Consider the following 144,179-nt stretch of genomic DNA (forward strand, 5'->3'; position numbering starts at 1 on the left):
GCTAAGGAGAGTACCCTGTTAGAAAATGTACATCTTCTTGAAGAGTTACATGTAATATAAAATATGATATTTAGCAGATGCTTTTATCCAAAGCGACTTGATGTAATGCTTCATACATTTTACGTATGGGTGGTCCTGGGATTTGAACCCACTACCCTGGTGTTACACACTCTATTAACTGAGCTACAAAGGTCCATGTGTATATCAGACAATGTGTTATGCAGTACATTTTGGTATAGGCCTACATCCAAAATGGCTTGTACAGAGTGACATTTAGATACATTTAAGTTATTACATTATAGTAACAGCTGTGATAAGGATGGGTATTTACTACAGTAGCAAAACGCAGGGCTGTTAATAACCATTTATTTTTGCTACATTATCATTAGTAGTAAGGTTTATGCCAGAATAATATGGTTATGATGATGAGGTAAATTGTTATTGTCATGAATTCTATATTTTGGTGAAATGGCTCATGTTTCACAAAAAACAAACACTGATAGAACAATTCAAAACTTCTCAAGGAATTATCTGTTATATTTAAAGTTCTAATGCAGCTGTTTTTAATCTCAACATCAAAACATTTCTATGAGTGGTCTGAGTGCGGAGAACTGAAAGTTATTGGCCCGAGATTTGGAACTCTCTTATTAGTCTTAACTAATTTAATGCTTGGTGATGTCACCAGTCTGACCAAAACTCCATCCCACCTAGCGCTGAGCAATTTAGTGCTTTTTGAGGTAATTTCAGTTCGATTATTTTTTGGACATTAAATGTGCTATTCATTATGTGGGCTGAATGCTGTAACACAGATTTTTATTTGATTTTTTATTAAAGTCCCATGATGCTAGTGACTGCCCATTATTGCTTATCACTTATTAACCATCATTTATTCACATTACTTTACTTTAATAAAATATTTCAGTTGTTGTGTATATTACATTTGTTTTATTTGATGACTTATTATTTCAGTCATCATCTCATTTCTAAAGACCTGCTGCCTACGCTGTCTGACAAAATCACTATTTTGTAGTTCTTCAAATGAAATAAGACATACTTTTATGACTGTTGAATATCAACAAGTGTAAAGATACCTCACAAAGCAACAGCTGTTCTCTATATCGCCTCAAGGTCTGGTATTCATCTCTCTACCATAGCAGGCTTAAAAGAAACACAGGCAGGACAAGTAGCTGCGCAATGGATTAGGGTCATTGTAGTTATTCTATGCGCTAAACTAGGTAGAATATTGTCTGGTTGAAAACTAGAACTCCCTACTACATCACACAGTTCAGCCTGACTCTGATTTATCTGTAGAGAACTTGTGATGTGCGTGTTGAGCTCACAGAAGAAAAAAAAATGAAATGGAATTCAAATAATTGAACTGACATCTGTCAATTTGTTGTTTAAAAAAAAGAAAAATAACTGACATTTCAGTTCATCACCCAGCACTAAACACCAAAACAGGCTGAAATTTCAGGCCATCTTTTCAAACTAAAATGGCATCATCATTTTCACAATTTCACAGTATTACTCCAACCTCATAATATGGAAATATATATATATATATAGTAACTTTCTCAAGGAAAAACATTAATCTAAATTGGAATCACAGTAGAATGAGAATATTTACAGGCTCCTGAGTGGCGCAGCGGTCTAAGGCACTGCATCTCAGTGCAATAGGGGTCACTACAGTCCCTGGTTCAAATCTAGGCTATCACATCCGGCTGTGATTGGGATTCCCATAGGGTGGCGCACAATTAGTCCAGCGTCATCCGGGGTAGGCCATCATTATAAATAAGAATTTGTTCTTAACTGACTTGCCTAGTTAAATAAAGGTTAAAAACAGTAAAGGAAATTTATTTATAAAACACATTTTGTTTACAATTTACTTTATTTTTTTTGTCTTAAAAAAACACCAGCTCACTCATTTCACACTGTACATGTAACATACAATTTAACATTGCAAAAACTATAATCCACATTTTCAAACAAGGTAAATAGTTTAGCAAAAGATATCTACATTACAACCATAAACAAATTGCCATAGGAGTCAGGCAATCTATGTTCATTATAATGCAATTCGTCATTGTGTCAAGTGACGATGTACAAACATTTAGTCTAATTTCCTCTCCTTGTCTCCTATCAACAAGTGAACACCGTAGGGGATGAGTGCCACCACACTAAGAGGGACTGCAGCACTCTTACAGAATGAGAGTATGTAGAACAGGATCTCTGTGTGAGTGGGAATTTTGATGAAATCGTACAGCTGCAGAGAGGTCAGATTGGCTGCTACACACATGAGTTTAAACCTAGTCTTGTAGACGTTCTTCACCTTGCAGCTCTGGATGAACATCTGAGAGTTAATGGCCAGGCCAAGTCCAAACAATGCTCCCAGGTTCCTCACTAAACCAGCAAAAGGTGTAGTGTCCAGGTGGATCCAGTCTGGATTGGCACACCACTTCTTTGCTTTAGGTATCGACCACAATAGGTCAATGTCTATCATTTTAAGGAGCAAGTAAAGGCTGACGGCAAAGGAGAACAGAAATAAGCTAGTGTGAAGGTAGACTTTTAAACTGGCTGTGTGGATCGAGGGAACATGCTCAAATGCTTCAGCAACTAGTATACCTGTTGAGAATTAAAACATATATATACTGTAGTGAAAATGTCTACCAAGTGAAAACACACACCATGTAAACACTAATTGGTCATAATAGAAGTCTTACCAGCTAGAACACCAAGGATAACCTGGTGAGGGAAGTGTGTGGCGATGAAGATCCTGGAGATGCCAACACTAATCTGAATGATCCAAAATGCCATCCACAAAAAGGACCACACAAGCCCAAACCTGAGAAGATTGAGGATCATTTAGGCCCTAATAGAGGCACACATTATACAGGCACATACATTATTTCACAAAGCAACATAGTAACAGCATGCTCATGAATATGCCTACCTCTGGCAACCCTGAGTTGAGCTGTCACAAAGGCGTTTGGTAAAGTTGAGTGCTGATGTGATCATTACATACCAGACACATGAAGAGCCCATGGCATGACCGGATGGACTGCCTATACAAATGAACAGGGTTTATCTATCATACAAGCATGACACACATTCAGATCTTCACAAAGATATATTTCAGTTCACAAAACAATACATCAGACAGTTTTGCCATTTTGCAATCCATTACATGGAATAATCCTTCAGTCTCCAGAATGTATGATCATAAGGATTGTCAGACAGGAAATGACACTGACCTGGTCCTGTTTCACAGGTAATGTGGAACTGCTCCAGCTGGGGGAGTGAATTATTCTGGTAAAAGAGAGTTTCATGCACCCACCAGTATGGCCGTTGACCAAACAGAATCCTAAAAACAACGAGAGTCAGATTTAAGCAATAATGCACGAGAGGGTGTGGTATGTGGCCAATATACCATGGCTATGGGCTGGATACAGCCCTTAGCTGTGGTATATTGGCCATATACCACAAACCCCCAAGGTGCCTTACTGCTATTATAAACTGGTTACCAATGTAATTAGAGCAGTAAAAATAAATGTTGCGTCATACCCGTGGTATACAGTCTGATATACCACAGCTGTCAGCCAATCAGCATTCAGGGCTCGAACCATCCAGTTTATCATAACATTTATATAACAATATGTGTTTCAATACAATCAAATTCCTTATACTATGCCAAACAAACTATATCTGTCAAAATATTTATGTAATGTCATACTGATCCCCTAGACAGCATGAGCATGTTGTTATAAGCATCAATACGCATAATTTTACTATCACTCAATATCTCTCCCTGCCTCTACTAGTTATGGCAACACAAGTGTAAATATATATTTTTTAAACACAGTGAGCAGATGGTGTCCTACCATTTGAAAATTAGGTTGAACCAGTCTCCGATAACTGCCACCCATATCATCTTGGTGCCGACAATTTGGCTAAGCTGAAACCACAGAGGGAAATAGAGAGAAAAGATGTTACGAGGGTCGCCCACAGAGGACATGAAGTCAAGGAAGTCATGGTAGTCCTTGTAGTTGCTCTGGAGGTGCTGGATCACCAGCACCCCACTGCTGTGGATGAGGTCCATCTGGGGTTCAGTCTGTCTGGCACGACTGGGACAGCTGCTCCCTTGGCCACAACTACAATGCTGCACCATGGACATCAGTCTCTCCCTTTTTAATAGAGAGACAGAGAGAGAGAGAGAGAGAGAGAGAGAGAGAGAGAGAGAGAGAGAGAGAGAGAGAGAGAGAGAGCTGTCTTCTTTATATGTAAATGTACCACCATGAATCATTCAAAAGCTAAGTGTATGGGTTGACATTGTTTGATTGTGTTGGTATAATGTGAAATCAGCATTTTAAGGCATGTTGCATAAAGTTGTTTACAGGATGATAGTGTGGACATTAGATTGTCCACAGGTCATTACTTGTATTGGTTAAATATTAGCCATTCCATCCACCTCTGAGGACAGTGTTCGCACGCAAATGCACTGTTCGACCACCAGGGCCATTTACATAATGACATCATTTTCCCATTCAGTGATTCTCTGGTGGGGTGATTGGGCACTGTAACAACAATGGGTTTATAACTGTGAAGTAAAACATCACGATATGTACTATTATTATTATATTGTTTATTATTAAAAGTAATTTTGGATTTTAACCATTACCCTAAGATAAGAGAACATCCCCTACTACAGTGGTTCTCGAACCTCTCCTCTGGGACACCCAGATATTTCACAACTTGATTCACTTATCAAGGGCTTGATTATTAGTTGACTGTTCAGCTGTTCTGTCTGGAATAGTTCAAATACATTGAATGGCTGCCAACCCCAAAGGAGCAGTTTTGCTCTTATTTTTCTCAACTGAGAAAAAGGCTACCAGATGCCCCAGTGAGACCAATGGGATATCTAATGAAAATGCAGAACCTTGAACAGACCCCTTTTCTAGACAACCTCCAGAGACAAAACTGGTACTAAACTATGCTTTCTTAACATTCTGTATCTTCATGCAGATATAAACTCGACTAAAATGTACAAATATATATATATGTTTAACGTTGATATAGGCTTTGCCTACAGGTACATGTCTTATATCGCCACAGGGTGGCGCAAATTCATGAGCACAGACAAAGGGAATAAAAACTTTGCGTTGGGAAAAACGTGTCTCATTCCCTTTTTATTTTCATATCTGGTTTTAGACGAGACATAAGGAATAAACATCGAATTTGATAAATACTGTGCATTATAATTTATTTGTATTGCATGAGTTTATTTCTTAAAGGACTAGCAACTTTAACTTTACAAAAAAAAACTCAATTTCCGGTGTGCAGTCACAGTCCTTGTTTCCGTGAGACGAAATTTTGAAAACTACTGCGAAAAGTTGACAGGAGTTCTGGGTCGAGGAACATCCGAAAATTGCTACGGCAACGTTGACGAACAAAATTCACCATATTTTATAAAATTATAGCTAAAATTATTGTTACATGAATCGCGTCGGCTACGTTTGTTCATGAGTTGAGAGGTGGTTTGTTTTTAGCTAGCTGGGTTTGCTTAACCATGAGTTCATATATTTCAGTGTAAAGCTACAACAATCTGGGATTAGTTGTTTTATCAGAAAAAATGAACCCCTGACACTTGATTTATGGATGTGGACCAAAGGAGACTAACGTTACACCGTAGGACCTTACATGTTCTGATTTACAAGGGCGAATTGGCTCTGGAAGCCAAAACAAATGACATTACTCCATGTAAACAGGAATCAATTCTCAATTGCGGTAGGGTTCTATAAACATATACCACTCCTTTCAAATCACGTCAATTTCACGAATACAAAATACACACTTACTATACCTGTTTTAATAGTTGCAGCCGACAGTATTTATCAGTGACAACACATATGTGGTTTCTCTTCCATTTACACACAGGTGTTCAGAGACGCAGACCAGGTAGTTCACTCGGTCTTCCATCTGTTTTCCGTTAACAGGAGCTGTGACATGGAAATATGGCGGTGTGGGGACCCTAACCCTATAAGGTTGTGTATCAATGTTATCTATTGTTTAAAAAATATATATTAACAAACCTATCATCAATTGAAATGACCTTTATCCTGTCACGTGCACTGGATATAGCATGCGTAAATAGTAGTGCTTACTTGCAAGCTCTTCTTCAACAATGACTAAGTCAGATGAAAATACACACTTGAATAAAGAAATACACAGGAGAAAAGTCACTACATACAGTTCCATACCAGTGCAAATAACAGTGAAGGGATACTGGTGATAGTTGTAACCAGGGTTAAAAGCAACTGAGCAACAGGATAAATAGTAGCAGCAAATAGTGGTTGTGTGTGCATGTGTGTTTGATTGCACCTGCGATACATTTTTTAGACTTTTTTATTTTAGAGATGTATATATAATAATCAAACACACACTACCATTCAAAAGTTTTGGGTCGCTAAGAAATGTCCTTGTTTTTGAAAGAAAAGCACTTTTTTTGTCCATTTAAAATAACGTAAAATTGATCAGAAATACTGTGTTGACATTGTTAATGTTGTAAATGACTATTGTAGCTAGAAATGGCAGATTTCTTTATGGAATATCTACATAGGTGTACAGAGGCCCATTATCAGCAACCATCACTCTTGTTTTCCAATGGCATGTTTGGTTAGCTAATCCAAGTTTATAATTTTAAAAAGGCTAAATCATCATTATAAAACCCTTTTGTGATTTTTAGCACAGCTGAAAACTGTTGTACTGATTAAATAAGCAATTAAACTGGCCTTCTTTAGACTAGTTGAGTATCTGGAGAATCAGCATTTGTAGGTTCGATTACAGGCTCAAAATGGCCAGAAACAAATAACTTTCTTCTGAAACTCGTCAGTCTATTCTTATTCTGAGAAAATTAAGGCTATTCCATGCGAGAAATTGCCAAGAAACTGAAGATTTTGTACAACGCTGTGTACTACTCCCTTCACAGAACAGCTCAAGCTGTTAAATTAAATAACCAAAATACCACAAGAGGTGTCCGGGTGTCCTGCGGAGGACAAGTACATTAGTGTCTATTTTTTGAGAAACAGATGCCTCACAATCCTCAACTGGCAGCTTCATTAAATAGTAACCATCAAAACACCCTCTCACCCTCAACAGTGAAGAAGCGACTCTGGGATGTTGGGCTTCTAGGCAGATTTGCAAAGAAAAAGCCATATGATTTCCAAAGCCATGTGGAAACCAAATATCCTGAGGCTGCATTTATTCTAGCTGGGGTTTACTAAATTCTATCAGCATACACCAAGTCACTTGGCGAGCTGTCAGCATCACATGGTCTCTCCTATCATTCCGCAATGCAATACAAAGCCCTCACCTTTCCCCCTTTCTGCAAATCTGACCATGACTCCATTTTGTTGTCTCCCAGCCATATCAGTGTGGAGACGGACTAAAACAGCTGAACGCTCGACAAGTCTGAGTCTTATCCCAATGACTGCCTGACCAATCTTGATTCACGGTTGACAAGATTGTGTCGATCTCCCAGTGGACTGGGATATGTTGGCGTGATCCAGATAACAACAAGGCCTTATACGTCCTCGGTCAAGTCTTTAATAGCAAGTGCATCGGTGATGTTGTACCCACTGTGACTAAAACATTCCCTCACCAGAAACTGTGGATTGATGGCTGCATTCGCCAAAACTGAAAGCGCAAATCACCACTTTTAATCATGGCAAGGCAACTGGAAACATGACAGAATACGAACAGTGTAGCTATTCCTCCCAAGGCAATCAAACAAGCAAATCATCAGTATAGAGACAAAGTAGAGTCGCAATTCAGCGGCTCAAACACGAGACGTATGTGGCAGGGTCTACAGTCAATCACGGATTACAAAAAGAAAACCAGCCCATCGGACATTGACGTCTTGCTCCCAGACAAATTGCTCGCTTTGAGGACAATTCAGTGCCACTGACACAGCCCGCTACCAAAGCCTGTGGGCTCTCCTTCACCGTCGCCAATGTGAGTAAAACATTTAAATGTATTAACCATCGCAAGGCTGCTGGCCCAGATGGCATCCCTTGCCGAGTCCTCAGCATGCACAGACCGTCTGGCTGGTGTGTTTACGGACATATTCAATCCCTATTCCAGTCTGCTGTGTCCACATGCTTCAAGATGGCCACCATTGTTCTTGTTCCCAAGAAAGCTAAGGTAACTGAACTAAATGACTATCGCCCCGTAGCACTCACGTCTGTCATCATGAAGTGCTTTGAGAGACTAGTCAAGGATCATATCACCTCCACCCTCCCTGATACCCTAGACCCACTCCAATTTGCTTACCGCCCCAATAGGTCCACAGACGACGCAATCGCCTGCACACTGCCCTATCCCATCTAGACAAGAGGAATACCTATGTCAGAATGCTGTTAATTGACTACAGCTCAGCATTTAACACCATAGTACCCTCCAAACTCGACAATAAGCTCGAGACCCTGGGTCTCAACCCCATCCTGTGCAACTGGGTCCTGGACTTTCTGACGCCCGCCCCCAGGTGGTGAGGGTAGGAAACATCTCCACCCCGCTGATCATCAACACTGGGTGCGTTCTCAGCCCTTTCCTGTACTCCCTGTTCACTCATGACTGCGTGGCCATGCACGCCTCCAACTAAATCATCAAGTTTACAGACGACACGACAGTGGTAGGCTTGATTACATCAGATCATCGCAGCCAGCTATCTGCAATCGAGTGGCTACTTTTAGCTAACGCCTATGTCCCAAAACAAGAACCAGTTAGCCTTGAGCTAGGCCCATATACCAGCTAACTTCTTGGGCTACAATACCTCTTTTGCCAATTGACCTGGACCCTTTATTGTCGACACGGAGCCCCGCCGATCCATCACGACTGGTCTGCCGACGTAATCGTACGATGTGGTTTCAACAGACTTTTCCATTGCGATGACGATGAAAACACATCCGCTAGCCCCGGCCCACTAACACTCTGAACTCCGTTGTCTCTCACTCACCTAGCGTAGTAGCGACTATCGAACGGTGACCTAAACTGGGATATGCTTAGCACCCCGGCCATCCTACAATCTAAGCTTGATGCCCTCAACCTCACACATTATCAAGGAACCTACCAGGTAAACCCTAAATCCGTAAACAAGGGCACCCTCATAGATATCATCCTGACCAACTTGCCCTCTAAATACACCTTTGCTGTCTTCAACCAGGATCTCAGCGATTTTACTGCCTCATTGTTTGCGTCCGTAATGGGTCCACGGCCAAACGACCACCCTTCGTCACTGTCAAACGCTCCCTAAAACACTTCAGCGAGCAGGCCTTTCTAATCGACAGTGTATCCTGGAAGGATATTGACCTCATCCCGCCAATAGAGGATGCCTGGTTATTCTTTAAAAGTGCTATCCTCACCATCTTAAAACCACTTGGGGCAAGGGGGCAGAATTTTCTCTTTTGGATAAATAGCGTCCTCAATTTCAACTTCCTGCTACTCATGCCAAGAATATAAGATTTGCATATTATTCGTAGATTTGGATAGAAAACACTGAAGTATCTAAAACGGTTTGAATCATGTCTGTGAGTATAACAGAACGTATGTAGAATGCAAAACCCTGAGGACTAACCGTTCAGATTTATTTTTGAGGTCTCTGTCTGTTCAGTGAGTTCTTGTTGGCAAACGATATTTCTTAGGAACTGTTTTTATTTCCTACCGCTTCCACTGGGTGTCACCAGTCTTTGGAATTTGGTTCAGGTTATTCCTTTGTGCAATGAAGAAGTAGGCCAACTAGGAACTGGGTAACACCGTTGAGAGTTGCGCAAGACGTGAAAAGTAGCGCTGGTTTGTTGTCTTCCTGTATTGAACAAGAGAGACCTGTCTACAATTTGATCGATTATTAACGTTTAAAAATACCTAAAGTTGTATTACAAAAGTTGTTTGAAATATTTTGGCAAAGTTTATAGGCAACTTTTTAAATATTTTGTAGTGACGTTGCGTTTTTTGGAAGTTGTTTTTTTTCTGGATCAAACGCGCCTTATAAATTGACATTTGGATATATATGGATGGAATTAATCGAACAAAAGGACCAATTGTGATGTTTATGGGACATATTGGAGTGCCAACAAAAGAAGCTCGTTAAAGGTAATGCATGCTTTATATTTTATTTCTGCGTTTTGTGTAGCGCCTGCAGGGTTGAAATATGCTACCCTCTTTGTTTACTGGTTGTGCTATCATCAGATAACAGCTCCTTATGCTTTCTCCGAAAAGCCTTTAAAAAATGTATATAAAACAAATCTGACATGTTGTGAATCCAGCCAACGAGTATCTTATTTGTGTGATTTAATGAAAGTTTGATTTTTATATCATTTTTTTGAATTTGCTGCGCTGCATTTTCACTGCCTTTTCCCACCTATCCGTAAGAAGTTTTAAATAAGCATGCCCCATCCAAAAAATGGTAGAACAAAGAACATATATAGCCCTTGGTTCACTACAGACTTGACTGCCCTGACCAGCACAAAAACATCCTGTGGTGTACTGCATTAGCATCGAATAGCCCCCACGACATGCAACTTTTTATGAAAGCAAAGGATAGCTTTTTGAAACAAATTTGCATCCTGTAGCACAAATTCCCCAAAGTTCTGGGACACTGTAAAGTCCATGGAGAATAAAAGCACCTCCTCCCAGCTGCCCACTGCACTGAGGCTAGGAAACACTGTCACCGCCGATAATCAAGAATTTCAATAAGCATTTTTCTACGGCTGGCCATGCTTTCTACCTGGCTACCCTGGCCAAAAGCTCTGCACCCCCTGCAGTAACTTGCCCAAGCCCCCTGCTTCTCCTTCAACCAAATCCAGATGGCTGATGTTCGGAAAGAGCTGCAAAATCTGGACCCCTGCAAATCATCTGGGCAAGACATCAGGACCCTCTTTTGAAAATTATCCGCCTCAATTGTTGCAAACCCTATTACTAGACTGTTCAACCTCTCTTTCGTATCGTTTGAGATCCCTAAAGATTGGAAAGCTGCCGAGGTCATCCCCCTCTTCAAAGGGGGAGACACTCTTGACCCAAACTGTTCCAGACCTATATCTATCCTATCCTGCCTTTTCTAAAGTCTTCAAAAGCCAAGTTAACAAACAGATCACTGACCATTTCGAATCCCACCGTACCTTCTCCGCTATGCAATCTGGTTTCCGAGCTGGTCATTGGTGCACCTCAGCCACGTTCAAGGTCCTAAACGATATCATAACCGCCATCGATAAAAGACAATACTGTGCAGCCGTCTTCATCGACCTGGCCAATCACCGCATTCTTATCGGCAGACTCAACAGCCTTGGTTTCTCAAATGACAGTCTCGCCTGGTTCACCAACTACTTCTCAGATAGAATTCAGTATTTGAAATCGGAGGGCCTGTTGCCTGGACCTCTGGCAGTCTCTATGGGGGTGCCACAGGGTTCAATTCTCGGGCCGACTATTTTCTCTGTATACATCAATGATGTCGCTCTTGCTGCTGGTGATTCTCTGATCCACCTCTACACAGATAACACCATTCTGTATACTTCTGGCACTTCTTTGGACACTGTTAACCTCTTAACTCTGGGGCACAATTTCATTTTTGGATGAAAAACGTTCCCGTTTTAAACAAGATATTTTGTCACAAAAAGATGCTCGACTATGCATATAATTGATAATTGAAGCTTTGGAAAGAAAACACTTTGAATTTTCCAGAACTGCAAAGATATTGTCTGTGGGTGCCCTAGAACGGGAGCCACAGGCAAAACCAAGATGAAACGGCAAACAGGAAATGAGCAGGATTTTTGAGGCTCTGTTTTCCATTGTCTCCTTATATGGCTGTGAATGCGAGAGGAATGAGCCTGCCCTATCTATCGTTTCCCCAAGGTGTCTGCAGCATTGTGACGTATTTGTAGGCATATCATTGGAAGATTGACCATAAGAGGCTACATTTTCCAGGGGTCCGCCCGGTGTCCTCCGTCAAAATTGGTGCGTCATTTTCAGCTGCTGGTATTTTTCCATGTGATTCTGAGGGGAAAGCAGGCTTCCACGAACTGCATATCAATGAAGAGATATGTGAAAAAACACATTGAGGATTGATTCTAAACAACGTTTGCCATGTTTCAGTCGATATTATGGAGTTAATTCGGAAAAGGTTTGACGTTTTGGTGACTGAATTTTCGGTTCGTTTCGGTAGCCAAATGTGATGTACAAAACGGAGCGATTTCTCCTACACAAAGATTCTTTCAGGAAGAACTGAACATTTGCTATGTAACTGAGTCTCCTCATTGAAAACATCCGAAGCTCTTCAAAGGTAAATTATTTTATTTATCTGGTTTTTGTGAAAATGTTGCGTGCTAAATGCTACGCAAAATGCTAAGCTAGCTTGCAATACTCTTACACAAATGATTGATTTGCTATGGTTCAAAAGCATATTTTGAAAATCTGAGATGACAGTGTTGTTAAGAAAAGGCTAAGCTTGAGAGCAGGCGCATTATTTTCATTTTATTTGCGATTTTCAGAAATCGTTAATGTTGCGTTATGCTAATGAGCCTGAGGCTTTATTCACGATCCCGGATCCGGGATGGGGAGTATCATTAACAAACCTCCAAATGAGCTTCAATGCCATACAACACTCCTTCTGTGTCCTCCAACTGCTCTTTAATGCTAGTAAAACTAAATGCATGCTCTTCAACCGATCGCCGCCCACACCTGCCTAGCATCACTACTCTGGACGGTTCTGACTTAGAATATGTGGACAACTTCAAATACCTAGGTGTCTGGCTAGACTGTAAACTCTCCTTCCAGCCTCGCATTAAGCATCTCCAATCTAAAATTAAATCTAGAATTGGCTTCCTAATTCGCAACAAAGCCTTCTTCACTCATGCTGCTAAACATACCCTCGTATAACTGACTATCCTACCGATCCTGGACTTCGGCGATGTCATTCACAAAATAGCCTTCAACACTCAGACTGCATCCAATTTGCTGAGTAATTACAGTGCCATCCGTTTTGTCACCAAAGACCCATATACTACCCACCACTGCGACCTGGTATGCTCTCGTTGGCTGGCCCTCGCTTCATATTCGTCGCCAAACCCACTGGCTACAGGTCATCTATAAGTCTTTGCTAGGTAAAGCCCCGCCTTATCTCAGCTCACTGTTCACCATAGCAACACCCACCCGTAACACGTGCTCCAGCAGGTATATTTCACTGGTCATCCCCAAAGCCAACACCTAATTGGTCCCAATTAGTCCCAGTTCTCTGCTGCCAATGACTGGGACTAATTGCAAAAATCACTTAAGCTGGAGACTCATATCTCCCTCACTAACTTTAAGCATCAGCTGTCAGAGCAGCTTACTGATCACTGCACCTGTACACAGCCATCTGTAAATAGCCCACCAATATTGTTTTTTTTGTTTGTTTGTTGCTCTTTTGCACCCAATATCTGTACTTGCACAATCTTCTTCTGCACATCTCACTCGAGTGTTTAATTTCTAAATTGAAATTATTTCACCACTATGGCCTATTTATTGCCTTACCTCCCTAATCTTACTACATTTGCACACACTGTATATAGATTTTTCTATTGTGTTATTGACTGTACGTTTGTTTTATCCCATGTGTAACTGTTGTTTTTGTCAAGCTGCTTTGCTTTATCTTGGCCAGGTCGCAGTTGTAAATGGTTAAATAAAAAGAAGCACAAGCATTTCGCGACACTCACATTATCTGCTAACCATGTGTATGTGACCAGTAAAATTTGATTTGTAGTGGATTATTAGATTTTGTCCTATATACACTTTTTTGTTGGTCTCAATAGATGAGTATTCAGGAAAAAACAGAAGACGTATACTTTTTCCTTTCTTTAAAGTGATCGTGTCCCAAAACAAAGCCAAGAAAGACAGAATATATCAACAAAGCCAAACAGGGATTTCGGGATTGGAAATTAGAGCAATTTATGGTAAATTGGGAAGAAATCTGTTGGTAATATTGTACCATTTGAATGTTGACCATGTGTTAAACCACAAGTCAAATGATTTGTTTTTCTTTTATTCAAGGTGAGATATTGCATTTTATTTTCCGAGACAACCAAAGTGACTGACTGCATACATTTGAAGTCGGAAGTTTACATACACTTAGGTTGGAGTCATTAACTAGTTTTTTAACCACTCCACAAATTTCTTGGCAAGTCGGTTAGGACATCTACTTTTTGCGTGACACAAGTAATTTTTCAGACAGATTATTTCACTGTATCACAATTCCAGTGGGTCAGAAGTTTACATACACTAAGTTCACTGCCTTCAAACAGCTTGGAAAATTCCCAAAAATTGTCATGGCTTTAGAACCTTCTGATAGGCTAATTGACATAATTTGAGTCTCACCCCCCCCCTTAAATGATTTAGATGCACTATTGTAAAGTGGCTGTTCCACTGGATGTCAGAAGGTGAATTCACCAATTTGTAAGTCGCTCTGGATAAGAGCGTCTGCTAAATGACTTAAATGTAAATGTAATGTAAATGAGTCAATTGGAGGTTTACCTGTGGATGTGTTTCAAGGCCTACCGTCAAACTCAGTGCCTCTGCTTGACATCATGGGAAAATCAAAAGAAATTAGCCAAAACATTGTAGACCTCCACAAGTCTGGTTCATCCTTGGGATCAATTTCCAAACGCCTGAAGGTACCAACTTCATCTGTACAAAAAATAGTACATTAGTATTAACACCATGGGACCACACAGCCATCATATTGATCAGGAAGGAGACACGTTCTGTCTCCTAGAGATGAACGTACTTTGGTGCGAAAAGTGCAAATCAATCCCAGAACAACAGCAAAAGGACCTTGTGACGATGCTGGAGGAAACCTGTACAAAGTATCTATATCCACAGTAAAACGAGTCCTATATAGACATAACCTGAAAGGCTGATCAGTAGGGAAGAAGCCACTGCTCCAAAACCGCCATAAAAAAGCCAGACTACGGTTTGCCACTGCACATGGGGACAAAGATCGTACTTTTTGGAGAAATGTCCTCTGGTCTGATAAAACAAAACTAGAACTGTTTGGCCATAATGATCATTATGTTTGTAGGAAAAAGGGGGAGGCTTGCAAGCCAAAGAACACCATCTCAACCGTGATGCACAGGGTGGCAGCATCATGTTATTGGGGTGCTTTGCTGCAGGAGGGACTGGTGCACTTCACAAAATAGATGGCATCACGAGGCAGGAAAATGTTGCTTCAATATATCCACATCTCAAGAAATCAGTCAGGAAGTTGAAGTTTGGTCACATGGGTCTTCCAAATGGACAATGACCCCAAACATACTTCCAAAGTTGTGGCAAAATGGCTTAAGGACAACAAAGTCAAGGTATTGGAGTGGCCATCACAAAACCCTGACCTCAATCCGATAGAAGATGAGGGCAGAACTGATCAAGCGTGTGCAAACAAGGAGGCCTAGAAACCTGACTCCGTTACACCAGCTCTGTCAGGAGGAATGTGCTAAAATTCACCCAGCTTATTCTGGGAAGCTTGTGGAAGGCTACCCTAAATGTTTGACCCAAGTTAACCAATTTAAAGGCAATGCTACCAAATACTACTTGAGTGTATCTAAACTTCTGACCCACTGGGAATGTGATGAAAGAAATAAAAGCTGAAATAAATCATTCTCTCTACTATTATTCTGACATTTCACATCGTAAAATAAAGTGGTAATCCTAACTGACCTAAGACATGGACTTTTTTTACTAGGATTTAAACTGAGTTTAAATGTATTTGGCTAAGGTGTATGTAAATTTCCAACTTCAACTGCACATACACCTTCATGCTGAGGATCAACGAAGGAGGATCATACCAGAGTGCAGTAAATAGTAGAGTACAATAACAAGTGGTTTGGGCAACTTTTAGCTTTATCATGAATGTTATTATGTATGTGTTTGTTGTTATTCAAAGGCAAAATCAGAATGATAAATCTTTGATCGTACTTGTGTATGGGTGTTACTTTCCTCTTCATCAGTCTTGGCTGTGGCTCTATCTTGGATGAAAGCATTGAAGACAGTTTGCTTTCACTGGGGCCTCTGATCTCACACTCAGAGGGTCCTTAGTAAATGATGGAGCTCCTGATTTTGACTGGACGAGCCAATTGAATAATACTGTGCTCACAATCCTTTTGAAAACAGAACATAATCTGGTTAGGATGTATATTAACATACTTGTTGAATTGCATATAGTGTTGTCATCAAAGGTTATGCTATGGTGTTAGCTGTCTAAATCTGAATTAACATGCACAATATGGAATGAACTGTATAGGTTGTAAATTATATAATCTAGGCTAGAATGAATTTGCTCAATGCTCTGACAAATGCACATTGGTTATGAACCTACACTATATGTAATCAAAAGTATGTGGACACCCTTTCAAATTAGTTGATTCGGTTATTTCAGCAACACTCGTTGCTGACAGGTGTATAAAATCGAGCACACGGCCATGCAATCTCCATAAATTAACAATGAAAGTCACTGAGGCCATTCTACTACCAATGTGGCACCTTCATAGGATGCCACCTTTCCAACAAGTCAGTTTGTCAAATTTCTGCCCTCCTAGAGCTGCCCAGGTTAATTGTACAGTATGTGCTGTTATTGTGAAGTGGATATGTCTAGGAGCAACAACGGCTAAGCCGTGAAGTGGTAGGACACAAGTTCACAGAACGGGACATCCGATTGCTGAAGCTTGTAGTGCGTAACAATCTTCTGTCCTCTGTTTCAACACTCACAAGTTCCAAACTGCCACTGGAAGCAACGTCAGCACAAGAACTGTTTATCAGGATCTTCATGAAATGTGTTTCCATGTCCGAACAGCTGCACACAAGACAAAGATTACCATGCACATCTCAACGGACAAATCTGGGTTTGACAGATGCCAGGAGAACGCTACCTACCCGAATACATAGTGCCAACTGTAAAGTCTGGTGGAGGAGGAATAAGGGTATGGGGCTGTCTTTCCATGTTTCAGGCTAGTTCCAATGAAGGGAACACTTAACGCTACAGCATACAATGACATTCTAGACAATTCTGTGCTTCCAACTTGTGGCAACAAAGGCCCTTTCCTGTTTCAGCATGACAATGCCCCCCATGCAAAAAGTGAAGCCCATACAGAAATGGTTTTTCGAGATCGGTGTGGAAGAACTTGACTGGCCTGCACAGAACCCTGACCTTAACCCCAAGAATTGGAACACCGACTGCATCCAGGCCTAATCGCCCAACATCAGTGCCTGACCTCACTCATGCTCTTGTGGCTGAATGGAAGCAAGTCCTCGTAAAAATATCTAGTGGAAAGCCTTCCCAGAACAGTGGAGGCTATTGTATCAGCAAAGGGGGGACCAACTCCATATTAATGGCCTTGTGAATGTTGACCTGTTTTTAAAGGTCTTCCTCACATCGGCTACAGAGAGCGTGATCACACAGTCGTCCGGAACAGCTAGGTGCTCTTATGCATGCTTCAGTGTTGCTTGCCTAGAAGCACGCATAGAAGTCATTTAGCCTGTCTGGTAGGCTCATGTCACTGGGCATCTCACGGCTGTGCTTACCTTTTGAAGTCAGTAATAGTTTACAAGCCCGGCCATATCCAACGAGCATTTGAGCCGGTGTAGAAGGATTCAATCTTTGCCCTGTGATGCTTTGCCTTTTTGATGGTTTGTCGGAGGGCATAGCGGGATTTCTTCTAAGCATCCAGGTTAGATTCCTGCTCCTTGAAAGCAGCAGCTCTAGCCTTTAGCTCAGTGCGGATGTTTCCTGTAATCCATGGCTTCTGGTTGGGGTACGGTCACTGTGGGGACGACATCATCGGTACACTTATTGATGAAGCCAGTGACTTATGTGGTGTACTCCTCAATGCCATTGGAAGAATCCCAGAAACATATTCCAGTCTGTGCTAGTGAAACAGTCCTGTTCTTAGCATCTCCTTCATCTGACCACTTCCGTATTGAGCGAGTCACTGGTACTTCCTGCTTTAGTTTTTGCTTGTAAGCGGGAATCAGGAGGATTGAGTAATGGTCAGATTTGCCAAATGGAGGGTGAGGGAGGGTTTTGTACGCGTCTCTGTGTGTGGAGTAAAGGTAGTCTGGAGTTTTATTTCCCCTCAGGCTGGATGTCAGAAGGTGAATTCACCAATTTGTAAGTCGCTCTGGATAAGAGCGTCTGCTAAATGACTTAAATGTAAATGTAACATGTAACATGCTGATAGAAATGAGGTGAAACAGATATGTTTCCCTGCATTAAAGTCCCTGGCCACTAGGAGTGGCGCCTCTGGATGATCATTTTCTTCTTTGCTTATGGCCTTATACAACTCGTTGAGTGTGGTCTTAGTGCCAGCATCGGTTTATGGTGGTAAATAGACAGCTCCGATAAATACAGATAAACTCTCTTGGTAAATAGTTTATTTACCAAGAGAGTAAATGGTCTACAGCTACCTCAGGCAAGCAAAACCTTAATATTAGATTTCTTGCACCAGCTGTTATTGACAAATAGACACAGACCGCCACCCCTTATCTTACCGGAGGCAGCTGTTCTATCTTGCCGGTGCACCGAAAACTCAGCCAGCTGTATGTTATCCATGTCGTCATTCAGCCACGACTCGGTAAAACATAAGATATTACAGTTTTTAATGTCCCGTTGGTAGGATAGTCTTGATCAGAGCTCATCCAGTTTATTTTCAATGATTGCACGTTGGCTCATAGGACTGATGGTAGAGGCGGGTTACCCAATCACCGTCGGAGTCTTACAAGACACCCCGACCTACCCCCTATATCTCAATCTCTTTTTCATGCGAATGACAGGGATTTGGACCTTGTCTGGTGTCTTAGTCCAGTATAAGGTGATTAATCGCTGTTCTGATATTCAGAAGCTCTTTTCGGTCATACGAGACGGTGGCGGAAACATAATGTACAAAATATGTTACAAATAACGCTTAAAAAAAACAATTGCACAATTGGGTAGGAGCCCGTAAAAAAGGCAGTCATCTTCTCTGATGCCATTATTACAATTCCTCTTGTAATCGCTCCTCTTTCACCCTAGCTGCTAAACAACCATGTTGTGCTTCTGCCATGTTTTGTTGCTACTATACCATGTTGTTGTCATGTGGTGTTGCTGTGTTGTCTTCTTAGGTCTCTCTTTATGTAGTGTTGTGGTATCTCTTTGTCGTGAATTGTGTTTTGTCCAATATTTTAATCCCAGCCCCTGTCCCCACAGGAGGCCTTTTTTTGTAGGCCAGCAGTGTAAATAAGAATTTGTTCTTAACTGACTTGCCTGGGTTAAATAAGTTCTTTACAAACCTTTTATTTTTTTAAGGAAGGCTTACCTTAATTTGTTCACTCCAGTTAGTCAACTTTTCTGGTTTCCTCAACAACATCAAGCTATTCAAGAAAGGGATAAGAATAAAATGTCTCATTGTAGAATGACAGTGATGTGTCAGGTCTTACAGGTCTCTTCCTCTTGTTGTGCTCCTCTATGACTTGTCGAATTTCTAAAATGCCTTCTGCCTGAAAAGCACTTCCTCGTGCTCTAAAACATAATCGCAGAATACAAAATATCCAACAACATCTTTACTACCTGAAAGGCTCATAATAAGGTCATGCGTATAATTGTGTGTGTGTCCGCTGTATAGTACATTTCAATAGGTACATGGCACCATGCTCGGTTGGTGGAACTTCATGGAAATGAAAACAACAACATGCAGTGTTTTTACAGCACTATTACAACTTTTATAAACATTGGCACATGACTTACACTTACAGTAGATATTTTATAGAAAAGGTAACCTACTCACTTGTCATTCATCAACTTGGATGCCTTGATGAGTTTCCCAGCAAACTTCTGCAGTCCCTTGGCATAACTGACCTCCAGCTCAGCCCTAGTCACAGAGAAATGTCATCAAGGCACGTTACTTTTGTCACACTGAGGTGAAACCGTAACTACAGGTAATTCAAATTCATTCCGGAAGTTAGGACTTCAGCATGCAATTCTGAATGGATGTGTAGGTACGTACCAAAAAAATAATGGAAATGTCATGAAAAATAAATATGTGCAGTCCAGCTTCAAAAGTGTAACTTTTCCAATCTGAGAGAGCATACTATGCTCAAATAAATGACCTCAAAGGATCTTCTCAAGGAGTTGTGTATGCAAATACAGTACATCACATTGACCATACCTTTGCTGACATACTGTCATGACCTTGCAGAAATGCTCCCCATTGTTGGAAAACCTCTTCAGATCTTGGTACAACAGGTTGTACTATAACACATTCGCCAAGTCATGGTGTTGTCAAGCTGCGGCTATCTTGAGTAACCACTAATACAAACAGCTTTGAAGAAAATCCATTACATTTTGAATTATGGTACACACATATAAAGGAGAAATAAGCAACATTTCTCTTTGCCATTTCACTAAAAGTTGTCTTTGAAAAGAGGTAGAGTGAGTACTCACCGTACAGTTGCTCACAGGGTCCGGCATTTTCAGTCTAAGGTGGTTTATTGACTTTGCACTTTGAACACGCTCCTAAAGCCATTTATGCGGAAATCACCTGAGCATACAAAACATTAAGAACATGTTTTGCGTCCTCAGTGTATATGTTCAGATGATTTCCGCATGAATTACTTGAGGAGAGGTGAATCCAGGTGAAAGCTATGATCCCTTATTGATGTCACTCGTTAAATCCACTTCAATCAGTGTAGATGAAGGGGAGGAGACATGTTAACAAATGATTTTTAAGCCTTATGACAATTGAGACATGGATTGCGTATGTGTGCCATTCAGAGGATGAATGGGGCAGACAAAATATTTGTGCTTTTGAATGGGGTATGGTAGTAGGTGCCAGCCGCACCAGTTTGGGTGTGTCAAGAACTGCAACGTTGCTGGGTTTGTCACATGCATCAGTTTCCTGTGTTTCAAGAATGGTCCACCACCCGAAGGAGATCCAGACAATTTAACACAACTGTGGGAAGTATTGGAGTCAACATGGACCAGCATCCTTGTGGAATGCTTAACACCTTGGTGTTCCTAATGTTTAGCACACTCAGTATATAGCCAGTGCACAAAGGAAAATTCCATTGGCAGATTCAACCATTTATGTCCTCATCCATCCACTGTCACTTTGTGCACATGAAAATGAATGTCAATAATTACTTAATTCATGAAAACCCTTTTCCCATCAACAACAGGGATGATCGATACTGCATTAGAGACCTACACAATACACATTCTATTCAATCCATGTGTCCTTGGATGATTCATATATGCCAATACAAGTAAAAAGAGAAATTACATGGGCTCCTGGAGAGCTATTATTTTTCTCTGAAACACAAACGCTACTTGAAGTTGAATATGCAATACATCTAGTTATATTTCAATGAGAATGGATTAGTGAGATGAATGTCCCGAAAGCATTGTTGAATGAATATCAATGACAAGAATTCATAGTCATAATTATGCAATCACATTAATTATTCACTTAGCCTTGAGAGGGAATCGGTTTTGGAACAAAAAAGTAACAATCCTTCATAGTCAACTTGCCCTGCCACAAAAATTCTAATTCTGTAATCTACCAATATTACTCTGTTGCTTCTCACAAGAACAAGTATGTACAGCAACTGCTAGTTTCAATTAATCAGATTGACAAATATACTTTCTTACTTGCAATCTTTAATATTGTCAAGGGTTTTAAATGCATCATTGCTTAATAATACCTTCCTCTGTCTTCCAAGAGGGCCATGAACAATTAACGAAATACTTACCAGAAATGTTGTAGAATACTTAACAAAATTGAATTGGAAATATAGCTTGGCCCTATTTTTACACACACACATACATAATGCTGTTACTGATATCTCTTACAGCTTATGGATGGATAATGTGTGTTTGTATTTCCCATAATAATGCATTGTTGTAAGACCACATTACTATTCATTTGTGAGCAAAACAAATGCAATCCGTTTTAGAAAATGAAGGGGGGGGGCATCACTGAAAACAAATCCATTTGTTTAGCATTTTTGCCAATGACAAGACTCATGCTGTAATGTGTGTACCCGTTGATGGAATTGTGAAATGATATGCATTACGGATTGGTTCACAATTAGCCAATCTTAACACTGACAAAGTCATTGACACATGTTGACAATAATTTGCAAATTTACAGTACCAGTCAAAAGTTTGGACACATCTACTCATTACAGGGTTTTTAAAATATTTTTTTTTGTTACTATTTTCTACATTGTAGAATAATAGTGAAGACATAAATTATAACACATGGAATCTTGAGATTCTTCAAAGTAGCTACTCTGCCTTGAGAACTTTGCACACTCTTGGCTTTCTCTCAACCAGCTTCATGATGTAGTCACCTGGAATGCAATTCAATTAACATGTGTGCCTTGTTAAAGGTTAATTTGTGGAAATTCTTTCCTTCTTAATGTGTTTGAGCCAATCAGTTGTGTTTTAACAACGTAGGGATGGTATACAGAAGATAGCCCTATTTGGAAAAAGATGAAGTCCATATTATGCCAAGAACTGCTCAAATAAGCAAAGAGAAACAACAATCCATCATTACTTTAAGGTCAGTCAATGCAGAAGATTTCAGGAACTCTGTGCAGCAGGCTGGTGACTCAGAGTTCAAGTAACAGACATTTCAACATCAACTGTTCAGAGGAGACTGCATGAACCAGGCCTTCATGGTCGAAATTGCTGCAAAGAAACCACTACTAAAGCACACCAATGAGAAGAAGAGACTTGCTTGGGCCAAGAAACACGAGCAATGGACATTAGACCGGTGGAAATCTGTCCTTTGGTCTGATGAGGCCAAATTTGAAATTGTTGGTTCCAACCGCCATGTCTTTGTGAGACGCAGAGTAGGTGAACGGGTGATTTCCGCATGTATGGCTCCCACCGTGAAGCATGGAGGTGGTGTGATGGTGCTTTGCTGGTGACACTGTCAGTGATTTATTTAGAATTCAAGGGACACTTCACCAGCATGGCTACCACCTGGTCTGCACTTAGTCCCACTATCATTTGTTTTTCAACAGGACAATGACCCAACACACCTCCAGGCTATGTAAGGGCTATTTTACAAAGGAGAGTGATGGAGTGCTGCATCAGATTACCTTTCCTCCACAAATCACCCGACCTCAACCCAATTGAGATGGTTTGGGATGAGTTGCACCGCAGAGTGAAGGAAAAGCAGCCAACAAATGCTCAGCATATGTGGGATCTCCTTCAAGACAGTTGGAAATGCGTTCCAGGTGAAACTGGTTGAGAGTGCCAACAGTGTGCAAAACTTTCAAGGCAAAGGGTGGCTACTTTGAAGAATCTAAAATATATTTAGTGTTATTTCATAGTTTTGATGTCTTCACTGCTATTCTACAATGTAAAAAAAAAGTAAAAATTAAGAAAAATCCTGGAATGAGGAGGTGTCCAAACTTTTGTCTGGTACTGTATATCTATCCAAAATAAATAACATAGACACATAACATAATTAACTACCCCCAGTATGCCAGTCAGACTACGTTTAAACAGCATGCTTTCGCTATAATAGTGGAATGCGTTCATTCGTTGGCTAAACAGAGACTGGGCTGTTACCGACAGTGTTTTGATATTTCATTGAATGCAGTTTGATGCAAATATAGAGAAAGATAATAAAATGGAGGGGAAACATGGAAATAATCAAACTGAAAACTAAGAACTTCCAGTACCAGACAGGCAATGTTGTTCATGTCGCACACATGTAGTATCTATGAATGGTGTCTGCAGCTTTGCTCCAGTGCTTATAAAATGTCTTATAGCAGTGGTCAGTGTTCATCTAGACAAGGGGCCCCTGCTGACAGGTACCCATTGGTCCCGTGGACTTTATTGGTCCCGTTGGTGGTGCTGTTGTGGTGCTTCTGAACAGGAGTGGGCGGAGGACCGTTGTCCTCGTCTGAGCTGGACTCAATGTCACTGCGGTCATCTTTCGACACCTGTGGAGAGGTGCAGACGCTGTCAGAACAGCTCATATACCATCTGATGTCATGACAGAGGAAGTAAAAGCAGTTGGCCATCGCTATTGGTTTCCTCATTTTACAAATAAGATCATGTAAAAAGAAAGGGATGTCATGTGATTGTAACATGATAGTGAGATGACGTGACAATACACAGACGTTTGTTCCCCTTCTGTTCCAACTACTTACATGTAAAGGATTCCACTTCCCTGCCTTGAAGGTTGAAAGGTTAGCGTGAGGGATAGAAAAAGTAAAATCAATGAAGGTTATTGACAACAAAACAGGCCCTTTAGTGAATAGCTTCTGTAGTACAGTACATGTACAGTGAGCTTGACTGCTAAGATTACCCAACGCTTTGCATTTACAATTACAAAAAGTAACATGGTAGTGCTAAATTCTAACTACATACATAATGAGAATGACTTTCTAACTACATAAAGACAGTCCTCTTGAGTGTACTCTATGAAAATATGACAATGTCTGCCAAATGGCACCCTATTCCCTATGGGCCCTGGTCAAAAGTAGTGCACTACATATGATGCCATTTAGGACCCTGAAATGAGAACTGGGGGAGAATCAATGTTTCCTTGACTACTCGCATTCTCTTAACTCAGGAGAAGAGAAGCTCAGAGAGAGACCTCTGACATTCTCAACCAATGAGGTTTGAGAACCAGGCGAGAGGACGCGGGGAGTCAAGAAATTGTAATTGAGACTCTCCCTTTGTCTCTCACCTTTCCTCTGGAGATGGCTCGACAGGCTATCTTCACTATGAGGTAGGACCAGAAGGAGTGCAGGAACTGCAGCAGGATCAGCAGTAGGTTGAACACCCACCAGGAGGGGTACGGCCCCACGATCTCCCAGCTCTCAAACAAGGTAGTGTTTAAAATCCTACGTGAAAGAGAGAGAGAAATAATTAGTCAACTCATTTGATAAGTAAACCAACCTACACACACATTCAGAGCAGCTCATAATGACAGGATGTAGTAATGAGACAACCACAACGTCTCTATTGGGAATTGTAACAGACTGGAAATACTTATTGGTTTTAATACGGGTCTCTCTCTAAAATTAACAAAAACCTGTCAACTAAAGTACACGCCAGAAAACCCAGTCTGAGGCAGCTGTCATCAAATAAGCTACTTATTATTGTCTTAGAATTCTAGGTGAACAGAAGACGGTAAATGTTCCTGGTGCTCTAAGGTAGAGTGGAGGAATACAGATGGCCAGGTGGTTGAGAGAGACCCTCCGGGACAACATAAGAGGCTAACGTCCAGAGCCTTCAGCCCCTAGCTAAGGGTTTCCCAAACTCGGTCCTCGGGACCCTAAGGGGCGCACGTCTTTTTTTTTTTTTGCCTTAGCATTACACAGCGGATTCAAATAATCAACAAGCTTTGATAATTTGAATCAGCTGTGTAGTGTTAGGGCAAAAAACAAAACGTGAGGTCTCCTAAAACCCTTGGGGTCCTGAGGACCGAGTTTGGAAAACACTGCCCTAGCTTGCTCTCCATCCTCCACGACAGACAGGCAGACAGACCCTCTCTTAACAGCCAAGGATAATTATCACCCAGGAGACAGACAAATAACTTTATCCCTTCTCCCCGCTATACTGTGCGGAAAAGCTCATGCAGCACTTTACTGTATGAAGTCAATCTGTTATAATGTACACACTACTCAAACCACTTTAAAGAACATATTAAATCCTTCCTTCACTTCTCTGATGAATGGCTTGATAGCTATTTCCGTGAAGGTAGAGATATAGTTGGATAATTGTACATGATATGAACCCTGCTGATACTGAAGCCATGGCAACAGTTGTACAGTCACACTATCCTTCTGGTTGATGGGGTGCGCTCTGCCTGCACTGTGATATAGTGTATAACTCACGACGGCATACTAACAAGGAAATCACTGAATGAGACTTCTAAAGGATTTACATTTCTTTAGAGACAGTGCACTGTACTGTGGAGGTTCATGCTTTAATATCTTTCGAATAAAGAGTCGTTTGTCATTTTGATCTGGTAATTAACTGCGCTGTCCTCGAGTGTGGGCTCAAAATTGGGGTGACGTCTCAGAGCGGGATAGTAAATCACGTGGCTTTTTTCTCCTCGTACAGTGACGGTAGTGCTGAGAGTGCTAAGGCCATGACACAGTAAGCTGGGGAGCGCATATTCCTCTACTATGACTAATTTGCAACTGCTTCTCTCATATCAAAAAAGGTAGGATGTCTCTCTGATGACACATCAAAAACATTCCGGTGCAATCCAAATGTGTCAAAATTTGGAAGTCCAATATGTAAAAAAGACAACATTCTGGCATTGATACCAACTGATACAGGCACTGTGATAACATAAAGAATTAGTTAATTGAGGTTTTCAAAGTGTAAATTGAATGTGCCATTTCAGATTCCAGTCTTGACCCTGGTTTACATAATTAAATGATCTCAAAATAATGGTCCGTCTTTCATTTTTATTTCCCCCTCCTTCTTTACTGGAGAAGATGCTTACGTCCATATTGTTGCTGTAGTATCCATAGTAACTATTACTAAGCAACAAAACTCACCAAGACCTGTATAAAATGAAAACCTTCCTGGAAAAATTGCAAAGCCCATTTGGAAAGTGTCAATATTCTGAGATCTACAGTACATTCATGTCTCCTGTATTCAGAGACAGATTATACAATGAAACAAACATGCTCCGATATACAGTATCATCCTGGTCTGTTTCAACTTGCAGCACACAAGTGCATCTAAAAAACACTCAACTCCATTGTTTCAATTGAGCTGTAGTCTTTCACAGAGAAGACATTGGTTGAGTCCCAAATGCTGCCCTATTCGCTACATAGTGCACTACTTTTGACCAGTGGACATAGGGAATCGGGTGCCATTTGGGACGCATTCATTCTATGTAGAGACAAAGCCTCCTTACCAGACAGGATAGACACCCAGCCTGGAGCTGATGAAGACCATTGCAAACATGACAAACAGGAGGTTGCAAAGTCTCTGAAACTTGGCATAGTTGGCCATTTTGGCAGCCTGCAACAGATGACACAGACACACGCAAAATGGTTACAAGAACAAATCGTGGATGTTGTATCTACCTTTTTCCTACACTGAAATTGGTTTCGGCAGTACATAATTGAAATCTACAGATGGCGGATTTTCCCTCTGATAGAATCACAAGCAAGCACAGTAGCTAAAACAACCACAAAAGAACACAGGACCCTCCCACATGTCCATGGGGTGTGAAGAACACATCAGGGCCACGTTCAGCAGGCAAACCTTGTGGAACATTGCAGAGAGAAATGTAATTTGTAGAAATAACAAAAATCTTCCCGCCCCCCCCGACATGCCAGACACCTGAACATGCCTTGCTGAACGTGTCTCTACTCACCTCCACCAGGACGTCGGCGGAGTCGTGGATACACATGACCAGCGTGCCCACTCTAGCCATGTTGTTGACGTAGGCAAAGGTGATGAGGGAGATTGTCGCCAGGTGGTGCAGGAACATTATCAGGAAGTCCTGCGGGGGGGGGGGGCACAGGCGTCATAGTCATGTCACACAATGGTAGAGGGAGAAAGCATTCTCTATCATGACTCACAGCAAGGAGACATGTACAGCATGTGGGTTTTATGAAAGCTTCGGCGTCATGCAGAGAACATGACCGCTGCTGTATTCTTTGTGCTCACAGTAGATAAGTGGACTCCTCTGCACTTTGTACACTTGCTGGCTGCGCACTATGCAGAACATCTATGGTGACAAGGTGCGGATGACATTCTGACAAGGACATTGCCCCTTTGTAAACATCACACTCCGTTAATGACAATTCAACTTCCCTCTTCATCTGCTTTTGCTTTGTGCTGACAATTCTATTGTTTCTCTGAACGCAGGACTCAAGGGCAGCTGACGCCTTCCTTTCTCATCTACTTTGGTGGCTAGACAGTTATTATTTTGACAAATGAATGAATATGAAAACTAAGTCTAGTAAAAATGTACTATATGAAAAAAAGAGAGGCGAGTCTACATCTACAGCTAAAGTGGTCTCTAGTCAGTCTAGAAGGTTAATATCCCCTGATGAGTGAGGCTGTGGCTGAATAAGGATGACATGCCCTCTTCTGCCCCACAGGGTTGAAAAGGCTCAGTATAAACAGCAGAGCAGCCAGCCCAGAGCAGGAGCAGTGGTGCAAATACAGAATGGAAGCAACAGAGTGCAGGGAACATAGTGGAATTGGCAGGGGGTGCAGAGGACCTCCTCAATGCGTAGCTTTGTGCAATGAAAAAACTGAAAGGAGAAAGAAAACAAAAACAGACATGCCAACAGTCAACACGGAGATGAGAGGTGAGGGCATAAACACCACGGCATCATGGGACAGCTGTGAGTGATTGAGTGAGTGTTAGGTGTTCAGTGGTGTGGACAGAGTGGGGCGGAAAGAGAAGGAAGAGATGGGAGGCATGCAAATTGGCATTCTCTGAACTCAACTAGGGAGCTGGTTTAAAAGAAAATGCCATGGCCAAGGAGGGCCCTCCATAAACAATACCACCCCCTATATTCTAGACACCGCTTAACAGTGCTAAAGAAGATTGAAAAGAACAGAAGCAAAAAGAGCTATGCTGAGGCAATATTTACAGCTCAAACATGGAGATGCCCTGACCTGGAAAATCTATCTGGCAACCCGACTATGGGATGTATTAGAAAGAGTGTATGCGTGTGTGAGTGTGTATCAAATGTGTGTCTGTCTGCAGATGAGCAGTTCTGCAGTGGTCTTTTCCATAGCGGCTGTGCGTGTACGTTCCATGGATTATTTATCTTTAGTCTAGGGATTAAGTGTGAGTGGGTCACAAAACTGGGCCTGATGTCATCACAGCTGTTTGTTTGACCCTCAGTTACTGTGTTTAAACATCATTCAGGATGAAGTGGAGTGAGAGGCTAGGTTACGAAAAATATATAAAACATGTGCTACTAACAAAATCACCTCAGATAAACCAGGTCTAAAACACACTCACAGATATCAAAACTTGAAACCATTTATTGTGTCTCAATTCGTATTCAATATGAAATATTTCAAATTAATCTTTTTCATTCTTAAATAATAATAGTTTTCGTCAGTGGGGACAAGGAATGACATGACACTGAAATAAATAAAAAATTATGGAGAAATGTAATAATCTTCAGGTTCTAGGAACTGAATAATGAAATGAGACTCAATCGAAAACAAATAAGAGGGGAAAACGGTTTACAATGTCTGCCAGAAAATTCCAGTAATCCATCTCCTCCTCTCAGAGGCCTGTGATTTCACAGAGCAGAGATTAGACTAAAACACCACACCAAGGCAAAGACCAAAAAATAAAACAAAATCCTAGAACAGACAAGCAGGCCTGAATGCAGACAAACAATAATTAAGGCTTTCTTGAGATTACCACTGCATAACAGAACTGACTTGCAGACTTGTTTACGTGTTGCTGTGCATTTTGTTGCCAACCTTACTTTGCTACCTGACAACTTTACGGTTTTTACTTTTTAATTACCGTTTATATTTTTGTTTTTTCCCCTCAACTTTTTATTTTCATTCAACTTTTTCACCCCGGGCACTTTATCTGGACATGGTTCGTCAGGACCTCCAACAGCCGAAGCTAAGTAGTAATATTAACATGATGCCTTCTAATTGCAGTCGCTGTACTCATAATATACAAGAGAACGATCGCCTTACGGCGAGGATAGCTGTGCTACAAGCCAAGCTTCAGACGCAATCGTTAGGCAAGGGTAATTTCAGTGTAGGAAAGGATGAAACAGCGTCTGTGCCAACAGTAAGTACAGATAGTAACGTTAGTATAAATCACCTTGCACTGTCCCCACAGCCGGACAACTTTCTCACAGTTTCTGGAGGGAAATGCTGTAGGAATGCTCAACCGGTGTCGCTCATTCAGCCGACAGAAACTTTCAATCGGTTTTCCCCATTAAGCAGCGAGTCAGAGTCAGAAGCCGAGCCTTCTCTTGTCTCTACTCCTCCCGTTACGGGGTCTGAGACGCCAAAGCTTCCCACCATTAGCTCTGACAAATTGAAAACCCTAGTCATTTGCAACTCCATTACTCGCAGTATTAGACTTAAAACTAATCATCCAGCGATCATACTGTTTACCAGGGGGCAGGGCTACCGACGTTAAGGCTAATCTGAAGATGGTGCTGGCTAAAGCTAAAACTGGCGAGTGTAGAGAGTATAGAGATATTGTTATCCACGTCGGCACCAACGATGTTAGGATGAAACAGTCAGAGATCACCAAGCGCAACATAGCTTCAGCGTGTAAATCAGCTAGAAAGATGTGTCGGCATCGAGTAATTGTCTCTGGCCCCCTCCCAGTTAGGAGGAGTGATGAGCTCTACAGCAGAGTCTCACAACTCAATCGCTGGTTGAAAACTGTTTTCTGCCCCTCCCAAAAGATAGAATTTGTAGACATTTGGCCCTCTTTCTGGGACTCACCCACAAACAGGACCAAGCCTGACCTGCTGAGGAGTGACCGACTCCATCCTAGCTGGAGGGGTGCTCTCATCTTGTCTACCAACATAGACATGGCTCTAGCTCCACAATGAAATAGGGTGCAGGCCAGGCTGCAGGCTGTTAGCCAGCATAGTGGAGTCTGCCACGAGCACAGTCAGTGTAGTCAGCTCAGCTATCCCCATTGAGACCGTGTCTGTGCCTCGACCTAGGTTGGGCAAAACTAAACATGGCGGTGTTCGCCTTAGCAATCTCACTAGGATAAAGACCTCCTCCATTCCTGTCATTATTTTTTTTTTTAAATAATATGTTTATTATTTTACAAAAAAAAAAATCAAATAAAAAAGACAGCAATACTAACAATGACATTCATTGTACTGTTGAATGGGATGGCCAATTTAGAGGACAAAACTTAACTCACACATTACACAAAATCAAACAAAATCCTATTAGGTGGTACATGTATAAGAAGACAGCATATAGTCATTACAAGCAGTGTAGTTAAGCCAAAAATAAATATTGAGTGGAGTACAGCACAGAGTAGCAGCAGATCGTCAACCCAGTTATGAAGCGGGACTAGACCATTTATCCAGTATCGGCTGCCATATTTTGTAAAACATTGGACTTCTATTGGAGGTATTGTATCGAATCTTTTCCAGATGTATTACATTCCCTAAATCCCGTAACCACATTTCAAAAGGTAGGTACAGTCTCCAGTTTCCAAAATTGCAATATGAGCCTTTTGGCTAATAGAGAGACAGCTTTCCCTTCGTGGTTATTCCCATTAACTGTACCAAACAGAGTGATCAATGGGTCTCGGGCTAGAACTCTATCAAAGGCTCTAGATAAGTAATCAAAAATGAGAGCCCAGTAAACATGTAACTTAGGATATGTCCAGAATAAGTGGGTCAACATCCCCTCGTCCTGCTTGCACCTATCACACAGTGGTGAGGTGTCCGGGAATATTTTATGCAGTTTTACTTTTGAGTAATGTAACCTGTGTATCACCTTAAACTGTACAAGGTTGTGTCTGGCATTCACTGAACTGTGGTTTATATTCCTGAGAGCTTCTACCCAGTCCTCATCTGAGATTTCTGACCCAAGTTCTTGTTCCCAAGCCCTTTTAATGTTGTCTGTGGATACCTCTATGTGGGCCTGTAGCACATCATACAGTCTAGAGACCGACCCTATTGAATGGGGTTTGACAAGGATCAAGCTATCTAATGTAGGACTATTTGGCTTCATGACATACTGTGGGATATGTGTCCTTACGAAATTCCTGATTTGGAGGTATCTGAAAAAATGTGTTGTTGGCATGTTGAACTTTCCCTGTAATTGTTGAAATGAAGCTAACTGTCCATCTATGTATAGATTACCAATTGTTGTGAGCCCCTTCTCCCTCCACTGTGAAAACACCACATCATCCAATGCGGGGTGGAAAGCATGATTCAGGCAAATCGGGCTTTCAATGTATACAGTGGGTATGTTAAGAAAATACCTAATCTGTTTCCAGATCCTAAGCGTATGACAAATGACTGGGTTAGAGTCATAAGTGGATTTTTTCACATACGATGGGCTATTAACAAGTGCAGGGAGTGAGGAACGTTGACAGGAGGCCTGCTCAATCAAAAGCCATGCAGGCATATCCTTCTGTCTCATCGCAGGTAAACTTTCCCTCCAGAAAGACACAATCTTCAGATTAGCAGCCCAATAATACAGTTTAAAGTGAGGAAGGCCAAAGCCCCCCTCTATTTTGTACTTGCATAAATGCTTCTTTGAAATTCTGGCTGCCTTGTTAAGCCATACAAATGGAGTTACTATTGAATCCAGTTTCTTAAAATAGCTTTGTGGTATGAAATTGGAAGAGGTAAAGAAACCTGGGTAGGACAACCATTTTAATAGCGTTTATACAACCAACCAAGGAGATAGGCAGAGTTTTCCAAAAATCTATATTTTGTTTAAGCTGATATATTTTCATGTCCCAATTCACTTTCAATAGCTGATCAAGGTCTCTTGTCACTACAATGCTAAGGCTTGTGAACTTGTCCATCACTGTTCTAAACGGGATAGATTGCAGAAATTGCATATCCACAGGCCGTGATATTGGCATCAACTCACTTTTTTTGCCAGTGTATCTTGTAGCCAGAGAAAGAGCCAAATGTGTCTATCAAATTAAGTAAGGGTGGAATAGAAGTTTTAGGCTTGGACAAAAACAAAAGAACATCATCTGCATATAGTGCTGTGTGTCCTTTATTTTAACAGAAGCTATATCGGCACATGCCCGAATGAGAGTAGCAAGGGGTTCCATGGCTATAGCGAAGAGAGCAGGCGAAATAGGGCACCCCTGTCGGCACCCCTTGAACAAGCGGAATGACTGACATTTTTTGATTGGTTACCACGGAAGCCATTGGGTGTGCATAAATAATTCTTATCTAATTAATACATTTACATTTACATTTAAGTCATTTAGCAGACGCTCTTATCCAGAGCGACTTACAAATTGGTGAATTCACCTTCTGACATCAGTGGAACAGCCACTTTACAATCGTCATGTCTTTTATTTTTTTGTCAGTCCATGAAACCGTTTCCACGTGTTGACATATATTTTGTCCAGTTGTAATAAATTCCTTTCCGAACCCGAAGTGCTCCAGAACCGACATCATATACTTCCACTCAATCCGATCAAACGCCTTCTCTGCATCAAGAGCTATTACCACTGCCTCAACCTTGTGATCGTGATACATTACGTTGAAAAGGCATCTCAAATAGTATATATATCGGCCCGGGATAAAACCTGTCTGGTCAGGGTGTATGATGTCGGAAATGTATGTTTTCAATCAGTTTGCCAATATCTTTGTCAACACCTTGTTTTCTATGGGGAGTAACGACACGGGGCGATAAGATGACATCTCCATGGAATCTCTATCTTTTTTCAAGATCAGTGCTATTGTAGCCTCATACAGTGTTTGCAGGGAGTTTGGCATTTTCTTTGGATTGTTTAAACAGTCGCAACATAAGTGGAGATAGACTGGCGCAGTACTTCTTATAGAATTCTATTACATATCCATCGGGCCCAGAGGCCTTGCTGTTTGGAAATTGTGCTATCGCTGTGTTAATTTCCTCTAAAGTTATCCCTGCATCGAGTGCAGAAGCTGCCCCCCTGTCTCGTTTTGGAAGTTCACATTCAGCGAGAAAGCATTCCATAGTTTGTGGATCAGTAGCATCGCATTTTGATTGGTATAGCTCTGAGTAAAACTGCGCCAAGCATTTATTAATATCCTGCGGATCTGTTAATATTTTACCCTTCTTGTCTTTTATTTTGTGAATAGCTTCCTGTCATTATTGAAAGAGATCATGATACCTCACATCTCAAAATAGGGCTACTTAATGTTAGATCCCTTACTTCAAAGACAATTATAGTCAATGAACTAATCACTGATCATATTCTTGATGTGATTGGCCTGACTGAAACATGGCTTAAGCCTGATGAATTTACTGTGTTAAATGAGGCCTCACCTCCTGGCTACACTAGTGACCATATCCCCGTGCATCCCGCAAAGGCGGAGGTGTTCCTAACATTTACGATAGCAAATTTCAATTTACAAAAAAAAAAATGATGTTTGTCTTTTGAGCTTCTAAGTCATGAAATCTATGCAGCCTGCTCAATCACTTTTTATAGCTACTGTTTACAGGCCTCCTGGGCCAAATACAGCGTTCCCCATTGAGTTCCCTGAATTCCTATCGGACCTTGTCGTCATAGCAGACAATATTCTAATCTTTGATGACTTTAATATTCACATGGAAAAGTCCACAGACCCATTCCAAAAGGCTTTCGGAGCCATCATCGACTCAGTGGGTTTTGTCCAACATGTCTCTGGACCCACTCACTGTCACAGTCATACTCTGGACCTAGTTTTGTCCCATGGAGTAAATGTTGTGGATCTTAATGTTTTTCCTCATAATCCTGGACTATCGGACCACCATTTTATTACGTTTGCAATTGCAACAAATAATCTGCTCAGACCCCAACCAAGGAACATCAAAAGTCTTGCTATAAATTCACAGACAACACAAAGATTCATTGATGTCCTTCCAGATTCCCTCTGTCTACCCAAGGACACCAGAGGACAAAAGTCTGTTAACCACCTAACTGAGGAACTCAATTTAACCTTGCGCAATACCCTAGATGCAGTTGCACCCCTAAAAACATTTCTCATAAGAAACTAGCTCCCTGGTACACAGAAAATACCCGAGCTCTGAAGCAAGCTTCCAGAAAATTGGAACGGAAATGGCGCCACACCAAACTGGAAGTCTTCCAACTAGTTTGGAAAGTACCGTGCAGTATCGAAGAGCCCTTACTGCTGCTCGATCATCCTATTTTTCCAACTTAATTGAGGAAAATAAGAACAATCCGAAATTCCTTTTTGATACTGTCGCAAAGCTAACTAAAAAGCAGCATTCCCCAAGAGAGGATGGCTTTCACTTCAGCAGTGATAAATTCATGAACATCTTTGAGGAAAAGATCATGATTAGTAGAAAGCAAATTACGGACTCCTCTTTAAATCTGCGTATTCCTTCAAAGCTCAGTTGTCCTGAGTCTGCACAACTCTGCCAGGACCTAGGATCAAGAGAGACACTCAAGTGTTTTAGTACTATATCTCTTGACACAATGATGAAAATAATCATGGCCTCTAAACCTTCAAGCTGCATACTGGACCCTATTCCAACTAAACTACTGAAAGAGCTGCTTCCTGTGCTTGGCCCTCCTATGTTGAACATAATAAACGGCTCTCTATCCACCGGATGTGTACCAAACTCACTAAAAGTGGCAGTAATAAGGCCTCTCTTGAAAAAGCCAAACCTAGACCCAGAATATATTTTAAAAAACTATCGGCCTATATCGAATCTTCCATTACTCTCAAAAATGTTAGAAAAAGCTGTTGCGCAGCAACTCACTGCCTTCCTGAAGACAAACAATGTATACGAAATGCTTCAGTCTGGTTTTAGACCCCATCATAGCACTGAGACTGCACTTGTGAAGGTGGTAAATGACCTTTTAATGGCATCAGACCGAGGCTCTGCATCTGTCCTCGTGCTCCAAGACCTTAGTGCTGCTTTTGATAACATCGATTACCACATTCATTTGGAGAGATTGGAAACCCAAATTGGTCTGCACGGACAAGTTCTGGCCTGGTTTAGATCTTATCTGTCGGAAAGATATCAGTTTGTCTCTGTGAATGGTTTGTCCTCTGACAAATCAACTGTAAATTTCGGTGTTCCTCAAGGTTCCGTTTTAGGACCACTATTGTTTTCACTATATATTTTACCTCTTGGGGATGTCATTCGAAAACATAATGTTAACTTTCACTGCTATGCGGATGACACACAGCTGTACATTTCAATTAAACATGGTGAAGCCCCAAAATTGCCCTCGCTAGAAGCCTGTGTTTCAGACATAAGGAAGTGGATGGCTGCAAACTTTCTACTTTTAAACTCGGACAAAACAGAGATGCTTGTTCTAGGTCCCAAGAAACAAAGATCTTCTGTTGAATCTGACAATTAATCTTAATGGTTGTACAGTCGTCTCAAATAAAACTGAAGGACCTCGGCGTTACTCTGGACCCTGATCTCTCTTTTGAAGAACATATCAAGACTGTTTCAAGGACAGCTTTTTTCCGTCTGATTTGGTCCTGCCGTACATACCTAGACGTACGCTACGGTCACAAGATGCAGGCCTCCTAATTGTCCCTAGAATTTCTAAGCAAACAGCTGGAAGCGGGGCTTTCTCCTATAGAGCTCCATTTTTATGGAATGGTCTGCCTACCCATGTGAGAGACGCAAACTCGGCCTCAACCTTTAAGTCTTTACTGAAGTCTCATCTCTTCAGTGGGTCATATGATTGAGTGTAGTCTGGCCCAGGAGTGGGCAGGTGAACGGAAAGGCTCTGGAGCAGCCCTTGCTGTCTCTGCCTGGCCGGTTCCCCTCTTTCCACTGGGATTCTCTGCCTCTAACCCTATTACAGGGGCTGAGTCACTGGCTTACTAGGGCTCTTTCATACCGTCCCTAGGAGGGGTGCATCACTTGAGTGGGTTGAGTCACTGATGTGATCTTCCTGTCTGGGTTGGCGCCCCCCCTTGGGTTGTGCCATGGTGGAGATCTTTGTGGGCTATACTCGGCCTTGTCTCAGGATGGTAAGTTAGTGGTTGAAGATATCCCTCTAGTGGTGTGGGGGCTGTGCTTTGGCAAAGTGGGTGGGGTTATATCCTTCTTGTTTGGCCCTGTCCGGGGGTGTCCTCGGATGGGGCCACAGTGTCTCCTGACCCATCCCGTCTCAGCCTCCAGTATTTATGCGGCAGTAGTTTGTCGGGGGGCTAGGGTCAGTTTGTTATATCTGGAGTACTTCTCCTGTCCTATACGGTGTCCTGTGTGAATTTAAGTATGCTCTCTCTAACTCTCTTTCTTTCTCTCTCGGAGCCCTGAGCCCTAAGACCATGCCTCAGGACTACCTGACATGATGACTCCTTGCTGTCCCCAGTCCACCTGGCCGTGCTGCTGCTCCAGTTTCAACTGTTCTGCCTGTGATTATTATTATTTGACCATGCTGGTCATTTATGAACATTTGAACATCTTGGCCATGTTCTGTTATAAACTCCACCCGGCACAGCCAGAAGAGGACTGGCCACCCCACATAGCCTGGTTTCTTCCTAGGTTTTGGCCTTTCTAGGGAGTTTTTCCTAGCCACCGTGCTTCTACACCTGCATTGCTTGCTGTTTGGGGTTTTAGGCTGGGTTTCTGTACAGCACTTTGAGATATCAGCTGATGTACAAAGGGCTATATAAATAAATTTGATTTGAATACAAAGAAAAAAAGAAAAGTAAATGTATCAAATGTATTAAATGTATTAAACCAGTTATGAGGCATTTCCCTTTGATTTAAAGGGATAATCCACCCCAGAAATAAAAATCATGACACTCGTGTGAATTTGGTGAAATCTTCTGTTCTATCAGTGGTTAAATGAAACATTTTCCCCATAATTTAAATTCTAAGTGGTCCATCTGTGAAATCAGGAAATCATGTAGGAACATGTCATAGTTACATGGTTCTCGTCACTGGTGATATGGTATAGTGTTACCTGCACTCCTGATTGACAAATCAGTTAATAGATGATATGGGCATACTCGTCTAGAACTCCATTTATATTGTTATGACAATGTTTATTTTTTCGCTTAGATGTGCTCAAGCGGCAGGGTAGCCTAGTGGTTAGAGCGTTGGACTAGTAACCGGAAGGTTTCAAGTTCAAATCCCTGAGCTGACAAATCTGTCGTTCTGCCCCTGAACAGGCAGTTAATCCACTGTTCCTAGGCCATCATTGAAAATAAGAATTTGTTCTTAACTGACTTGCCTAGTTAAATAAAGGTAAAATAAATAAAAAGCTAAACAGTGTAGCAAATGATTCAACTCAGTTTTTCAGTCAAGTACCATCTCGCAATGCTCCCTGTGTATCTGTGGGAAACGTCTGTTGTTGCCATAGCAGCATACGCTGCACTTGCTCTGGGCAGAGAATTGCTAATTGAACTCGGTGAGAGAGACTCCTAAATTGATAGTGCAGTTTGTTTAGCTACTTCACATGCTAATATTGACATTGGTATTATTGTGTGCAGCCAGCCCAGAGAGCATAGCATTGTGGGTTTAGTAGATGACTTGAGCGGCAACAGATCTCCACAACGATTGTTACATGCTGCTACCAAACTTGTTATAAACACAAAATGAAACATTTATTTACACAAAAATATTGTTCACATACAGTTGAAGTCGGAAGTTTACATACACCTTAGCCAAACTCAGTTTAATCCTAGTAACAATTCCCTGTCTTAGGTCAGTTAGGATCACCACTTTATTTTATTTTAAGATGTGAAATGTCAGAATAATAGGAGAGAGAGAATTATTTATTTCAGCTTTTATTTCTTTCATCACATTCCCAGTGGGTCAGAAGTTTAGATGGGTCAAACATTTAGGGTAGCCTTCCACAAGCTTCCCACAATAAGCTGGGTGAATTTTGGCACATTCCTCCTGACAGAGCTTGTGTAACTGAGTCAGGTTTCTAGGCCTCCTTGCTCGCACACGCTTTTTCAGTTCTGCCCACTTCTTCTACCGGATTGAGGTCAGGGCTTTGTGATGGCCACTCCAAAACCTTGACCTTTGTTGTCCTTAAGCCATTTTGCCACACCTTTCGAGGTATGCTTGGGGTCATTGTCCATTTGGAAGACCCATTGCGACCAAGCTTTAACTTCCTGACTGATGTCTTGAGATGTTGCTTCAATATATCCACATCATTTTCCTGCCTCATGATGCCATCGATTTTGTGAAGTGCACCAGTCCCTCCTGCAGCCATATACCCCAACAACATGATGCTGCCACCCCCGTGCTTCATGTTTGGGATGGTGATCTTCTGCTTGCAAGCCTCCCCCTTTTTCCTCCAACCAAACCTAGAGGAACCAGGCTATGTGGGGTGGCCAGTCCTCTTCTGGCTGTGCCGGGTGGAGATTATAACAGAACAAGGCCAAGATGGTAATGGTACGATCTTTGTCCCCATGTGCAGTTGCAAACCGTAGTCTGGCTTTTTTATGCCGGTTTTGGAGCAGTGGCTTCTTCCTTGCTGAGCGGCCTTTCAGGTTGTTGATATAGGAGTCGTTTTACTGTGGATATAGATACTTTTGTACCGGTTTCCTCCAGCATCTTCACAAGGTCCTTTGATGTTGTTCTGGGATTGATTTGCACTTTTCGCACCAAAGTAAGTTCATCTCTAGGAGACAGAATGCATCTCCTTCCTGAGCAGTGTGATGGCTGCGTGGTCCCAAGGTGTTTATACTTGCGTACTATTGTTTGTACAGATGAAGGTGGTACCTTTTAGGCATTTGGAAATTGCTCCCAAGGATGAACCAGACTTTTGGAGGTCTACATTTTTTTTCCTGAGGTCTTGGCTGATTACTTTTGATTTTCCCATGATGTCAAGTAAAGAGGCACTACGTTTGAAGGTAGGCCTTGAGATACATCCACAGGTACACCTCCAATTGACTCAAATGATGTCAATTAGCCTATCAGAAGCTTCCAAAGCCATGACATAATTTTTCTGGAATTTTCCAAGCTGTTTAAAGGCACAGTCAACTTAGTGTATGTAAACTTCTGATCCACTGGAATTGTGATTCAGTGAATTATAAGTGAAATAATCTGTCTGTAAACAATTGTTGGAAAAATGACTTGTGTCATGCACAAAGTAGTGGTCCTAACCGACTTGCCAAAACTATAGTTTGTTAACAAGAAATTTGTGGAGTGGTTGAAAAACTAGTTTTAATGACTCCAACCTAAGTGTATGTAAACTTCCGACTTCAACTGTATGTGTTATTTAACACGGTTAATTATAGGAATTAGTGGTTTGGAGTGGATTATCCCTTTAATAAATGGCTTTATTATATTAAAAAAAATGAATATTATTTGTTTTATTTTGTATTATTAATAGATTTACCTTGAAATGGGTGTTTAATCATATGCAAACAAATATCTATGGAGCAAGCAATGTGATAAACAAACATTGATTGACTATATTATATTAATGAATTGACTACAATTGGTATCCTACCTTCCTTCTGATATCTGTGAACTGGGAGAAGAGTAGGGACAGGTAGAACGACAACTCCAGTATATAGTAATAGTGGATGTCCACCGTCAGTGGCTGTGAGAAAAAACACACACACACACACACATCAATACAGCTGGATCAAAACTATGTCCTTTCAAATACAATAACTGTTGTAGCTAGGTGAAACGAATTAACAGGGAAAACATTGGAGAATTTTCTCATGATCAAAACATTACCTGATAAGGATAGTCGTACCAGCACTCTCTGGTGTTCCATAACCATGGTGTCTGCAGACACACACAAAAATGAACAGAATATTAAATGTATTGTTATGCTGTTTCAATTTTTTTTTTTTACATTCATAAAGTGCTATTGATCGCCACACCTGTATGCTATGCTGCCTCTGGCTCAATACTAAATGTTTGCTTAAAGGATCCAGCACATCAATAATATTGCAACCGTAACCATGTCAGATTGTATTTACATTAAGGGAAACTTAATTAAATCAAAAGGAAACTTTTGCTGTACGCTAGTAGTGCAAGTTAAGAATTAACGTGTTAGCCTGGGGACAAAACTGAGAATGCTCATTCTGGTCGAAGGCTACATGATGAATGCTGTAGTGAACTGGGGGATGTGGTTAAAGACTGTCTTAGGTCTTGACACAAGAGGGACTTTGACTACAAAAGGCATGGTAATGAGTTGCTTATCATCATAATCATCTCTCACAGGGTGTTTGCCTTCAATGACAGATGATTCTGGACCAAACCAAATATAACTTACTTAAAACTGCAAACTCTGCTTAAGTTGACATGCAAACACAGACTCTTACATTAGGGATTTACACGTATTTTGTAGGTCTATAGATTTGTAATAGATACAGTGCCCTTTTTCTACCAGCAAGCATGTTGGGCCTATTGAGTCTCAACACACCCGGGAGACTCACTAGGCCCAACTGTAGGAAATGAACTCATTCCACAAAGTGCATCGTCATGCAAGTTGTTGCAATGAGAAATTATCCTCACCGCAATGTCTCCTAAACACCCCCTAATCATGATTCCTGATCAACGGCATCATCAGCAGCATTCAATTACTACAGACACAAAAGGCTTTTGGCCTCAGTACATTACACAATATCAGTGAGCACAGAGTCAAACACATAAAAAACGAAAAGAGACCCTCAAACTATTTTCAGTTGTATTTCCTTACACAGTGCCTTTGGAAAGTATTCAGATCCCTTGACTTTTTACATTTAGTTACGGTACAGCCTTATTATAACATTGATGAAATAGTCCCCCCCCCATCAATCTACACACAATACACCATAATGACAAAGCAATTTTTGGGGGCTAATTTGGTTGAGTTCAGGCGATTTTGGAGGCCAGGTCATCTGATGCAGCACTCCATCACTCTCCTTCTTGGGAAAATAGCCCTTGCACAGCCTGGAGGTGTGTTGGGTCATTGTCCTGTTGCAAAACAAATGATAGTGGGACTAAGTGCAAACCAGATGGGATGGTGTATCGCTGCAAAATGCTGTGGTAGCCATGCTGGTTAAGCGTGCCTTGATTTACAAATAAATCACTGACAGTGTCCACAGCAAAGCACCCCCACACCCAGAGATAATCTGTTCACCCACACCGCTTCTCACAAAGACACGGCGGTTGGAACCAAAAATCTCACATTGGGACTCAGACCAAAGGACAGATTTCCACCTGTCTAATGTCCATTGCTTGTGTTTCTTGGTCCAAACAAGTCTCTTCTCTTATTGGTGTCCTTTAGTAGTGGTTTCTTTGCAGCAATTCGACCATGAAGGCCTGATTCACATAGTCTCCTCTAAACAGTTGATGTTGAGATGTGTCTGTTACTTGAACTCTGAAGCATTTATTTGGGCTGCAATTTCTGAGGCTGGTAACTCAAACTTATCCTCTGCAGCAGAGGTACAGTGCCTTGTGAAAGTATTCACCCCCCTTGAACTTTGCGACCTTGTGACACATTTCAGGCTTCAAACATAAAGATATAAAACTGTATTTTTTTGTGAAGAATCAACAACAAGTGGGACACAATCATGAAGTGGAACGACATTTATTGGATATTTCAAACTTTTTTAACAAATCAAAAACTGAAAAATGGGGCGTGCAAAATTATTCAGCCCCCTTAAGTTAATACTTTGTAGCGCCACCTTTTGCTGCGATTACAGTTTTATATCTTTATGTTTGAAGCCTGAAATGTGGCAAAAGGTCGCAAAGTTCAAGGGGGCCGAATACTTTCGCAAGGCACTGTAACTCTGGGTCTTCCATTCTTGTGGCAGTCCTCATGAGAGCCAGTTTCATCATAGCGCTTGATGGTTTTTGCAACTGCACTTGAGGAAACTTTGACTGACCTTCATGTCTTAAAGTAATGATGGACTGTCATTTCTCTTTGCTTATTTGAGCTGTTCTTGACATAATATGGACTTGGTCTTTAACCAAATATGTCACGCCTGCTCCCACTCCCCGGTGTTCGAAGGAGCCAGGCTCAACAGCATTACGCACTCCTGCCACCATCATTACACATGCCTGCATTCCCCCCTTCACGTGAATAATCGAGTATTGGACTCACCTGGACTCAATCACATCTCCACTATATATCAGTCTGGTTCCCTGCTTCAGCATTAATTGTCATTTGCCGTTGTTTACCCGTCTGCTGACGCTGTTCCTGTTTTGTTACCTGTCTGTTCCTGAATGAATGTTGACTCCCCGCACCTGCTTCTCATCTCCAGCGTCGGTAATTACAGAATGCTGAAGCCATCATATGAAGCATCGGGGAGTGCTGGTGTTGCGATTGGTGGAGATGTCTGGTACGGGGGCCGCCACCAATGGAACCGGGAGTGCCTACGCCAGCTTGTCGGGCTGTCACGCCCTAGCTGGCTTGAGAGGTTCTTGCCCCGGAAGGCACCCATCCCACGTCAGGCTTCAGCTGGCTCGTCAGGCTGCTACGCCTCCACTGGATTATTGGGCTCCCACGCCTCAGTGTGATCAACTTCCTTTCACGCCCCAGCTGGATCGTCGGGGGGGGGAGGGGGGTACTGTCACGCCGAAAGGCGCCAGGCTCCCCATCATTACACACATCTGCCTTCCACTGTCTGTTCCTGATTAAATATAAATGTTGACTCCCCGTACCTGTTTCTCATCTCCAGCGTTGGTCATTACAAAATAGGTTTATCTTCTGTATACCCCCCCTACCTTGTCACAACAACTGATTGGCTCAAACGCATTAAGAAGAAAATAATTGAAATACATTCTAGGTGACTGCCTCATGAAGCTGGTTGAGAGAATGCCAAGTGTGCAAAGCTGTCATCAAGGCAAAGGGTGGCTACTGTGAAGAATCTTAAATATAAAATCTATTTTGATTGGTTTAATACTTGTTTTGGTTACTACATGAATCTATATGTTATTTCATAGTTGATGTCTTCACTATTATTCTACAATGTAAAAAATTAAGAAAAAACCCTGGAATGACTAAGTGTGTCCAAACTTTTGACTGGTACAGTATAGAGTAACAATAGTGTTAGACTGAAGATGACAGTTGACAGGGAACTAGTTTCTCAACTGTGCATGTGCTCGAAGACAGTAATATCTTCATAATGGATGCTGTGCTGAGAGCAAATGTATCCATTATTTATCAGTGAGCACTGGTTGGAGTGTTTGAGAGGTGCATTATGTCACTTGGTCCCCCTTTCATAGCAATATTCACCAAGCAAGATCCACCTCCTCCGGATATCCTCGAGTGCGCAAGCCTGTTACAGCTCCTCCTTGAATAACGTGCCTTCAATACAAAAAGTGCTCTAATAACTTTATCAAAAAGAAAAGATTTTGGAAAGTAGCACACTCACCTTTTTAAGGAAACGCACTCCGTAGGTAAATATATAGAGGTAAAATGTAAATCTCCACCTGTGAAAAAAAACAAAAACAACAGAACAGTCAGTAACACAGTTTTGGGTTTTGGATGCATCCTCTGTGGAATGTCAGAAGAGAGGCCATGTCTAAGCTGCTGTAAGGGAGGCCAATCCAAGGACAGCCAAGAAAGCCATTGGCTAGTTCCGAATACCCATACTTGCGTTCTAAATAGTAGGCTTTTTGGGTATGCGGAAATAGAACAGAAATTTTGGATTATGCTTTAAATGCCAGGATGTCATACTAATTTCTGCTGTTCATCAGGTAGAATTTGCTGCACAGTATTGAGGAAGTGTGTTTGACAACAGCTGATAATCAGAATAGGGCACTCGCTCTACACGCATTTACTAAATGGCACATGCATTGCTTAGGACCCTTTGTTTTGTTTTTTTCTATTTTTCTCAATCTAACAGGAATTCTTATTGTAAGCACTGAATCACTGGTGGTAATTATATACACAGCTTTTACTTCTTAGGCCAATTAGTGGTGAACACAATAGAAGTATCATATTCCAAATGATTTTCAAAAGTCACCGAATCAAATGAAAATAGCTTATGAAAAAGTCATTAGTCATGTTGATCAGCTACTCAGTTTAACCTAAGAGAAGAGTGCCAATGTTACATTTCCATGCAGGATTTACCTCAGCGTTTTATCCAAAAGGCTCAGACATTTCTGTTTCCACCTACACTGGGCGGACCTGCTCCCACTTTGGCCCAAAGCCAGGCTACTGGTACTTTTCAACTTGCATTTACATAACAACGGCTAACTGTGAACTTTAAATGGATTTTCTGATCGTAACCAGAGTACAGGTAAAGCCTCCCGTATTGTGATCACTGACATTTAATACCCCGGGACTGGATTTACTGTAGTGTATTCAGCATTGCATATTGTGGTGCTTTTTCTGTCTACTGCTGTCAGAAATACTTACTTCTTGTAAGGCCAGCTAAAGCTACGCACACTAAAACCACCTGAGATGTATGTAAAACTCCCAATGTCACACAGCATGATCACCATTTTGTCAAGTTCCCCCTCGGAGGCCAGTCAGTACCTATTGGGTTCATACAACATCCCTGTCACATTGTGCTATTCAGAGTTGGAACCTCTGGAACCATCTGCAGCTGACAGGTAGCTCCACCTATGAGAGGCCATATTAATGGAGTGACTCAGTCCTGAATGATTGATGCATTTTGGCATCATTAATAGCCAGAAGAAGGAATCTGTCTCAGTCAAGTGTTTCTATTAAATAATGTATTTAAGTCAAATATATATATATACATGTAATATAAATGCAACATGCAAAGTGTTGGTCCCATGTTTCATGAGCTGAAATAAAAGATCCCAGAAATGTTCCATATGCACAAAAAGCAGATTTTTTTCAAAACTATCCCTGTTAGTGAGCATTTCTCCTTTGCCAAAATAATCCATCCACCTGACTGGTGTGGCATATCAAGAAGCTGATTAAAACAGCATGTTCATTACTTTGGTGCACCTTGCGCTTGGGACAATAAAAGGCCACTCTAAAATGTGCAATTCTGTCACAACACAATGCCAGAGGTGCCTCAAGTTGAGGGAGTGTCCAACTGGCATGATGACTCCTGGAATATCCACCAGAGCAGTTGCCAGATAGAGAAATTAACATTAAATTACCATAAGCCGCCTTGAACATCGTTTTACAGAATTTGGCAGTATGTCCAACCGGCCTCACAGTCGCAGACTGTCTCAGGGAAGCTCATCTGCATGCTCGTCGTCCTCACCAGGGTCTTGATTTGACTGCAGTTCTTGACTTGACTGCAGTTTGGCGTTGTAACCTACTTCAGTGGGCAAATGCTCACCTTCGATGGCCACTGGCACACTGCAGAAGTGTGCACTTCACACATTAATCCCGGTTTCAACTGTACCGGGCAAATGGCAGACAGCATGCATTGTGTTGTGTGGGTGACCGGTTTGCTGAGGTCAACGTTGTGAACAGAGTGCCCCATGGTGGTGGTGGGGTTATGGTATGGGCAGGCATAAGCTGCGGACAACGAACTCAATGTATTTTTTTGAAATGGCAATTTGAATGCACAGCGATACCGTGAGGCCCATTGTCGTGCCATTCATCTGCCGCCATCACCTCATGTTTCAGCATGATAATTCACTGCCCCATGTCGCAAGGATCAGTACACATACTAACCAGACATGTCACCCATTGAGCATGTTTGGGATGCTCTGGATCGACCTGTACGACAGCATGCTCCAGTTCCCAACAAATATCCAGCAACTTCACACAGCCATTGAAGAGGAGTGGGACAACATTCCAAAGGCCACAATCAACAGCCTGATCAACTCTATGTGAAGGAGATGTGTCATGTCGCATGAGGCAAATGGTGGTCACACCAGATACTGACTGTTTTTTTGTTGTTGCATGTTGCGTTTATATTTTTGGCCAGTGTAATTTCATTATGTAACCCCCCTTGTAATGTCTGAGAAGGACGTGCGTTTTGTTATTGTCTCTCATTCCTTTTCTCAGTGCAGTCGTTTGTTGGTTGTTATGGCCTGTGAAGCAGCATCTCCCTGCTCAGTGTGGCTTTGATCTCTGAACTATCAACTGGAACAGCTCTGCCCGAGAGCTAGAAAAGTCCATGATCACAGGAGAAACTTTCCCATCCAATCAATGTGCAGTAGTTTTGGGTATGTGCAGGGTTATGTAAGTCCAGAGCAGAGCGGAGGTTGGGACTGGGCGTGCCTGCCTCCCTCTTTGCCACGAGGTAGTGCAGTGCAGTGGCGTCCGGGCTCCAGTGGCAGTGACTCACCCTGGAATGCAGACGCTGGGAGGTGAGAGCCCTGGCACTCCGGCCACATCTCTGACAGGCTAGCAGGCCTCAGGGCAGAGTAGCGTACCGTAGTATTGGTCTAGTATACCCAGGTCTCTGCCACTGGTTGAATTCACACTTGTGCTGCTTTTCGACTGGAATACCAGTGTATACACCCTTATGTTATTTTAGGGAAATTGGGTTGAGGGAAATTGTGATCATGCATAATGTGCATAATCAAAACAGTTGCGTTGTGAGAAAGTGTTAAACATTTTAATGAAAAGAAAGGCCATCGTTCATGGAGTTCAAATAATCAAGCCACCAGTAATAGCTCTCTGTGCTTCATTCATTTAAAAAACAAATGAGCTGGATGCATTGACCTAACCAAAGGTCAAGAAGACGGTAACTTAGCAACTGGTTAGTCAAACACTGTCAAACATTGTGCTTCAAGTGCTGCTGAATCAGTGCTATTTATGTACAATTACTATGACTCACAATTACTTTTGCTGAAAATACTTTTGCTGGTGACTGTGTACCAAATACATGGTCCTGTTAAATACCATGCTGTTGCATTCAAAGCCATGAAAGCATGATACTGAAGTAATTACTCTTCATACAGTTATGTGGTGTTCGATGGTCATCATTGAGCAGAAAGCAGCAGAAACAGAGTTGACATAATGTTCTTTGCTGCTTTATCATAGATATTCTTATAAGTTATTGCTTATATTTATGTCCCTGCAAATTTTCCGCATTAGGACCTTCCAGGCTTTCTATTTTACAAAACACAAATCTGAGCTGTCTTTTAAGGTTCAGTGGATTATAATCTGCTGCCTTTGGCTCTTTTCTTCTTTACAGAATCGAACCACAGAGGAGTGGAGGCAGAACAGTTCAGACATCCAGCACTGTGGTAGAAAACAAAGCACGTGCCCCACTGGGGACTGGTTACTGGGGACCCGACTGTCCCGTTAAAACTGCATGCAGCTTCCTTGGGATCCGCTGTCTCCAGTCTAAATTTGTCTCTCTTTCTCAAAATTATGAAAAAGGGAACAGTGGCCTCAGCTTTGCCATCCTGAAGTGTCGGAGACAACAGTGTCCTCTCAAACCCAAACACTAATTCCAGTAGGATTACTGCTGAGACGAGTGTGCCTGGGTCGGTTTACAAAATTACATTTTAAGCAAATGATACAACAAAGAAACCAATCAGGCATCCAATCCATTCGGAGTCTGTCAACTCCATTCTGCCTACAGACACGACACTGCATATATTTAGAATGTAGGGACATCCTCTATTAAATGTGAGCTTAAAATATTGAGAAAACAGGCAGAGATTTGCTCCAGTTACATAGAGGCTATGCTTTTGAGAGACATTTTTATTTTATTATTCCACTAAAAAGTAACCGAATCCAGTTGCTGAACCATGGCACATTTCACACCGACAAACTGAATCTGGTATTTCTCTTTGAAGATCAAATAATGACCACGCCAGTCGTCTAAGCATAGAATCCCTTCAACAGTGAGCCCCTGAGTGGGCAGCCCCAGGGCATCAGAGACCCGCTCTGTCCCTCACTGCCTCTCCCACTGCCAGTCTGGCTCCAATGGTGTCAGACATGAGCCCACTCTGACAGGCCTGCTCCAGTAAAGGCAATGACTGGAAAGCCTATGTATCCACACCTAAAAATCAGTTTCCGCTGAACAAACGCGCACCTATGTGTTTATATTAGTGATAGTATGTAGAATTTTGAAGCTGTCAAGACCTCTTACATGCTCTCACAAAAGCGAGCCAATGTGCTGGGTTTCTCCTGGTTCCTGCGCTGTCGGAACCAGCGCTGGATGGTCCGTACATCCCAGTCCAGCTGTTTGGACAGGCCCTCCAACCTCTTCTCATCTGGATGCTAGGAAACACAAGATCCAGACACCTGACTGTTAACAAGGCGGCCATTATTGTGGGGAAGGTGTGACATGTCATAAGTTAAAACAGTCTTGATATTCACAGAGATAAAAGGCAATCAATGTCTGAACGTTTCATCAGCATCACGTACTAAGGGACAGTAAAACTGTTGCAATTGTCCATCAATTGAACCAGTTTACGGTCTCCTGAAAAGAAGAAGCCCCGAAGTGCCTTTGTTTCCACCTCAGAATGTCTACCCAGTGTGGAGGTAGTCTGCTAAATTGCTCAGTAGGTGAATCTGAGCATTTGTTGAAGAATCTCACGTCCTTTCTGAGTGAATAATAACAAATGGTGCAAATATTTTCAAACATGAAGTCTTGCTTTCTGGACTCAAACTGAATCCAATGCCTTTTTTGCCGAGAGATGGCTTTTAATCTCAGTTATCAGTACTAAAATGCAAACAAAGACATGACATAGTGGAAACACAGGCACTACTTTTACCTTGGTGATAGCAGTGAACACCTTCTCCAAAATGGCATTGGGCTGGGCTTTCTGTGGTCCATTGGCTTGTATCTTGAGACCCAAGGCACATGGTCTGGCAATAAACCTACAAAAGAATAAACACAACAATGTCAGAATATTCTCACAGTAGGTACTGTATAATCACCATCCAATTGTTGTTCATCGGAAAAGTGTTTTTGTTTGTGGTAAATGGGGAACATCGTGGCAGCAACATTGACAATACTGACAACCAGTTGTATTTTTAACATCTCAAAAGCTTCAAAATCTTACCCAACTATAAGTACAATGTGTGAATTTCTGAATCAGTATTTCTGTACACATCATCAGCAATTCACAATGTAAGAATCTGGCTAAATTTCATAACTGTATAAATGAAAGATGGTATCGTGACATTATATGATTGTTACTTAATGACATTCATGGACAAAGGGTTATGGGAGATTAAACTGCTGGAAGTGTTGCCAAGATCAAGATGAAATGTCCATGTGCAGACAGCTGTGAGAGAGACAGCTGAGAGAGAGAGAGAGAGAGAGAGATTAGCGGTCTAGTAGTCTATTCATAAAAAAAGTCCTTACTCTGCAAATGAAGTGTGCCGTCAGCAATCAGAAAATCTAATCTGGAGGGACCAGCCTAAACAGACCTTTCAGTTGTATCTATAAAAACCTAATGTGTTAAAACGCTGCCTTACAAGTTGTGAATTGTGAACACCGACATTTCTAATTCTTGCTGTCTAGCTGCCATTGACAGAGATACTGTACTCAGTGAGAGGCAACATAAGGGCAACAGCAGTTGTTGGCAGGTTCAATGGATACTAATCCAGTACTACTATATGTTTCAGTAAATAGTATCATAGATGCCCTTGAACAATAATAGTACATGTGAGACTTGTGTGTGCATACGTAAGCTGTGTGTATAATCTACATTTAAAAAGCAAACATATTGGTCCTGGCACACATATTTTATACAGTACCAGTCAAAAGTTTGGACACACCTACTCATTCCAGGGTTTTTCTTTATTTTTTACTATTTTCTACATTGTAGAATAATAGTGAAGACATAAAAAAACTATGAAAACACACATATGGAATCATGTAGTGTAAAAAAAAAGTAAAAAAAAGTGTTCAACAAATCAAAATATATTTTAGAGTTTAGATTCTTCAAAGTAGCCACCCTTTGCCTTGATGACAGCTTTGCACACTGTTGACACTCTCAACCAGCTTCACCTGGAATGCTTTTCCAACTTTCTTGAAGAAGTTCTCACATATGCGGAGCACTTGTTGGCTTCTTTTCCTTCACTCTGCGGTCCAACTCATCCCAAACCGGGTCGAGAGTTTCAAGTTCCTTGGTGTCCACATCACCAAAGAACTATCATGGTCCAAACATACCAAGACAGTCGTGAAGAGGGCACGACAAAACCTTTTCCCCCTCAGGAGACTGAAAAGATTTGGCATGAGCCCCCAGATCCTCAAAAGGTTCTAAAGCTGCACCATCATGAGCATCCTGACCGGCTGCATCAATGCCTGGTATGTCAACTGCTCTGCATCTGACCGTAAGGCGCCACAAAGGGTAGTGCGAACGGCCTAGTACATCAGTGGGGACAAGCTTTCTGCCATCCAGGACCTAGAGAATAGTTGGTGTCAGAGGAAAGCCCAGTCACCCAAGTTAGACAGTTCTCTGCTACCGCACAGCAAGCTGTACCGGAGCACCAAGTCTATGACCAAAAGGCTCCTCAAAAGCTTCTACCCCCAAGCCATTAGACTGCTGAACAATTCATAAAAATCACCACCTGACAACTTACATTAACACCCCCCCCGTCCGCCGTACACTGCTGCTACTCAATGTTTGTTTGTTACCTATGCATAGTCACTTTGCCCCCACCTACATGTACAGATTACCTAAATTAGCCTGTACCCCTGCACACTGACTCTGTACCCATGCCGCCTGTATATAGCCTCATTATTGTTATTCTTATTGTGTTACTTTTTAATTTAGCCTACTTGGTAAATATTTTCTTCTTGAACTGCACTGTTGGTTAAGGGCTTGTAAGTAAGCATTTCACAGTAAAGTCTACACTTGTTGTATTCGGCACATGTGGCCAATAAAGTTTGATTTGTTTCGATTTGAAACTTCTCAATTGGATTGAGGTCGGGTGATTGTGTAGGCCAGGTCATCTGAGGCACCACTCCACCACTTTCCTTCTAGGTCAAATAGCCCATACACAGCCTGGAGGTGACTTGGGTCATTGTCCCATTGAAAAACAAAATGATAGTCCCACAAAGCACAAACCAGGTGGTAGCCATGCTGGTTAAGTCTGCCTTGAATTCTAAATAAATCACTGACAGGGTCACCAGCAAAGCACCCCCACACCTCCTCCTCCATGCCTCACAGTGGGAACCACACATGTGGAGATCATCCGTTCACCTACTCTGCGTCTCACAAAGACACGGAGGTTGGAACCAAAAACCTCAAATTTGCACTGAGACAGATTTCCACCCGTCTAATGTCCATTGCTCGTGTTTCTTGGTCCAGGCAAGTCTCTTCTTCTTATTGGTGTCCTTTAGTAGTGGTTTCTTTGCAGCAATTTCGACCATGAAGGCCTGATTCACGCAGTCTCCACCGAACAGTTGATGTTGAGATGTGTCTGTTACTTAAACTCTGTGAAGCATTTATTTGGGCTGCAATTTCTGAGGCTGGTAACTAATGAACTTTGGGGCTCATTTTCCTATGGCGGTCCTCATGAGATCCAGCTTCATCATTAGCGCTTGATGTTTTTTGCGACTGCACTTGAAGAAACTTTAAAAGTTCTTGAAATTTTCCGTATTGACTGACCTTCATGTCTTAAATTAATGATAGACTGTAGTTTCACTTTGCTTATTTGAGCTGTTCTTGCCATAATATGGACTTATATAGGGCTATCTTCTGTATACCACCCAACCTTGTCACAACACAACTGATTGGCTCAAATGCATTAAGAAGGCAAGACATTTCACAAATGTACCTTTAACAAGGCACACCTGTTAATTGAAATTAACTTCCTTGTTCAGGGACAGAACAACTGATTATATCTTGTTAGCTCAGGGAATCGATCTAGCAACCTTTCAGTTACTGGCCCAATGCTCTAACCACTAGGCTACCTGCTGCCCCAATTGAATGAGTAGGTGTGTCCAAACATTTGACTGGTATTACAGGTCATATAATCAGTAATCAAGAAAATGTACATTTAACAACAAGCCTCAACAGTCCAATGAGGATTTATACAGCACACATATTTAAATGAAAAGTCCCATTCCCATTGTAACTGTTTTCCGTATTAGAGGTGGACTGGAGGTGGTGGATCGGTGAGTGAGCTGTCATGGTGGTGGTGGACTCAGCAGAATGGCCTTATGACAGGCATCCAATCAGTGACATCATGTACAGTATGTAGCCTACAGTAAGACACATTTCAACTGTAGCCTACTGACATATATACACCTATATGCCACATCATGAGCCTTTATAAAAAGTGTGGTATTAGGCAATATTGAGAAACTGCTGTGGGTTCCTGTCTGTGGGTTGATGTCTAATTGCACAGTCTGTGTCTGAGTGATGTACCAGGCTAGCATCAACACTTAGCTTGGTAGGCTATGTACAATTGGGATAGGCAGGCTTACAACAAATAGGCTACATGAAGCTAAACACAATGATCACCATAGGCAGCACAGACCCTTGCGAGGTCAATAGAAGCCTAGGCTAAATGAGACGAGCATGACTCGAATAATGCCCTCGACTACTGACAGCTGCAGCTTGGAAGCAAAGTCAACATGTATCTCATTGTGGAAAATAATTCAGGTCTATTGATCCGATACATATCTCGAAAAAGCTTTGTGACAATACAGACAGGCATATAGAGGAACGTTAACGTTTACCTTCACTATTGGATCAATCGCATCACCATGTGGATGTCATTGTCTAGAAATTCGGTGTGAGCTAAACATGCTTCAATACCCGATATAGTATTCTTTAAAATAGGCTTTCTTGAGGCTACATGTAAATGAAACGAAACCAACATTATCTTCAGTTATACCAATCACTTATACATGCACCCACCTTTCGAAAACCAGTCGAATCATAAAGATGCAGAAGGCTAAAGGACAAGCCAGATACAAATCCTCAGCTTGCGGGAAGGTTGCCTCATCTGTGTTTTTTAGGTCAGCCCAGGTTACATTGTGAGGGAGCCAAAATCTCTCGTTCCAAAACCATGCCAAAATACCTGCCATTTCCTTGTATTATGGACACTTTGTCCCCTTTACCAATTGACCAGAAATGAACGCGGTATCAATGGCCTATAGCGTAGTTGCAGCAGTCTCACGGGCGATCTTTGCAGGTTTTTAGTGTGATGGATCAGTCTATAACCCGCCAGTCTATTTACCCCCTCGCTCTTTCCAGTGTAGGGAAGTAGGCATCTGCTCCTCCGCAAGTGATTGGTGCATTGAAATGTCAAACATGCAGTCGCAATCCAGAAGTATCATGTTTAAAGGTCTATGGTTTAATATGTTGTAGGTTATGGCAATAGCAAGTTATTTTGTTTAATTTATGGAATAGGCTGGCTGTCCATTGATTGTGGATTAGGTCATAATTTCCTCAATCAATGCAGAATAATACGGTTAGGCTATTTTTGATAGGCTAGCCAACTCATAATATATTCGTGTCCTGACTGTTCCTACCACGGTTTGGTTAGGCAAATGTCCCATTTATGAAATATCAGGCAAACGAACAGTATTATCACGAATACTTGGTAAATCATGCCACCTACTGACCAGCACACTCATAGCAGAAGACACGTTATATTTTATTTATTTTATTTTTTATTTCACCTTTATTTAACCAGGTAGGCAAGTTGAGAACAAGTTCCCATTTACAACTGCAACCTGACCAAGATAAAGCAAAGCAGTGCGACACAAACAACAGTTAAACATGGAATGAACAAACGTACAGTCAATAACACAATCTAAAAGTCTATATACAGTGTGTGCAAATGTAGTAAGATTAGGGAGGTAAGGCAGTAAATAGGCCATAGTGGCGAAATAATTACAATTTAGCAAAAACACTGGAGTGGTAGATGTGCAGAAGATGAATGTGCAAGTAGAGATGCTGGGGTGCAATGGAGCAAAACAAAAAATAACAATATGGGGATGACAGCTAATGCTTAAAGCTAGTGAGGGAGATATGAGTCTGTGGCAGTGGTGGGTAGTATATGATGCTTTGGTGACAAAACGGATGGCACTGTAATAGACTGCATCCAATTTGCTGAGTCGAGTGTTGGAGGGTATTTTGTAAATGACATCGCAGAAGTCAAGGATCGGTAGGATAGTCAGTGTGGCGGCAGGGTAGCCTAGTGGTTAGAGCGTTGGACTAGTAACCGGAAGGTTGCAAGTTCAAACCCCCGAGCTGACAAGGTACAAAGCTGTCGTTCTGCCCCTGAACAGGCAGTTAACCCACTGTTCCCTGGCCGTCATTGAAAATAAGAATGTGTTCTTAACTGACTTGAATGGTTAAATAAAGGTAAAAAAAAATGAGTGAAGGATGCTTTGTTATGAAATTGAAGACAATTCCAGATTTAACTTTGGATTGGAGATGCTTAATGTGAGTCTGGAAGGAGAGTTTACCGTCTAACCAGACACCTAGGTATTTGTAGTTGTCCACATATTCTAAGTCACATATTCTAAGTCAGAACCGTCCAGAGTAGTGATGCTAGACGGGCTATTATAGGATAAATGAATGGATAAGTGTAAATACATAGGCTAATGTACATTTAATAATTATTTTCATTTAATTAATATTAATTAAAAGGCAAACATTATTTTATTAGTGTAAGCAGTTTTCGCAAGAGTACATAAGTCTATATGGCCATGGTATGTGATTGAAGGTATAATATTGCCATCTAGTGGACATATTTGATTAGTGGTCACTGTGATCCTTTGTAGCAACTTTCATGATCCAGGATAGAATGTCACATCTTCATCACAGCGTGATCCTAAATAGATCTGTAACAAATCTAACATCCAGGTTAAACTGTAACCAAATCTGAAATGCCGTAGGCTTAAAACAACTGAATTGGTTCAAATTAAGTTATTATCAAGTTATTAACAAATAATAGGCAATTTATTTGATTGATTCATTATTTAATTTGGGGACTACAAAAACAAAACGTTCACTTTTGGAATTGAAAATTGTTCTAAAACGACCAAATGTTATAGGCCTATCACAAATTCAAGTGCACGGTTTTGGACATGATTTTGCGTTATAATTTATTTCCGTCTTTTTGTGGTGAAAGTTGCGCGGCTATTTCCGGATGTTTTCATCACAGGCCGTAGTAATTCTCCGCAGCAGCTGACACTTCTGTAGTCAGGAGGAGAAGGTCTGGGGTCGCGAAGTAGCTCAGTTGCAGCAGCAGCAGCAGCATCATGGCGGAGCAAGGCGGATCTCCTGCTCCTGTCCAGAATCCGCAACCAGTGCTGACAATGAGCTGGCCAATTACCAGGGAGTCTTACGAGTTACAGGAAGTCATAGGTTAGTAGGCTACCTCTTGATATGATTATATTGTTTATATTGTAATGTTTTGTCATGGATATAGCTCGGCCGGTTATCAGTGGCGAATGACGACGAGGGCCTACCGGCTTTTTCATATTCAACAGCGTCTTTGTAATGCTTTGCAATGCGGATCTTAACAACCGCAATTCGCTTCTTCTTGTAAGAGGAAACCACTTTTTTTCATCATTTCATCACATAGAGAGATATTTATAGTCACGGTAAAGTTATATGTATATGGGTAGGAATGCCATTTCATGTAAATGCGTTTTTAATGCAGTCGATTTCTTCTATGCCGAACGATGCTCAATTATGGCACGTGTCCACTAGGCTATATTGAAATAGATGTGTCTATGTATGGATCATCTGAATGAAAATCGCATGTAATTGTTTTGATCATGCACCTGCCGTCCTCACGGGAATGGCATGGTGTCGTTGAGTAGAACAGGGATATTCAATTGCATGCCATCTCTGAAGTTAGACAGCGGGTCTACTCTTACATCAAAAGTCCCATTTTATTATGAATATTATTATTATTATTTTAGGCCTTTTGTGATGATTTATGTTGAGTATTGTTATTTGGTTATGCCACACTTTAGCCTACTTACAATAAAAAATAGTTCTCACAGATTAGCAACTGCTCTGGACAATAAATCACAAATAAATCACTCATGTCAATTTAATTATGATAGTTGTAAAAACAATTCAATACATTTGAATATATTGCCCTGCCTCACCAAGCACCGTTATAAATATTAGTGAGCCTATAGGAGGAAGCAATATGATCATTTTTTATTCTATAATCCATAGCTAAATCATTACAGTGGAAAGGAATGTTTAGTTTACTGTTTCAGCACGTCAGTTAAGTTTCGTAGGTCATCGAGGTGTATTTGCACTTCTATTAGGTTACATCAAGGACCTATAGAGCCGGTTACAGTACTGAGCTCACTCGCTGCTGGTCAGCATTACTCTCCACACCCTCTCTCTACTGGTATTAACATCAGACTTCATTTAGTAGGCCTATAATGCACTTATTCATGGTCATTTCCCAAATGCTTAAGATTTTCTTTGCTCATTTAAGAATTCTGTCACATGCAAACTGTGGGAGACTTTTGGATCTGACTAATTAGCTTTTGTCCAGAGGGATGAATATGAATTTTGCATATAGATGAGCTGACACCGACAGCTAAAGAAAACTGATTCAATGCTGATAAGGGATAGCATTACTATAGTCAAGAGCTGCTGTGGCATCTGTCATGTGCATATAATCAACTGTTGAGCAGTCCGATCTCCTCTCATCCCTACCTGTCACCAGCAGTTGGCATGGTATGTACTGTGTCACATTCTTAGTACAACATAACTATAGCTTAGCGTTGCCTGGTTCTTCGCTCAACCCCTCTTCTCAAAGTTGTCTTGGATACACTGACTGTTGTGCATAGGAATTTAGCATATGATTGGAAAATATGTTTGCACATACTGTATTGGTGCAATGGTGCTCTGAATTGTTGTTGCAGTCACATTATTTATCATTTAAATGTCACAAAAAGGGCTTAATATCCCAAACAGACCAACAATGATCCTGCATGTGTCAATGATCCCTTATGCTTTTCACCTTCACCTGTATTGTCATGTACTGTCTCCTGTCCTGGTTGTTAATTGCACCTCTATTTGTCTGTGATTCCAGGCAGTGGGGCCACAGCCGTAGTGCAGGCTGCCCTCTGCACCCCCAGACAAGAACGCGTGGCCATAAAGAGAATAAACCTGGAGAAATGCCAGACCAGCATGGATGAGCTATTGGTGAGCATAACAATAAATAAAGGCTATATTTTCATTGTGTGTGTCCACAGTGCCTCTGGCCTTCTCTGGCCCACACTTTCCTGATTGAGCAGTAATTTTACTTTGCTATTCTCTCTTTGTGTGTGTACTAGAGCCTGAGTAGGATCTGTGAGGGCTGTGCTACACTAAAGTGTCCATTTGAAGAAATTAGTATTTGTTGACATTATTAAGTATTTGGTAAACTATTACTTTGTATATTTGGAAGTAATATATTTAGTGAAGTAAATGACAAATTAACAATCCTCGTTATAAGAAAGGTTGTCAAAAGTTGTTGACTTTATTTTGTCTCATGTGTGCCTCTTTCCTCTTAAACAATAGAAAGAAATTCAAGCCATGAGCCAATGCAACCATCCAAATGTTGTCACCTACTACACCTCATTTGTGGTAAAGGATGAACTTTGGTTAGTCATGAAACTTCTGAGTGGAGGTAAGCTTTTACCTTCAACTTCTTAGCAAAATATAGCTGCCATCTCTTTTTTTACTCCCACACTAAGCATTGAAAGAGGCCATAATAACATAACACATAAACACTGTTATGGACTACATTGTCAGTTCTTTCATATGTCGGGACATTGATCTCATCAAATGTCAACAAGCGATTGTCCATCCTTTGGACCAGTTTACTGTAGACCTATGTGCAGTGGCATCCCACCATGTAAATGGCTGTAATGAATATTAAAGATGGCACAGTTGAAGTCGGAAGTTTACAGACACTTAGGTTGGAGTCATTAAAAGTCGTTTTCAACCACCCCACACATTTCTTGTTAACAAACTATAGTTTTGGCAATTCGGTTAGGCCATCTACTTTGTGCATGACATGTAATTTTTCCAACAATTGTTTACAGACAGATTATTTCACTTATAATTCACTGTATCACAATTCCAGTGGGTAAGAAGTTTACTGTGCACTAAGTTGACTGTGCCATGGCTTTAGAAGCTTCTGATAGGCTAATTGACATCATTTGAGTCAATTGGAGGTGTACCTGTGGATGTATTTCAACGCCTACCTTTAAACTCAGTGCCAGGTGAATTCACCAATTTGTAAGTCGCTCTGGATAAGAGCGTCTGCCAAATGACTTAAATGTAAAATGTAAATGATGCCTCTTTGCTTGACATCATGGGAAAATCAAAAGAAATCAGCCAGGACCTCAGAAAAATATTTGTAGACCTCACAAGTTTGGTTCATCCTTGGGAACAATTTCCAAACGCCTGAAGGTACCCCGTTCATCTGTACAAACAATAGTACGCAAGTATAAGTAGCATGGGACCACGCAGCCGTCGTGCCACTCAGGAAGGAGACACGTTCTGTCTCCTAGAGATGAACATACTTTGGTGCGAGAAATGCAAATCAATCCCAGAACAACAGCAAAGGACATTGTGAAGATGCTGGAGGAAGCAGGTACAAAAGTATCTATATCCACAGTAAAACGAGTCCTGTATTGACATAACCTGAAAGGCCGCTCAGCAAGGAAGAAGCCACTGCTCCAGAACCGCCATAAAAAAGCCAGACTACGGTTTGCAACTGCACATGGGGACAAAGATTGTACTTTTCGGAGAAATGCCCTCTGGTCTGATGATACAAAATAAAACTGTTTGGCCATAGTGACCATTGTTATGTTTGGAGGAAAAAGGGGGAGGCTTGCAAGCCGAAGAATACCATCCCAACCATAAAGCACGAGGGTGGCAGCATCATGTTGTGGTGGTGCTTTGCTGTAGGAGGGACTGGTGTACTTCACAAAATAGATGGATACATGAGGAAGGAAAATTATGTGGATATATTGAAGCAACATCTCAAGACATCAGTCAGGAAGTTAAAGCTTGGTTGCAAATTAGCCTTTCAAATGGACAATGACCCCAAGCATACTTCCAAAGTTGTGGCAAAATGGCTTAAGGACAACAAAGTCAAGGTATTGGAGCGACCATCACAAAGCCCTGACGTCAATCATATAGAAAATGTGTGTGAAGAACTGAAAAAGAGTGTGAGAGCATGGAGGTCTTCAAACCTGACTCAGTTACACCAGCTCTGTTCGGAGTAATGGGCCAAAATTCACCCAACTTATTGTGGGAAGCTTGTGGAAAGCTACGTTAGACGCTTGACCCAAGTTAAACAATTTAAAGGCAATGCTACCAGATACTAATTGAGTGTATGTAAACTTCTGACCCACTAGGAATGTGATGAAAGAAATAAAAGCTGAAATAAATCATTCTCTCTACTATTATTCTGACATTTCACATTCACAAAATAAAGTGGTGATCCTAACTGACCTAAGACAGGGAATGTTTACTAGGATAAAATGTCAGGAATTGTGAAAAACTGAGTTTAAATGTATTTGGCTAAGGTGTATGTAAACGTCCGACTTCAACTGCAACAAACTTGCTTAAGGCATAATGATTAAATGGAATAGTTGACATGTAATGACATGTCAGCCTTGGGCATTGTGGGCACTCTGTTTTTCTGTCTGCTTCTTCTTTTTAGGATCCATGTTGGATATAATAAAGCATACCTTTAGCAAAGGAGAGCACAAAAATGGAGTCCTTGATGAGCTCATCATTGCAACCATACTGAAAGAGGTCCTTGAGGGACTTGACTATCTGCACAGAAATGGACAGATTCACAGGTAAGATACCCTGGGGTTTAAACATTTATATATATATATATAGGATTTATTTTAGAATTTTTTTAAAGGAAGATCGAATATAAAAGTTCCGAAATATGAATCTATAAAATGTAATCTAGGAGTTACATAGTGTTAGATAAATTGTGTTGACTATTCTGTTTCAATGTCATTTATTGACATAATTTGTTTGAACTTGTGTTGTTTGAACTTCCCTTTGATCACACATAGGTTGTATGTTTTTTTTTTTTTTTTACTTTCCTGGATGTCAAGGTCATAAAAAACTACCCCCCCCCCCTTTCCAAATGACAGCAGGCTGCAAAACAAATTTACACACATTGATGCAATCGATGCTGCCCCACTTACATAGAGAGATACTGTTTGGGCATGACTGGGGTGTTTTTGTGTGTGACTTCAGGGATGTGAAGGCTGGGAACATCCTGTTGGGAGAGGACGGCTCTGTTCAGATTGCAGGTGTGTGAGTAATGTCCCTATTTCACCCCACCTTCACCTGTCACATTCTGTTCTCACAGCTCGCTCACTTGCCACAGTTATAAATGACTTTTTATGATGTTTCCATACATCCAGTTAATTCAACAGCATAATAGACAAAATGCCAGACTTCACCAATCAAAAGTAGTTCACAATATTTACTGAATAACATTAACATAAAGGTAGTCAAACAGGTCCCCCATCATAAATCAGTTGTGAAAATACTGCATAGCATCAATATATTCTGTTTTATAAGATGTTAATTAGGTATAACATTAATTACATCAATGCATTTCATCTGAATTATACATATTTCACAATAGATTTTGGAGTTAGTGCCTTTTTGGCCACTGGAGGGGATATGACCAGAAACAAAGTACGGAAGACCTTTGTGGGCACACCATGTTGGATGGCCCCTGAAGTAATGGAACAGGTGAGACTGTCTTGTGGCCAGTTTTAGTAACATCTACCAGCTGTTTTCACATAGACTGTACAACACTAACAGTAGTGCTGCTATGCCCACAGGTACGAGGCTATGATTTCAAAGCAGACATTTGGAGTTTTGGAATCACTGCCATAGAGTTGGCCACAGGGTCTGCACCTTACCACCGATACCCACCCATGAAGGTGAGCCTGATCGCTGTATATCTAGCTGCCAGTGAAATATGCCTACATCTTAACTAATGAACCACGAAAGGCAGATTTCTACCCTGTGTCTATGTAACTACCGAGAGACCGCGTGCATGCTTTTGAACCTCTTCTCTTCCCAGGTCTTAATGCTGACCTTACAGAATGATCCCCCCACCTTAGACACGGGTGTGGAGGATAAAGAGATGCTGAAAAAATATGGGAAATCATTTAGGAAGCTAATAACCCTGTGCCTTCAGAAGGAGCCCGCCAAGAGGTTTGTACATGTCTGCCATTCTGTGAACTGCATTAGACCTACCCTGTATATCTGTGGAGTCTGTCACCAGTTGATGATACAGTAACTCTGATGGCCTTGGGTGGTGATCGAGTCTCTGTAGAGCATCATCCACTTTTACAAGAGAGTCCTGAAATACAGTCATGTTTAGTGGTCTCACCCATACCCACACAATAAGATATATATTCTCACACAGACAGATTGTAGGAATGGTACATTCAGTTCAGGGCCAATGATTTTTAAGTGTTCTTATATCTCCATATATTTTGCTTCTCTTTTAGGCCTACAGCAACAGAACTTTTGAAATGTAAATTTTTCCAGAAGGCCAAGGTATGCTTTTACTGCCAGAATTGTACCTGTTCTATTGGTGGGGTAAAGAATTGGTAGGTTGATGTTTTTAACGTGGGTTGTGATTTTCATTTTCAGAACAGAGAGTATCTGATTGAAAAGCTGCTATGCAGAGCACCGAACATAACCCAGAGAGCCAAAAGGGTAATGTCTAAACAAACATAATTCCCATTAAAGCAATCCCAATATTGACTAAACATTATGAACAAAGTATGCTAAGGTTTGGCAGGACACTCTTCCCCCAGTCAACACACATCGAGTGTTCTCTCTCTCTCTCTCTCTCTGTCTCTCTCTGTTCAACACTTCATTCACTTTGTGCTCCAACTGTTATGTGGGGGTGGCTGCAAATATGGGCCACTGCTGGAACAATATCAGTCATGCAGAATGGATGTGCTGACAACTCACGCATTAGTGGTCTGTAATGTCGCTCAGACGCTCACTGCAAATGGCAGAGACAAAGACAAATGGGATTTAACGTGAGTGGTTAGGTAACGGAGAGGTGCACTTAAACACACCATTTGCATGCTCAGTTGCCTTGCGGTCACAGCCAACTGGGAAGCAGCAGTGTGGCAGGCAAGGCTGATGTTTGGTATGCCATCATCCTCCTATTCTCAGGAGGCAAAAAGATCAGGGTGAACGGATTGGAAAGAAATTCACTGACAGGGCATGGGTGACTGGGGGGACATGGGTGACTGGGGGGACATGGGGGGACATGGGTGACTGGGGGGACATGGTGACTGGGGGGGACATGGGTGACTGGGGGGGACATGGGTGACTGGGGGGGGGGGACATGGGTGACTGGGGGGGACATGGGTGACTGGGGGGACATGGGTGACTGGGGGGGACATGGGTGACTGGGGGGGGGGGGACATGGGTGACTGGGGGGGACATGGGTGACTGGGGGGACATGGGTGACTGGGGGGACATGGGTGACTGGGGGGGACATGGGTGTCGCGCGAAACAATCATTTAGCAGTGCATAATGTCAATAGAGAGGGAAGTGACTCGTGACAGAGTTGTCAGATGGAGGGGTGGACAATTGCTGGTCAGAACAACAGTCCCAATCATTCAGATCGTGTGGGTTGATTCAATTTGGGAACATAGTTTAATGTGAGATTATGGTTGATTGGAGCATGACAGTACAATGATTAGTATTCTATTCTGAGGCTGTAATGTAATCGTGATGCCCTTTTCAGCCAATCCTGATCCTGCGAACACATCACAGTTTTGTCTTCTGGTGCAAATGCACAGCTCACGTACAGTAATGGAGCTGTGTTGAGTCTGTCTCACTTGATTGCAGATGAGGAGCGCGAGTCATAGAGTAGTGTCCTCTGTGTCCTCTGTGTTGCCTCTGTGATAATAGAATGGTTTGCTTGTGTGCTGTTCTGACCTATGGAGAGTCACCCACATTATCCACTCAGCAGACACAGGCCAGCCTACACAGAGAAGAAACCTAGCAGAAACATTGTCATCTCAGGACACTGTGACCTGTCCACATCATGGACCAGATCAGTCTCTTTCCCTGCTTGCCCCCCCCCCCCTTTCTGTCTCTCACTGAGGTTTAATAAGAACTGGAGACTGCGTCCAAGATGTCCGACCATTGTTTACAGGATAATCTACTCACGTTTGCATACGCCGATTCATGGACCGCCTATATCCGAGTTGCATCCAGTTTATACGGACCACCATCACATACACACTAGCACTCAGTACGCACAGGGTGCAGAGCGAGCAGCGGTCACGTCATCCAAAAACATGGCAGACATTGGATGAACATAAAATGTTAATATCTTCGGCTGTGAGTGATGGAAAAATATTGGCCTCAGCGACAGTTATTTGAGTAATTCAATGGATGTTTTGTGCACAAAGGTGATGACTACAGTGTCTTATTTTCAAATTTGACTTCTCTATGTGGCCGTGCATGGAAATTGTCTTTCTGAGCCGGGCGACATTTATGCTGCAGTACCGAAGCAAAACTGTAGGAGTAGTCAAAACTGTGTTCCAGTCTATCAACTGCCCCCTTCTGCAGACTCCCTTCCTCCCCTTCCCCCCTCCCTTAGCCTCCCTTTTCCCCTGCCCCCTCTCTTACCGTACCTCTCTGATTCAGAGGGGTTGGGTTAAATACGGAAGACACATTTCGGTTGAATGCATTCAGTTGTGCAACTGACTAGGTAGCCCCCTCTCCCTTCTCCCCTGCCCGTCCCTGAGTCTCCCTCCATTCTTTCCCTCCTGCCTCAGCCTCTCCCCCTGCCCCTCCCTCAGTATTTCTCCACTGCGCCTCCTTGAGTATCTGTTCCCCTTGCCCGTCCCTCATTCTCTCTCCTCTCCTGCCCTCTCTCTCTCCCCCTGCTCCTTCACTGAGCCTCCCTTCTCTCCTGTCTTCCCTTTTCTGCTCTAAGAATCTGCTCCCACGAGCTATAGGCTTGTTAAACATTGGAGTCGCTCCCCAGAGGAGCAAGGAAAGGTAGATTTTGCAATAGAAATGCAAGGAGTTCATTGTGTAGTGTACCTATTTTTACATCAGAAGGGAAGTTCTAAACATGGGTAGACTGTGATTTAGCAATCTATAGAGAAGTCCATATTGGACCATGGGCTGTGCAGGCGTATTAATTCAACCAGAGTTGAATACAAAATAGTAATATTCAAGACATGCATCTCCAGGCAAAGGACAGGATTTCAGCCGTTGTTCATTGGCCAGCAGAGGGCACCCTTGCTCCTTAGTTGATCTCCTAATAGGGAGACCTGCAGGAGGTGCTGAGCAAAGATTATTTCTAGAGGCTGACACCGAGGGTGGTCGGCTGCAGCAGTCACTGATGTGTTACGTAATTGAAAGTTGGACAATAATACTGATATAATGCTGAGTGATTTCCCACACTAGTACACAGATAATACAGTTTAGAGTCATTGCATCTATATATGGCTCTTGTAATTTGTCTGTATGTACTTAATCCCATATCTTCTGTTTGTGTGTTTCTCTAAATGTGCATGCTCATAAATATTGACATTCCTGTTCCTATAGTACTAAATGTAGTTGTACACATGTTTTGGCATAGACAGCTTGGTGGTTCCATATATATGTGTGTGTAGAGAGACATACAGGCCACTGAACTGTCACATGCATCCACATACAGTGGACTGATGCTTTTTTGTTTTGCTCAAGGAGCCAGAGCAGAATTCCAGGAGCATGGGCTCTGTGTCAGGTTCGGAGAAAGAACTTGATGCCGTCAGAAGGGTACATGTTCTTTGACTTAGCCCTAGAATGCTGGGTGCTTCCGCTTAGATTCATCCAGAGTTAGCTTCCTATTAAGAGGTTTTTGTGTTTTGTTTTCTCTGTGTTTTGTTTTGGTGTTCTCTGTTCTTTTGTTTTCTGCTAGCTCATAGCAGCCATTTTGTAGACCTTAAAAACTCTCAGAGAGGAATCCAAGCCCAAGCTAGTGTTTGTGCAATGTTTGATCAATTCAACTGCACTCTCATATAGTACGAGTGTATATTTCTAAAATCCTACAAACTCATATAAGACAGATGAATAACATTTGATGTTGTGCTGACTTAGTGAGAGAACCTCAGAAGGGGTATGCTACTAAATGTGTTTTGTCTCTCCGCCCTACAGTTTGATGTTGTGTGTTAACAGTTGTGCTGTGTTTGGCCCAGGTGAGGAGAGTCCCAGGGTCCAGCGGCCATCTGCACAAGACGGAAGACGGAGACTGGGAGTGGAGCGATGATGAGCTGGACGAGGGGAGCGAGGAGGGCAAGGCTGCTGTCAATCAAGGCAGGGTAGGTGAGACCATGACAAGAGATGCGCATCCAAACTAAAGCCACAGGCTGGAGAAAAATGGAACAACTACACTCTTAGGAAAAAAAGGTGCTATCGAGAACCTAAAAGGGTTCTTCAGCTGTCCCCATAGGATAATCCTTTGAAGAACCCTTTTTGTTTGTAGGTAGAACCCTTTTGGTTCCAGATAGAACCCTTTTGGTTACATGTAGTGTAGAACCCTTTTGGGTTCCGTGCAGAACCCTTTTCGGTTCCGCGTAGCACCCTCTGTATAAAGGGCTCTACATGGGGACAGCCAAAGAACCCTTTGGGAACCATTTTTTCAGAGGGTCATGTTGAAGACATGAAACTCTCCTTTTTTTTAAGCCTTTGTACAGTCCTAGATCCTGCATGGATCTCTGTGAGAGCAGGGAGCTAGCTGTCACTAGAGTCACATGTCACTAGAGTCACAAGTCACTATAGGTAGTTGGTAAGGGTTTGAAGATGGCTGTAGGGGGCTGGGGAGGGAGAGGGGAAGACATCTTGATCAGAGATCAAAAGGTTATTTGATATAGATGCATAACCTGAATGGCTCTTACAGGGAATAATTACACAAAGCAATTATGTGACAAATGCTGATAATGATGTTCTGTCTGCTTCAGCTTTGAATGTTCAGTTGCCTCCCCGACATTATACTAATTATTCTGCAGGGATTGAGTTCTACACCTGGCAGTCATATTTAGGTTTGTCAAGACTGAGAAGATCATTTTGTTTGTGTTTGATATTGCCTTCCAGTCGCGAAGGGTCAGAGAGGAGAAGGAAGATGAAAACGAAGACGTAAGTTAGCTCTTTTCTGTTCTATAAACACATATGCATATGGTTTATCATCGTTAGGGTCTTTTTGACATCATTGAGACAGATCCTCAGGTGAAATGTAGGGGAAGATTGATTTTTATAAGTATGTAAACCTGCACATTGACAAGGTTAATAGACTTACTATGTCCCTGTTTCTTCCTGTATAATTTGATTACTTTACAAAGGGCATCATTGGAAAATCCAATTGCCTGCCTTAACAGGGAGCAGGTTGTGTATAAATGATTAAATCTGGAGAAAAAAACCTAGTACGTCTCACCCGCCACAATCTCTCGGACGCATTGATTTTAAGCCCAGGGTGAACGTGTCTGCATGCTTTCTCTATTTGATTGATTGTTCAAAAACAACAACATGTTTTACATATGGATTGTTTTGTATTGACTTCTCTATTTGCTGACTGAGATGAGCGATGTCTAATCTTGTGCAAAGATTTGTTATTGCTAACGATGCTCCTCTATAGCACAGAAAAAAGGACTAGCGTATGTTATATCTTTACTGTATGCCTTTCGTTTTGTGCCACAGGATGAGGAGAACGCCAACACTATTCCCATTGAAGGGCTATCCATTCAGCATCCACAGGTGAGGCTTTCAGGAGCAGCAACAGAGGCAGATGTTATTTGTCATGATTCAGTGACCTTGATGCACCACTGAGTGTGTGTGTGTTTGTGTGTGTTTGAGTGAGTATGTGCCAGTATCCCTGAGGCTCATGGAGGGGCCCTTTCAGCAGTAATAAGTCAGAGTAAATGGCCGTCCAGCTGACACTGCCAGCTCAGGGCTTAGCTGTTAAGGTTACTACAAGCTCCACTGCGTGCGCGTGGGTGGAGTGGGATTTCTGGAGTAGCAGACACCTTTTGGTAACATGATATCCTCGCCGGTCCCACTCCCGTTCACAATTTTATTTTTGTCTTTTCGTTTTGTGAAAACGAGGGAAGAGTCGCCTTCCATTGCTACTAGGGGCTAGCTGGCTGCCTGGCGGGTTTAGCCTGGCTAAAAACATAGCAAGCTAATTAGGCTTTTCGCTTCCCACATCTCCATGTGAAATAATCAGATTCATAATTTAAAATAATAACTTCAAACATAACCTAAAACATTATCTCAGTTTGATATGCTGCTTTTGTGATCTTTCCCATATCAACTAAAAATAAAACATAATGTTTTGGTCATTGAGAAAAAAAGCACATGGCTAGCTAGTTGGCTACAGCAAGTTCTATAGTTTCACAATAGCCTGTAAAAATGAGTTATTAATTTTTAACAAAATACCTTTTTGGGTGAATTCTTGTTGTCTTATTTGTTGTGAAAGCAAAAAAAGAGTATTGTCTTGCTGGCTTCCCTTTCTAGCAAGTTGGCTAAACACTGCAAGCTAGATAACTTTTTAGCTTCCCACATCTTCATGTAAAATAATCAGATTTATAATTAAATAATATGCCCTGGCAAGTATTCTTATACTTGCCGGTGTAACCTACAACATTGTCCTAGTTTGATATGCTACTTGAATGTATTCACATACGTTTTGGTCCACTTGTCTGGAATCAATAGTTAGTACTTCTAAACAAATATTCTTATACTTGCCGGTGTAACCTACAACATTGTCCTAGTTTGATATGCTACTTGAATGTATTCACATACGTTTTGGTCCACTTGCCTGGAATGAATAGTTAGTACTTCTAAACAAATATTCTTATACTTGCCGGTGTAACCTACAACGTTGTCCTAGTTTGATATGCTACTTGAATGTATTCACGCAAGTTTTGGTCCACTAGCCTGGAATCAATAGTTAGTACTTCTAAACAAAATACATTTTTGGGGGGATTGATAAGGCTACATTTAAACAACAGTCACTGAGATGTTATTTGCTTATCAATACAAAATAGACTACTTTGATGAATAGCCTGTAGATCAGATCAAGGAACCAAGCAAGCTTCATTGCCTACACAACACTGTCCCCATGGCTATAGAAAGTGTGATATGGCTCGAGGCCATAAGTGCTACTGTGGTTCTTACTTTGTTGAGTCAGGGCCCAGTCAAAGGATTGTGCCTCCTCAAAAACAGAACTCAACGATCTTGTCAGAATACATCAATACAATACACTGTATATATTGAATGTGTTTTGTGTGATATAACTGATGTATTCTTCTGTTGCTTTTGTAGTTTAACCGTTGTGTAGTCAGTTATATTTTTTTAATGCTCCAGGAGATATTGAGTACTTTCTGGCTTTATTGACTCACTCTTTACTTACAGGTTCAACCATTTGAGAAGAACGCAGAGCCCTATATTCAAGGTGCTCTAAATATGGTCCTAAGGCTAAGGTAAGCAGAGTCTCAATTTGGCCTTATCCTCCTTACGTCCGCTTCACCCAAACAGAGGTCTGAGGATCACTCAACATGTACCCTGCTGCTCATAGACCTAATGATGACATAATGATGTCTTGGCTCTCTAAAGAGATGATCTGACTTAACCAAGGATCTGGTCTCTCTAATCTGGCCGAGAGGTTGGGTTGGAAGAGGGCGAGTGTTACACTCGATTAACTTTCCATTGGCCCCGCTCCACATTACTGTGTTCTCAGGGACTGAATTAGAGGGCTGTTAATGACCTGCGCTGCCACCAGACTTACCAGCACTGACCTGACCTGACTTCACCTTCATTTCAGCTAGTCCAGACACTTTCAGCCACTGGGACGTATCTGCCAGGTTAAAGACCTATTGCTAAAAGACAATTCAAGGCTGTAGCAAGACTTGTGACCAATATGGAATAGGTTTAGGATTAGATTTAGTCTCAGACTTATCACTCTTTATATATTTTGTCCTTTTATGATACATGTATGATAACTAGTGTCGTTTAGGCTTCAGACTCCTCCAAGCAGTCAAATCCTTTCACCAAGAGGATGGCAGTTTATATTTATTACATTGAATTTAAATCCGTTTTACTTCCCCCACAGCAAAATGGAAGCAGGTTTAAACACCGTCTGAAAGCAGGATATGCAAAAGGCAAATGTGCAAAACTATGACGCACGCACACACACAGATGTCTGCCACAGACATGGACAATGGAGTATTTCTGGACAGTTTGAAGTCTGCCTGCTGCCCCTTGAAGAGCAAAATACAGCACTGGGTGCAGTGTAGCATAGTAGGCTCTGGGTCGATGAGATAGCAGGCAGCATCTGAAGGGCCCTCCCCAGGCCCACTGTGCAACACACAAAGCCATCCTCTCCACTGCATGCCAACAGCAGGCCAACTGGAGGGCTGGCTACTGGAGAAGTGTAATTATTCTAACCTTTACATGTAAATAAATGGACAGTTCTGTGAGCAGTGGGGCTGTCGTTTTTTGTCAGTGGCCGTGGTTCTATTCATTGCAGCCGTTTCAGGCTTTTTTCCTTGGCAGTGTATGGGGAGTGATGTATCTTTTGCTAATAAGTGGTTTGCTGTATGTGCTATGTATTAAACCAAGCCTGCTCTGCACTGAGGGCAGTCTCGCCACAGCAAAAGGATTGCAGTGACGTGTGTCTTGGTAGATTAAGTCCAAAGTAAACTGACAAGATCCACACCTCTGATCTGTGCTGAAACAGTCAGTCCCTGTCATGCAGCAGACTAAGGAGAGCAGCACATTTATCAGGACTCTCAATTTCAAGCCCTCCTTTGGCTGAAGGACTTGTTCAGATAAACTCAAATGGCTTTAGCTTAGCCCTGTCAACTCCCAATCTCCCATATAGCAATAATGGGGCTTTGTTGCAATCGGTTTTGACACTTTATGTAGAATTATGATGTGGATATATTTGCGGAGAGATTTCTATATAACCCCATTTAGTCCATGAACTGTAAAAGCAGTTCTGGGAGCACTTGAAAGAGCATTACATTACATTTGATTCGTTGGGCTGAATTACATTGGTGACATTGCACAGCTTTTGAATATGTCGTAAACTGGTATAACGCAATACTATATATTCTCCACAGTCCTGAGTCAGTGCAGTAAAACAAGTGTTCCGTTATAACATCATCATCTACACTCACCATCTCTTTTCGCCTGACAGAAAATATGTTTGCCGCTACAGTTTGTAATGCATCAGCCTAAAGACGTCTACCGTACCCAGTCCCCAGAGGTTAAGGAGATGACATGGGCACTGGTCAGACTATGAGTGACCAACAGGTCCTTAAGCAGATACAGTAAGAGGGGGAATACTTTTGAAGCGTGCCTTTTTGGATGCAGCCGTACTTGCAAGGACAGATGTCGGAGAACGACCGACCTCTTTGTCTGAGAGGACGGGTGGAACAGATGCTAGAATTCCAGCAACGTGACATGTCAACCGAGGGGTTGACACGTCTTTAACGACGTGTCTTTAGTGAGAGCTTGACAACAGGATTAAGGCTAAGCTTCATAAAAGTCAGAGTTAGGAGGTCCCTGTAGAAAATGTACTGAGGGTACTGAGGGTGCATGTTTGGTGAAAGGAATCACAGAAAGGAATGTTATTTTGAATAATTCATAGGGCATCCCCAGGGAGCATAGGAAATGTTTTCGTACAATTCTTCCATTGTTTCTGTGCTGACTATCTAGTTAACATAATAGTAGGACAAGTGAGATAAGTGTAGTTTATTTCCATTCAAAGTGAATTTATGTTGTGGGAAACAGACGAGTAAATTGTTGGAGCTATCTAACCTGATTCAACGTGAAACCTATAGCATTATTTAAGCCCATATGGAATAGTGCCGGCGTTGTCTCTTTCCAGTCACAATGGAATTACAGTAATCACTCTCTTCTAGATACGTCTTTCTATTTGAATCAGTGATTGATCGGCAGTCAGATGGGACACACCACGTTCCACCGATTGTAATATTATGTTATACTCTTCCATACAATAGTAGCCAGATGTATCTCGTTGTTTTTACAAAAGACTTGCATTGACAAGTTTTTTAGGCTTCAGTTTTGTAATCATAATAATCAATGCAGATTCAAATGTAATTATAGTTTTAATCCAACAATTGCTTCACTGAGAGTAAACCATGAACAGAGCTCTGGTGGTATAAGAGCTGCGTCGTGTGGTGGTGGTGGGGTTCTCTTGGGTAAAAATACAAAACTCATTTGAGAAACTTAATTGCATCTGAAAGAACAAAAACAAGACTATATAAATTCTCCTCCCAAAACTGATGAGGATGTTAAGGCTGATTAGAAAGGGATTTATGCTAGCGTGAACCCATAAATTAAGGTTCTTTCGAGAATTGTATTCAGATGGGATGCTATGGTGAGTTGACCATGGCTAGGGTTGCAAAGGCAGGGTACGTTACTGGAAACTTTCTAATTTTACATGGAAACTATCAGAATTTTGATATCTTTCAAGGATTTCATGTAGTCTATCACAAGATATCTAGTGGCCTTTATGGGTACTTCAGATTATCTAAGGTGTCTGTAGTTATGTCTGGCTCTCTGTGTGGCCTTATCACATGTAAAATATATGACATAATTGAATAAGATGATTTAAAAAATAAAGCAGAATGACAAAGCTGTAAAACATCCTAAATATAAACCATCAATTTAGTGAATACCATTGGTGCTTAATATGAGGGTTTCAGCATAATATCCTTTAAAAAATGTTTACACTTGTATTTATTTGACTAAGTCTATGTATTTGTTGTCAATATTTTGGCGGCAAACTGGTGGCAGTTGTGAAGTCAATAGTTTAGTTGGGGGACTTGGAACCGCCAGGAAACTTCAATTAAAAGACAATAAGAATGACAGGAAAAGTTTGAATGACCTGGGAGTTGACATTTTTCATTTTGTACAGAAGAAATTGAACATTTGATCTGCTCCATGAAAGAAAGACTTTGGCACAGATATTGACGTTTCATCCTCACTGGCAATTGATTGCTGATTCAATAGGGTATGTAATCATGGGAGGATAGAAGTCAGACAATTAACCAATAAAGCTCCAGGCAGATGTGGCATATTTATGCCGTCTGTCCATGGGCTGGTGTTATCATGCCCACGCAGCCCACCCTGCCTTGTGTAGACTCAGACAAAAAGTTTTGATTATTGTGTGTTGCCGTGTGTAAACTCATTCATTAAAACCCACGAGGAAGTCAAATTTACTCTCCTTTTATTTAGAAAATTAATTACTAGCGCATTAATACTATCTCCTCTCACACAGTGGGCCCGTTCATGTAGGCTTTTCCAAGGCCGGAGCTCTGAAGTACTTTCCCTCTGACTCCAAACACTCCCCAGATGTGTGTATTGATTGTTTGTTGGTGTTTTAAGAAATAACCTCCCTGTCAATGCCACACAGGATTTAGAGTTCTCCTGTGTAGTCAGGGGCGGAGTGACCATCTGACATTTCAGACAAATACCAGAAAGGCTGGTCCATTTTTATCCTGGTGGGCCTGTCTAACTGTCTTTTTTTTGGGGGGGGGTTATAATTAACTGGCTAATAATAGGGGCCTCAACTAATAAAATGGGCAGGTGTGGGGTCATCGAGGGGGGAAAAAAGGTCAGTTGTGGGGGCCTCAAGGAAAAAAATGGGCCGGTGTGTTAGAAATGTCAACGCCGATTTCTGGTCACTGTCAGTCCCTGTGTGTAGTCTATACACAACAGACCATCTGTTTACCTGGCCTCGGCCTTGAACTGCAGTGAATGCTCTCTGCTAGAGAGCTTTACAGCTAACTTTCCCCAACATACCAATCATACGTCTGGACAGGACACATTGCAAACAGCTTCAGTGTCAGAGTGCAGTTCAGAAGTATTAAATTGTTCTATAGACAAACATTACTTGAATTACTCAGGGGACCTGGGAGTGATGACATTCTGTCATGTTTTACAGTGGAGATTCTCCCCTCCTTGAATGGCACTCTCTCTGTGTTTGCCAGTCAAGTGTTTGCCTGAGTCCCCTTTGCCTACCAGGGGAAATCTATTTTAGTAGATAGAAGACCTCTCTATATTAATTATTTCAGCTCATGCTTTACCTGGTAAACACTTCAATCCACCCAATGCTTGTTAGTGCCCACTGACGTCTCTGGTGATTCATTTGGAAGGTGTGGGATGCTGGGATTTGAAGCTGACTGAGCAAAATCATGGTTTATTATGTCTGTTTATTCATGGCTTATTCTGTCCCTGTGCTGATGGGTTGATAATAACACATTTGTTTAAGAAAATCTTAACACCCCTAGTAAGACTCTGGAAGATTGACATTTTTAAAAGTAGCACATAAAATCACTAAAACTTCTAAACGGTTTCTCAATCTGTGTGTGCGGCTTAGCTCCGACTGTCCTCTGCGATCTATTTACCTCCTACAATGTAATCTGACAGGGACTTTCCAGGAATCTGCTGCCGATCTCTCTCTGGAGGAGGACTTAGTTGGTAGTTGGAGACGCAGGGCTCAGGTCCTCTGCCACAGATGTGGCCGCAGAAACACTTTCAGCACGCTCTCCCACTGTCCGTGGATGAACTGGAGAGATCTTATTCATCCTACATCCATCTGCTAAACTCAAGTTTCACCCCTGACTTCTCTCTAGTTGTGAATCTGCAGAATTGGACAAGTAAAGTTGACTCACAGACAGCTGATGGAAATCCACTCCTACATCTCTTCCTACTGCCTCTCTCTCGCTCTCTCTCGCAGAACTAAGTTAGCCCTCACAGATGTGTCGGAGCATGTTCCTTACAAAATCTCCTGTAAAATGTAGGTCAAGAGCTACCAGGCGGGCGGAGATGGATGTGATTTATGCATCTTAAGTACAGCCCAATTTAATCCCCCTCCCACAACGCTGTGTACAGTAGCCTGCCCAGCCACTCCCCTCCTTTTGAAGCTACCAGTCATTGTGCTGTTGTTATACTGACACCATGTACTGTATTAATGCCAATGTTAGAGAGAATTTAAGATGGGGTAGTACAGTGTACAATTGACATAGGATAAACATGCAGATGGAACTTTATGCATCATTGCTGGTTTGAAGTTGCTGTATAAGAAAGCTGTATGAATTAGTAGGCTGCTTTAGTTCGTAGCCAGATGGGAGCTCTGAGCCAGGAGAGCTCACAGACAGATGTTACCTTCACACAATATGGAACTAGTAAAACTACAAGTCCCCCTTTACAGTATTATCCTCAGCCAACCTCCTGCTACTGTAATACTTCTATCACCCTCTGAAAGATTAAAAGGTTCAACCTGTTTTACATTAAACCAATTATACAACGCATTTGAGCCGCTATATTCTACGTTTCAGCTGCATTTCAACACTTCGTTTGACCTTAGGAAAGGATCAATCCGGCATGTGACAAATATGGAAATTCACTGGACGGCCATCATGGAGTTTTTTTCTTCTTCGTGTATTTAACCTTTATTTAACTAGGCAAGTCAGTTAAGAACAAATTCTTATTAACAATGACAGCCTACCAAAAGGCAAAAGGCCTCCTGCGGGGACAGGGGCCTGGGATTAAAAATAAAAAATAAATACAATATAAATATAGGACAAAACACACGTCACAACAAGAGAGACAACACAACACTACATAAAGAGAGACCTGAGATGGCAACTTAGCAAGGCAGCAACATATGACAACACAGCATGGTAGCTGCTAATGCTCATGCTTATGCCTGAGCAGAGATGAGAAAATAATATAGTCATCAAAACTAAGTAATATACACAACTAAAATATTTTATTATTTCTTAGTCATGTCCTATTTTTCCATTGATGTCCATCCAATGTGGACCATGACACAGACAATGGAATATTTTCAATGTTTTGGAAATTGAATGTTCACTATTTTAGGATTTGGAATTTCCTGTCAAATCTGTGATGTCATTACTTCATCATGCATTAAATGTTGAAAAAAACACATTTACATTGAAAACCGTAATCTTTAAAAAATAACCAAACTCAAAAAGCATTAATCGCTCAGCACTAACGAACAAACAACAATTACACTGTTTGAGTGATTTGAAACGTTGTACATTATTCTGGTCATTCCACTGCAAGGACACTTCAAATCCAAATCAAATCTCCAAATATGTCAGTCTTACACAGCCGCAAGTACAAAATTGCATTAGCACAGTTACCATATCTACTTCTTGAGATTTGTCTTTAATGGACTCTATTCCTGCTGACACACGGTATCAAGTTTCTTAACATAATCATATTAGCCTACTTCTAGAATCATTTCCTGAAAGTCTTATTTTCCCATTTACATTTCTGGCATTCATGCTATTCTAAGGAGTAGGACAATCCAATCACGATCTGTTCTCTGTTGTTGATTTGGTTCAGTAATTTTACCTGCTGTCTTGATCACGTCACGATCACGTCATAATAAATTCAGGTATGTTTATCCCCGTTTCGTTACGTTTGCTTACATTTAAGGAATGTTTTTCAACAGAATCGGCGGAATGAATACACCCCTGATAACACACGAACACAGTTCACTTTTATAGCAGGCACATACAAACAGCATAATAATTCTGCCCATTGTAGAATTTCTTCTTGAATCTCCACGCTCTCCTCTTCATCTTTTTCCTTAGCTTGTGGACTTCAGTGCACAACACATCAGCTATCTGTGACCAGGTGAAAAAAGCTTTCCAAGCCAAACCTTAATATCATAACTGCTACACACAGCCTACATCGTTGTCACCATATTAGCTACTGTCATAGCTAGTCAACATAGCTACTAGAACTAACTTGTTAAAATGTAATTTGTGGAATTTATTTTCTTCTTAATGTGTTTGAGCCAATCAGTTGTGTTCTGACAAGGTAGGGTTGGTATACAAAAGATAGCCCTATTTGGTAAAAGACCAAGTCCATATTATGGCATATTAACAGCTCAAATAAGCAAAGGGAAACAACAGTCCATCATTACTTTAAGACATGAAGGTTAGTGAATACGGAACATTTCAAGAAAGTTTCTTCAAGTGTAGTCGCAAAAACCATCAAGCGCTGATGGTTGAAACTGGCTGTCATGAGTACCACCACAGGAAAGGAAGACCCAGAGTCACCTATGCTGCAGAAGATAAATTCATTAGAGTTAACAGCCTCAGAAATTGCAGCCCACATAAATTATTCACAGAGTTCAAGTAGCAGACACATATCAACATGATATGAGTCTAAATTTGAGATTTTTGGTTCCAACCGTTTTGGTTCCAACCGTATTCAGAATTCAAGGCACACTTAACCAGCATGGCTACCACAGCATTCTGTAGCGATACGCCATCCCATCTGGTTTGCGTTTACTGGGATTATCATTTGTTTTTCAACAGGATAACGACCCAACACACCTCCAGGCTGTGTAAGGGCTATTTGACCTAGAAGGAAAGTGATGGAGTGCTGCATCAGATGACCTGGCCTCCACAATCACCCGATCTCAACCCAATTGAGATGGTTTGGGATGAATTGGACTGCAGCATGAAGGAAAAGCAGCCAACAAGTGCTCAGCATATGTGGGAACTCCTTAAAAGCATACCAGGTGAAGCTGGTTGAGAGAATGCCAGGAGTGTGCAAAGCTGTCATCAAGGCAAAGGGTGGCTACTTAAGAATCTTAAACAAATCCAAATATATTTAACATTTAACACTTTTTGGGGTTACTACATGTTTCAACGTGTGTTATTTCATAGTTTTGATGTCTTCAGTGTTATTCTACAATGTAGAAAATAGTACAATTAAAGAAAAACCCTTGAATGAGTTGGTGTCCAAACTTTTGACTGGGACTTTATATTCCTGACTCGGACATTGCTCGTTTTGTGTGTATTGTTTTGTCTTGTTAGGTATTGCTGCACTGTTGGAGCTAGAAACATAATTTTTCTGCACCTGCGATAACATCTGCAAAATATGTGTGTAAGCAACCAGTAACGTTTGATTTGATGACATTGTAGTCACCACAATAGGCTATATACAGTACGTAGATGAGTTTTGCCCAACCTGTACAGTATGCATGTTCACCACTGGTACATTGACCAGAAGGAGGGTTTGGCCAATGCACAGAGAGGCTGCTGTTTACTATAAACATCAGTCAGCTGTTCTTTGGAACTCTTCATGAGACTTACCCCCATCATGGCAACTCAAAATAATCACATTTATTGGGCTTAACATTGCAGCCTATTTAATATAGATGAGTCACGTGCAAGGATAAACATTTGACCACTAATGCTACACCAACTTGTGTCGTCCTTAAATAAATACAGGTGGGATATTACAGTAGCTAGAAGTAACACTGACTTAAGCAGTTAGTTAGGAAAACGATAGGCTTAACATGGCCCAGTGTGTGAAGCCGAGAGAGTTAAAGTGTGGATGTGGCAGACGGGCTGTCTCTTTCCACTCTGTCTGTTCCTGAGGGCCTGCTTGTCAGGATCCTTTTCAGACTGTCTGAATCAAATAGAACACACAGGGACTCTTGGCCTGGCCCCAGATCTGTATTAGAGCCAACTCCTCTGACTATTGTTGTCATGCCATGGAGTTGTAAAGCACAAACAGGCTAACCAGGTCCTGGACCCACTGTCTGTTCACACGTGACTCATCTTAAATACTTATCACCTTCCCAACTCTCTCGCCAGGAACTCCAAGAAGGAGCTGAATGACATCCGGTTTGAGTTCACCCCTGGCCGAGGTAAGAAGTGCACACAATGAAGAAGCTAATGTTAGAATGTGGTTGTTAGCACCATTTGATATTGTATTGAAGTGTAGTACCGTATGTCACATGTTAACTTCTCACCTGCTTCTAATGTTGTATGTTATTCTCTCCATAGACACTGCCGATGGGGTTTCCCAGGAGCTATTCTCAGCTGGCCTTGTCAATGGGCACGATGTTGTTGTCGGTAAAAGTCTCATCCTTGTTTTCTGATGTAATGCAGGGCTTATTTAAACCCACATGCTTAGCATGTATTCTCCATACCTAGGTCAAATACATGTGTAAAATACTTGAAAGTATTTGAGATGCGTTTGATTTAACTCTGGAGTTGGTGCATTTGGGACTATTTTACCGGGCAAACTAAATCAAGTGGGGTTCAAGTATGTAAACGTATTTGACAAATGTATTTGACCTAGGACTGGTATTTTCAAAAGAATCATATCCCTCTCAAAGTCAATGAGAGGTATAAGAGCAGCGATGTACGGTTTTGATCTATGGTAGATAATCTGATGTGACTGTGCAATAACACTAGTAACACATACTCTATATATGACATTACCTTTCAGTTGCTGCTAACCTTCAGAAAATTGTAGATGACCCGACTACCTACAAAGTGTTGACCTTTAAACTGGTGAGTGCCCAGATGATAAATGTCACACCACCTCATGTCTCAAGCTAGCAACAGTACATTGAAGTGAGCAGGACACTTCCAAAAAGCAGAACGTTACATCACACAGATTGATTGACTTCCACAACTCTCAAGCTACATAGAAAATATGTCTCACACCAATTAAATCACAATGCTTTAGGGTGGTGGTGTCTGGAAATACTGACACATTCAAATCCCAAATGGTGCACTGGTGCTAGAGAATGGGAGAAACCTGTGATGACATTGTCGCGGCAATGACTTTATCCTCTAAGTGAAATAACTGATGGTTGACACTCCTAATCTGCACATATGCTTCCCTCTGTGCACACCACTATGTGATTGATCGACAACGAGCGGAACAATGCAAATTCTCGACAGAGAAGAATTAAGGGAGCATTTAAGTCCGCTCCCGGTGGGTTTGCTGTAATATTAGGGCTATTTATTAGCACCCTTTTGGAAGGTGTGGATGAGGTAAACAACATCTGTGCGGTTGGTCACAGTACATCACTATTTGACCTTTCTGCCATGTACGTCTTATCAGCAGCTGGTGAATGTCACTGGAGATACTCCCTGGTGTGCAGAACTGCATCAGAGGGGTTAGTGCAGCAGCATCCAGACTGTGCTGCTGGCTGGGGCATGGCTGGTTAAATATATTGGCCAGAGCACTTTCCCATTTCAATTTGTTAACACAGTGTTCCAGTTCTAGACGGCACGAAATCACACACAGCCACTCAACTCCAAATATCGACTAAAAACACTGAACTATGTTCGTGGTTTCACTACACATTCCGACAGTGAGAATAATTATCTTCGCTCAGAGAACAATTCCGAACGTTTTACCAAGAGGGTTTATACCACAGGATAGACCCACCAGTCTATCCGGGGAGTGACAGAACCTCTCTCCATTCTCCGCTCTAAATTGCTGTTGGCGGGCAGACATCAGGCCACTGACTCATGCTGTACCACTTCCAGGGGGATAGAGATGTGAAAAATATATAACAAGACTGCACTCAAACCAATCTGAATGTGTCTGACCAGTAATAAGGCATTCTTGTGGGTCAGCATAGGAGCATAACGAGTTTAGAATTTAGCCATATTTAGCCACACTCACTCTCTCATGAACTTTCAATCAAATACCACTTATATTTCAGCAAAAGCTCCTCTAGTTCTGAAACACTTCTGCGAGCAGGCCTTTCTAATAGCCCTTGGTTCACTCCAGACCTGACTGCCCTCGACCAGCACAAAAACATCCCGTGGCGGATGTTTTTGTGTCAGGAACCAATACACACAGTCAGTCAGGAAAGCAAAGGCCAGCTTTTTCAAGCAGAAATTTGCATCCTGTAGCTCTAACTCCAAAAAGTTCTGGGACACTGTAAAGTCCATGGAGAACAAGAGCACCTCCTCCCAGCTGCCCACTGCACTGAGGCTAGGTAACACGGTCACCACTGATAAATCCATGATAATCGAAAACTTCAACAAGCATTTCTCAACGGTTGGCCATGCCTTCCTCCTGGCTACTCCAACCTCGGCAGTTGTAAATGAGAACTTGTTCTCAACTAGCCTACCTGGTTAAATAAAGGTTAAATAAAAAATACAAATTAAAAGGGCTTTTGTGGATTTAGCCATGCCAATAACTCAAATGCAGACAAAATCATTCTCTGTTTGTTGTATGTTCTTTTCATCAAACGGCACGTCTTATTTACAAAAAGCATTGAACATGATAGGGAGCTTTGTGATATTTCTGGATCACTTTTAGCTTTTCCTGCCTGTGAAACCCCCAGGTCTCAGGATGCCAATATCATCATGATTAAATGCAACACAGACCTGTGCAACATAGTCATAGAGCTTTTAACAAGGAACATATCCAATCTTTCTCAGTTCAAAGCACAGCACAGTAGTTTGCACTGCAACCCTTCACAGTAGAAGATGTTGCATCAGAATATTGTTAGTTATTAGATTAAATGAATAACTGAAGGGAAATTACAGTTGTCTTTATGCATTTTGCATTGCTTGTTTCACATGATTTCTAGTAACAACAGTAATGAAAGATACCTTCATGTAGTAATTAATAGAGCTGTTAAAGATGTAGTAAAGGATGATATGAAGCATTTTCTACTATCAAATGGAGGAATTACATTGTTCTACCACCTTGGCTGTAGGTGAAATAGTGTAGATACTTTTCAAAGCTCTCGCGGTAAATGTTTTATTGGCAAATTATCTTTTGAAGGACTGTAATTCCTCCACTCTGCTCTCATGTCTTCATGGCCCTTTAAAAAGGGGACAAATCCCCTGTACTTCAAGTTTTCTTGGTTTATAGGATTTTAAGAGCAAAAGAGGTCAAAATAATATGAATCCGTTAAATAGTGGCTTACTACTTAAAGTAGGATCAGTCCCAAAACCAATCTGTATTGTTAGGGTACAGCTGTTCATTGGGTGTTGGATAATGTCTGGTAATGTTGTGGTGTACGCAAGTGTTAGGATTTCATGGCCCACACCAACCCTGTTGATCTGTTCCTCCATCAGGTCTCTGGCTGTGATGACACTGAGATCCCAGACAATGTGAAGTTGATTGGCTTCGCCCAGCTGAGTGTTAGCTGATGCCCGCCTCATCGTGGCCATAGCAGGTGAGATGGAGGAGTCAGGTCAGACAGACGCCCCTTCCTTTCTTACATTCTCCCCTGCCCCGATGCCCAGCTCTGTCACAGATCCACTCCGCTAGCTCCTCCCCCGCCCCGCCACTGGCTCACTGCCCCCCCCCCGCCCCCCAGGCTAGGTCATGTGTACGGAACAGGATTCAGCCAAGAAAACTAAAGATGTTCTCAGGTGGTTATAGCTGGGGATAAAACAGTGGCTTAGGGTTGTGTTTTTTTATTTATTATGTTACCTCTGCTTTCAGCGAAGCTCTTACTATTATTTATTGAATTTATAAACTTTTATTTGTTTCTCACCGTCATGTTTTCATGGTGAAAAATATTTGCTTCTTCAACTTCCATTTCACAGACTACTCATTTGAGATCAAGAAATGTTTCCCTTAGCTCTGTGTTGTAGTCCCTCTTCAGAATGTAAGATTTCATTTGATGGAAGAAGCACATTTTCATGATAACATTATGAATGTTGTAAAAGGAATGAACTGTACTGTGTATAGATGAACGTAAACCAATACATTGAAGGAACCCGTTTTCGTTGAAAGTGAATGATAGGTGAAACCTGAATGCTGCCGTGTGTAATGTGCTGCTTATTCATATGACAGTGTTGATGCTTAAAAATGCTAGAGGTGCCTTGTTCATTGATCTATACCTAAGAACGTAGGTAATGAGTGAGACCGCGAAAAGCAGAACTTGTTTATGTTGGTTGATTTAAGACCATTTCACAAACATACATCTGTATATTCCAGCAGTGATACAACTCAATGGTAGTATTTTCTCAAGTCAATAGTTATCCTCTAAGGACAAGCTACAATGCACTTTTGGGCAGAGTATATGCACCTGACAAAACAATGCTTAGCCCTGGGAGACTCACGTTATGAATTGTAATGAGAATTTAACCTGTATGCTTTGTCGTCAGACAACAATGGTCATTTGAAACATAACACAAACCATAATCCTGTAATATGCTTCAGCTGATGTGTTTTCGGAAACCAAATTAATTGATAAAGGGCTCTATTCAATCAGATCCGCTTTAGCCAGCATCCGCATAGCGGTTGCTTTGTTGGTGTTGGAGGTGGAACTGCGGTAGAGCTGTCACATCCACAAGTGGCTCCTGGCATTATACCTAAAGCGGACATTGCCATTGGTGGCACCAAGTCGCATTAAGAGAAATGCCATGCAGCCTCGTTTACAATTTCGAACACTGGAATGTGAGATGTCATCTACACCTCGATTAGGCTGGTAGAAATTAATCGATGAATGATTTTCTATTTAAGTGTCGTAATTTCTATATAGCCTACACTTTCTCATTCTGAACTTCTAATGGGAGTGGGCTTCGTGACAATGATCAAGAGCAGCTGCTCACCGATTTGACAGCTCCAACGCAGTTAAACTTATGACACCGCCAGAAACATCAGCTATGTGGGTGTGGGCTACCGACGGTTAATGCTTGATCTGATTAAATCTAGGCCAAAATCTTGAAAAATGTAGTTTCTTGCTCTGTCTTACTGCACTACAAGATGTTTTTTCCTAAATATATTAGTCTGAAATGTACTGTATAACAATGCATCTGCAAACGAAACCCAAAGGCAACTATTGAAAGGTTGATGAGCCATTTGTTTGTCCAAACAATTACAGTAGCTCTAAATTATAATTATTTTCTGAAGTGGAAAATAAATATTAACTTGTACTAAATACGTTATTTGAATAGCAAAATGAATGTGTTTTTTTATGTACAGTATGTGTACCATTTCTGCATATTATCTTTGTTCCCTTTCTGTAATTGGCCGATTTAAACATTTCTGCATATTATCTTTGTTCCCTTTTCTGTAATCGGCCGATTTAAACATTTCTGCAGAGGAGCAACAAATAAAAATTAATTGCAATTATTAAAACTAAAGTTGTGGTGAGTTGGTTTTCATTTTACTGCAATAGATGTTGATTTTCTTAAAAGTTAACTGACTGAAGTAATACTGTCCAGAGTGTAACACATTACAATGTTCTAATGCAGTGGTTCCCAAACTTTTTATAGTCCCGTACCCCTTCAAACATTCAACCTCCATTTGCGTACCCCCTCGAGCACCAGGGTCAGCACACTCTCAAATCATTGTAAGCCTGCCACAACACACACTATACAATACATTTATTAAACATAAGAATGAGTTGTGAGTTTTTGAAATAAATAATAATATAATAATAATCAATTTTGCTCTTTATTTAACCATCTTACATATAAAACCGTATTTGTTCATCTAAAATTGTGAATAACTCACCACAGGTTAATGAGAAGGGTGTGAAAGGAAGCACATAACTCTGCAATGTTGGGTTGTATTGGAGAGAGTCTCCGTCTTAAATCATTTTCTACACACAGTCTGTGCCTGTATTTAGTTTTCATGTTAGTGAGGGCCGAGAATCCGCTCTCACATAGGTACGTGGTTGCAAAGGGTATCAGTGTCTTAACAGCGCAATTTACCAAGGCAGGATACTCTGAGCGCAATCCAGAAATCTGTCAGTGGCTTCTGATTTAATTCAATTTTCACAGAACCACTTGTTGCAATTTTGACGAGGCTCTCTTGTTCAGATATCGGTAAGTGGACTGGAGGCAGGGCATGAACAGGATAACGAATCCGGTTGTTTGTGTCATCTGTTTCTGGAAAGTACCTGCATAATTGTGCACCGAACTCACTCAGGTGCTTCGCTATATCACATTTGACATTGTCCGTAAGCTTGAGTTCATTTGCACACAAAAAAACATACAATGATGGAAATACCTGTGTGTTTTACTTGTGATGCAGAAAGAGAAGAGTTCCAACTTCTTAATCATAGCCTAAATTTTGTCCCACACATTGAATATAGTTGTGGAGAGTCCCTGTAATCCTAGATTCAGATCATTCAGGCAAGAAAAAACATCACACAGATAGGCCAGTCGTGTGAGAAACTCATCATCAGGCAAGCGGTCAGACAAGTGAAAATTATGGTCAGTAAGGAAAACTTTTAAGCTCATCTCTCAATTTAAAAATGTGTCAATACTTTACCCCTTGATAACCAGCACACGTCTGTATGTTGTAAAAGCGCTCCATGGTCGCTGCCCATATCATTGCATAGGGCAGACAATACACGAGAATTCAGTGGTCTTGCTTTAACAAAGTTAACCATTTTCACTGTAGTGTCCAAAACGTCTTTCAATCTGTCAGGCATTCCCTTGGCAGCAAGAGTCTCTCGGTGGATGCTGCACTGTACCCAAGTGGCGCCGGGAACAACTGCTTGCACGCGTGTTACCACTCCACTATGTCTCCCTGTCATGGCTTTTGCGCCATCAGTACAGATACCAACATGAGCAGCAGCTACGTTTGGCTACAGAGAGTAACGGTTAATGTGATTGGATGTTAATTATTTGACTAGGCTACCTGTATTTGACATCGTGTTGTTTATTTCGCTGAACATTAGATGGTTTTAATTGTATTTATTTAAAAAAAATGTGAATCACATTTTTATTTGGCGTACCCCCGACGGCATTGTGGGTACCCCTGGGATTACCTGTCCTAATGGGAATACCTGTCCTAATGGAAATGAATTAGAACAGTTTGGACAACTTTGTGAAGGACACTCCTCCCACATCCCATGTACATACGGAAGAGGCAATGAAATGGTGAGGAATCCTTTCACCCAAATAGTTCCTCCATTTATTATAAACAAGTTACAGAATTTGGCAATGTCTCCATCTGGCAGATACACTGCTGTCGGGAACAGTCTGCCAAGTGACACTATGTGGCATGTGGATGTTTGGCAGTTCCTCAAGGGGAGTTGAACTGGCTCGATCCACTGAAAATGAAAAATGTTACAAATGCACACATTTACATGGAAATATAAAGAAAAATATTTGTTGCTGGGAGTAATTTGTGGATGGTACTCGAGTTTGTTGACAAATACAAAACATTTGATGAACATGAAAATCCATACAAGTAGCTGTAATTCAACAAATCTAAACCCCAAAAACAAATGTCTTCGACATGAATGCATAATTAGGGTCAACAAGTATACAAGGCATTGAATAGGATTTATTATTTTCAAGTATGTATATATTTTTAATGTAAATAAAACACTGTATGTCACAACAACCCCTTCAGGATGGATCTTTAAACTTTCACAGTCAAATGTCACAATAGCTTATACACTGAACAAAAACATCAACGCAAAAGGTGTTGGTTGGTCCCATGTTTCCATACGCACAAAAAGCGTATTTCTCAAAATTATTTTGCACAAATTGGTTTACATCCCTATTAGTGAGAATTTCTCCTTTGCCAAGATAATCCATCCACCTGACAGGATATCAAGAAACTGCTGTTACACATGTGCACCTTGTGCTGGGGACAAGAAATATATAATTTAATGTTAATTTCTCTAAAATAAGCTGCCTCAAACGTTGTTTTAGAGAATTTGTCAGGATGTTTAAATGGCCTCACACCCGCAGGCCATGTGTATGGCGTTGTGTGGGCAAGCGTGTGCCGATGTCAGCTTTGTGATCAGAGTACCCTATGGTGGCGTGGGGTTATGGTATGGGCAGGCATAAGCTACGGACAACGAACTCAATCACATTTTATCGATGGCAATTTGAATGCACAGAAATACCATTAAATGATCCTGAGGTCCATTGTGGTGCCATTCATCCACCGCCATCCCCATATGTTTCAGTATGATAATGCACAGCTCCATGTCGCAAGGATCTGTACACAAGTCCTGGAAGCTGAAAATGTCCAGTTCTTCCACATGGCCTGCATACTCTACTCACCAGACATGTCACTCATTGAGCATGTTTGGGATGATGGGATGCTCTGAATCGACTTGTACGACCGTGTGTTCCAGTTCCGTGTTCCAGTTCCCACCAATATCCAGCAACTTTGCACAGCCATTGAAGAGGAGTGGGACAATATTACACAGACCACAGTCAACAGCCTGATCAACTCTATGCAAAGGAGATGTGTCGCGCTGCATGAGGCAAATGGTGGTCACACCTGATACTGACTGGTTTTCTGATCAACACTCCTACTTTTTTTTTAAGTCTCTGTGACCAACAGATGCATATCTGTTTTCCCAGTCGTGAAATCCGTAGATTAGGGCCTAATTTATTTTTATCAATTGACTGATTTCCTTATACGAACTGTTTCTCAGAAAAATCTGGGATATTGTTGCATGTTGCATTTATATTTTTGTTCAGTATAATACTAGACTTTAAAAAAAATACTGGAATTACATTTGGACCATAACAGCCATCCAAGTTCTAGAAAATATAATTATTTCACATTACTTCAAAAGCAGTGCTTCAGTAAAGATATGCCAAATAGACATGATAATACATTCAGTTGTGAATGTAGATAGTTGTTGCTATGTAAATTGTCACTTGCACAAGATTATATTTATGCCTGTTGAGACTTGGTAGCGGTAATGAATTGTTAATGAATCAGCTCTCTACGTACAGTATAAAGTAATAGAAGCCAGTTTTATCAGAAGCCTGTACCTTGACACCAATAATTACTTAAAGTACACAGTAAGAAAAATAAGAGTAAAAAAAGATATAAATTACATCGAAATGTTTCTTCCCCGAAGAAGTGGCAGTTAGCCTACATTTACACCGATATTTAAACCAAAAATACCCAGGCAAATAAAAATGTATAGCATCTGTTTTACCCACACATGTAGTTTTGAACACTGCAGTAGTGAACATCACTACCGACAGTGTTGAATACCATCCATCAGAGATGTTTTAATTTCTTAATAAATGGCAACAATATGAAAACAACCAACAACATTCACACTTGGTCTATGTTTGTTGTCATTGTTGCAGCGTTATTTACCATTTCAAATTGTGTGTATTATTGTGTGTACAGTAGTTGACCAGCCATAAGATTGGTAGGAGGGATGAGACATGATGTGGGTGAGGCTTTGTCCCGCTGTAAGGAAATACCGGCATCCCCCAAAACAGCATGAGAACTTGGCATAAAGTATATAGATTTACACTGACAAATAAATAGTTTTTTTCTTTCAATAAATACTCTCTGGTTTCACTTGTAAATGTTACTTTAAAAAATGTACATTAGAGAGTAAATGTTCATCAAAATGAGTTTGTGAAGTCTATAGTTGGAATTCTAGACAGATTACAAAATGACTAGCAACAAGACTATTTTAGTGTGTGTTTGAATGAGAACATGCGCTTTACAAGCTTCATGCACCCGACAGCTACAGAGTGGATCCAGTAGTATGCTAGTAGCCCACAGAGAGCTAATGCTGTCAGAAAATGAAGAAGAGTCCAAGTTGAGTTGTCCTCAGGTGCCACTAGCATCTGAGGTGTTTCTTGCTAGACATGTCGTTCCAGATTCGGTGCATTTCTTCCGGTGAGATCTGATGGACAGTGATAACACGACGGTACCTGCACAGGCTGTAGGCCATTTTCCAGTGATTGAAGCCACTGTTCTGATAGGGGTGGATGCCCAGCTTCCTCAGACACAGTCCCACGTACACATCCTCCAGGTGGAGCAGTCTGGTGTGCAGAGAGGTCTTATAGATCAGCTCAGCCACGTCCACTGAGAACACGTACCCCGTGCCCGAGCAGAACGGGGGGTACTTAGCCTCGGGGTACAGGTCTCTAGGCATGTACCACTTACTGCGCATGTCTCTGATGGGACCGCCGTTGATGACGTAGCCCGTGAAGTACCTCCTCTTGGGCTTGGTGGTGGGCTTCAGAAGCTTGTAGACCAGATTGTCCATGTTGACGAAGATGTCACTGTCCGTCTTCATGACGTACTGGGCCTGGGAGCAGAAGGTGGCCACCCAGCGCATGCCCATCAGGGTCTTGAGGGTGAGGTTGTGGTACGAGTCTATGAAGTCCTCCACCACAATGTCGTGGAAGATCTGGCTCTCCTGTTCCACCATCTGGTTGAGGACGGCGTCCGTGTTGCGGCCCAGCAGGAAGAGGGTGATGATGCGGATGTCGCTGTAGGTGCTCTCATCGCCCCAGGTCTCCCGGATGGCCTGACGAGCATCAAAGTCTTTGTGTGTGGTGCTGATCAGGATGACCAGGAAGGGCGTGTTGGTCTCACATTTCTTAGGCTCGTTGATGACAAAGTCGAAGGCGTGTGGGTTCAGCGTTCGCGTCCGGATGTTGCTGAACGTAGTGTTCTTAAGGGTTTTCACAGTCTTCCGGATCGGCAAAGACATCTGCCCACTGACATAGGAGGATGTCGGGCGGGATATACCCAAGTACCAAAGAGCACTTGCCCAGCAAACGACTGTCAACACGTACAAGCATGAGACTTTTGAAGGCATTCTGCTGCATTCATATGTATTTAATGCATTGAATCTTATAAGGTTTTCTTTCCATTAGCAGTGTTCCTTCCAGCAAGGCAGCATAATGCTGCACCGATGTGCTGCTTGACATTAATTGTCAGTTATGGATTGCATTAGAGGAAAGTGATGGGATGTTGTTGTTTGCCTTTTAACGCAAATCCGGGTTGCAGCCGTGCAGATGTCCTGTTTTTCTTCTTGACACTTCTGCTTCTCCATTTACATCTGAAAAACAGAGACAGAGTAATATCTTAACGCCAGAACAAACAGATAGGTCTTAATAGAATCAGAGAGTACACCCTTCTGAGAAATAAAATAACTCAAAGTTTTATCAAAAGGCAGTGTTAAGAGTTTCTCTAAAATCAGTACTCAGTAGTTATAACCAACAGCATTTGATTAGAGTTATGCCTTTGTACTGCATCTAGACTAAATTTTGCTTTAACGCAGGAGTGTGTACTTTAAAAGAAAATGCTTATACAGAATTCTAGGAGTTCTAAGCTGCTCAAAAAACAACTTGGCGACATTGAACAAGTCTATTGATCTTTGGGATGGCTAATTGAATTGAAGTCTATACATTTCAGTTTATAGAATGAAGTACCTGTATCAGAAGTCCTGAGAGAGAATCTACTCTGAGGTTAAAAGAATGAAGCCTTATTGAATCACTATCTCTCACACAAGGCCTTACACTAATGCAGTAAGGAAATTGTTAAATGCTGCCAACTGCAAAGTGTCATACTCCTCCTGAGGTCCTAGAAAGACTGCATCCCCATTCAGTGTATTTAGAGAACTCTGACACCAAACCTGTAATACCTTCACTAAACACAGATCAACTGACACTACACATTGATTTGGTGCAGTCATATAGCTTACATTCTTATTAATAAGTGGTTGTGATGGAGCAAGTTTAGAAATGTCTGCAGTTGGCATAATTGGGCAATTACTGTCTTAGCCACAACAGACTAAAACAAAGTGCATGTTGCTAGTGCTTCGGCTACACTCGGGATACTTGGCATAGAACTACCCACTTTATAGGCATGCCCTTATGCTTTACAAAACACTTTAATGATGGGTCAGAGGTAGTAAATGGTTATAAGACTCTGCTGCACACATTTCCAACTTCAACCAACCGTGCCCTTACAAAAAAAGAGAGCCGTTTTGAAACGGCAGTAAAAGTGCATTAACTGTAGTCGACTGTGGTATCCCGGACGCAGTAATTACAGAATAACTGCAGTAAAAAAATAACAGTGTTATTATGGACGCAGTATTTGTAGCATACTGCAGTTATGCTGCACTCTGACTGTAGTTATACTGCAGTGCACTGCAGTTATACTGCACTCTGACTGTAGTTATACTGCAGTGCACTGCAGTTATACTGCACTCTGACTGTAGTTATACTGCAGTGCACTGCAGTTATACTGCACTCTGACTGTAGTTATACTGCAGTGCACTGCAGTTATACTGCACTCTGGCTGCAATCTTTTTTCGTAAGGCTTATTAACAGAATGGACCACATAAAAATACTGCATGTTCAATATATCACTGAGATGCTCATTTTGACATGAAATCTGTAGTACAAAAGCGTATTAAAGTAGTGACATTGAAAGTGGCACATCAAAGAACTTTCAGATTTCCACCGTATGAAACCCATATCATTATTAGAACACTGCACTATACTGAGAGCGCGCTGGCAACAAAAGAGAACACAAAATAAACATGATTGACCTGACTTGATCTTTTTGTCCATCCATCACTAAAAAGCATTTTACAAGCAACATTTTTCCAATCCAATAGGCATATATTTTAAACGATTGACTTTTAATCTATCAAAAAGAGAGAGAGAGAGAGAGAGAGAGAGAGAGAGAGAGAGTGAAAGAGAGAGACAGAGAGAGAGAGAGAGACACAGAGAGAGTGAGAGAGACAGACAGAGAGAGAGAGAGATACAGAGACAGAGAGAGAAAGAGAGAGAGAGTGACAGAGAGAGTGACAGAGAGAGACAGACAGAGAGAGAGACAGACAGACAGACAGAGAGAGAGAGAGAGAAAGAGAGAGAGAGAAAGAGAGAGAGAGAAAGAGAGAGAGAGAGACAGAAGAACCAGGACAAATATATTCTGACTTGTTATTAATACAGCGCTGCACTGAGTCAGTTTAAGGAAGGTGTTCACTTCAAAATGCTTGTCTGTTTAATTCTTGCTTTAAATCTTTGCCTCAGACAGAGACATTACAGGCTCTTTGTTATGCTCCTGCACATGACACGCGACCTTGGCAAGCACCTGTTTAATGACACTGCAGTGAGCTGAGGACACATCCCTGCATGCTATTTATGAGAGCAAATGCTCCAGAATGAGCCCCTCGTGATTTGCATCTTGGGCTATTCTCCATGGAAACAAATCATGTGGTTAAAGAGCCCCCTTGGTATCAAACTGATTAAATGACTACAGTGTAAGTCAACAGTATAGTATGTGTGCATCTCAAAGGACACCATATTCTCTATATAGCACACTGATAAACAGGGCCCATAGGACTCTGGTCAAAAGTAGTGCACTATATAGGGTGCCTCTGGTTAAAAGTAGTGCACGAAACAGGGAATAGGGTGCCATTTGGTGTCTCCCGCTGTATGCAAATAAGAATCCACTTAGATGTCTAGCCTATATTTTAGGTTTAAGAACAGATTTCTCTCAGTCAACTCGTGTTTGCAGTTATTTATTATCCTCAGCATTAAACTTGCACGGACAAATGTCCCTTTAAAGCTAAAACAGGACAAAATCATGTTAATAGTAGAATAGAGGTAGTGATGGTGTGAGCTCTCTGTCTCCCTGGCCCAGGGCAGCTCTGGCTTTGGCAATGCTCTGTCCGCCTGCTCTCTATGACAGAGTGATATGCTGGTGAAGGGAACATAGCTCCCTGGAGTGAAAATGGTAGCATCTATGGGGAAAATAATGAACTGCTGTCATGGTGCTATTACTGAGTCAACTGAAATCTCACACTTATATACTGTATAACATCCTCATATTTTTCAGCCATTCAAAGATTTCAGACAGTATGGTGGTACTAGATTGTGGTGTCTGTTTGCGTCTATACATTAGAAAAGGTGGTTGGTACTGAAGTGTACAGTGGCTTGCGAAAGTATTCACCCACTTGGCATTTTTCCTATTTTGTTGCCTTAGAACCTGGAATTAAAATAGTTTTTGGGGGGTTTGTATCATTTGATTTACACAACATGAAAACCACTTTGAAGATGCTAAATATTTTTTCTTGTGAAACAAACAAGAAATAAGACAAAAATAACTATTCACCCCCACAAAGTCAAAACTTTTGTAGAGCCACCTTTTGCAGCAATTACAGCTACAAGTCTCTTGGGGTATGTCTCTATAAGCTTGGCACATCTAGCCATTGGGATTTTTGCCCATTCTTCAATGCAAAATTGCTCCAGCTCCTTCATGTTGGATGGGTTCCGCTGGTGTACAGCAATCTTTAAGTCATATGAAAGATTTTCAATTGGATTGAGGTCTGGGCTTTGACTAGGCCATTCCAAGACATTTAAATGTTTCCCCTTAAACCACTCGAGTGTACCTCGGGTGAACCTCCGTCCCATTCTCACATCTCTGGAAAACAGAAACAGGTTTCCCTCAAGAATTTCCCAGTATGTAGCGCCATCCATCATTCCTTCAATTCTGACCCGTTTCCCAGTCCCTGCCGATTAAAAACATCCACACAGCATGATGCTGCCACCACCATGCTTCACTGTGGGGATGATGTTCTTTGGGTGATGAGTGGTGGTGGGTTTGCGACAGACATAGTGTTTTCCTTGATGGCCAAAAGCTCAATTTTAGTCTAATCTGATCAGAGTACCATCTTCCATATGTTTGGGGAGTCTCCCACATGCCTTTTGGAGAACAACAAACGTGTTTGGTTATTTGTTTCTTTAAGCAATGGCCGCTCTTCCATAAAGCCCAGCTCTGTGGAGTGTACGGCTTAAAGTGGTCCTATGGACTACTAATTCCAATCTCTGCTGTGGAGCTTTGCCGCTCCTTCGGGGTTATCTTTTGTCTCTTTGTTGCCTCTCTGATGAATGCTCTCCTTGCCTGGTCCGTGAGTGTTGGTGGGCGGCCCTCTCGGCAGGTTTGTTATGGTGCCATATTCTTTAAATTTTTTAATAATGTTTTTAATGGTGCTCCGTGGGTTGTTCAAAGTTTCAGATATTTTTTTATAACCCAACCTTGATCTGTACTCCACATCTTTGTCCCTGACCTGTTTGGAGAGCTCCTTGGTCTTCATGGTGCCGCTTGCTTGGTGGTGCCCCTTGCTTAGTGGTGTTGCAGAATCTGGGGCCTTTCAGAACAGCTGTATATGTACTGAGATCATGTGACACTTAGATTGCACACAGGTGGACGTAATTTAACTAATTATGTGACTTCTGAAGGTAATTAGTTGCACCAGATCTTATTTAGGGGCATCATAGCAATGGGGATGATAACATATGCATGCACCACTTTAACGTTATTTTATTTTTATTTTACACATGAAATCCAAATAAAAATCCATTTAAATTACAGGTTGTAATGCAACAAAATAGGTAAAACGGCAAGGGGGATGAATACTTTTGCAAGGCACTGTATAAGGGATTTTCTTAGGTTATCATTGCTCTTACATTTGTGATATATTTACCCGCCCGCACATGACGTGATAACATACAGTATGAAGGCATAATCAATGCTTTACAAATCTGGTTTGGTCACAGGTTGGTTTCATTCTGGCAAGTACGGGTGATGGGTGAAAACCTGTATTCTGATCAATTCTCAACATATATCTCTGCCTTTAAACACACTGACAGTGTCCCGCCACCAGACACATTAACCTGACTAAATGAAGGTCTCAGATATCACCTGGATAAAATCAGTCTGTAGGCCTCATGATATTTAGCTAAAACCATAAGTGGAAGATGGTGAGAATTAGCGTAGGCACTGGAATCAACAGCTTATCACACAGTGAAAAACATGTTTTCTTAACCTTAATTTTACTAGGCAAGTCAGTTAAGAACAAATTCTTATTTTCAATGACGGCCGAGGCACGGTGGGTTAACTGCCTGTTCAGGGGCAGAATGACAGATTTGTACCTTGTCAGCTCAGGGATTTGAACTTGCAATTTTTCGGTTACTAGTCCAACGCTCTAACCACTAGGCTACCCTGCCGCCCCATTATTAAAGCTAGTCTGGGACAAAAGCTTAGAATAACTTTAGTTTTACATAATGATCACTTATTTTAGAAATAGCATCAAAATGATGCTAAACTTCTGCTTAAAACAGATTAATTTCAGTAGATAGAGTTTGTTCTCATATAGTGTCCTGTTCAAGCTGAACTATTCAATATCCTACAGTACCTGTCACCCATGTCTGTTTAAAAGACAAATTGTTTTTAATCTGCTAGAATCTCAGACAGTTTATATTGTTCCTTTCTGGCAGTGATTACCATCAGAAACCGCTCTCAATCTTTCTATTCTATACCTGCCTTATCCTCACTCTCCCTTCATCAGACAGTGATTACTGTAATTCTATTCTCCCCCTAAATCCTTCCCTTATTCTCTCCTTTCTGTAACGGTTGTTGTTGGTGGTAGACCAAAACGCAGCGCGGTAAGTGTTCATGTTGTAAATTGAATCAAAACTGAACACTAAACAAAATAACAACGAGGGCGAACGAAACAGTTATGTGATGTGATACACACAAAACAGAAAACAACTACCCACAACTCAAGGGCGAAACCAGGCTGCCTAAGTATGGTTCTCAATCAGAGACAACAATTGACAGCTGCCTCTGATTGGGAACCTACCAGGCCAAACACATAGAAATACAAACATAGAACAAAACATAGAATACCCACCCACATCACACCCTGACCAAACTAAAAATAGAAACAGTCTGCTCTCCCTCTGGCCCCCTTTTTCCTATTTTCTAGATGTCTTTTGTCACGATCTTCTTGACATTGAGAACTCTAGCAGTATCAAAGCATCAATCTAAGACGCTCTCAGTGTGTTGTACAGTTGAAGTCGGACGTTTACATACACCTTAGCCAAATACATTTAAACTCAGTATTTCACAATTCCTGACATTTAATCCTAGTATAATATTCTCTGTTTTAAGTCAGTCAGGATCACCACTTTATTTTAACAATGTGAAATGTCAGAATAATAGCAGAGAGAATGATTTATTTCAGCTTTTATTTATGTTATCACATTCCCAGTGGGTCAGAAGTTTACATACACTCAATTATTATTTAGTAGCATTGCGTTTAAATTGTTTAACTTGGGTCAAACGTTTCAGGTAGCCTTCCACAAGCTTCCCACAATAAGTTGGGGGAATTTTGGCCCATTCCTCCTGACAGAGCTGGTGTAACTGAGTCAGGTTTGTAGGCCTTCTTGCTCTCACACGCTTTTTCAGTTCTGCCCACAAATTTTCTATAGTATTGAGGTCAGGGCTTTGTGATGGCCACTCCAATACCTTGACTTTGTTGTCCTTAAGCCATTTTGCCACAACTTTGGAAGTATGCTTGGGGTCATTATCCATTTGGAAGACCCATTTGCGACCAAGCTTTAACTTTAAGACTGATGTCTTGAGATGTTGCTTCAATATATTCGCATAATCTTCCTTCTCCTGATGCCATCTATTTTTTTAAGTGCACCAGTTCCTCCTGCAGCAAAGCACCCCCACAACATGATGCTGCCACCCCTGTGCTTCACAGTTGGGATGGTGTTCTTCGTCTTGCAAGCTTCCCGCTTTTACCTCCAAACATAACTATGGTCATTATGGCCAAACAGTTCTATTTTTGTTTCATCAGACCAGAGGACATTTCTCCAAAACGTACGATCTTTGTCGCCATGTGCAGTTGCAAACCGTAGTTCTTACAGTGGTTTTGGAGTAGTGGCTTCTTCCTTGCTGAGTGGCCTTTAAGGTTATGTCGATATAGGACTTGTTTTACTGTGGATATAGATACTTTTGTACATGTTTCCTCCAGCATCTTCACAAGGTCCTTTGCTGTTGTTCTGGTATTGATTTGCACCTAAGCACGTTTATCTCTAGGAGAAAGAACGCGTCTCCCACCTGAACGGTATGACGGCTGCGTGGTCGCATGGTGTTTATACTTGCGTACTATTGTTTGTATAGATGAACGTGGTACCTTCAGGCATTTGGAAATTACTCCCAAGGATGAACCAGACTTGTGGAGGTCTTGGCTGATTTTATTTGATTTTCCCATGATGTCAAGCAAAGAGGCACTGCGTTTGAAGGTAGGCCTTGAAATACATCCACAGGTACACCTCCAATTGACTCAAATGATGTCAATTAGCCTATCAGAGGCTTCCAAAGCCATGACATAATTTCTGGAATTTTCCAAGCTGTTTAAAGGCACAGTCAACTTAATGTATGTAAACTTCTGACCCACTTCTGACCCACAATTGTGATACAGTGAATTATAAGTGAAATCATATGTCTGTAAACAATTGTTGGAAAAATGACTTGTGTCATGCACAAAGTAGATGTCCTAACCGACTTGCCCAAACTATAGATTGTTAACAAGACATTTGTGGAGTGGTTGAAAAACGAGTTTTAATGAGTCCAACCTAAGTGTATGTAAACGTCCGACTTCAACTGTAAATGTCTTATTTCTCTGTGGAGGCACACTATATTCCAGTCACTGAGTTATTCAGCCTGTTTGCATTCCATATACAGTATCTCCTCTATTGAATGAACTGACCTAAGAATGTATCTGAGACAAAAGGTAATTATTGCTCTCTGTTGTAACTTTCCACTCAAAACCCCACAAGTCAACCTGGAAAGCCCATTCTTTCTTGTATGAAACATAGGACAAGTACACCTCATCTCTCGTTAACTTGAAAAGTTAACACTGAAGAGGGGCTTTCTTTCAGCGGTGGAGGACAAATACATCACAGTAGCACAAGGTCTGCCAGCAATGCCACCACACACACAGATACAGACACTGATTAGTGAAAAATACCATGCGGTTTGTCACTTTCCAATCCATTTCTTTCCTGACTTCAGCACAAATTTTATTTGGGAGGATTTTATTATGTGACATCACATTCAGCTGGCAATTTGTAAAACATAAAGTCCTCTAGTGGCTATTTAGACTAAACCATTTCTAAGCTCATGTCTCATGAATTCTCAGCTACATTATGCCCCAGTGCATTCAAATCTTACATTACATTTGTCCCTGATTCTGCAGGCAGTCACAGAAAATGTGCCCTATTTTTTTCTACAATGTGCAGTGCTAGACCTAATTCAATGAGAATACTATCCAATGCATCTAAGCCTTAACTGTACAGAGTAGCATTAGTAGTCCAGCCATGAAAGAGTTCATTGCCAGCAGATGTAGCGAGCCTGAGTGACTACAACCAAAACTACAGCCAAATTCCAAGCAACATGCAGGTGACTCAACAGCCAAATTACATTGTGTTAATAATATTTCTCATTACAGTGTTTTTTGAATACAAACATAATTGCTGCAATTGAAGGCATCTAAAAATGTCCAAAATCAAATCCAACTTGATTGAGAGACAGGGGCTTTTAGTTGCCATGGAAGCGGGCTGAAGTCAACAGCAAAAAGTGGTGTGAGCTAGGGAGCATGAAGCTGAGAGAGAAAAACAGAGATGGAGAGAGCGAGAGAAACAGAGCGAGAGAAACAGAGAGAGAGAGAGAGAGAGTGAGAGAGTACACAGCAGCAGTCAGGAAGTATGGTCTGAACAGCTCTTACAGACTCACTTTAACAGTCCTAAAGTGTAATTATGTGTTCCAGTGCCACTGAATTTCACTAAGCAATGCCTACAGGTGACACATTGCAATTTTAAGTTGATTAAGTAAAATGGCAATAAAAGGTTACTCTTTTAAATTCATAGCTAAGTGGTTGACTCGTCTAAGTGTTTGGAGACCTGGGCCCATAATGGAACAAAGAACAGAATGTGCCTTAATTCTTGAATGTGTAAGCCGTTGGAATTAGAATTGTTTTAAGTTGGTTAATACTATGGATCATTTAGCTATTTGATTTAGAATTTTAGGATCCCTTTAGGTATAAAAAAAATATATAACATTTTGTTTTGGATAAAATATTGATTTTGACTTTTACTACTATAGCCAAGAGAAACACATTGAATAACATTCATAATGGCAAAAAAATAGAGTCAAAAAATAAATAATTTCGAAACAAGGTTTTGAAGTGTTTGTCCTATATCTATGAGATATTAAAAAGCTCAAAAAGCTCAGGAAATGTTTTTATATGTTTTTTTTTACACATATTTACCCCCTTTTTTGGTTAGGCACATAACTATCTTAATACTCTACTTCATTTTCTAAAACCGGTGACACTTGCCGGGGTTATAGAGCAAAACAGAGAACACCACCATGTTTGTGAGAATCTCCCCTTTCCACAGTTGGGTAACATTAGTTTGTAGCCCAAACGGTTTGGACACTAAAAACAGAAGTTGGCACATCGATGGTATTGACTTCAGACGAGTCCCCTGACACTTGTGGGGGGGTCAAATCAAATCAAAGTTTATTTGTCACGTCCCCCCGAATACAACAGGTGTAGACCTTACAGTGAAATGCTTACTTACAGGCTCTATCCAATAGTGCAAAAAAAGGTGTTAGGTGAACAATAGGTAAGTAAAGAAATAAAACAACTGTAAAAAGACAGGCTATTTATAGTAGCGAGGCTATAAAAGTAGCGATGCTACATACAGACACCGGTTAGTCAGGCTGATTGAGGTAGTATGTACATGTAGATATGGTTAAAGTGACTATGCATATATGATGAACAGAGAGTAGTAGTAGCGTAAAAGAGGGGTTGGCGGGTTGTGGGTGGTGGGACACAATGCAGATAGCCTGGTTAGCCAATGTCTGGGAGCACTGGTTGGTCGGCCGAATTGAGGTAGTATGTACATGAATGCATAGTTAACAAAATGACTATGCATATATGATAAACAGAGAGTAGCAGTAGCATAAAAAGAGGGTTTGGAGGGGGGGCACACAATGCAAATAGTCCGGGTAGCCATTTGATTACCTGTTCAGGAGTCTTATGGCTTGTGCGTAAAAACTGTTGAGAAGCCTTTTTGTCCTAGACTTGGCACTCCAGTACCGCTTGCCATGCGGTAGTAGAGAGAACAGTCTATGACTGGGGTGGCTGGGGTCTTTGACACCGCCTGACGTAGAGGTCCTGGATGCCAGGAAGCTTAGCCCCAGTGATGTACTGGGCTGTATGCACTACCCTCTGTAGTGCCTTGCGGTCGGAGGCTGAGCAATTGCCGTACCAGGCAGTGATGCAACCAGCCAGGATGCTCTCGATGTTGCAGCTGTAGAACCTTTTGAGGATCTCGGGACCCATGCCAAATCTTTTTAGTTTCCTGAGGGGGAATAGGCTTTGTCGTGCCCTCTTCATGACTGTCTTGGTGTGTTTAGACCATTCTAGGTTTTTTTTGATGTGGACACCAAGGAACTTGAAGTGCTCAACCTGCTCCACTACAGCCCCGTCGATGAGAATGGGGGCGTGCTCGGTCCTCCTTTTCCTGTAGTCCACAATCATCTCCTTAGTCTTGGTTACGTTGAGGGACAGGTTATTATTCTGGCACCACACGGCCAGGTCTCTGACCTCCTCCCTATAGGCTGTCTCATCGTTGTCTGTGAACAGGCACTGTTGTGTCGTCTGCAAACTTAATGATGGGCAAAATGTGAGAGTCTCCCCTTTCCATAGAGTGGTCATAATAGTTTCCAGGTCAAAACATTCGGACGCTACAGACGTTTTTGTGAGAAGACCGATTATCGGGATGTCTTGCGGTCTAACAAACACTGCTCTAGCTCTGCCACATTTCACCGCAAATGTGGAAGTGCGACAACGGCAGATACTGTGGATTGAGACGAAGTCCAATGCAAAACAGATATCTCTAGCTTAAATTTACGGATTGTGATGGGGACTTTTTTATTATGTTACTTCGATTTAACAGTATTTTTGGAATTGACCATGGAAGAACTTACTGTACTGGGAAAACATAGCATGACTCATGCCAATTCCTGTGGCAATAGTCATTTTTCAACCAAACCTGGACCAGACAGATCTACTGGTGGATCGGAGTCTGTGCCATCTCATTTTAGATTTTTAACAGGGTTTTTTCATCATAGCATTTCAAGTCATCCAATAAAGCCTGGACAATTTGACTTCCATCACCATTAAAGGTATCAATACGACTGTGCCAGGAGTATAGTATATTGTATAGCAGATTCTCTGGCATTTTCCTGTTTTCCTGTTTGTATGCATGTGTATGTTTTCTGCTGCTGTATGTAAGGTCTGTGTCGGTGTATAAGCCTCTGTTTAGATTGCTGTAGCGTGTTGCAGCCCCCTGGGCAGCCAGCCAGACCTTTGCAGGGCTATTGTTGGATGTCATGCAGAGAGCCAATCATAATGTCTGCTTTATGACTGGACAAGGTTGCTGACTGTCTGTCAAGAGAGGACACTATAACAAAAAGACCACTGACCTTATCTCTCTCCTGTTTAGACTCAGACACACACATTGCTGCGGGTGCTTTAATCATATTGAACTGAACTTTGGTTTGAAATGCACATGGTAGGCTTCATCTCACAGCCTCGTATAAAAACTGAGGGAAAGCAACCCAACAAACCTTGGGGACTGTCGAGAAATGGTCAAATAATTATTCAAAGCAACAAAAAGAGACCCAATTTGTCATGATGGATTGTATGGCAAGGGGCAAACCCATGTTAGGAGCGCAATACAAAGACAAACATTCATCACAAAGTGACATGCCTTTCTCCCTGGCTGAAAGTGGAGCGGTTTGAACACTGGTTTGTAAAAAAGTCCTCTCCACACAACAAGAAATGGCTTGATTTATAGCCCCATGCCGATCTATGGACACACCTATCAAATGTTTTTCCAATAACCACGTCTAATAGGTGCCAGGTTCTATTAACAGATCCACACATTACAGGGAAAGGTTGCACCCATCCTACCTTTCTTTTCACAATCACTTTTTGTCAATGGACCTACAGAAACAATTTTTCCTTCACCTGAAAGACCAGTCCAAATCCTTAGTCGATTGAACAAGACTCAATTATGTAGGACCTGTTTTCATGAGTGTATTCTTCAGCTATTCAGCTATTCCCCATTCTGATATTGTGTCTAATAATTCTCCGTGAGCCTGGTTGTTGCCTTACATTTTCAAAACATTATGCATTCCCTCTGATGTTCAATGTGGTATGGTCTTTTTGGGGGTCAGCTTTAATATTGCAGATACATGGCTTCCATCAATGTATAAATATCCACATAATTTCCAATCCCCCATATATATTTTCTAAATATACAGTACCAGTCAAAAGTTTGGAGCCACCTACTCATTGAAAGGTTTTCTTTATTTTTTAAAACTATTTTCTACATTGTAGAATAATAGTGAAGACATCAACACTATGAAATAACACATGGAATCATGTAGGATCCAAAAAGGTGTTAAACAAATCAAAATATATTTTATATTTGATATTCAAAGAAGAAGCCACCCTTTGCCTTGATGGCAGCTTTGCACACTTGTGGCATTCTCTCAACCAGCTTCATTTGAATTGCTTTTCCAACACTCTTGATGGAGTTCCATCATATGATGAGCAATTGTTGGCTGCTTTTCCTTCACTCTGCGGTCCAACTCCTTCCAACCCATCCTAATTGGGTTGAGGTCGGGTGATTTTGGAGGCCAGGTCATCTGATGCAGCGCTCCATCACTCTCCTTCTGGGTCAAATAGCCCTTACACAGCCTGGAGGTGTGTTGACCGGCCACCCCCGACTTGCCAAAACTATAGTTTGTTAAGACATTTGTGGAGTGGTTGAAAAACGAGTTTTAATAACTCCAACCTAAGTGTATGTATACTTCCGACTTCAACTGTATATATATTTAAAGTTATATTGGTTGCAAGAATTTTGTATAATAATTTAAATGGAAAACTACGTTTTGAATCCAGCGTTGTTTTGTGTATCAGTTCATAAACCATGTGCCAGGAACGTTATTTATAACAATTTTCTTTCTGCAATGTTGGTCTTTAATGCAGGGCCAACAGACAAGTTCCTTACTTTCTCCCCCTTCCACTTGCCTCTTCCATTTTTGCGGTAATGCTGCAATTAGTTGGTTGTAATTTTGAGTAGAGCCGACATTTCCATTAATTTTTGTTAGCTGCATGTGTGAAATAACTCTTCTGGCCCTATTTATGATATAATTTACAAAGATTATACTACAAAAATTACAAAAAAGTATTATTATTATTATTTTGTTATGCAGCAAAATTGGAAATTGTGTTTTTTACATTGATTAAAAGCAGAGACACAGAGCTTCAAAATAGTATATCATACATTGCATTTGAGGAACAATGGGAAAGTAATTCTCTGAAAGTTGATAAACTTGTAAACTCACTTTTGAGAAAATGTCACTTGAATATTTTGGTACACCTACTGGAGAGCTCTTCTTTGTCTACACCCATTCAGCATGGTTCACATCCTCTTAAGCCAGCCCCACCCATCTCTTTAAGGATTCACATAGCGAGGCTATGTGCTAAACTGTGAGTAGTGTAGTAAAGATTAAGACTAAAAGTGGTAAAAGTAGTAGCCTACAACAAGGAAAAAAATCCAGGTAAACAGAAAGTGTCCAGCTAAAAATATTTGATGATGCTTACCCAGATGTGTCATGTGAAAGACACGCGATAACCCCCAGCCACATCTGCTAAGTGGATGGGTGTCTACAGAAAGTGTAAACGGTACAGCGAAATAGTTACTTGTATAGTAGCAATATCGAAAATAGATAGTGTCGATATAAAGAAAACAATATACAGTATGTACAAGAACAATATCAATAAAGATTTCAGCGATGGATGAGGTAGTTATATGCATACATTCAGGGGTAAAAGTGGCTGAGCAGCAGGATAAAAAATAATAATAGTGGCAGCAACGTATGGCGTGTGTGTTAGGAGAGAGACATTTGAATAGAGGAACTGCAGATAGTGGTGATGACTGGGAACTCACCCCAGTGATGAACTGGTCCGTCCGAACCACACATGAGCAAGGGAATCTATATTTCTGTCCTGCCCTTGACTTTGGTGCAGGGTTTAACCATAATACTTGTTGTAATATTTGTCCTGTCTTTTCTGGTGGATTAAACTGAAATTGCAACCAACTTTCTATGGCTTGTTTTAAATAGCGATATTTTGGATATGATTTCATGTTCAAAGAACCACAAGTGAGAGGTTGTAATCTGAATAAAGGGGAAGGACATTCTTGAACACGGGGTGAGGCAGTGGTGCATGGTCTTTCTCAAGGTTAGATTCCTACTTATTTTCTTCAGAATTTCTAATATACATTTTGTTGATAAGACTACTGGCATGGCTCTGGGTTTTCTCATGATATCACATAATTGAACGATTACTGGTATGAAATGCTGATGGCAAGACAGCTTGGCAGAGAAGAGATGTCTGAAAAATAATATGGAAGTTGACAGGATGCAGTGCAGAATGGTGTGGTGTGTTTTAACTTAGATTTAAAGTCCCCCGTTTAGGTGACCTGTGTGGTTCTGGTACTGGTTCAGACTGACATTTTTACTTATAAATTGATCTGTGGACACCATAGATTGAAATGGCTTGCATTGAGCGATAGCCTTGGTTCCCACAGACACAGCAGTATATTTCCTGAGCCTGTGTGACATAGATTGTGAAATGGGAGCATGCAATTGGCATGCTGACTGCAGGAATGTCCATTAGAGATGCTGCCAGAGAATTGAATGTTCATTTTTCTACCATGAGCCGCCTCCAAATTTGTATTAGAGAATGTGGCAGTACCTTTATTTATTATTTACTAGGCAAGTCAGTTAAGAACAAATTCTTATTTTCAATGATGGCCTAGGAACAGTGGGTTAACTGCCTGTTCAGGGGCAGAACGACAGATTTTGTACCTTGTCAGCTCTGGGATTTGAACTTGCAACCTTTCGGTTACTAGTCCAATGCTCTAACCACTAGGCTACACTGCCGCCCCAGTGTATGTCCAACCGGGCTCTCAACCACAGAACCACAACAGCCCAGAATCTCCACAGCCATCTTTTTACCTGCGGAATCGTCTGAGCCCAGCCACCCGGACAGGTGATGAAACTGTGGGTTTGCACCACCAAAGAATTTCTGCACAAACTTTCAGAAACCATCTCAGGGAAGCTCATCTGCATACTCGTCGTCCTCACCAGGGTCTTGACCTGACTGCAGTTTGGCGTCGTAACTGACTTCAGTGGACAAATGCTCACTTTTGATGGCCACTGGCACGCTCTTCACGGATGAATACCAATTTCAACTGTACCCTGGCAGATGGCTGACAGAGTGTATGGCGTGGTATGGTCGAGAAGTTTGCTGATGTCAACATTGTGAACAGAGTGCCCCGTTATGGTATGGGCAGGCATAAGCTATGGGCAACGAACACAATAGCATTTTATCGATGGCAATTTGAATGCACAGAGATACCATGACGAGATCCTGAGGCCCATTGTCGGGCCATTCATTCACCGTCATCACCTCATGTTCTCATGATTCAGCATGATAATGCATGGTGCCAGGTACACAATTCCTGGAAGCTGAAAATGTCCAAGATCTTCCATTGCCTGCATACTCACCAGACATGTCATCCATTGAGTAAGTTTAGGGTGCTCTTGATCAACATGTACGGCAGCGTGTTTCAGTTCCCGCCAATATCCAGCAAGTTCGCACAGCCATTGAAGACGAGTGGGACAACATTCCTGCAGGGAGTCAACACTCATCTCAAGTGAACAATTTCCAACAGATGAGAACTGTTTTCTACGAGAGGACTGCACATCCTTCATCTCAACGTTAGAAGCCTTCTTCCCAAGAAATGTGCCTACTCTCCAGTAACTGTAAGGTGGCAGTGCTTTGCTTTACCGAGATTAAAGTGGGAAATTATGCAGTAATTTAGAAGAGACCACAATCGCAAAGGCGGGGAAGTTTGTATTTATGTAAGATCAGATATTGGGTTCAACTGTAGATCAGATTTAAGCCATGACGAGATTGAAGCTGTGTGGTTGGACATTCTATTACCAAAATGCAAACCCATTATAGTCGGAAACTGTTACAGACCACCAGACCAGTACAAGTGTTATGAATTGTTGGAGGAGACTTGCTCCAACTGTAAAGATTTTGGTAAATCATTCTCAAAAAGGATAATACTACTTTTAAAGCTCTTAAGAATTTCTGCAATCTGTTTTCCTTACACCTGCTGATTGAGCCCACCAGGGTCTGTCCTTCTACCCAAACCATCATTGACCTTGTGTTGGTATCAGATAGATCAAGGATGTCAAACAATGGGGTTGTAAACTATGGAATTTTTAAATGTATTTATTTCATCTTTATTTAACCAGGTAGGCTAGTTGAGAACAAGTTCTCATTTACAACTGCGACCTGGCCAAGATAAAGCAAAGCAGTGCGACACAGACAACAACACAGAGATACACATGGAATAAACAAACATACAGTCAATAATACAATAGAGAAGGTCTAAATACAGTGTGTACAAATGAGGTAGAATAAGGGGGTGAGGGAATAAATAGGCCATAGTGGCGAAATAATTACAGTATGGCAAATTAAACCCTGGGGTGATAGGTGTGCAGAAGATGAGTGTGCATGTAGCGATATTGGGGTGCAAAGGAGCAAAATAAATAAAATAAATAACAATATGGTGATGAGGTAGTTGGATGGGCTATTTACAGATTGGTATGTACAGGTGCAGTGATCTGTGAGTTGCTCTGACAGCTGGTGCTTAAAGCGGAGAACTGGAAGGAAAGGCGGCCAAAGGAGGAATTGGCTTTGGGGGTGATCTGTGAAATATACCTGTAAGAGCGCGTGCTACAGGTGGGTGCTGCTATGGTGACCAGTGAGCTGAGATAAGGCGGGGCTTTACCTAGCAATGACTTATAGATGACCCGGAGCCAGTGGGTTTGGCAACGGATATGAAGCGAGGGCCAGCCAACGAGAGCATACAGGGCACAGTGGTGGGTAGTATATGGGGCTTTGGTGACAAAATGGATGGCACTGTGATAGACTGCATCCAATTTGCTGAGTAGAGTGTTGGAGGCTATTTTGTAAATGACATCGCCGAAGTCAAGGATCGGTAGGATAGTCAGTTTTACGAGCGTATATTTGGCAGCATGAGTGAAGGATGCTTTGTTGCGAATAGGAAGCCAATACTAGATTTAATTTTGGATTGGAGATGCTTAATGTGAGTCTGGAAGGAGAGTTTACAGTCTAACCAGACACCTAGGTATTTGCAGTTGTCCACATATTCTAAGTCAGAACCGTCCAGAGTAGTGATGCTGGACGGGTGGGTAGGTATGGGCAGAGATCAGTTGAAGAGCATGCATTTAGTTTTGCTTGCATTTAAGAGCAGTTGGGGGCCAAGGAAGGAAAGGTGTATGGCATTGAAGCTCGTCGAGAGGTTAGTTAACACAGTGTCCAAAGAAGGGCCAGAAGTATACAGAATGGTGTCGTCTGCGTAGAGGTGGATCAGAGGATCACCAGCAGCAAGAGCGACATCATTGATGTATACAGAGAAAAGAGTCGGCTCAAGGATTGAACCCTGTGGCACCCCCATAGAGACGGCCAGAGATACGGACAACAGGCCCTCTGATTTGACACACTGAACTCTATCTGAGAAGTAGTTGGTGAACCAGGCGAGGCAGTCACTTGAAAACCAAGGCTGTTGAGTCTGCCGATAAGAATTTGGTAATTGGCAGAGTCGAAAGCCTTGGCCAGGTCGATGAATACAGCTGCAAAGTATTGTCTCTTATCGATGGCGGTTATGGTATCGTTTATGACCTTGAGCGTGGCTGAGGTGAACCCATGACCAGCTCGGAAACCAGATTGCAAAGCGGAGAAGGTACGGTGGGATTTTAAATGGTCGGTGATCTGTTTGTTAACTTGGCTTTCGAAGACCTTAGAAAGGCAGGGTAGGATAGATATAGGTCTGTAGCAGTTTGAGTCTAGAGTGTCTCCCCCTTTGAAGAGGGGGATGACCGCGGCAGCTTTCCAATCTTTGGGGATCTCAGACGATACGAAAGAGAGGTTGAACAAGCTAGTAATAGGGGTTGCAACAATTTGCAACAATCATTTTAGGAAGAGAGGGTCCAGATTGTCTACCCCTGCTGATTTGTAGGGGTCCAGATTTTGCATCTCTTTCAGAACATCAGCTATCTGGATTTGGGTGAAGGAGAAATGGGGAGGCTTGGGCAAATTGCAGTGAGGTGTGCAGGGCTGTTGACCGGGTTAGGAGTAGCCAGGTGGAAAGCATGGCCAGCCGTAGAAAAATGCTTATTGAAATTCTCAATTATCACTGATTTATCGGTGAAGACAGTGTTACCTAGCCTCAGTGCAGTGGGCAGCTGGGAGGGGGTGCTCTTATTCTCCATGGACTTTACAGTGTCCTATAACATTTTGGAGTTAGTGCTACAGAATGCAAATTTCTGTTTGAAAAAGCTAGCCTTTGCTTTCCTAACTGCCTGTGTATTTTGGTTCTTAACCTCCCTGAAAAGTTGTATATCGCAGGGGCTATTTGATGCTAATGCAGTACGCCACAGGATGTTTTTGTGCTGGTCAAGGGCAGTCAGGTCTGGAGTGAACCAAGGGCTATATGTGTTCCTGGTTCTACATGTTTTGAATGGGTCATGCTTATTTAAGATGGTGAGGAAAGAACTTTTAAGGAATAACCAGGCATCCGCTACTGACGGAATGAGGCCAATATCCTTCCAGGATACCTGGGCCAGGTCGAATAGAAAGCCCTGCTCACTGAAGTGTTTTAGGGAGCGTTTGACAGTGATAAGGGGTGGTGGCTTGACCGCAGACCCATTACGGACGCAGGCAATGAGGCAGTGATCGCTGAGATCCTGGTTGAAGACAGCAGAGGTGTCTTCTATCATTCCATCATTGTCTGTAGTCGGAAGGTGTAATTGTCATAACTCATTATAAATGAGGTCTATGAAGAACTCTAGTGCAGATATATTTGTTAATTGTTTGAGCAAATTGGACTCGTCTGCTGTATTGAAATGCATTGAGGTGGAAAATGCCTTGAGCCATTTTAAAACACTGTTTTGAGATGCTGTAGACAAGGTTAGAATTAATCAAAGAACAGAACAATGGAAATGAACACTTTCTGGAGTTCAGGAAATCCAGGGCAGATTATGCTTTTATAGACTATAAGAAATTAAGAAATTAGGTAAACAGGATAGAGAAGGCCAAAAAAATATACTTTTTTTTATTACAAAATAGTTGAGAATAGGAACAATCTGAGTAAAAATTATGGAAGTTTCTGAAGACCAGAGCTAGAAATTTTAGCTTGGATATTAGAGGAATGGTTACATCAGACAAGACCATGGTCGCAGACAGTCTGAATATCTATTTTACAACTATAGCTAATACATTAGTTAGTAAGTTACCTTGTCAATCAGGTTGCTATGGGGAGAGTCAAGTCAAGCAGTTTTACTCACAGGAGGGGATTCAAGTAGATACTTTTTAATTTGAAAAAAGTGTCTGAGTCAACTCTGCTAAAGAAGCTGAAAGAACATTAGCCTTCCAAGCAACTGGCCGTGGCAACATTCCTGCCAGATTTCTCAGGGACGCTCCGGTAATTATCACCCCCCGTGAAACTCACATTGTAAATCTGTCTATTGAGACAGGTTTTTTTCCCCCAGTGAACTAAAACTTGCAAAGGTCATTCCTCTATATAAAAAAGGGAATAAATTAGATCATGGAAACTATTGACATGTCTCAATCCTGTGTATTTCATCGAAAGTCATCGAAAAATTATGTTAGAGCAGATTGACAGTTATATTTCCTTACATAACCTACTATATGATCTCCAATCTGGCTTTAGGAAATCCCATTCCACCTCGCACTTGCCTACTATATCTAACTGAACACATTGGGAAGGAAGTAGATGGAGGTAAATGTTGTGGTATGGTTGGATCTCCAAAAGGCTTTTGATACAGTGGATCATGAGATTCTCTTAATCAAACTAAGAGCCATGGGCTTTAACAACTTAGTCGTAAAATGGGTTCACTCTAATCTGCAAGGAAGAAAACAGATAGTGGATGTGGATGGGACCCTGTCTAAATCCCACATTGTGAACTGCGTGGTACCCCAAGGGAGTGTGCTGGGTCCACTTTTCTTTCTGTTGTATATAAATGATCTGAAATCTGCCTGTGCATGACCTTTTACTCTATGCAGATGATTCTGCACTGTTGGTTTCCCACAAAGACAAAAATGTGGTTGAGAAAGCCCTCAGTGCTGAACTTCTGAATGTCAGTAAATTAATATTTGACAATAAACTGTCACTTCACCTTGGAAAAACAGAATCCATCTTGTTCGGGTCCAAAGTGGAACTGAGGAAATCCCCTGATTTTAAGGTGGTAATAGGTGACAGTAGTCACAGCAAAAAACAACTCTGTTAATTATCTTGGATGTGTGCTAGATAACATCTGATAGGGGAGGTTTTTAAAGGGGCATGGCACAAAAAGTTACCTCCAAAGTGAACTATAAAATTAGATCAAGAACCTATCTATCTACCTAACCTATCTATCAAGAACCTCCAAATATCTGGATAAGAATGCAATGGTGTCATTGGCAGGGGCTCTTGTTCAGTGCCACTTTTACTATGCATGCTCTTCCTGGTACAATAGTGCCCCTAAGATAATAAAAACTAAATTGCAGACATCGCAAAACAAATTATTATTCTTAAACTTCCAGCACATACTCATCTTGACCATTCCATTTTGAAAGCCTCAGATGGTTCAAAGTGGAGGAGAGAGTCCCTCAGATGAAATTGTCTCTTGTACATAAGATTGTCCACAGTATGGTCCCAAGGTACCTATGTAACTACTTTAACTTAGTAAGGGATAACCATAACTATTCCACGAGAAGGAGTGAAACTGATGTTGTTCCTTTTAGATTTAAAAGCGGTATGAGCAACCTTATGTATGTATTTAAAAAATGGTCTAATAAATTCAATCAAATTCAATCATGTGTCATGCTGGATGAGGCAAAAATGGTAGTCAGACCAGATACTGACTGGTTTTCTGATCCATGCCCCTACCTTTTTTCTATCTGTATTCTCAGGCATGTGAAAACCATAGATCAGGGCCTAATTTATTTATTTAAATTGGCTGATTTCCTTATATGAACTGTATCTTTTGAAAATGGTGCATGTTGCGTTTACATGTTTGTTCAGTGTATATTTAGAAAGCATATCAGTCATTTCAAGCCTTATTTATACAGTTTTGTTGAATAGGATATACATCATATCAAATATGTCACATTTGTACTGCGTACCTCAGCTTGTGTCCTCAAAAGTGACGACACCTCAGCAATTTATAAAAACATTTCGCCAGAAAGGTGAGATTTGAACCTTTATTGAAGTATGCAGCATTACATGTTATTGTTTTTGGCCTTCACATGATAAATAATTACTTTGGGGGATTACGTAGATTAGACTTTCGATCACACTGAGTAACATTTATCTGGTTTTCAGTGTGCTTTCCCCCATAATGGTGCAGTCATTTGTTATCTTAGTCAAGATTCTACCGTTGAAGACTATCCCCAGTTTACAGGCAATATCCAAGTTTTCATGCAACTGTCATTGAAAACTAATTCCACTGCCCGTTTCATCAATATAGACAGACCTTGTGTAATCTATTGTTCCTGGTGAGATAAATAGCTTTGGAGTTTTGGCAATGTCAGTGAGGAGGAAAGTTGACAGTGCTGGTAAGCTATTTGTGGTGCTTTGAGCTGCAATTTGAATTTGAGAAGAGCCTTGAAATGACGACAGTTTTGTAGCTTTATCTTTGTCTATCTGCCGCTTTACTGTACTTTCTGACAATGGACTGGTACGTTATAATTCTGTCATCATAACACTTCTGAAATGTGAAGTGTATTAAGGGGATCAATAGAGCATGTAGTGGTTAATGTTTTCTTGAGTGTACATGGAAAAGAAAACATGCATAATAAATGACATCTATCTCCATATTCCACTGATTCATATTCCACTACACCTCTGGGTAACATTATCTCTCTGTTTAACCCCCGTGTGCACTCAGAGGAAGAGAGTAATGACATGCAGATATTGTGTGAATCAAGGAATCAATATCACTGCCTTCCAAAAATGAACCCTCCTATCTAATTTGTTGCTCGAACATTGAAACATTAGAGAAATGTTGGCATTTACATGTTTCATGCTTAGGAGTTGATTTACATTTTGTTTCACTACCAAAGCAAGGGAAACGAGATGGAAAATCTATTAGACAGTTAAATGAGCGAAGCCACATTAAGCTGAATGAAAATGTAAGAAAAGACTGAAAAAGACAAACAAGCTCATAAAATTGGCATCACTGTTACATTATTCCATACATAGAGAGTTCAAGTCTCAGAGGCAATATTATATTATATGCATAGTGCCTTCAGAAAGTATTCATACCTCTTGACTTATTCCACATTTTGTTGTGTTACAGCCTGAATTCAAAATGCATTCAATATATGTTTTGTCTCACCTATCTACAGTGCACACAATAATGCACACAATAATGACAATAGTAGATAGTTTTTAGAAATGTTTGCACATGTATTGAAAATAAAGTACAGAAATATTTTATTTACATCAGTATTCACACCCCTGAGTCAATACATTTTAGAACCACCATTGGCAGTGATTACAGCAGTGAGTCTTTCTGGGTAAGTCTCTAAGAGCCTTGCACAACTGGATTATACAATATTCTCCCATGAATCTTTTAAATATTCTTCAAGCTCTGTCAAATTGGTTGTTGATAATTGTTGGACAACTATTTTCAAGTTTTGCCATAGATTTTCAAGCAGATTTAACTCAAAACTGTAACTCGGCCACTCTGTCTTCACTGTATTCTTTGTAAGCAACTCCAGTGTAGATTTGGCCTTGTGTTTTAGGTTATTGTCCTGCTGAAAGGTGAATAGATGTCCCAGTGTCTGGTGGAAAGCAGACTGAACCAGGTTTTCCTTTTGAATTTTGTCTGTGCTTAGCTCCATTCCATTTATTTTTATCAAGAGTAACTCCCCAGTCCTTAATGATTACAAGCGTACCCATAACATGATGCAGCCACTACTATGCTTGAAAATACGGAGAGTGGTATTCAGTAATGTGTTGTATTGGATTTGCCCCAAACATAACACGTTTTATTCAGGACAAAAAGTTAATTGCTTTGCTACATTTTTTTGCAATATTACTTTAGTGCCTTGTTGCAAACAGAATTAATGTTTTGGAATAGTTGTATTCTGTATAGGCTTTCTTCCTTTCACACAACGTTGTTGATCCATCCTCAGTTTTCTCCCATCACAGCCATTAAACTGTTTTAAAGTCACCATTGAGCTCATGGTGAGATCCCTGATTGGTTTCCTTCCTCTCCAGCAACTGAGGTTGGAAGGACGCTTGTATCTTTGTAGTGACTGGGTGTATTGATACACCATCCAAAGTGTGATTCATATTTTCACCATACTCACCATCCAAAGTGTGATTCATATTTTCACCATACTCAAAGGGATATTAAATTTCATATTTTTTTGTATTTTTACCAAACTACCAATAGGTGCCCCTCTTTGCGAAGCATTAGAAAACCTTTGTGGTCTTTGTGGTTGAATCTGTGTTTTAAATTCACTGCTCGATTGAGGGACCTTACAGATAATTGTATGTGTGGTGTATATAGACTAGGTAGTCATTCAAAAATCATGTAAAACACTATTATTGCACACAGAGTGAGTCCACACAACTTATTATGTGCCACGTTAAGAAAATGTTTACTCCTGAATTTATTTTGGCTTGCCATAACAAAGGGGTTGAATACTTATTGACTCAAGAAAATGTCAGCTTTTCATTTTTTTTATTAATTTGTAAACATTTCTAAAAACGTAATTCCACTTTGTCATAATGGGGTACTGTAAATCAAAATCTAATACATTTTAAATTCAGGCTATAACTCAAAATATGGAAAAGTCAAGTAGTGAGAATGCATCTCTATCACACCTAAAGCCCTGAGGTAAATTAGTCAGCATTGTTTCAGTTGAAGCTGCTAGACTTTCTGTTTCTAGTTGGAACCTAAATTATTTCCATAATTTTTTCTGTTCTGTTCCACTGTTCTGACCAGCAAAATAAAGTAACAGTTTATATAACTCCTTTCTCCTCCTTTTTAAACCTCTGAAAACTTTTTTTACATTCAGAGCGATATTAAATTACTTCACCAATCAGTGTGGATAGAGCAGCTTGCTATGGAACAGGCAAGCAATAGTTGTTTACACATGCATTGGACCGAAGTCAGAAAAGTGTAGGGCATGTCATGACTGAAGTGTTGTGGGAGGGGAGAGAGCGAGAGAGGGTGGAAGCGGGGAGGCTTGGCTTTAAGTGCTGGGCATGTTGTTATGACATGCATTATCTGAATTAGGCCCACACAATTATAACTAAGAAGGAGCGTCTTCTATGAAGGAACTTTGAATGTCTTTGACCTTAACGTTGGACCAAAGCTAGCTAGATAGCTAGCTAACACGCTTGAAATAAAAACACGTGTTACCTTTTTGTAGTTAATAAATTCGATGTGAAACATGACAACTATAGTATCCTGAATTAACACTGAAAAAGTTCATCCATTCTTCTCAAATGTTTCCCTTGTTTCTGAATCACGCTTGTAATGTCAGCAGTCGGTGCTTTAGCGTGAGAGGGGCAGGTAGCCTACACACACTGACAAAAAAATTAAGATTTTCTTACTGACAGAGTGAAGGCTTTGCATAGGCACTTTGTTGAGTTTTTTGGGGGGGGGACTGGACATGCCCGGAACGTAAAACAATGTTATTAACCGGTTCCCATGCTTTAAAAAAAACAATTCACTTCCGTTCCCGGTTCTGATTCTGTTCCTAAAATGTTTCCGTTATTTTCCGGTTTTAGATTATTTACCCTGAACCGGTTCCAACCCTTGCCAGAATCTTTATGGTGCAATATTCATGCTAAAAGGCCTGTCATAACAAGGGATATTAGTCTGAACTAACAGGAAACATATCAACATGCTTGTCATTTTTCAAATTTCAAGTTTTATTAGTCGTATGTACGTACGGGATACACATGGTATACACTGTCCAATAAAATGCTTACTGGGACTTGTAAGCAGTGATTGAAGCAGACTGGAAAAGGTGTCAGTACTCACTGTGATTGTACCCATCCAGGCCAGTGTTCCTATTTTAGATCCAGCATTCTATAAAAAGTGAAAATATTAGAGCCACTATAGTAAGTATTTGTATAACGTAAGTACAACAATTTGAAGGTTAACCTTGTTAGAACCTCTGAATAGAAAAATAAACTATGTGGGGAAATGTCCTGGTTTCAAATATCTCCACAACTTTTCCACTCCTGTCAGGGAACCTTCTCCCCTGCAGATACCCCAGCTGCTGATACACACCAACCTAACAGTCTGCAATGACTCAAGACCGGGTTATCCCACTGAGCTAAAGCCTATGTCACAGGCAAGGTTACTGATCTTCAGGTCTCAGAATACTTACACAGAACCACCTCCTCTACACAAGCTGCCAAGCAGCCTGAGGCTGAGCCCACCCACACAAAGGAATACCATATGTCCACTTGAGAGCCCTGTACAGCAGCCAATACACAGCCTAACCAATACAATAGTTGGACGTAACATCTGGAGAGGAGAAGCACCTTGCGAAGTCAGTACAGGTGCATCAAAGCTGGGACCGAGAGACTGAAGAACAGCCTCCATCTCAAGGCCATCAAACTGCTAAACAACAATCACTAACTCAGAGAGGCTGCTGCCTACATGGAGATCCAATCACTGGCCACTTTAACAAATGGATCACTAGTCACTTTAACTTCTTATTTCTGTCATCACATTCCAAGTGGGTCAGAAGTTTACACTCAATTAGTATTTGGTAGCATTGCCTTTAAATTGTCTAACTTGGGTCAAACGTTTTGGGTAGCCTTCCACAAGCTTCCCACAATAAGTTGGGTGAATTTTGTCCCATTCCTCCTGACAGAGCTGGTGTAGCTGAGTCAGGTTTGTCGGCCTCCTTTCTCGCACACACCTTTTCAGTTCTGTCCACACATTTGCTAAAGGATTGACGTCAGGGATTTGTGATGGCCACTCCAATACCTTGACTTTGTTGTCCTTAAGCCATTTTGCCACAACTTTGGAAGTATGCTTGGGGTAATTGTCCATTTGGAAGACCCATTTGCGACCAAGTTTTAACTTCTTGACTGATGTCTTGAGATGTTGCTTCAATATATCCACATAATTTCCTCCCTCCTGATGCCATCTATTTTGTGAAGTGCACCAGTCCCTCCTGCAGCAAAGCACCCCCGCAAAACTCCACATAATTTCCTCCCTCATGATGCCATCTATTTTGTGAAGTGCACCAGTCCCTCCTGCAGCAAAGCACCCCCGCAAAACGACGCTGCCACCCCCGTGCATCACGGTTGGGATGGTATTCTTCGGCTTGCAAGCATCCCCCTTTTTCCTCCAAACATATCGATGGTCATTATGGCAAAACAGTTCTATTTTTGTTTCAAAAGTATGATCTTTGTCCCCATGTGCAGTTGCAAACCGTAGTCTGGCTTTTTTTATGGCGGTCTTGGAGCAGTGGCTTCTTCCTTGTTTAGCAGCCTTTCAGGTTATGTCGATATATGACTCGTTTTACTGTGGATATAGATACTTTTGTACCTGCTTCCTCCAGCATCTTAACAAGGTCCTTTGCTGTTGTTCTGGGATTGATTTGCACTTTTCGTACCAAAGTACGTTAATCTCTTGGAGACAGAATGCGTCTCCTTCCTGAGTGGTATGGCGGCTGCGTGGTCCCATGGTGTTTATACTTGCGTACTATTGTTTGTACAGATGAACGTGGTACCTTCAGGCATTTGGAAATGACTCCCAAGGATGAACCATACTTTTTAATTATTTTATTATTTATTTTATTTTATTATTATTTTATTTTATTTTCAATGACGGCCTAGGAACAGTGGGTTAACTGCCTGTTCAGGGGCAGAACGACAGATTTGCACCTTGTCAGCTCGAGGGTTTGAACTTGCAACCTTCCGGTTACTAGTCCAACGCTCTGCCGCCCCAGGGTAGCCTAGTGGTTGTGGAGGTCTACAATCTTTTTCCTGAGGTCTTGGCTGATTTCTTTTGATTTTCCCATGATGTCAAGCTAAGATGCACTGAGTTTGGGGGTAGGCCTTGAAATACATCCACAGGTACATCCACGCCTCCAACTGACTCAAATCATGTCAATTAGCCTATCAGAAGCTTATAAAGCCATGACATCATTTTCTGGAATTTTCCAAGCTGTTTAAAGGCACAGTCAACTTAGTGTATTTAATCTTCTGACCCACTGGAATTGTGATACAGTGAATTATAAGTGAAATAATATGTCTGTAAACAATTGTTTGTTGTATGCACATAGTAGATGTCCTAACCGACTTGCCAAAACTATAGTTTGTTAACAAGAAATTTGTTGAGTGGTTGAAAAACGAGTTTTAATGACTCCAACTTAAGTGTATGTAAACTTCCGAATTCAATCGTCCCTATTCATACTTGCCATATTTATTAATGTATACCAAAGTACACACAGAGCAGCGGCATGGCTTGACTTAATTCACAAAGCTAGTCAGTTTGTTCTTTGATGCCACACTGGAAATAAATCTTAATCGTCTTAAATAAGCCTCTACAAACAACTACAAGGACCAGCAGATAGAATCCTCTTTAAGATGAATGAGGACGGCAATTACATTCCCTCCCCAGTAGAATCACTGATTTGATCCCAGATGCCAGGCAGAAAATGCAGCTTTCTATGAGATCCTACATAGACCCACTTGGTGGGAAACTGTTGTTGCTAATTTTAAGCATGACACAGCAGAGGCTGTAAATAAATCATTAGGCATGTCTGAAACAATAAGGCTCATCTCTCAGGCTGCACTGTTAGACGGCAGGTGGTGTCGAGCTGTGGGCTGGGGGAGTAATGATGAGGACAGGAGAGAGGGGGGAGAGGGGGGGGGGTCTATCTGTCTGGAGAGATGAGTCAAAGATCCTAACTCCCAGTCCTGCGGGGAACCTATCAACCCCTTATCAACCCCCTAAACCCTCTGGTAACAGATGCTTGAGACGTACTGTATCTCCACCAGTATTGAGATGCTCTGTGCAGAGCTGCTCTCAAACACAGAGCTGGATCCCAACTGGGTTAAGGCCAACAGCACTCTGCACAGATGATGCTGCCCACTGATCTTTGCTCTCTTCCCCAGGGCCTGCCATACAGTGTCCAAAAATGCACCAAACCAAAGAAGGACATGTCATGGACTTCCTATTTATCAAAAGTAGAGCACACCTTGACAGTACAGTGTGCCGTTTTATTACAAAAAACGCCTCCACTCTTCATTCATCCCTCTCTTCTGAATGGTCACAACAAGGGAACAATTTTGTGGCAAAAATATTACTGTATTTTGACTTCAAGTGAAGGCTGTGTGTAGCTGTGTAGGCCAATATACAGTAATTTGTCAGTGTTATTCACCACTGGTCTGAAAAGAGGGAGCCCAGACCACTGCAGGGAGCTATGACACATTACTGCAGAGTAAATTAAGCGCTAACTTTTACATCATTACTAGTGCCCTGTGCAATTACCCACCATGCACTGCTCAACCTAATGAAGAGACACGTAGACACCGTAATACCTACATTTTTATCATCACAACAGGACGATATCAGATGTTTATGCACTACATGGCCAAATGTATGTGAACAACCCTTCAAATTAGTGGATTCGGCTATTTCAGCCACACCCGTTGCTGACAGGTGTATAAAATCATGCCCACAACCATGCAATCCCCATAGACAAACATTGCCAGTAGAATGGCCTTACTGAAGAGCTCAGTGAATTTAAAAGTGGCACCATCATAGGATGCCACCTTTCCAACAAGTCAGTTCTATTCTGCTACAGCTTCCCCGGTCAAATGTAAATGCTGTTATTGTGAAGTGGAAAAGTCTAGGGGCAACAACAGCTTAGCCGCACAGTGGTAGGCCAAACAAGCTCACAGAACGGGACCCCCGAATGCTGACGCGCTTAGCGTCTGTCCTCGGTTGCAACACTCACTACCGAGTTCCAAACTGCCTCTGGAAACAATGTCAGCCTGAACTGTTTGTCGGGAGCTTCATGAAATGGGTTTCCATGTCCGAGTAGCCGCACACAAGCCTATGATCACCATCCGCAATGCAAAGCGTCGGCTGGAGTTGTGTAAAGCTCGCCTGCATTGAACTATGGAGCAGTGGAAACTCGTTCTTTGGAGTGAAGAATCATGCTTCACCATCTGGCAGTCCATGGGAGGAATAATGGTCTGGGGCTGTTTTTTATGGTTCGGGCTAGACCCCTTAGTTCCAGTGAAGGGAAATCTTTTTAATGCTACAGCATACAATTACATTCTAGACAATTCTGTGCTTCCAACTTTGTGGCAACAGTTTGGGGAAGGCCCTTTCCTGTTTCAGCATGACAATGCCCCCATGCACGAAGCAAGGTCCATACAGAAATGGTTTGTTGAGATCGGTGTGGAAGAACTAGACTGGCCTGCACGGAGCCCTGACCTCTACCCCATAAACACCTTTGGCATGAATTGGAACGGCGACTGCTAGCCAGGCCTAATCGCCCAACATCAGTGCCCGACCTCACTAATGCTCTTGTGGCTGAATGTAAGCAAGTCTCCGCAGCAATGTTCCAGCATCTAGTGGAAAGCCTTTCCAGAAGAGTGGATGCTGTTATACCAGCAAATGGGGGGGCCAACTCCATATTAATGCCCATGATTTTGAATGAGATATTCGATGAGCAGTGTATGTAGTGTACAATACCGGTCAAAAGTTTTAGAACACCTTCAAGGTTTTTTTTTTTTTTTTTTTTTTTACAATGTAGAATAATAGTGAAGACATCAAAACTATGAAATAACACTATGGAATCATGTAGTAACCAAAAGAATATATATTTGAGATTCTTCAAATAGCCACCCTTTGCCTTGATGACAGCTTTGCACACTCTTGGCATTCTCTCAACCAGCTTCATGTGGTAGTCACCTGGAATGAATTTCAATTTACAGGTGTGCCTTCTTATTAAAAGTTAATTTGTGGAATTTCTTTCCTTCTTAATGTGTTTGAGCCAATCAGTTGTGTTGTGACAAGGTAGGGTTGGTACACAGAAGATAGCCCTATTTGGTAAAAGATCAAGCCCATTTTATGGCAAGAACAGCTCAAATAAGCGAAGAGAAACAACAGTCCATCATTACTTTAAGACATGAAGGTCAGTCAATCCGGAACATTTCAAGAACTTTGAACGTTTCTTCAAGTGAAGTCGCAAAAAACATCAAGCGCTATGATGAAACTGGCTCTCATGAGGCTCGCCACAGGAACGGAAGACCCAGAGTTACCTCTGCTGCAGAGGATAAGTTCATTAGAGTTACCAGCCTCAGAAATTGGAGCCCAAATAAATACTGCAGAGTTCAAGTAACAGACACATGTCGACATCAGCTGTTCAGAGGAGACTGTGTGAATCAGGCCTTCATTTTCAAATTGCTGCAAAAAAAACACTACTAAAGGACACCAATAATAATAAGAGACTCCCTTGGGCCAAGAAAAATGAGCAGTGGACATTAGACTGTTGGAAATTTGTCCTTTGGTCTGGAGTCCAAATTTGAGATTTTTGGTTCCAACCGCTGTGTCTTTGTGAGACGCGGTGTGGGTGAACAGATGATCTCTGCATGTGTATTTCCCACCGTAAAGCATGGAGGAGGAGGTGTTATGGTGTGGGGGTGATTTGCTGGTGACAATGTCTGTGATTTATTTAGAATTCAAGCCACACTTAACCAGCATGGCCACCACAGCATTCTGCAGCAATACAACATCCCATCTGGTTTGGGACAATGACCCAACACACCTCCAGGCTGTGAAAGGGCTATTTTACCAAGAATTAGAGTGATGGAGTGCTGCATCAGATGACCTGGCCTCCACAATCCCCCAACCTCAACCAAATTGAGATGGTTTGGGATGAGTTGGACCTTAGAGTGAAGGTAAAGCAGCCAACAAGTGCTCAGCATATGTGGAAACTCCTTCAAGACTGTTGAAAAAGGATTCCAGGTGAAGCTGGTTGAGAGAATGGCAAGAGTGTGCAACGCTGTCGTCAAGGCAAAGGGTGGCTACTTTGAAGAATCTCAAATATAATCTTTTGATTTGATCAACACTTTTTGGGTTACTACATGATTCCATATGTGTTATTTCATAGATGTGATGTCTTCATTATTATTTTACAATGTAGAAAATAGTAAAAATATAGAAATAGTAAAATAGTAAAAATAAAGAAAACCCCTTGAATGAGTAGGAATAAAACTTTTGACCGGTAGTGTATATGAATACATTATGCCATTTAAAGCACTTTCTGGAATATATTAATATAAATAATAAATCTCAAATCTAAATTAGATGGCTAAGATAAGCAATATGTCAACTGCTCTTGAAAAAGTATTCTAAAGTCATATCAACATGAATGAATTGATATGACTTCTAAAGAGCAATCTTTTCCGAGCCCAGCACCTACTAGGGCTACTACAGTTGTACTTTTATCAGAAACTTTACATTTCACGTTATGGAACAATTTACTTCACCATCCTCTGACACCCTGCCTCTAGCCCCATGGTGAAACCAATACCTCTATAGAAAAAGTATCCAATTTGGGAAATGGAAGGTATATCCCATACACACATGATGGATGTCTATGGAAGACTGACATCTTCTTTGTGGTGGAAGCAAAGTTATTCACATCTCTCTAGCCAAGTCTTTCAAATCTGAGCCATGCTGATAAAATGGTAATCAATGGTTAGGAGGTGTTAGTTTTACAAAGAAGACTGTGTAGTTCCTTATGAAACAGCTAAATAGAGACTTTCTATTCTACTTTCAGTGAATCTGCTCTCAGGTTCTCCGGCTGTCCCCATAATTGCTATTTCTGAAAAGAGGGAACGGATCAAATTTAAATAAAGATAGGGGAGTTTTCTGCAAGCGCAGCCACCAGCTTCGCAAATGATTCCTTAAACACAGTTATGCCACGCCAAGTTAATTGGCTCTGATGTGTCATCCCAGGTGACGCCGGCCAAACTTGCATTACTTGTTATCTAAAATATGGAAAATCATATGAGACAAATGCTGGTTTCAGAACTCCATCAAACTATGCTAATCCAGTCAAACTTCTGGAGTGAACATACCATGACAGGAATTTATTGACCCTGGTGTCTGGGAGACGGAAGCTGCTGTGGTAAATGATGATGAACCGCGTCTGAGAATGGTGATGGTTCATGAAAAACAACCCTATTCTGGGGAGGGGAAATGCATCCCACTGTAAACAAACAAATACAGATGCCGTTGCAAATGAGCGCAAAAAAAAACATCTCTTTTGAAATGTAATTGGCGTAAAAGACATCTGCCAGAAGCTGACAGCTTTCGGATGAGGAGAGAACGAAATCCCTGGTTCTCTCTCTTCCAGCACATTGATTGCTCTGTTAGCCACAGGGACAGTGCTGCCAAAGTGAAACTAAATTCATTATTGGTATTCTATTAAAGATGGCTGGCTCACTAGGGGAGAAGATGAGATGTTTGACATGAGTAAAAGCAGGGACAGGACGTCTTAAAGGGCATTGGACACTACATGATTCTGCTGTCTGAATGCAGGGAAGTGAACACAACCTATTCTAGACACATTTATTCTCCAGGTTTGTGGTGTGTCATTGGGATTCACGAGTGGCATTTTGCAGAACCCTTTGTTCATTGTCTTTTTCATGCTCAATTTCCCTCATTTGGATTATCCTACCCACGGACCCAAGTCAAAATATCATGAGCTGGATGTTTGTCTAAATCATCACGGCTAATGTGTGAGCAGTGAAATGTACATCTTGGCCATACTATGTTCTGTGCAATAACACATCACAGCTGGAATGTTGTTGACTATGTGCACTATCAAGATATTATGCAAATATTCATCTTTGTGGAAATGTCAACGAGAATCAGTCCTGAAATGCCAAGCAAACACACTCTGCTCTGGGTGATGTTACAACCTATTCTGAAGAAATCAAAAAATTCCAGATTTTAGTATGCAAGCCTTGACTTCTGGGCAAAAAAACACAAAAACATATTTATTATTTTATGTACTTAAAATAGTCAAATGTTTGCTTTCAATTGGAAATCCATTTATGTTTTTGACAGTTAAAACAATTAGCCATTATCACAAAACAGCAATGATGGAGAGATTTGCATACTGCTGCACACTATAAACATGGTGCAAAGTAAAACCACCTTGTCTCTTCAGTGAGAGGTCAACGAGTTCAGTGAGGCAGGTGATGTTGAAGCCGTGTTTCTGTGTGTATTTTAAACCAGACAGCCCTAATCATCTGCTCCTCACACCAAGCAGCACGGTTGAGATTCCTACGTGAGCCTGAGCACATGTAATGAGGGGGATGTTTGTTGCAGAAGAGATCTCTCCAACCAAAGATGCCAGAGCACTGAGCAGGTAGGTAGTCACTAATGTGGCAGATGGGGTGCTTCTGCTGGTTGGTCTCTATGCAGGTTTTCCTTTCCTCATCACATACAGTGCTGGAGCTCTGCCGCAGATAAGAGGCATGCACACTCCAATCAAGTGAAAGGGTGTGTGGACTACTGTAATCTACTGTAACATAGAAACAGCTCTAGAGGCTTCATTGTGCTTGCGCAACACTACCACGCAATCAATCATTAAATCCATCAATCAAACTGAGAAGATGTGTAGGAATAGATCAAACGTGGGGGAAATCGTATGAGTGAACATTTGAGAAAATGTTAGCTTCTCCCTACTCCCTGTTATCTCATCAATAACTTGACTTCAACGTGTATGGACAGAGAGTCCCTCTGTGCCAAATTGATTACATTTTCACAGTAAGGTTATCATGCCCTGCATTCATTCATAATGTCTTCCACCAGAAAGCAGAGCAGAGGGAGGCCTAAGGGCTTCCAGAGCATGCAATGATCTTCTCAGCAGTTGGCCAAAACAACTATCAGAATTATCGAAAATGTTCAATGATGCTGTTACATAATTATGAAAGCAAGAACACATCCTGGAAGGACATCTCTTTTATGTAAATGCATTTATACTGCTTGCCATTAATAAATACAATATTCTTAAAATGCGCCGGTCCATCCATGTACAGCTTATCAGAGCAACCTTTTCATTCAAAGAAAAGACTTGTTATTTTCAATAAAAAACCATGTACTGGCCCTTTAAAGGCACTAGTCCTGATTTGAGATGAACATTAAGATGTTAGCCGCTACATGGTACCGAAGCACCATGTCTGAAATCTAAAGGCTCCTGAAAACCTTCTGCCCCCAAGCCATAAGACTGCTGTACAGTTAATCAAATAGGCTATCTATTTCTGCAACCAAATTCGTCATTCGTAATTTCCGGTCACAACTCGCAGACTTGTTTACGTGTTGCTGTGCGTTTTGTTGCCAACCTTACTTTGCTACCTGACAACTTTACGGTTTTTACTTTTTAATTACCGTTTATGTTTTTTGTTTTTCCCTCACTCAACTTTTTTTTCATTCAACTTTTTCACTCCGGACGCTTTATCTGGACATGGTTCGTCAGGACCTCCACCAGCCGATGCTAAGTAGTACCATTAACATGATGCCTTCTAATTGCAGTCGCTGTACTCATAATATACAGGAGAACGATCGCCTTACGGCGAGGATAGCTGTGCTGCAAGCCCAGCTTCAGACGCAATCGTTAGGCAAGAGTAATTTCAGTGTAGGAAAGGATGAAACAGCGTCTGTGCCACCAGTAAGTAAATCAAATGAAATCAAATTTATTTATATAGCCTTCGTACATCAGCTGATATCTCAAAGTGCTGTACAGAAACCCAGCCTAAAACCCGAAACAGCAAGGAATGCAGGTGTAGGAGCACAGTGGCTAGGAAAAACTCCCTAGAAAGGCCAAAACCTAGGAAGAAACCTAGAGAGGAACCAGGCTATGAGGGGTACAGATAGTAACGTTAGTATAAATCCCCTTGCAAGGTCCCCGCAGCCGGACGACTTTCTCACAGTTTCTGGAGGGAAATGCTGTAGAAATGCTCAACCGGTGTCGCTCATTCAGCCGACAAAAACTTTCAACCGGTTTTCCCCATTAAGCAGCGAGTCGGAGTCTGAGGCTGAGCCTTCTCTTGTCTCTCCTCCTCCCATTACTGGGTCTGAGACACCGAAGCTTCCCACCATTAGCTCTGACAAATTGAAAACTCTAGTCATTGGCGACTCCATTACCTGCAGTATTAGACTTAAAACTAATCATCCAGCGATCATACACTGTTTACCAGGGTGCAGGGCCACCGACGTTAAGGCTAATCTGAAGATGGTGCAGGCTAAAGCTAAAACTGGCATGTATAGAGATATTGTTATACCAGTCGGCACCAACGATGAAACAGTCAGAGGTCACCAAGTGCAACATAGCTTCAGCGTGTAAATCAGCTAGAAAGATGTGTCGGCATCAAGTAATTGTCTCTGGCTCCCTCCCAGTTTTTGTATTTTTTATTTCACCTTTATTTAACCAGGTAGGCTAGTTGAGAACAAGTTCTCATTTGCAACTGCGACCTGGCCAAGATAAAGCATAGCAGAGTGAACAGACAACACAGAGTTACACATGTAGTAAACAATAAACAAGTCAATAACACAGTAGAAAAAAAGAGAGTCTATATACATTGTGTGCAAAAGGCATGAGGAGGTAGGCAAATAATTACAATTTTGCAGATTAAGACTGGAGTGACAAATGATCAGATGGTCATGTACAGGTAGAGATATTGGTGTGCAAAAGTGCAGAAAAGTAAATAAATAAAAACAGTATGGGGATGAGGTAGGTAAAATTGGGTGGGCTATTTACCGATAGACTATGTACAGCTACAGCGATCGGTTAGCTGCTCAGATAGCAGATGTTTGAAGTTGGTGAGGGTCTCCAACTTCAGCGATTTTTGCAATTCGTTCCAGTCACAGGCAGCAGAGAACTGGAACGAAAGGCGGCCAAATGAGGTGTTGGCTTTAGGGATGATCAGTGAGATACACCTGCTGGAGCGCGTGCTACGGGTGGGTGTTGCCATCGCGACCAGTGAACTGAGAAAAGGCGGAGCTTTACCTAGCATGGACTTGTAGATGACCTGGAACCAGTGGGTCTGGCGACGAATATGTAGCGAGGGCCAGCCGACTAGAGCATACAGGTCGCAGTGGTGGGTTGTATAAGGTGCTTTAGTGACAAAACGGATGGCACTATGATAAACTGCATCCAGTTTGCTGAGTAGAGGGTTGGAAGCTATTTTGTAGATGACGTCGCCGAAGTCGAGGATCAGTAGGATAGTCAGTTGGCCCTCTTTCTGGGACTCACCCACAAACAGGACCAAGCCTGGCCTGCTGAGGAGTGTCGGACTCCATCCTAGCTGGAGGGGTGCTCTCATCTTATCTACCAACATAGACATGGCTCTAACTCCTCTAGCTCCACAATGAAATAGGGTGCAGGCCAGGCAGCAGGCTGTTAGCCAGCCTGCCAGCCTGCCAGCTTAGTGGAGTCTGCCACTAGCACAGTCAGTGTAGTCAGCTCAGCTATCCCCATTGAGACCGTGTCTGTGCCTCGACCAAGGTTGGGCAAAACTAAACATGGCGGTGTTCGCCTTAGCAATATCACTAGGACAAAGACCTCTTCCATTCCTGCCATTATTGAAAGAGATCGTGATACCTCACATCTCAAAATAGGGCTACTTAAAGTTAGATCCCTCACTTCAAAGGCAGTTATAGTCAATGAACTAATCACAGATCATAATCTTGATGTGATTGGCCTGAATGAAACATGGCTTAAGCTTGATGAATTTACTGTGTTAAATGAGGCCTCACCTCCTGGTTACACTATTGACCATATCCCTCGTGCATCCCGCAAAGGCGGAGGTTTTGCTAACATTTACGAAAATGACGTTTTAGTCTTTTGAGCTTCTAGTCATGAAATCTATGCATCCTACTCAATTACTTTTTATAGCTACTGTTGACAGGCCTCCTGGGCCATATACAGCGCTCCTCACTGAGTTCCCTGAATTCCTATCGGACATTGTAGTCATAGCAGATAATATTGTAATTTTTGGCGATTTTAATATTCACATGGAAAAGTCCACAGACCCACTCCAAAAGGCTTTCTGAGCCATCACAGACTCAATGTGTTTGTCCAACATGTCTCTGGACCTACTCACTGTCACAGTCATACTCTGGACCTAGTTTTGTCCCATGGAATAAATGTTGTGGATCTGGACTATCGGACCACCATTTTATTACGTTTGCAATCGCAACAAATAATCCACTCAGACCAAAGAATCAGTTAACCACCTAACTGAGGAACTCAATTTAACCGTGTGCAATACCCTAGATGCATTTGCACCCCTAAAAACTAAAAACATTTGTCATAAGAAACTAGCTCCCTGGTATACAGAAAATACCCGAGCTCTGAAGTAAGCTTCCAGAAAATTGGAACGGAAATGGGGCCACACCAAACTGGAAGTCTTCCGACTACCTTGGAAAGACAGTACCGTGCAGTATCGAAGAGCCCTCACTCCTGCTCGATCATCCTATTTTTCCAACTTAATTGGCACAATGATGAAAATAATCATGGCTTCTAAACCTTCAAGCTGCATACTGAACTCTATTCCAACTAAACTACTGAAAGAGCTGCTTCCTGTGCTTGGCACTCCTATGTTGAACATAATAAACGGCTCTCTGTCCACCGGAAGTGTACCAAACTCACTAAAAGTGGCAGTAATAAAGCCTCTCTTGAAAAAGCCAAACCTTGACCCAGAAAATATAAAAAACTATCGGCCTATATCGAATCTTCCATTCCTCTCAAAAATGTTAGAAAGGCTGTTGCGCAGCAACTCACTGCATTCCTGAAGACAAACAATGTATATGAAATGCTTCAGTCTGGTTTTAGACCCAATCATAGCACTGAGACTGCACTTGTGAAGGTGGTAAAGGACCTTGTAATGGCATCAGACCGAGGCGCTGCATCTGTCCCCGTGCTCCTAGACCTTAGTGCTGCTTTTGATACCATCGATCACCACATACTTTTGGAGAGATTGGAAACCCAAATTGGTCTACACGGACAAGTTCTGGCCTGGTTTAGATCTTATCTGTCGGAAAGATATCAGTTTGTCTCTGTGAATGGTTTGTCCTCTGACAAATCAACTGTAAATTTCGGTGTTCCTCAAGGTTCCGTTTTAGGACCACTAGTGTTTTCACTATATATTTTACCTCTTGGGGATGTCATTCGAAAACATAATGTTAACTTTCACTGCTATGCGGATGACCTACAGCTGTACATTTCAATGTAACATGCTGAAGCCCCAAAATTGCCCTCGCTAGAAGCCTGTGTTTCAGACATAAGGAAGTGGATGGCTACTTTCTACTTTTAAACTCGGACAAAACAGAGATGCTTGGTCTCGGTCCCAAGAAACAAAGAGATCTTCTGTTAAATCTGACAATTAATCCTGATGGTTGTACAGTTGTCTCAGATCAAACTGTGAAGGAGCTCGGCGTTACTCTGGACCCTGATCTCTCTTTTGACAAACATATCAAGACTGTTTCAAGGACAGCTTTTTTTCCATCTATGTAACATTGCAAAAATCAGAAACTTTCTGTCCAAAAATTATGCAGAAAAATGAATCCATGCTTTTGTTACTATTAGGTTAGACTACTGCAATGCTCTACTTTCAAGCTACCCGGATAAAGCACCAAATAAACTTCAGTTAGTGCTAAATACAGCTGCTAGAATCCTGACTAGAACCAAAAAATGTATCATATTACTCCAGTGCTAGCCTCCCTACACTGGCTTCCTGTTATGACAGGGTTTCTGTACAGCACTTTGAGGTATCAGCTGATGTAAGAAGGGCTATATAAATAAATTTTATTTCATTTGATCTGGACTATTTGCATTGACCTCCTTTTTTTGGAGACAGACTTTCAAGCACTAGCTCTATGCACACTCACTGGACTCTGCCCACACACTCACACATACTACATTGACACTTCACACACACACACACACACACACACACACACACACACACACACACACACACACACACACACACACACACACACACACACACACAAAACACACACGCACACATGTATATTGACGCCACATTCACTCACTCCCACACACACACACAGACACACTTTCATACTCTTTCACACTCTTCACACCTGCTGCTACTCTGTTTATTATCTATCCTGATTGCCTAGTCACTTTTACCCTTACCTACATGTACATAGTACCTCAATCACCTCAACTAACTTGTGCCCCAGCACATTGACTCGGTATTGGACCCCTGTGTATATTGTTATTTTATTATGTTACTATTCCCTTATTTGTAATTTTGTGCACATTTTGTACTTGTTTACTCTGCCTTGTTGGGAAATGGCTCGTAAGTAAGCATTTCACGGTAAAGTCTACACCTGTTGTATTCGTCGCATGTGACAAATAACATGGGAAAAACAGATGACTTCTGATAGGGCTATAATTTGAGACTGGGATAATAGGTTATGAGGGCACTTTGCTTACAGCGAGGTCACACTCAATTCCCTCAGCTCCTTACAATCATAACAGCTTTAATCAATGAGTCAAAAACCTCTAATGCATTTCATGGACATTGTTACCTTGAGGCAAGATCATGCAAAAACAAAATGAAAAGAGCAAGTCAGGAACGGTTCGCTGCACACTGCTGGTTTGTGTGAAAACAATGGTTTTACTTAATCACTCCTTTTTGAGCTGATTACAATGGCTTTAATCCATAATCTTGGAATAATTAATAATACTTTCATAGAAAATCTACAGAAGAGTCAAATTATTTTGCTAATTTCCACGTTAACCTCAGGGGGCACATATTTGAAGCCCGATGAAGGACAATTTCAGCTGAATATATATATATATAGTATATATAGTTGCATTTGTTCTTCTTTCTACATTAAAATAACTGCCCGGTGTTTCATGTCACGGATCCCTATGGAACTTTCATTGCGCACACCTGGCCCCTATTCCCAATGATTGTATTTCCTCATACAGTATATGTGCCCTTTGTTCACCATGGTCGTGTTGATTATTGTTACAATGTCCTTTGGTGCGTGTGAGTACCTGTGCTGTGTGTATTGGGCTTGTGTGCCCTTGTGGATTGCGCAAATGATGACGGGTCTCGTACCCGTGTGTTAATCATTGTGCGTGTGTGTTATTTACTCGAGGTACACCTCACTCTTTTGTTTTGGGATTCTACCCTGTGTTTTGTTACGTGTTTGTTTGGTCTTCGTTCCCGTGACTTTACACGGCACGCTGTAATTTGGGGCTTAATAAAAAAAGATTGCACGCCTTCCTTCGTCTGTCTCCCGAATCATTCATACCAACATGACATTTCCAAGTTTCTATGAAGTTTTTGAATGTTTTTTTATTTGAATTTTACCATAATTTTATCAGGTAAGTTGACTGAGAACACATTCTCATTTACAGCAACAACCTGGGGAATAGTTACAGGGTAGAGGAGGGGGATGAATGAGCCAATTGTAAGTTGGGGATGTTTAGGTGACCGTGATGGTATGAGGGACAGCTTGGGGGTTAACACCCCTACTCTTACGATAAGTGCCATGGGATCTTTAGTGACTACAGAGAGTCAGGACACCCATTTAACGTCCCATCCGAAAGACAGCACCCTGCACAGAGCAGTGTCCCCAATCCCTGCCCTGGGGTATCGGGATATTTGTTTTAGACCTGAGGAAAGACTGCCTCCAACACCACTTCCAGCAGCATCTGTTCTTCTATCTAGGGACTGACCAGGACCAACCCTGCTTAGCTTCAGTAGCAAACCAGCAGTGGGATGCAGGGTGGTATGCTGCTGGCTTACTGTATATACTGTATGATACTGAAATACTGTATGACATATAATTACTTACAGTATGAGTGAAATATGGTAATTTTTTAAATTTATTAAGTATGTCAAAATCTGCTTTTCTGTGTAGGAATGGTGTGGGCGTATACCGGTCATTAAAAATATTAATGCAGGTGAATTGGCCAATTCATTCACTGATTGGCCAATTCATCCTCCTCAGGAAGATGACATCATGTTCTATGAAGAAATAGGAAGCAGTTTTGAAACGGCCTGTTTGACATACAAGTTTGAGTTGGGTTTATTTAAGTGTTTTTCCTGCAATTTATGCTCTGGCCACACGAGTCAACAACATTATTTGGATATGAGTTAACAGAATATTAACATTTAAAAGTGAGATTTTAACTGGGCAGTGACTTTAAGCTCCATCAATTATTTTCGGAAAACTCACAGTTAATGTTCTCGTATACAGAGCCCTTTAATTGTACTGTGACTATGATAGTGTGACTTTGAAATAACATTACTTAAGACATGTCTTTACCAAAGATTTCTTAAACATCCCTCTTGATTTTCTGCCCCATGAAAAACTACGTAACAGCATATACTGTATCTTGAAAACCAAAATCAGTCCCTCCATGATTTGCAAAGGCTTTTGTAAAATCAACAATTCCCTGCATATTATGTGTGGGCTTGCAAATTTGACCAATTACAACACTATTTCCTCATAAAACAGTCAAATTAGCATAATATAATATAATATATATAATACTTTACTTTTGGTTTATATTTTCATTTGTTGTGCTACTAGTACTGCCTATGATGTTTAGGAGGCAGCTACAGTAGCTGGAAGATATTAACATCTACGACATTGTTATAAGTGTCACGCCTTGGTCTTAGTATTTTGTGTTTTAGTTTATTAGTTAGTCAGACCAGGGTGTGACATGGGGTTATTATGTATTGTTTTTTCGTATTGGGGTTTGTAGTGTTTGGGATTGTAGTTGATTAGGGGTGTGTGTGTGTTAAATAGGTTGGCTGCCTGAGGCGGTTCTCAATCAGAGTCAGGTGATTCTCGTTGTCGCTGATTGGGAACCGTATTTAGGTAGCCTGGATTTCGCTTTGCATTTCGTGGGTGATTGTTCCTGTCTCTGTGTAGGTTGCACCAGTCAGGCTGTATTAGGTTTCGTTCTGTTTGTTGTTTTGTATTTATGTAGTTATTTGTGTTTAGTTCATTCGTTTGTCTTCATTTAATAAACATGAGTAACTTACACGCTGCATTTCGGTCCGACTCTCCTTCAACTAAAAAAGAACGCCGTTACAATAAGGGAGTGGGAGACTATCCAAACATGTCACTTTCAGGGTTTTATCATTGTTATTTATCAAAATTAATGAATGCGTTAAATTATTATGTGACATGTAGTCATAGTCAGGTACTGATTGGTCAACATAGCTTATTTGACACGTCAATTGGTGTTAAAAAGTATATTTTTTGACACGCAAAGACCCAAACAGCATTCCATAGCATAGACCCAAATGGTGTTCCATAGAAATCCTGGTTGAGAATGAAACGACAAAACAAATGAACAACGAAATAGCACAGCAAGTACGTGAAAGAAATAGGTTTTGATTATGTTTTACTGGTCATGGGGACATATGTAAATGCCAAAAAAATATTTTTTTGGTCAGTGTGGTGTGTGTGGGTGACCTTTATTTAACTAGGCAAGTCAGTTAAGAACAAATTCTTATTTACAATGACAACCTACCCCGGCCAAACCTGGACAATGCTGGGCCAATTGAGCGTCGCCCTATGGGACTCCCAATCACGGCCCGAATGTGATACAGCCTGGATTCGGACCAGGGACCATAGTGACGCCTCTTGCACTGAGATACAGTGTGTCACATGGATGACAGTGGAGAGACGAAGCAGGTAGGGGGAGTAAAACATTCATATAGAACGGACATGGAACGAGACAGTAACAGCGTCAGCAAACAGGTAATACAGACAAAAAACAATTAATGCATCAGCAGGGAACAGAGCAGGGGAACTGACAAATATAGGGAAGGTAATAACAGGTGATGAGTGAGTCCAGGTGAGTTGTGAGTCCAATATCACTGACGCGCGTGACGAGGGAAGGCAGGTGTGCGTAATGGATCATAGGAGTGTGTGATGCAGGGCAGCCTGGTCCCCTCAAGCGACGGGGGGGGGGGGGATGATATACGGCTAATGTGCCGCCAACGTATGCCAGCGCTGCATTATGGGAGATTTTGCACTCTAAAATCTGATTAAATGCAATTTCACATTGTAGCTTGCTTGCAATACAATGTTTTTGTACATTAGTTGTTTTATTTGAATACTGTCAACACTGAAATTGAAGACTGACGTGTTCCTGTCCTGTCTTTTCATAATTTCATTGCAGGTGTGGTTTTATTGTCTAGGAATTACCACCTTACGGTCTTTGTATTGAAGATTGTTTATTATTTTATTCCATACCTAATGGCTTTATGTATGAATGTGATAGAGTGAGTCCGTGAAAACAATGAGAGAGGAAGGACAACTTGTCCAACGGTGCATTGAAGACACGTGTTCCTGACCTGTCTTTTCATAATATAATTTCAGATCTACATAAAAGCCCTGAAAGATAGCTGTGGTGTCGCTCTTCATTTCTCGGTGGTTCTGTGAGACATGTAAAGACCGCTACATTGTCATTAGCTAGATAGGCAGAATGTCAGACAAAGCGTTGAAATTGTGGAATTGTGCACTTGTCTTGACTCTGGTTCTCCCATTAGAATCATCATATATTTGAGAGGGGGAGAACACAATAAAACCAGAAGATGATAGGTATGACAAGATGTAGCCATTACTGTCTCATCAAAGTGAATATCAGTATGACACAACTTCCTCTGCAAAAAAGACTGTGATTAAAACATGGCACCAAAGCCACAGCGTGTTGTTAATACAGCGACCATATTGCCTTAAAGCAATATTAGCCATGATTATAATATCTACTCCAATTGGTGATCACAGAACAGTACAAACAAAAACTCACAAGGGCAGGGTAAAGCTGATCACATGCAGACAAACAGAGAACAGATGATCACATCTGAACACGAGACTACCAGTTTAATCCATTTAAAAGCACATGTCGGACAAAGGCAGAAATCAAAGCATATCTATTGATGTGATTGGGCAATCTTAGTTAATCAACGGCCTAAAGGGCTGCTCATAGACAGGTTAATAGGAGTCAGCAAATGTAGTTGTGATGAATCCAGGCAGTGATGCATTGATGGATAGACACAATAAAAGATGGGAGAAGGGGAGGTAATTAAGGTTCCATTATCCAAATTTCCTTATCTCTGCACACTGTTAAAGGCTTACAACGTCTCCCCTTGTATCCTCTAAAAGCATGACCTCAGTCAATGCAAACAGTCAGGCATGGCTCTGCTCTGCTGTCAGATCTGTCCCCCATCGGGATAGGATCACCATTAATTGACATATTATTTTGCAGGAGATTCCACAGTTTTCATCTCATTATCTGACAGTTTGCAGTTCCCCTGTCAACCTTGGAGAACCTCTGTCACCGTGAGATTAATCCCTCTTCTTCAGCCTGACGGCACAAGACATTTCATTCCCCTTTGGTATCGTTCAACAGCAAACACTGAACAGGCATGAGACAGGCCTATATGCTTGAGGATTAAGCTGTATAAGGTGCAGGTGACAGTTTTGAACTGTATTATTGTCACACCCTGACCATAGTTTATTTGTATGTTTCTATGTTTTGGTTGGTCAGGGTGTGATCTGAGTGGGCATTCTATGTTGGATGTCTTGTTTGTCTATTTCTATGTCTGGCCTGACAGGGTTCTCAATCAGAGGCAGGTGTTAGTCATTGTCTCTGATTGGGAACCATATTTAGGTAGCCTGGGTTTCACTGTGTGTTTATGGGTGATTGTTCCTGTCTCTGTGTTTGTTGCACCAGATAGAGCTGTTTCGGTTTTCCACGTTTGTTGGTTTGTATTGGTCATGGTTTATCTTCATTAAAGATGTATCTAACTAACCACGCTGCATTTTGGTCCGATCCTTGTTCCACCTCTTCGTCAGAGGAAGAGTTAGAAGAAACTCGTTACAATTATGCCCATGACGTTATCAAATGAACGTTCCATATCAAAACGAATTATACCTGACTCATGTTTGAAAACATGAAATAGCACCTAATAATAGGTTGAAATGCCTTTAAGAAACATTTATTCAGTATTGATCTAATTGTAGTGTACTCTAATACATGTGTGAAATCCATATTACCATGACAATATGATTCCCCTTAATTTCCATACACAAACACATTGATTATGTGTGAAGTGAAGGGTCCATATGTCTCAAAAACATAGCATTCTGCACTTCTTCATTTTTTTTTGTCATAGATACCGATGATTGTTTTGCATGTTGCATGTTGAAGCTAAAATTCAGTTTACAGTTAAGGTTACTCTAGATTAGAAAGATTTTAGAATGAAAAGGATTATATTTTTTTCAGAATGTATATTTATTATTCAATCAATGTTTTTCTGTTAAGATACAGTTCCCATGGTAATGGGGTAATAGCTGCCGTTCACAAAGAATATTCCATTACAGAACCTTTTAGTTTTGTTTATGGCAGAGGGATATTATACCGAACAGTAGCTAGCATGCGACAACAAGCAGTAGACATATAAAGTACGTGCCAGCACTTAATGGGCAACAATAATTAGAGTTGCATTACAAAACAAAGTTGAAAAGAATACAGGCACTAAATTACCCTGTTCACATTCAATAAAGGTTTGACTCACATAAAGCTATATAGCCTAATCTATTAAACTCTCCAACTCGCAAGCACAACTGCCACATTCCACGTGCTTGTCAGGACTAGGAAACCCAGACATTTCCAACTTGCTAACTGATTGTAGTTACGTGCTGTGTTCCACCAGTAAGCAAGTGGGACATTTCAGAGTTCCAACTGTTACACTTGACATGTAATTAAAGTAGGTAAATCTTCGGTAACTGAGATCATAAATCAACAGGTGTGATTAACACACTTTTCTTAGACAAATAGAGTATCACTCTCAGAAAGAGAGTGTATGGTTAGGGTACAGTATTGTTCACGGCAGTTCAAAAAGATAAAAACACACATAATGTACCTTCAGAGGTGCACATATAATTTCACATGGTACTGTTCGTGTGGATAATCTAGTATGGTATATTTTTATACCCAATATTTTGAATATAAAGGCAAAATCATCACACACTCTCATAAACCATGCCTTTCATTATCATATTTCCCAGAATGCTCTATTGCAGGTAGATTTTTGGAATTGCATGTTTCAATATGTGTGTTTTTGTATGGACATTGATTGATTGACTGATCTTATTCTACACAAACACATGTTTTCTAAATTAATTCAATCTATTAGTAGTTGGATTTATTGCACCCCTTACTGAGATGGTTGTTCCTGTTTAGATGTTTTAGGCAGTCTCACTTGTGCATTTTCTCATTCTAAATGCAGGTTGCGGCTGATTAAAAGTTGTTTTTTAAATTATATCCTAAATCTGGCTGGATTCTAATAGGAATTACATATCACTGTGCAAACCAGCATAATGTGACTTGCCTGATTTGGCCTGCAAACCAGGTGTTTCAGACCATTGTAATGGGGTAAAACTAGGCTGTCAATGTATGGTCTTATGATACATGTAATGTATTGTTATAAAGAGTTTAATTTCAATGATAAAATAATAACTTACACACTATGGTTGTATATTTTCCCGGTATTTTACAAATAATCTATCCCGACAATAAATCACTGTAACGACGTTCTTCGTTTGTCGAAAGAGAGTCGGACCGAAATGCAGTGTGTTGGTTACTCATGTTTTTAATAGACAAATGACGATACATGAAAATAACAAAAACAACAAACGGAACGTGAAAAACCTATACAGCCTGTCTGGTGAACACCCACGAAATACAAAGTGAAACCCAGGCTACCTAAATACGGTTCCCAATCAGAGACAACGAGAATCACCTGACTCTGATTGAGAACCGCCTCAGGCAGCCAAACCTATGCAACACACACCCCTAATCAGCCACAATCCCAATAACTAAAAAACCCACTAAGAATTACAACAAACAATAACCCCATGTCACACCCTGGCCAGACCAACTAATTAACTAAAACACAAAATACTAAGACCAAGGCGTGACAATCACTTTTCTCCCGGGTATCCCGGTATTTCCCGGCAAAACCGTAAGTGTCATTTTAAGGCATATAAAGCATATACAATAGGTTTGGATAGAATTCAGACTTATTTACATAACTATTCAGACCTTTTGCTATGAGTCTTAAAATTATGCTCAGGTGCATCCTGTTTCATTGATGAGATCCTTGAGATGTTTCTATAATTTGATCCACCTGTGGTAAATTCAATTGATTGGACATTATTTGGAAAGGCACATACCATACCTGTATATTTAAGGTCCCACAGTTGACAGTGCATGTCAGAGCAAAAACCAAGCCATGAACACAAAGGAATTGTCCACAGAGCTCCGAGACAGGATTGTATCGAGGCACAGATCTGGGGAAGGGCACCAAAACATTTCTGCAGCATTGAAGGTCCCCAAGAACAGAGTGGAAGAAGTTTGGAACCACCAAGACTCTTCCTAGAGCTGGCCGCCTGGCCAAAATGAGCAATCAGGGGAGAAGGGTCTTGGTCAGGGAGGTGACCAAGAACCCAACAGTCACTCTGACAGAGCTCTAGAGTTCCTCTGTGGAGATTGGAGAACCTTCCAGACGGACAACCATCTCTGTAGCACTTCACCAATAGGCCTTTATGGTAGTGGCCAGACGGAAGCCACTCCTCAGTAAAAAGCACATGACAGCCCAATTGAAGTTTGCCAAAAGGCACCGAAAGACTCTCAGGCCATGAGAAACTAGATTCTCTGGTCTGATGAAACCAAGACTGGCCTGAATGCCAAGCGTTACCTCTGGAGGAAACCTGGCACCATCCCTACGGTGACGCTTGGTGGTGGCAGCATCATGTTGTGGGGATGTTTTCCAGCGGCATTGACTGGGAGAGTAGTCAGGATTGAGGGAAAGATGAACAGAGAGATCCTTGATGAAATCCTGCTCCAGCGCACTCAGGACCTCAGACTGTGGCAAAGGTTCACCTTCCAACCCTAAGCACACAACCAAGACAATGCAGGAGTGGCTTCGGGACAAGTCTTTGAATGTCCTTGAGTGACCCAGCCAGAGCCCGGACTTGAACCTCATCGAACATCTCTGGAGCGACCTGAATAGCTGTTCAGAGAAGAATCGGAGAAACTCCCAAAAATACAGGTATGCCAAGCTTGTGGTGTCATACTCAAGAAGACTCAAGGCTGTAATCGCTGCCAAAGGTGCTTCAACAAAAAGTACTGTGTAAAGGGTGTGAATTCTTACGTAAATGTGAAATTTCCATTTTTTTATAAATGTGCATACAATTTTAAAACCCTGTTTGCACTTTGTCATTCTTGTGTTTTGTGTGTAGATTAATGAGGGGGGAAAAAACAATAATACATTTTAGAATATGGCTGTAACATAACAAAATGTGGAAAAGGTCAAGTGAATATGTACAGTGAATACTTTCCAAATGCACTGTACATATGTCTGGATTTGATTAGAACTTTAATCAACATGAAAATTCAAGCCTAATGCTACATGAGCCTGATGAACCATACATGAAATACTTTTGAGGCCAAATGATTGTGCCATTATCCAATACAGCATATACAGTATACTGTATATGCTACTACACGTTACAAATAACAGAAAAACATTAAAGCCCATATATGTAGCTACAGTATGCTCTCTTGGGTAAATCAACAAAACAAGATCCAGTAGGCTGATCTTTTTGAGTGTGGACTGTATTACTGTACTGTATTTAATTATAATGTATTTTATGATTGGAGTTACGCACCTCGTTGAAACCCTGAAGCTGGGAGAGAACATGGAATGCTGGTGCATGACATGTGTCCTACAAAGTTACAATTATAGGCTAGAAAATGTGATTTGGGGCCTTTTTAAATTGTTATAATTAGTAGGCTGACACATACAGTACCAGTCAAAAGTTTGAACACACCTACTCATTGAAAGGTTATTCTTTATTTTTTACAATTTTCTACATTGTAGAATAATAGGGAAGACATCAGAACTATGAAAAACACATATGGAATCATGTAGTAACCAAAAAAGTGTTAACAAATCAAAATATATTTTTGTATTTGAGACTCTTCAAAGTAGCCACCCTTTACCTTGATGGCAGCTTTGCACTATGATCTTTTTTGGTTACTACATGATTCCATATGTGTTAGTTAGTTAGTTTTGATGTCTTCACTATTATTCTACAATGTAGAAAATACCTTTCAGGATACCTTTCATAATATTTTCCCTAATGTTGTACGACATGCGTATTAGCCTACCTTCTCTTTCGCTCTCTATTGTTGCTTCATTTCTTCCTTACTTTTGTAACCGATGTGAAATGGCTAGATAGTTAGTGGGGTGCGCACTAATAGCGTTTCAATCAGTGACGTCACTCGCTCTGAGTCCTTGAAGTAGTTGTTCCCCTTGCTCTGCAAGGGCCGTGGCTTTTGTGGAGCGATTAGTAACGATGCTTCGAGGGTGGCTATTGTCGGTGTGTGGAAAGAGGGACCCTGGTTTGAGCCCAGGTAGGGGTGAGGAGAGGGACGGAAGTTATACTGTTACATTGGTGCCATGACCCGGATCACTGGTTGCTGTGGAAAAGGAGGAGGTCAAAAGGGGAGTGAGTGTAAATGATGTGAAATGGTTAGCGGGGTGCGTGCTAATAGCGTTTCAATCGGTGACGTCACTCGCTCTGAGACCTTGAAGTAGTTGTTCCCCTTGCTCTGCAAGGGCCGCGGCTTCTGTGGAGCGATGGGTAACAATGTTTTGAGGGTGGCTACTGTTGATGTGTGCAGAGGGTCCCTGGTTCGAGTCAAGGTAGGGGTGAGGAGAGGGACGGAAGCTATACTGTTACACTTTCAACAGTTAAATGAAATAAGTTTTGTTGTCCTTATCTTCATCACTGTAGCGACATGCTTGAATACTATAGGACTAGAATAAGATGTAGACGGCTTTCCCTTGTCTTCACAAAGATTGAATGGTTATCACTTCAATTGGCTGCTGTATTTAACATTCAGCTAACAAGAGCTTGCATCCCTCTTCGAAAAGTCTATCGGTATAAGAAATGCAAAAAAAGTTTTTCTCGTCTAACTTTTCTTGGGACTCGTTTTTTAAGGAGAGACCAGAGATCATAAGTTAGAAGCTTATGCATAACCCTTAATTAATTAGCTAAATAAATACAGGCTAATACTGTATTGAATTAATTACCTGAAGGAGGTAGGCTAGGACATTAAAAAAATCATCTTTACAATAAAAACATAAGGTGACCCCTGAAAGCCAGATGGAGATGTGTAAATTAGATGCGCATTCAGTCCTTATATTAGTGAAGCATAGGCTATGCTGCAGATAATGTATGCCTACCTGTCACAAGAAAAAAAGGTACCATGATGAGATGATACATGCATTGTGAACTGCGCTCCATACTGAGATGCGCTGTCAGTCCCAACCTTGAGTGTTGATGATTGATCATGCAGATAGCAGCGAGGAGGCCATAGAGAAGCCAGATTTAGACATCACATATAATTTAACAGTTCCATTTCACGTCATGCTGTTGATAGAAATAATTTAGAATAATATACCAGTTTCTAGCAGTTATTTGTCTCAAGAAAGGGGAGTGGGTTTGGTCCGGAAATCTTGGGAAATCTGGGTAACCCATTTCCCGGTATTGAACCATATTAGACTTGGAGAAGGCTACAGGACTGGAAGCCATTGAATGCACCAACCATGTCTCTGTCATTGGTGGTACTGGTAACTCTAAAATGAACTGGAAAGGCACCCTGGGAAATATGCAAATACGTCATTACCCCCTATAGTGTTAAAACAACACCCAAAAACCTTTTTAGAGGTAATTTTTGGCATTTAAAAGGAACAAACAGCTGTGTCACTGTAGTGGTACCTTAAAAAGGCAAATGTTTACCTTTTCTAAAGGTTTGCTTTGTATCTGTGGACTACATATACATTGCCTTCAGAGGGTGTTCACACCCCTTGACTTTTTCCAGATTTCAATTCAGATTTGTGTCACCGGCGTACACACAATTACTCATAATATCAAAGTGGAATTATGTTGTTAGATATTTTTACACATTTCAAAAAAGAAATGAAAAGCTAAAATGTCTTGAGTCAATAAGTATTCAACCCCTTTGTTATGGCAAGCATAAATAAGTTGCATGGACTCACTCTATGCACAGTGATAGTGTTTAACAGATTTTTGAATGACTACCTCATATCTGCACCCCACACATACAATTACCTGTAAGGTCCCTCAGTCAAGCAGTGAATTTCAAACTCAGATTCAACCATAAAGACCTTGGAGGTTTTCCAATGCCTCGCTAAGAAGGGCACCTATTGGTAGATGGGTAAAAAAAGCAGACATTGAATATCCCTTTGAGTATGGTGAAGTTGTTCATTACACTTTGGATGGTGTATCAATACACCCAGTCACTACAAAGATACTTCCTAACTCAGTTGCCGGAGAGGAAGGAAAGCGCTCAGGGATTTCACCATGAGACCAACGGTAACTTTAAAACAGTTACAGAGATTAATGGCTGTGATAGGAGAAAACAGAGGATGGATCAACAATATTGTAGTTACTCCACAATACTAACCTAAGTGACAGAGCAAAAAGAAGGAAGCCTGTACAGAATAAAAATATTCCAAAACATGCATCCAGTTTTCAATAAGGCACTAAAGTAAAACTGCACAAAATGTGGCAAAGAAATTAACTTTATATCCTGAATACAATGCAACATATCACTGAGTATGACTCTTCAAATTTTCAAGCATGGTGGTGACTGCATCATGTTATGGGTATGCTTGTCATCGGCAAGGACTAAGGAGTTTTTTAGGATAAAAATACATGTAATAGAGCTAAGCACAGGCAAAATCCTAGAGGAAACCTGGTTCAGTCTGCTTTCCAACAGAAAAATTCACCTTTCAGCCGGACAATAACCTAAAACACAAGGCCAAATATACACTGGAGTTGCTTACCAAGATGCCATTAAATCTTCCTGAGTGGCCTAGTTACAGTTTTGACTTAAATTGGCTTGAAATCTATGGCAATTCTTGAAAATGACTGTCTAGCAATGATCAACAATCAACTTGAAAGAATCTTTTAAAGAATAATGTGCACATATTGTACAATTTAGGTGTGCAAAGCTCTTAGAGACTTACCCAGACAGACTCAGAGCTGTATTTGCTGCCAAAGATAATTCGAACATATATTGATTTAGGGGCCTGAATTCTTATGTAAATGAGATATTTTCAATAAATTTGAAAACATTTCTAAAAACATGTTTTTACTTTGTGATTATAGGGTACTGTGTGCAAATTTTGAAACAAGGCTCTAACAAATCGAAATGTGGAATAAGTCAAGGGGTATGAATACTTTCTGAAGGCACTTGTCATGCCGTTGGCCTGTTGGGGGAGGTTTATGATCCCCTTTTTTTCTCTCTCTACTTTATAGAGTTGACTCTTGTAAAGACTTTGTAACATAGAGAGTCTGGTAACATCAAAAGGTGGGAAACGGAACCATATTTCGGTAATCCAACCAGTTGAAAATATGCGTTGGTACTTAATGAATATGATCTCAGATCAGTTGTTGTCTGAGACATTACTACTAATGACAACATGACATAAACTGTATCTTGAAAAGTCGACACATTCTAGTTATCAGATTCACATGGAACTGTTGTGCAATTTAAATGTTTAAATATGAAACTATTTGTGAAAAGATTAAATATAATTTTAGCTTCTTAAATGAGAGAACGGTTTGTCATAGAGAAACTCTGCTCACTCAGAGGCCCCGCCCAAGTGAACAGGCTTTGGTTGTAAACTATGAAATGCGCCCTTCTTTCACCACTATATAAACTTGTTGACGAAAATTAAACTTGCTATTCCGAGGACGTGAGGATGACGGTCCTACGTTAAAAGGGCTCAGATAATAACCTAACGAAATTAGCATCGTTTTCAATGTGAAGGTAACGATCGACATGCCGAAAGGATGAATTTTGACTATATCAGCCAGAATATAGCACGAGCTTAAAAGTATGGCGACTTGGTATGAACTTTGAACTTATTCACTCCAGAAGTGATACCTCCAAGCCTTTGAGTTAGCAGCAGCCGCTGTAAACATGGGCTAGGAAAGGACAGACAACGTATCCAGTCTAACACACACAACGATACAACAACGTATCCAGTTTACCACCAGAGACATTTTTCAGAGGACAAGAGATCCCTGCTGGGCAACCTGGCCTTCCATCTACGACCAACCTATTGAAGCGCAGCTCAGAGTAAATATTTATTGCATTTTCCTTTTTCCAAATGGACGGTTATTTAGAATGCATAAGATTCTGTATTTACGATAGCATTGCTTCTCCCTTTGTTCCTCAGTCTTCCCGCTCTTTCATTCAAAACCCAACCCCCTTTCTTTGTGTACCCAGCCGTCATATCTGTTCCGTCCACTAGGGATGTTTTACTGTATGACATAATTTGTAATCAATGTATGACCCATTCTGCGTAGATGTAATTCTGTGTGATTATATAGGTTTTTAGTAAATAAATAATTAAACCAAATTTTGTATTGCTGATTCTATTTGTTAGCCAGGATTCGTGAAGATAACCAAGAATTTACAACTTTCAGATGAGACTGAATAAAGTGACGATTAAATATTGACTGCTACTGATGTAAAAGATTATTAGGTCTTTAAGAGTTTATTCAGAAGATAACAGCTCTATAAACATTATTTCCTGGTGCCCCGACTTTCTAGTTAATTACATTTACCTGATTAGCTTAATCAGGTAATATTAATTACAGAGAAATTATTTTATAGAATAGAATGTCATATCACTTAATCCGGCATAGCCAAAGAGAAGACACTTTAAGAAAGGTACTTTTTCGTCCCTTAAGTTACACTATTGGCTCTTTTAAGGTACAAACTGCAGGGGTACAATTATGTACCTATAACTAAAGGTACAATGGGTACACAGTAAAATCACAAGAGTTAATTAAAATCCTATGGAGTAAAATCTAACACTATTTTGGGGTTTATATGGTCTTGACCTTTTTTTTGTTTTGTTAAAACAACACTAAATGGAGTAAATATCTAACTCTCAGAAAGTTACTTAAATGTATATCCAATTGACATTTTACTATTTTCAGTGTAATTTGTGATCATCGCCATTAGCATTAAAAAACAATTCCGTGTTGTTTTGAATTAACAACCATCTACAGCAGAGTACTTTTCTCTTTCAGTTCACTTCCTTTGAGTTGTAAGGGGCCTTATTTGAATAGTTCTTCATGTGTTATCTAATCTCTGTAGGAAGCCAATTTGCAGAAAGATATTCAGGATTTTTACATCACTCACAACTTGATTTTAGAATGCCTGTCAGAGTAGGGAAGCTGGAACAACTGGAACAACTATCTCACCAACGGTTGCTATAAATCCAAACCACTTGCAGATTGGATTTGTTTGAAAAGATGTTGTGTAGCATAAGATCAAAAACAATCAATGTACATGCAAAAACACAGATTTTTTAAATAACCTGCAACAGAGGATGCCGGAAAATATGACAATGAGGCATCATAACGCCATAGATTTAACACCCTGTCTCTGGTTACTCTTAATGGTGTTAAAAGTTCTCCGTCCCAATGAACTCCAGCTCAACTCTCTTGAGGGTAGAGTAGAGTCAATTTAACCCTAACTTTTTAACACTGTGATTTCAACTCTCCTTGATTTACTGTGTACCACTTCAGTGAAAAGTGTTTTTAACCCTTTAAGTACAATTCTAAGCCTTTTTTTCTGATAGTGTACTGTATATGCTACAGGACACAGAGATAAATTAAAAAGGCCAATCACATGACTGCACTGTCCTGTTTCTACACACTTGTGTTTGCCTGTAGCCTTCTGGAAGTGCTTCTCTCCTTGGCCTTTTAATTTCTCACTCTCTCCCAAACGCTGTGTTGAAATATGCATTCGGATTCAATATGTTGTAAGAGCTAGGGATCAAAAACAGAACGGCAG

The 144,179-nt window shown here is 41.2% G+C and overlaps 4 protein-coding genes across 12 annotated transcripts; 1 reads left to right on the forward strand and 3 right to left on the reverse strand.

Moving 5' to 3' along the window:
• Window positions 1-1,850: 1,850 nt before the first annotated feature.
• On the reverse strand, window positions 1,851-20,529 carry LOC135519580 (glucose-6-phosphatase 2-like). Of its 5 annotated transcripts, XM_064944816.1 has the most exons (11): window positions 20,480-20,529; window positions 20,205-20,357; window positions 19,824-19,907; window positions 19,356-19,410; window positions 16,774-17,825; window positions 15,985-16,166; window positions 3,879-4,181; window positions 3,252-3,361; window positions 2,951-3,062; window positions 2,721-2,842; window positions 1,851-2,622 (listed from the first exon to the last, which is right to left on the reverse strand). In XM_064944816.1, exons 6-11 carry the CDS (start codon window positions 16,047-16,049, stop codon window positions 2,111-2,113), a joined length of 1,224 nt encoding a protein of 407 aa, XP_064800888.1. In that variant the 5' UTR covers window positions 16,050-16,166; window positions 16,774-17,825; window positions 19,356-19,410; window positions 19,824-19,907; window positions 20,205-20,357; window positions 20,480-20,529; the 3' UTR covers window positions 1,851-2,110. The 5 variants fall into 5 exon arrangements, with proteins under 5 accessions (XP_064800888.1, XP_064800890.1, XP_064800886.1 ...); XM_064944818.1 differs by lacking the exons at window positions 15,985-16,166; window positions 16,774-17,825; XM_064944814.1 differs by lacking the exons at window positions 15,985-16,166; window positions 16,774-17,825 and having other exon boundaries at window positions 3,879-5,993.
• A 573-nt stretch (window positions 20,530-21,102) lies between these two features.
• Window positions 21,103-53,955, reverse strand: LOC135519581 (ceramide synthase 6-like). Of its 2 annotated transcripts, XM_064944819.1 has the most exons (11): window positions 53,360-53,955; window positions 49,253-49,358; window positions 48,625-48,755; window positions 44,011-44,068; window positions 40,379-40,429; window positions 40,143-40,235; window positions 27,408-27,536; window positions 26,943-27,049; window positions 24,750-24,906; window positions 24,208-24,231; window positions 21,103-23,997 (listed from the first exon to the last, which is right to left on the reverse strand). In XM_064944819.1, the coding sequence occupies exons 1-11, from the start codon at window positions 53,527-53,529 to the stop codon at window positions 23,830-23,832; spliced, it is 1,194 nt and encodes a 397-aa protein (XP_064800891.1). In that variant the 5' UTR covers window positions 53,530-53,955; the 3' UTR covers window positions 21,103-23,829. The 2 variants fall into 2 exon arrangements, with proteins under 2 accessions (XP_064800891.1, XP_064800892.1); XM_064944820.1 differs by lacking the exon at window positions 48,625-48,755 and having other exon boundaries at window positions 53,360-53,448.
• A 1,663-nt stretch (window positions 53,956-55,618) lies between these two features.
• Window positions 55,619-83,445, forward strand: LOC135519584 (STE20/SPS1-related proline-alanine-rich protein kinase-like). Of its 4 annotated transcripts, XM_064944822.1 has the most exons (19): window positions 55,619-55,822; window positions 57,525-57,637; window positions 57,995-58,103; window positions 60,153-60,294; window positions 60,710-60,765; window positions 61,107-61,216; window positions 61,309-61,410; window positions 61,554-61,687; window positions 61,987-62,035; window positions 62,132-62,197; window positions 65,704-65,826; window positions 66,599-66,640; window positions 67,199-67,255; window positions 68,915-68,982; window positions 78,184-78,236; window positions 78,376-78,444; window positions 78,824-78,888; window positions 81,430-81,530; window positions 81,907-83,445. In XM_064944822.1, the coding sequence occupies exons 1-18, from the start codon at window positions 55,717-55,719 to the stop codon at window positions 81,502-81,504; spliced, it is 1,539 nt and encodes a 512-aa protein (XP_064800894.1). In that variant the 5' UTR covers window positions 55,619-55,716; the 3' UTR covers window positions 81,505-81,530; window positions 81,907-83,445. The 4 variants fall into 4 exon arrangements, with proteins under 4 accessions (XP_064800894.1, XP_064800893.1, XP_064800895.1 ...); XM_064944821.1 differs by having other exon boundaries at window positions 81,430-83,445; XM_064944823.1 differs by lacking the exons at window positions 78,184-78,236; window positions 78,376-78,444; window positions 78,824-78,888; window positions 81,430-81,530; window positions 81,907-83,445 and adding an exon at window positions 76,894-78,173.
• Window positions 83,446-87,421: 3,976 nt separating this feature from the next.
• Window positions 87,422-88,969, reverse strand: LOC135521180 (beta-1,3-galactosyltransferase 1-like). Its single transcript, XM_064947111.1, has one exon. It carries the CDS (start codon window positions 88,869-88,871, stop codon window positions 87,882-87,884), a length of 990 nt encoding a protein of 329 aa, XP_064803183.1. The 5' UTR covers window positions 88,872-88,969; the 3' UTR covers window positions 87,422-87,881.
• Between the last annotated feature and the right edge of the window lie 55,210 nt (window positions 88,970-144,179).

Source organism: Oncorhynchus masou, chromosome 29, assembly GCF_036934945.1.
Source record: "Oncorhynchus masou masou isolate Uvic2021 chromosome 29, UVic_Omas_1.1, whole genome shotgun sequence".
NCBI lineage: Eukaryota > Metazoa > Chordata > Actinopteri > Salmoniformes > Salmonidae > Oncorhynchus > Oncorhynchus masou.

What these genes read in the sequence shown, in the direction of transcription:
- LOC135519580 (XM_064944814.1), bottom strand. Translation starts at nt 4,300, where the DNA reads ATGATTCATGGTGGTACATTTACATATAAAGAAGACAGCTCTCTCTCT. An exon ending in TTCAACCTAATTTTCAAATG is followed by an intron (nt 3,362 to 3,878) that starts GTAGGACACCAT and finishes CGTTGTTTTTAG; the next exon opens with GATTCTGTTTGGTCAACGGC. An exon ending in TATCCTTGGTGTTCTAGCTG is followed by an intron (nt 2,623 to 2,720) that starts GTAAGACTTCTA and finishes AATTCTCAACAG; the next exon opens with GTATACTAGTTGCTGAAGCA.
- LOC135521180 (XM_064947111.1), bottom strand. Translation starts at nt 88,871, where the DNA reads ATGCCTTCAAAAGTCTCATGCTTGTACGTGTTGACAGTCGTTTGCTGG.
- LOC135519584 (XM_064944821.1), top strand. Translation starts at nt 55,717, where the DNA reads ATGGCGGAGCAAGGCGGATCTCCTGCTCCTGTCCAGAATCCGCAACCA. An exon ending in CTGCTGTCAATCAAGGCAGG is followed by an intron (nt 65,827 to 66,598) that starts GTAGGTGAGACC and finishes ATTGCCTTCCAG; the next exon opens with TCGCGAAGGGTCAGAGAGGA. An exon ending in AGGAAGATGAAAACGAAGAC is followed by an intron (nt 66,641 to 67,198) that starts GTAAGTTAGCTC and finishes TTTGTGCCACAG; the next exon opens with GATGAGGAGAACGCCAACAC.
- LOC135519581 (XM_064944819.1), bottom strand. Translation starts at nt 53,529, where the DNA reads ATGGCAGGTATTTTGGCATGGTTTTGGAACGAGAGATTTTGGCTCCCT. An exon ending in GAGTGCGTTTCCTTAAAAAG is followed by an intron (nt 40,430 to 44,010) that starts GTGAGTGTGCTA and finishes GTGTGTCTGCAG; the next exon opens with ACACCATGGTTATGGAACAC. An exon ending in GGAAGTGGAATCCTTTACAT is followed by an intron (nt 23,998 to 24,207) that starts GTAAGTAGTTGG and finishes ACCTCTCCACAG; the next exon opens with GTGTCGAAAGATGACCGCAG.